Below are 144,179 nucleotides of genomic sequence, written 5' to 3'. Positions count from 1 at the left end.
TCACATGAAGGACTCTGAGATGGACATGCATTTAGCTGTGTTAACAATTTACCACATCAAACATTACTGTTATGCATTATTAGATCAGTTGTGTCATTAGGTAAAAAAACCAATCAACTTCTTTATTACGAAAATTGTGTGTGTGGTGGGTTTTACCAGCAGGACATGCTAACACTTTTCATGACAAACTTGTGTCATCACTGATTTCCAATCATATCATTTTCATCACTATTTGCCTTTTATGCCCTATGGAATCTGTTTCAGCAGATAATCGAAGCTGATTTATTCTGTCGTTGACGGTTTGAATAAATTGGCCTCAATTATGCCATGGGGCTGGGATTGTTGTGAGAAAAAATGGTTGTTCATGACAGCAGAGTATTTTTGAAAGATTATTTTTTCATGGCTAATATTAATATTTTTTTTAGTTTTAGTGGTGTATCATATGTCATTAATTTCAAGTTGAATGGTCTAAGTGGTGGGGGAACGTTGGCATGTTATCACCATGATCTGTCCATAATGGAATCCCGGCAGGTCCAGCCAGTGGTGACTAGAACGTGTGAACATCCACCCCGAATACCCAGGTTCGATTCCCGACATGGGTAAAATGTATGAACATTCACTCCATCCGGGGCGGTCGGGTTGCCTAGTGGTTAAAGTGTTCGCTCATCATGCCGAATACCCGGGTTCGATTCCCGACATGGGTACAATGTGTGAACATCCACCCCATCCGGGGCGGTCGGGTAGCCTAGTGGTTAAAGCGTTTGCTCATCATGCCGAATACCCGGGTTCGATTCCCGACATGGGTACAATGTGTGAACATCCACTCCATCCAGGGTGTTTGGGTAGCCTAGTGGTTAAAGTGTTCGCTCGCCATGCCGAATACCCAGGTTCGATTCCCGACATGGGTACAATGTGTGAACATCCACTCAATCCAGGGTGGTTGGATAGCCTAGTGGTTAAAGTGTTCACTCGCCATGCAGAAGACCCAGGTTCGATTCCCGACATGGGTACAATGTGTGAAGCCCATTTGTGGTGTCCCCCGCCGTGATATTGCTGGAATATTGCTAAATGCGGTGAATACTCACCATACTCACTCACACTACTCTATTCAATTACAACACAATACTTTTGTTTGTTGTTTAACACCGCACTCAGCAATATCCCACCTATATGACCACAGTCTGTGAATAATTGAGTCTGGACCAGACAATCTAGTGATTGACATCATTAGCATCGATTTACTCAATAAGGATGGGATGTACTATCAATAGGTTAGCAAGCTTGATCCTGTTAGTCGAATCACAATAAGCCTCTAAGTCATTCACCACAGGTTTTTGACTGAGCATATGATATTCTGGTGGGTATTCAAAATCCCACCCACCCCACACACTCTTAACTTAATTTAATCTTGCCTTTTTTCAGTTTTACGTGTGAACTTCACATAGTTTTAATTATCAGTGATCAAAATATCTTTTTACATGTAGGTTGATTCTGTTTAATGATATTTCAAACACCGATTAAAGTCACCAACCTGTTATTTGCAAATATCAACTATCTGTAGTTGAAGATTTTGGTACCGAAGTTTAAAGGAAAAGAAAACTCTTATGGAATCTGTTACCTGGTGCTTTCAATCTCGGATTTCAAGAACACCCACTTTGCTCATGCAATGTTCAATTACGTTCCCTGGCAAAGTGCAGACAACCCACATTTTTTGCTTTGATCATGAAACTGTCATTAATATCACTCATCTTGCCCACTGTGCCCGAGATAATCTGGATATTTGTCAGAGGCCTGATATGTGATCCTACATGAATCATAATTCATCTCTTTTAATGGACGAGATTTCTAACATAGAACCATCAACCTAACACGGAACTGTCATAGACATTCTCCTAACACGGAACTGCCGTGGACATTCTCCTAACACGGAACTGCCGTGGACATTCTCCTAACACGGAACTGTCATGGACATTCTCCTAACACGGAACTGTCATGGACATTCTCCTAACACGGAACTGCCGTGGACATTCTCCTAACACGGAACTGTCATAGACATTCTCCTAACACGGAACTGTCATAGACATTCTCCTAACACGGAACTGCCGTGGACATTCTCCTAACACGGAACTGTCATGGACATTCTCCTTACATTGAACTGTCATGGACATTCTCCTAACACTGAATTATCATGGACATTCTCACTGTCGTCAAATAACCTGTCCAAGCAACAGCATCTAAACATATTGGTCATCTTGTATTTAACAATAGTGCAACTAGTTAAGCCTCTATTTTCAACGAATTGGTTTACTGATTTCTTTCCAAAGCCATTATTATGGATCAGTGATGGAAATTAAGAGAACAATTTAAAGAATTTTTTTTTAAAAATGAACCTGTAAAATTTATGTCAATTAGGGGAAAAAACAAAATAGAGATCAAATGAAGAAAGCCTTTGGGAGATGGGAAGAAATGTCATTTAACTGTGTCCACGTTTGTGACATATTTGGTCAGTTAATCTGTAAATCAAGTTATAAAGAAAGCCTTATGCCATCTCTCCTCATATACAAATAATATTTTCAGATCATAGAACAGGGTATGAGAAGGGACCCCTTTTGACAAAAAAATGACAAAGTATGACGTCAGGGAAAACGGAACAAGTAACATGAAATTTAACAGGATTGTTGAAATGACTGACAACTAGCACTTTTTTGTCTTAAAATGTGTACGTTGAACTTTCTGGTACCAAGATTTGGCTAAAATGATTGAAAGGATAATTCTTAAACTAAAATCAGAAAACAAGATTAACTTGTAAATTCACTATAAATGTAAAGAAATAAAAAATAACCTGTTTTTCTTACAATCTCTAAAATCATATCTCTGAACTATTGCAGAAAGTCAAAAAGTTTTAACGAGTAGAAAACAAATTTCATCACATGAATACTTTTCGTGATTTCCAGCACAAATCTCTATAGATTTCATCAACTTAAAATTTGGTAATCCTAGTTGGACAAATATCAGCCTTATGCTTTCAGAGATAAAAGGCCCCACTAATTGCACTTACTGGCCCAAGATGAAGAGATTCAACATCCTAATGCATAGAGATAAAACAAAGGGAACACAATATTGCTGGCATAAAGAACTTCATCATTGCAATCAGTGACAGCAGTTGGATGATGCTATGGCCACCGGCCGATCCAGCCTGATAAATATGTATATTGTTTCAGTAGCGAATAGAGGGGAATGTCTCGACTTGACTGATTGAGGAATCTTGCCTTCATTGATGAAAGTTATTGGAAGAAATCATATGAATTATGCTTGTTTCATTTGTCCAGAAACACTGTTCTTGGTGTTCTGGTATATGTTACCATGGTTACATGAAAGACCATATATACTGAACTGCAAAGGAAATGTCACCATGGATAGATATATGAGAAACCTTATTTGTCCAAACATTGTAAACATACTTTGAGACATATCAAAAAGAAGAAACTTGGCAAAACTGATCAAGGTTGAAATTAAAGTGTCAAATGTTCTTAAAGTAAAACACTTGTCTCTGAGAAAATGGCATCACAAGTCAGTATCTCGTGTGTCCGCCATATGCATTGTTGACTTCCGTGCAACGTCGATACATGGAATGGATAAGGGGGTTGATGAAGGCCATAGGCACTTGAGCCCACACTCTGAGGAACGCCTGACGCAGTTCAGCTGCAGTTATCGGCCTTGGTCGAACGTCATTCAGCTGTCTTTGAATCTCGTCCCACAGGTGCTCAATGGGATATAAATCGGGACTGAGGGCAGGCCACTGCATGGTTCTGATGCCATTCTGCTGGTGGAAGTCTTCTGTTGCTCTCTCAGTGTGGGCACGGGCGTTATCATGATGAAACTCGTGGTTGCGGCGACGTGCCAAATGAGGTATGGCGTGTGGTCTCAAGACTTGATCAATGTACCGAGCTGCTGTGACACCATTGAATCTCCCTGGACTGATGCTCTGGAAGACCACAGGGCCGACCCTCTGTGCAAGACCAATTCCACCCCACACCATGATGCTCGGACCACCCCACGAGTCTCTCTAAACAACACAAGCATCCGAATAATGTTTCCCACGGCATCGCCAGACTCTGTCTCTGCCATCTGTTGTTGAGATACAGTAACGGCTCTCGTCTGAGAAGAGGACTCTTCTCCACTGCTGGTGGCGCCAATGCTGGTGCTGTGTTGCCCACTGAAGACGGTCCCTGCGAAGACGTGGTGTCAGAATGGGTCCTCAGTGTGGCCTGTGACAGTAAAGGTGTCTGCTCGTCAAACGTTGATGCACGGTGTCCGCACTAATGTCGCTGGTGTGTCCCCATGGTCTGTCGAGCAGTTTCCGCAGCAGTAACAAAGTGATCTTGAAGATGCTGTCGCACAATCTGACGATCCTGACATCGGGGGGTGACCCTTGGTCTTCCATTAAGTGGTCGGTCATCTGTAGTGTTGGTGATCTGGTACCGTTGCTGGAGCCTGTATATGGTCCTTACGTGGACTTGAAATGCATTGGCTACTTGTAGGGCGGTTTGTCCAGCTTGCAATCGTCCAAGGGCTTGGTGTCGCTGATTTCTTGTCAATCTTGGCATGTGGTAGCAATTCAATAATGAATGTTATCCGATCTGGGTGGGTTTTTATAGGGCAAAAAATGGGGGGGGGGGGGGGGCATGTGCATTTCAATTTGCATGGAACTCACATGTATCGGGTTACCATGGCCGTTGCCGTGATGCATTTGGGCGATCGGTTTTATTGTCACCTGCTTTGTTTTTTTATCGTCAAATGTCATTTTTCCAGACAAGGTAATGTTGAATTTAATATTTATATTTAATATTTAAATGACAACTTTTCATGCAATGTTACTTGGGGTGACTTTTATTTTGCAGTTCAGTTTATATATAGCTCTGCGGTCCAGGATTAATTTACCTTTAATGTTGAACTAAGGATTTCATAAAAATTCTTCACTTTACATGAATATACACATACACAATCATTTCTTTAGTATTACCAAACAATAAAAATGTGGACACTTTGCAACTTGATAGTTCTAATGTTATATGCAAGATCTATGTCTCTTTGTGATTGGTTCATAATTCAGTTTAATGTTTCTGGTTGAAATTATATTATCATTTATCATTTGTAGGAAGATGATAGTATTTGGTCACAGGAAATTTGTTGGAAGATGTCATCATTTGTTAACAAGACAATTTCAACATTTGGTAACAAGACATTGTAGGAAGCAAAAACTCTTTGGTCACAAGACATTTGTAGGAAGATGTCACCATTTGGTCACAAGACATTTGTAGGAAGATGTCACCATTTGGTCACAAGACATTTGTAGGAGTGAGTGAGTGAGTGAGTATAGTTTTACGCCGCTTTTAGCAATATTCCAGCAATATCACGGCGGGGGACACCAGAAATGGGCTTCACACATTGTACCCATGTCGGGAATCGAACCCGGGTCTTCGGCGTGACGAGCGAACGCTTTAACCACTAGGCTACCCGACCGCCCCTACATTTGTAGGATGAGTTACTCTTTGGTCACAGGACATTTGTAGGAAGATGTCACCATTTGGTAACAAGACATTTGTAGGAAGACGTAAGTCTTTGGTCATAGGACATTTGTAGGAAGATGTCACCATTTGGTCACAGGACATTTGTAGGATGACATTACACTTTGGTCACAGGACATTTGTAGGAAGATGTCACCATTTGGTCACAGGGCATTTGTAGGATGATGTAAGTCTTTGATCACAGGACATTTGTAGGAAGATGTCACCCTTCTTTATCAAGACATCTTGAAGGATGATGGTGATTTGGTCACATGACATTTTACTTGATGGAATATTGTCTTCACAAAAGATACTTCATTTTAGCCCCCTGTCCTACAGCTGAGGAATGTTTGACTCATTAAAACCCCATTAATAAAGCCTCTGATGAGATGGTAACTCATACCTAAACGGAACGGGTACCATTAGCATCTCCACTGTAATCCTAACATTGTGTTCACATGCAGATAATCAACCTTTGAAGGACCTCACTCAGCAGATTACTTTCCTACTTTTCATAATCCTCCACAAAATGATTAATAGTATTTCTTGAAGTTCTATGACCATGTTTCGATTTTCATCTAGTTCTTCTCTCCAATCCTTGCAATGCTTCAAAAATGACATTTCCAACTTTCCAACATTAAAGCCTTTCAGTTGTGTCTTGCTAGTAATTCTTCTTCAGTAATTGCATCTGACACTGGTGCTGTACTGAGAACATGCGCGTCTATCCTCCACCCATCAATCTGTCATTAGGTAGTCTAGCCATCACAGCACGGCCAACTTGACTTCTTGCTCCAGTCAAAGGACCCTTGATGAGATTTAGCCATTAGTAGTTTCATTATGCTGGATAAAACAATATGGAGGCTGCAACACTGAGGGCTTCGGCCATGGCCAGTGACACACCTTGAAGTACCAGTGATGTGAGCTGGGGCATGATTGTCTTCTAAAATAGATTCCCTTTGTAAAAAGATGAGACCTGTTGAATAAGCTTTCGAGTGGCTGAAATTGTTGGTGCCAAGAGAACGTCGTGTTGTCAGCAGTGAGGATATCATTCTTGACGTCGTGTTGTCAGCAGTGAGGATATCTTTCTTGACATTTAAGTGGAGTGGGATCCAAGGTACAAAGAGGTTTACTGGATACAACTGCGTCAGGAGGTTAACTAACCAAAGGTAACTGAGCTAACTATGAACTAACTACAGGTAACCAAGCTAGCAATGAACTAATGAATGAGCTAATGATTAACCAACTACAGGTGAATGAGCTTACAATGAACTAACTACAGGTAGATGAGCTTACATTGAACTAATTACAGGTAACTGAGCTAATGAACTAAACACAGGTAACTGCGCTAAGGATCAACCGACTACAGGTAACAATGAACTAATTTGTTGCTTTCATTAGGCTTACAAACTTATCCATAAATCACTTAACAAAGCAACATATTCTGGACGACCTGCAGATCAGGTGTACAAGATTTACATGCCTGTCAAGACAAACAATGCATTATAGGATTATATTGAAATCAGAAAAGATGGCTTGTGAAGATTAGCTGAGAAAGTAGACTGAGTGGGGGAATTAGGAGAGGGAGTGGAGTGGAGTGGAGTGGAGTGGAGTGGAGTGGAGTGGAGTGGAGTGGAGTGGAGTGGAGTGGAGTGGAGTGGAGTGGAGTGGAGTGGAGTGGAGTGGAGTGGAGTGGAGTGGGGTGGAGTGGGGTGGGGTGGGGTGGGGTGGGGTGGGGTGGGGTGGGGTGGGGTTGGGGTTGGGGGTGGAGGTGGAGTGGAGTGGAGTGGAGCGGGCCGGAGTGAGTGAGTGAGAGAGTGTTAGCGAGTGAGACAGTTGAGATAAGTATAAATTGGCACGGCTCCCATGGCCGAAAGCTATGAATATAGCCAATGCCTTTCAGAAAGTGGTCCAATTGTAAAATATGCTACATATTTGGGATTATACTTTCTTAGTAAAGTACCAATTCTACACCTTTTTCAAATATAGAGTATCATTTTTTTATTCATGCAACATGGTAATACAATGCTTCAAAATCTTGTTTGAATGCATTGCACATTTTCCATGAGAATTATGATGATATGCAGTGGCAAAGCAAAACCTACAGGACAGTCAGTTCCACCATGTCACACTATGTCACACCATGTCACGCCATGTAGACACTGAGTGCTTTCTTCTAAACACTGTTGCCCTTTATGCCACACCTGATGTCTGCATCAATCATGTACACAGTTGATGTTCATCATCCTTCACAAAGCAGCCAGATAGAGCTGGGAGAGCAACACACACCATCATCTGGCATCGTGCTCGGAGAGCAACACACACCATCATCTGGCATCGTGCTCGGAGAGCAACACACACACCATCATCTGGCATCGTGCTGGGAGAGCAACACACACCATCATCTAGCATCGTGCTGGGAGAGCAACACACACCATCATCTGGCATCGTGCTGGGAGAACAACACACACCATCATCTGGCATAGAGCTCGGAAAACAACACACACCATCATCTGGCAACGAGCTCGGAGGACAACACACACCATCATCTGGCATAGAGCTCGGAGAGCAACACACACCATCATCTGGCATCATGCTCGGAAAGCAACACACACCATCATCTGGCATAGAGCTCGGAGAGCAACACACACCATCATCTGGCATCGTGCTCGGAGAGCAACACACACCATCATCTGGCATAGAGCTCGGAGAACAACACACACCATCATCTGGCATCGTGCTCGGGGAGCAACACACACCATCATCTGGCATAGAGCTCGGAGAGCAACACACACCATCATCTGGCATCGTGCTTGTGTGACCTGTAACAAGGGATGGTCCACACTCAACATGTGTCAGCATGCAGCATCCTCTACTGGTGCAGGAAGCTCCAGACAACATGACAAGTTCAATACAAGTGATGAGGATGGGGATGTAGGTGGGGGTGGGGCAGCCTCGTAGTTACAGCAGTCACTTGTCATGCCTAAGGCCTGTGTTCCATTACCCAATGTACAATGTGTGACGGATTAAAGCGGCGTTAAACCATACCCACTTACTCTTACTTGATTCCACAGGTATGAATAATCGAACTATTTTATGATGGCCAGTAAATCATCAAGTTCGGACCAGTGGCTGATAGCATGGGTGAGTGAGTGAGTGAGTGAGTGAGTGAGTGAGTGAGTGAGTGAGTGAGTGAGTGAGTGAGTGAGTGAGTGAGTGAGTGAGTGAGTGAGTGAGTGAGTGAGTGAGTGAGAGTGAGTGAGTGAGTGAGTGAGTGAGTGAGTGAGTGAGTAAATAATCGAGTCTGGACCAGACAATCCAGTGATTAATATCATGAGCATCGATCCACACAATTGGGATCGATGACATGCATCAGCCAAGTCAGCGAGCCTGACCACCCAATCCCGTAAGTCGCCTTTTACGACAAGCATAGTCGCCTTTTATGGCAAGCATGGGTTGCTGAAGATCTATTCTAACCCAGATCTTCACGGGTACACTCAGCACAGAGGAGACAAAACAAGAATTGGTCGACTCTGGAGTCAGTATAATGTGTCTGTATGGGGTTTCCATAATAAACTGCAGCATGGTATCTCAGTGGACAAACACTATACGACAAACAATCATGAAAGTCCAGGCAAGCTGACACGTGACCTCACCCATGGAAGGTCGAAAATCTGTTACAGAATTCACCAAAAACCTTCTGTGATGACAACCTTCCAGCAATGATGCCATGTTTATTGAATGTCTTTAAAGAAACCTGTCAATTTTATCTCAGGGTTCTTTCTTGTTATCCCCTTTATGATCATTGAGTAGTTCTTAAAAAGTGATAAGATTTCAAAGCATACCAACACAGATGTGAACCCTTTCTTACCTGAATCACCCACACATGTATGTGCCTTTAGTCACATTTAAACTCCAATCCTAAAATTCAAGTCAGTCACGAGTTCATCAAAATGAAATATGGAAGTACAGCTACTCTGTTACATAAAAAGGCTTAATTTAGGGTCTGCTGGATTGAAGTAAGCTTGTAACACAATGATATTGTTTAAACTTTTATGATAGTGATGATATGGTTTAAACTCTGTGGATTGTTTTCAGTGGTTATGGGGGCTGTAGTGAAGTGTTAAATGCCCATCTTAACTTTGGGTTTTCTTCTCACACTAATCTGACACTACATTGCCCAAAATAATTTCTAACCAACATGTTCTTAATGTGGCCAAAAATTAGTTTTTGTGTATATTTGTTTTAATTTCATTTCAGGTTTTTTTCATATATTTATTATATAATTAGTTGTTACTTTCATGAAAGTAATAGGAGAACAGGAATTGGAATAAAATTCAAACACCTCTTTAAAAAGCTATGTTACAAAGTGTCTTGATTTCTGTAAGCGAGTGATTTGTGTTTGACACAGATTTGAACAGCACTGCAGTGATATATGAACACAATGTGGGAGGAAAGCCCGAAGTAATGCAGGTCTCAGACGTTTACCACTTCGGTGAAACCCACGAGCACGATATGGTGCTTACAAACCAAGAATCATAAAACAAACAATTATACAAATATAAAAAATATGTTCTAAAACTTTGCAAAATATGTAAGAAAGGAAGACACTACTTGTAACAAGAAAATGATTTTCATATAAAGTTTTCTTAGTCAGGAAATAATTTCTTAGGCATCATTAAACAATAATTTCACTGTCTTGTTATGTTTTCATTTTCTGCTTGACAAATTACCATACATTGACATGAAGTTTATGTTGCCTATGAAGAATCTCATGAAGAGAATTAATTACCTCTATAAACATATCAAGTATAGTATAAGAAAGGACAATGTAGGATATAACTATTAAATAAAAAAACAAAAACACATTTCACTGATATGCTCACCTCAATAAAAAAAAACTGTGCCAAATCCCCAGTTTCAACCTGACAGGTTATCATGACATCTTATTTATGTAATACTTGCATCATAAATTTGTCATTACTAACCAGTAAAGTGTTCTTTACAAATTCACAATTTTCCAAGTTTCCGTGATTTATCTAGATTCTCAATCATGAATACAAATGAGTAAAAGAGACGTTATATAACTGAAATATTGTCTGAGAAGTGGTAACAAACCTCACTGATGTTACAGCAGGATGTGCAGGACTCAAGCTCTGAATCTCACCAGGATACAGCATGAATCACCATACGAAATGAATCATACTACAAAAAAGTTTATAAACAGGAACAGCATTCCAATAAATATTTATGTACCATCTTACACTTAATCATGTTATGACATGCACAGTCACACAGAGGGCCTCGCAGATGGATGCTCACAAAATATATTTTTAAATTTCATATTTTTTTTTAACAAACACTATTCAGAGTGGGATATTATTCCAAGGTCTTTGGGTTAAGATGCTGATGCTGGTGACAAAGGGTTAATGAGTTTCTCAATGTTGTTTACACTGTATTATAGCTGAAATGGATAGAATTATCATTAAACCGCCCGCATGTTATCAGAAATGAGCGAGCCACTGTAACTTGATAATGCCCTCATATTGCTTGACGACGGGCCATTATCACGCCCGTTGTTAGGCGATGTCATAGGATAGGGAACGGTGACGTCACGGTCAAGAGTGACGTCGTCTGGTTTGTTCTCTGGCGTTACCATATTTGTAAAAGTGGGTCAGTGACATTCGTGTTGATTGCAGTAAATGGTTCCAAACCGATATTGTTGTTTCTTTTTATCTTATGGCAAGTTCCATCCATTTTAGCTATTATAACGGTAACGCTATTTTTCAGGGCATTATCATTTGCAGAAGCCCACGATCTTTTCAACCGCCCTCCTTCATCGGGCAGTTAATGGAAGACCTCGGCTTCTGTAAATGATAATGCCCTGAAAAATAGCATTACCCTTACAATATCACAGCTGTCACAGATGCTTGCAAATATTCATGTCGGATCAGACAAATAGTGATTGATATTATGAGCAACGCTTCTCACTATCGGGGTTCCATGACATGGAATCAACCAATCAGCAAGCCTGACCACCCGATCCATTGTGTCACTTCTTACAACCAGCGTACAATGACACATAACCAGCCTAGAGCCTGGACATAGAGCCTGAATATCTCTATATTAGTTGGTTCATATGATGATGAATGTGATCCCTCCGATCTTACTAGAATATAAGTTGTAGCAGGATCACGAGGGGTACATGGGGTTCTACGAGTCCGGCATTGGGTTTTATACCATGATCCGGAGTCATCCTTCTTCAACAAATTTATCCCACCGACATGTTTTAATATGACACTGTCAAACAATTAAAAGAAATTCAAAAATGATAGAAAACAGCTTTTCGATTGAGCTGAAGATAACTTGTACTATGTCACGTGGCTTTTTGCTTCGAATCAGGGTATAAGGGATTTATTCTGCCTCTCAGAAATCCACGTGCAGCCTGTCTTAGAGGTATGATAATGACACATAGTTTTACAATAATCTTTAAAAAAACATTTTCACATTTAAATTGTTGTTTTGAGAGGAGGTCGGAATGAAATCTCTAATGTCTGGGTGGGTGAATAGCTCAGTGGTGAAGGAGGTACGGGTGGCCCAGTCATCTGAGGTGCCGCGATTCGCTGTGCAGAGTTGTGTCCCTTGGGCATGCCAGAAAACTATGATTGTGGGTTCGAATCCCAGTTCGCCCCGATTATGTTTCTAGGTTTGTCAGCACCATACCTTGGCTCGTGGGTTTCACCAAAGTGGTAAACGTCCGAGACCTGCATCACTTCGGGCTTTCCTCCCACATTAAGCTGACACACCGCAATATAACTGGAATACTGTTAAAAGCGGCGTTAAACCCAACTCACTCACTCAGTGGTGAAGGTGTTCCCTAATGCGACCAAGATCCTCACGGGTTCAATTCCCTAATTGGTTCTATGACACATGACACTCATTCTTTGTGTTCTCGGATGTTTGTTTGTTGTTTACTTCCACACTCAGCATTATTCCATTGATGAATTCAGTTTGGGCCAGACAAACCAGTGGTGGATATCATGAAAACCCACTAAAGGGTACAACGCTATGTAATCAACCAATCACCAAGCTTTGACCTCCCGATCCATTTAGACGCCTCTATGAACCTGTATCCCAATTGGATGCACTCATACGATATTGCTCGAAAATTTGATAAATGTAGTTTTTTCAACTCCACTCACCAACTTTCTCACTCTCCAATCTACCTGTGAAGATCCGGATTATATTAGGTCTTCAGGTGTAAAAAAGCAACAATGCTTGTCATAAGAGAATTCCAAAAGGATCAGGTGGTCAGGCTTGCTGACTTGGATGACGCATGTCATCGTATCCCAATTGTGTATATCGATGCTCATGATGTCAATCACTGGATTGTCTGGTCCATACTTGATTATTTACAGACATCATATACATGTAGCTGGAATATTGCTGAGTGTGGAGCAAAAAAACAAACAAACAAACAAACAAACATTCTCCACTGCCTTGTTCATGTATGGAAATTTACCTGACAACTGCTAAATGGAAAGACAGGCTAACACCGCCATACCTATTCAGTTGATCACATATTCCCATCTTGATCAAACACACTTTTAAGCTTGACTTGTAACTGGTGTAAAGAAAGACAAAGACAGATGAGGACATCTGAAAGAGGTGGGGACGAGAGGTCAAATTGGGGATCTACTTGACAATATATATATAGAAGTATTTCAACAACAAGAAGTTATTTTTATCATATATATCATTTGTTGCTTGCAGAAGGGGCTTGGAACACACATGACACCCCCAGGAACCTCCATTGATATATATAAATACTAACAACAGCCATATTTACTCTTGCTTTGTGCTGCAATCACGTACGTCAGTCGACACTGATATGGAACTAGCTGTAGGCATCATGCTATATCAGTCTTCATGAATAATGCCCTGCGTTTATTAAGCTCAGATTACTGATTACCTCGATTAGTCATCAATTTCAAATGGCAAAACAGATACTAAAAAATATGTTCAGATCATGTTTATAGATAAATATAATTTTATCAATATTCCTGTCATATTATGATGAATTTGTCTCCGACATGGCACTGGGGCTGTTTGTCTTCATGGTATCGACAAATCAGATAGAATACTAGTCTTGGTCTGAGGAATATCCTGTAAATTGACACTTCCTTGTAACAAATAATTCAAGAGAGTCGTTAATATTGGGCCAGTGATTGACTGTCTCATCATAACTGGAATGCAAAAGAATAGAAAGAACTCTATTTAAGGATTGGCTGTTCCATTCTTAATTCACCAGGAGAGACAAAACGGCTTTGATATCCATAATTCATTAAGATCCTCGTTTTTATTCCAGAATTTAATATTATTTTGGAGGGAATTTGTCAATTTTTCCAGGCTTGGTATCAGTTGTCCATAAAAATCTCCTTCTCTCCCCAGGATGAAATAGTTGTTCCACTAGAGGGAATCAGCGAAATGCTGATGAAGAGGGACCTACTGATGTAGTAATTCAGGAACGGTTTCATGATTGATTATAGCTGGCAAAAGGTTACCTCCAAATTATTGATATTCTGAAGACTGATTAAAGAACAAAACTGCAAAACAGTTTGCTACCTAATTATTATACATTGATGTCATTAACTTAGAAAAATAATACAAACTTATGACCCCTGTGAGAATGATTTACTGGCTGGCGTGACTGCACAGCTAAACAACATTAATTACATTATTGTGAATGCTTGATACTTGGCACTTAAAAAAATAACCTTTCTGGAGAATACAAATGTCTGTATGCAGTATTAAGTCATCAATATTTATGTTATAAACAGGACTCCAGATAATGTTTCAGCATCGGGAGTCAAATACCTTATTATTTGAATAGTGAGTGAGTGAGTTGGGTTTAAACGCCGCTTTTAACAGTATTCCAGTTATATCGTGGCGTGTCTGCTTAATGTGGGAGGAAACTCAAAGTGACCACTTCAGTGAAACCCACGAGCACGGGTATGGTGCTGACAAACCTAGAAATATAATTCGGGCGAACCGGGATTCGAACCCACAATCATAGGTTTCTGGCGTGCCCAAGGGACGCAACTCTGCACAGCGAATGGCGGCACCTTAGACGACTGGGCCACCCGTGCCCCCTATTATTTTAATATAGGACTGGCACAATGAAAGAGTACACTTAGAGTACTGAATGGAATTTTGTGGATTACTTTTGTATTTCATTTTAGAAGAATCCATGGTCTCTCTCTCATGTAAACAGGTCAATAACAATAACAATAAACAATACTTGTTTTGTTGTTATACGTCTGTTGTACAATGCACCCCCTATTCAGCTGTGTTTTTAGAAAAGTAAAGTGTGCACATTACTCAAGAAAATGCTCTGCTTGAAATCAGAATATTATTTTTGGGAAATAAGACTGCAAAGGAATGTTAGACCGTACATGTATGCTGTGATGTGTATGTGATACGTTTTTTAAATTATAAATTATCCCCCACCGTATTGTGCATATTTTCATCCGTACATACACTGATACAGTCTTTATATGGAGCCCTGATAAAGAAAAAGATTTGTATTTCAATTTATCCCTCATGCACAAAGGTATTTCTAGCAATACATATCTGTAAATCATGTCAAACAATTTGTCTGGTCTGAATACTTTTTTAAATATGTAACTGGTTAGGGACGATACTATCACATGATGGAACTGTCGCTGTTGACGAAGGACGTGAGATGTCCTATGCATAGGTCGATCCTGCCCTGAGAGCGCAGGCTATATTGGGTGTCTGGTAGGCTGTTGGCGCCAGTAGGCTGGGAATCAGAATTCATCAAAATTGTAAATTCCTGAACGAAATATTTCCCTTTGGATTGGTGTAGCAGGCTAAACTTCCTCCTGGCTGGACTTTCCATGGGGAAAGGACAAGAAATTATTATGGCCTTTTCGGACCACAGGATATGCATAATTATAGAAAAGAGAAAACCTGTAGTCATCAGATGCATTTAATTAATGTGAATTAAACTTTGGTCTTTAACAGTGGCATGTTTGGCAAACTGCATAGTTAAGGCAAAAATGTCTAAAAATGGCTGAGATTTTTATGTTTAAACATGAGCAAGTCTTTGACTTGAGCTGCTTTTCTTACGAGATGAAAATAATAAGAGGACAAGTTTATGGTAAACATTCATCTTGGGTCACAGGCAAGTTAATTCTTAGGTTTTCGTCTTGAATTTTGGAAAATCTGCCTTTCTCACACATATACTTATTTATTTAATCACACCCAAAAGGCCAAAACTTTTAGTGTGAAAAAGAGACAAAACACAGCTATTTGAACATGTGGTATTTTGTGAGACTGGCTGTTTGTTAATATCCAATTACATGAGTGTTTTTTTCTCCTCATTTTAACCCTCTCATCCCATGATCTTGACTTACATCTAGTCTCTGAAATGAAAATATTTTACAGAAAAAACAGTTGTTTAATTATGGTTATAAAATATAATAAAAAGGAGCCTAGAGACTTTCTCTGCTACTGCAGTAATCTAGACTTGCCAAACATTATAGACTTGCATGTAGAAATTCTGGGGAGTTGAGGTTATGGTGTTTCGGGCATGTAGAAGTTTTGGGAGACAATCAATTGGAGTGTTTCTCCTCTCATATGCACTACAATTGCACACTATTATGTTTCTAACAGAAGCACTGTAATTACACATGATGTTTTTACTTTATAAAATCATGACATTCACAAATACACAGTGTGGATGACAGTTTCTTTTGTATACATTCAAGCATTGTTCTGGTGCTGGTACTAACACCTTCCACTTTACACAACCATGGGAGGAGACCTGTTAACATCCGGGGTAGAATAGGTCTTCAGCAACCCATGCTTGCCGTAAAAGGCGACTCATGCTTGTCGTAAGAGGTGACTAACGAGATCGGGTGGTCCGGCTCGCTGACTTGGTTCATGCATGTCATCATATCCCAATTGCGTGGATTGATGCTCATGATGTCAATCACTGGATTGTCTGGTCAAGACTCAATTATTTTCAGACCGCTGTCATACAGCTAGAATATTGCTGAGTGCGGAGTTAAACAACAAACAAACAAACAAACAAACAAACAAACAAACCCAAGCAACCTATGCTGGGCACAAGAGTGACTTGGTCTATTACGTGTCACTGTACCCTGAGGTCATGGATTGTTTCTCACAACATCAATCACTGGATTGTTTGGTTCAGACTCAAGTATTTACAGGCCAGCATCATACGGTTGGAATAGCGCTGGAATTTAACAACAAGAGCAAAAGTGAGTATGGCTCACTAATACCCCGACCTGCCTAGTGTGTCAGTAGTTTCAAATTAAATAGCTAGGATAGAGTTAGGGTTTGAAAAATTCATAAAAACAATTTTTTTCTTTTGACTGCACCCCTCCATATGACACAGATTATATGTACTAAATTTGAGATGAATCCACTGAATAGTTTAAGAGAAATAGCGCAGACAAAGTTTTCGGACGGATGTTAGGGTTTGAAAAATTCATAAAAAAATGGAAAATTAATAAAAACAATTATTTTCTTTTAACTGCACCCCTCCATATGACATGGATTATATGTACTAAGGTTGAGATAAATCCACTGAATAGTTTAAGAGAAATCATGCGGACAATGTTTTCGGACGGACGGACGGACGGAACCTTGGTATAACTATATACCCCCGACCTTTAAGGTCAACCCTAGCTTGGTCTGTTATCCAGATTTTGAGAGTTGAAAAGTATATGTGTCACCAAATCTGTCAGTAAGGCTCACCCAATTATGAAATGGAGAAATCATGAGAATCTGTTGATTCTGGAAGTAGAATCAACGAGAAGGGGCGAGTAGAATCAACGAGAAGGGGCGAGTAGAATCAACGAGAAGGGGCGAGTTGATTCCATATCCTGAATCAACAGATTCCAGTGATGGTTGATATATAATTTCTCTATAATTTTGAATTATGATCTACAATTGTATCACTTTTACTTGTTAAAATGCATGTTCAGAATGGTCAGTGAGTTCTTGTTTTCGAATCAACTGCAAGAACAGTAGCGTGTCATCATTTCAATGGTATAATACCGGGTATTACAGAATAACCCATTGTAACTACATTTACATCAGTACAATATGGTTTAGTTCCCAAGTCTTTGATTCTGTAAAAGAGGAAGGAAATCTGACACATTCTGCTTTTGATTGAAGAAAGGAAAAGAAATCAGTAAGAAGTTATTTTCTCGATCGCAGAATCAAATTATCAGTTTGTAATTGGGTAATTCTGCCCTAATGTGCTTGTCTAGTTGTGCCAATCTTTCTTCAGGGTTGTCTCGGTGACACTTAATGATGCAGATGAGGGATGAAAGTAATTTAAGGCCTCAAAACCACAGTTAACAACCCGTGAAGATCCGGGGCAGAATAGGTCTCCAGCAACCCATGCTTGCCATAAAATGCGACTCATGCTTGTCATAAGAGGCGACTAACGGGATCGGGTGGTCAGGCTCGCTGACTTGGTTGATGCATGTCATCGATCTCAATTGTGTGGATTGATGCTCATGATGTCAATCACTGGATTGTCTGGTCCAGACTCGATTATTTACAGACCGCTGTCAAATAGCTGGAATATTGCTGAGTGCAGCGTTAAACAACAAACGAACAAAACAAAACAGTTAACAAATTGATTGTCTGTTACAGAGTGCCGGCAATAGGGCACATATTATTACTGTCTTGGTCTAAATCTGAAGTAGGAGCCAAACAGTTGGACACAGATCCGCTTTGAAAAATGGTCATATGCTGCTCAATTGGAACAAAAAGGATATAATATTTTTACATTTTTTCACTCATCTAAATCCCTGAATTGGAAGGATCAAAGGTTTAACTAATAGAAAATGTTCTTCCTCTTGGCACATACTGGTGTGTAAGTACTAGGATTGGGAATACACACCAGAGGCAACATTTAATGACCATAATTGTTTATGTCAAATCGTTGTGTTTGTTAACACATCAATATCGTTTGACAGGTATTAAAGGTCAACCCGCATTTTGAAAACTATTTTCTCATGTTTTCTAAAATAATAGTATATATTCTGGTTTTACAACATGATCACAACTACCTTTATCATCCAAAACTGTCCCCCACAGGAGATATGGCTTGGGTGAGATCAAGCGATATATACATTGTAGATATTGCTGCAATGAAATTGCATCACAATGCTTTACAGACCATTATGACATCATTGGTTACCATGACGTCACAATCAAATGACATCACTAATGGCTCTGCTCCTGAAGCAGTACTTTTTACACTGAAGACACTGCTTATTACTGTCTACAAACTGAAAAAGTTGGAAGAATGATGTTGGATGATACATAGAATATCACCCTCGTGTCTTTTCATATCAAATATATCAACACTCGTTGATAAAAGTGGAAAAACTCCTTGGCAAGCCTAAGAGTTTTTCCACTTTCATCAACTCGTGTTGAAATATTTGATATCAAAAGACATGAGGGTGAGATTCTCTATTTATCATCCAACATCATTCTGATGTTCTCAACCTTTATCCACCATCATGAAATGTTCAAGTCTGGACCAGACAATCCAGTCATTGGTATTGTGAAAAGCAATCCACACCATTGGGATATGATGACACACAATACTTGAAGTCACCGAGCATGACCACCCGGTCCATTCGTTCGCTCGTTAGGATCAGCCTGAGTTCCTGTGGACCAGTACTAACCCAGAATACCCACAGGATCCCTGTGTACAAAGAGACTTACTACATGTATTAATCATATCAAGTCAACCAAGTCCATCTGTTTGCCTCTAACAACCAGAATAGGTCAGTGGGGACCAATTCTAACCCGGGATCCCCAAGGGATGAACCCCTTTGTAAACCAACCTCAGTGCCGAAAGTGATATCTCCTGACTCCAAATAAAGCATAACATGCTTCGTTTTAAGGGGTCAGGAAACGGTCATATGAGCCGAACATGTCCGATTGGGAATCTCAAATGTCTGGTTTAAAATATTGCTTACTGGACATTTATATTTTTCTGTTCGGACATTTTAAAAAACAATACTTTTAAGTATTATGATAACACTTGGAAGTACTTGCTGTGAATTGCTGTAAACCTGCTGATGTTGCATAAAACAATATTCATTCACTCACACAAAGTTACAGCTGGGGTGCGCCATACATATTGTGATGCTGAAGGCCATGACAGATGTGTACACTGAACACCATGTGGACTAAATATTGACATCATGTTGCCATAATATTTCTTTTTTGTATTTAAACATGCAAGCTGTTTCCCAAAAGATATGTGAATCAACATTTTTTGTCGCAGACTCAACATCAGCTGTTGGAATAATGAATAAATATATCATCCTTACTGACAGCATAAAACCGTTAACCCCTTAACTTCACCCTTAACAGAACCACAAATATACAATCACCGCCAACACACAATCACCGCCTACACACAATCACCACAAACACTGTGACAATCACCACAAACACTGTGACAATCACCACTGTCATCACACAATCACCACCATCACACAATCACCACTGTCATCACACAATCACCACCATCACACAATCACCACTGTCATCACACAATCACCACTGTCATCACACAATCACCACTGTCATCACACAATCACCACCATCACACAATCACCACCATCACACAATCACCACTGTCATCACACAATCACCACTGTCATCACACAATCACCACTGTCATCACACAATCACCACTGTCATCACACAATCACCACCATCACACAATCACCACTGTCATCACACAATCACCATTGTCATCACACAATCACCACCATCACACAATCACCACTACCAGCACACAATCACCACTGTCATCACACAATCACCACTACCAGCACACAATCACCACTGTCATCACACAATCACCACTGTCATCACACAATCACCACTGTCATCACACAATCACCACTGTCATCACACAATCACCACTACCAGCACACAATCACCACTGTCATCACACAATCACCACTGTCATCACACAATCACCACTGTCATCACACAATCACCACTGTCATCACACAATCACCACTACCAGCACACAATCACCACTGTCATCACACAATCACCATTGTCATCACACAATCACCACAAACACTGTGACAATCACCACCAGCATACAATCACCATTGTCATCACACAATCACCATCACAACAATCACATAATAACAACCGTAATATATTGCGGTATTGGCAAACAACAAAGCCAACAGGAGCAGGTAAAGCAACAATGTGGCGGTGGATAAAGCGACAATGTGGCGGTGGATAAAGTGACAATGTGGCGGTGGATAAAGTGACAATGTGGTGGTGGATAAAGTGACAATGTGGTGGTGGATAAAGTGACAATGTGGTGGTAGATAAAGCAACAGTGTGGTGGTGGATAAAGTGACAATGTGGCGGTGGATAAAGCGACAATGTGGTGGTGGATAAAGCGACAATGTGGCGGTGGATAAAGTGACAATGTGGCAGTGGATAAAGTGACAATGTGGTGGTGGATAAAGTGACAATGTGGTGGTGGATAAAGTGACAATGTGGTGGTGGATAAAGCGACTGTGTGGCATCGGATAAAGCAACAATGTGGTGGTGGATAAAGTGACAATGTGGTGGTGGATAAAGCGACCGTGTGGCATCGGATAAAGCAACAATGTGGCGTCGGATAAAGTGACAATGTGGTGGTGGATAAAGCGACCGTGTGGCATCGGATAAAGCAACAATGTGGCGTCGGATAAAGTGACAATGTGGCATCGGATAAACCAACAATGTGGCGTCGGATAAAGTGACAATGTGGTGGTGGATAAAGCGACAGTGTGGTGGTGGATAAAGTGACAATGTGGTGGTGGATAAAGCAACAATGTGGCGTCGGATAAAGTGACAATGTGGTGGTGGATAAAGCAACAATGTGGCGTCGGTTAAAGTGACAATGTGGTGGTGGATAAAGTGACAATGTGGTGGTGGATAAAGCAAGTGTGGTGGTGGATAAAGTAACAATGTGGTGGTAGATAAAGCGACAATGTGGTGGTAGATAAAGCAAGTGTGGTGGTGGATAAAGCAAGTGTGGTGGTGGATAAAGTGACAATGTGGTGGTAGATAAAGCAACAATGTGGTGGTAGATAAAGCAAGTGTGGTGGTGGATAAAGCAAGTGTGGTGGTGGATAAAGTGACAATGTGGTGGTAGATAAAGCAAGTGTGGTGGTGGATAAAGTAACAATGTGGTGGTAGATAAAGCGACAATGTGGTGGTAGATAAAGCAAGTGTGGTGGTGGATAAAGCAAGTGTGGTGGTGGATAAAGTGACAATGTGGTGGTAGATAAAGCAAGTGTGGTGGTGGATAAAGTAACAATGTGGTGGTAGATAAAGCGACAGTGTGGTGGAGGATAAAGTAACAATGTTGGGATAGATAAAGCGACAATTTGGGGGTAGATAAAGCGACAATATGGTGGTAGATAAAGTGACAGTGTGGTGGTGGATAAAGCGACAATTTGGGGGTAGATAAAGCGACAATGTGGTGGAGGATAAAGTAACAATGTTGGGATAGATAAAGCGACAATTTGGGGGTAGATAAAGCGACAATGTGGTGGAGGATAAAGTAACAATGTTGGGATAGATAAAGCGACAATTTGGGGGTAGATAAAGCGACAATATGGTGGTGGATAAAGTGACAATGTGGTGGTAGATAAAGCGACAATGTGGTGGAGGATAAAGTAACAATGTGGGGGGTAGATAAAGCGACAATATGGGGGTAGATAAAGCGAAAGTGTGGTGGTGGATAAAGCAACAGTCAGTGGTGGTGGATAAAGTGACACACACTGTACAGACAACAGCCGGCTGAAGCACTTCGACCAACATATGATAGTTTAGGAAGGAAATAAGGCGTAATTATATGAATAGAGAGGAAACGGATGCAGGAACAGAGGTTGTCAAATCATCATCACATCATTGATCTGATTTTGCCAGCTAACTGAACAGATATCACGATATTTGTGTTACCTATCATCTCCAATGTATTATGCTGCCAGTGGCAGTCATTGAAACACAACATGGCTGCATTGTTGTCTGCTGTGTAGATGTCTGATTTATTGTCTGTCATAGATGGATTATGTGGAAGTGGAGGAATTGAACATCTGGCTTCACAAATGGGTGGATTGAATATTTGGCTCCCCAGATGGGTGGACTGAATATTCTGTTCCCAAAATTGGTGGATTGAATATTTGGCTACATCATTGGGTGAATTGAATATTTGGCTACATAAATGGTTGGATTGAATATTTGGCTACATCATTGGGTGGATTGAATATTTGGCTACAAAAATGGGTGGACTGAATATATGGCTCCCCAAATGGGTGGACTGAATATTTTGTTCCCCAAATGGGTGGATTGAATATTTGGCTACATCATTGGGTGAATTGAATATTTGGCTACATAAATGGGTGGATTGAATATTTGGCTACATAAATGGGTACATTGAATATTTGGCTACATAAATGGGCACATTGAATATTTGGCTCCCCAAATGGGTGGATTGAATATTTGGCGACATAAATGGATGGATTGAATATTTGCTCCCCAAAAAGGGGACTGAATATTAGGTTCTACTTGTACTAGTGCCGATTTTATAGTGTTAGTCCACTGAGATATATCATACCACAGTTTAATATGCATACCCCACTCAGACACAGTATACGGAAACCAAGCCGACCAGTCATTGTTTTTGCCCTAAATGCCGAGCCCCAGACAGGGTAACAACAAGTACCATCTTTCTTACATACTTTGGTATGACGCGGCCGGGGATCGAGCCCCCAGCCTTCCGCTCTCCGGGCAGATGCTCTACCACAAGACCACAGAGGCAGTGGTTCCCCAAATCAGTGGTTTGAATGTATGACTACATAAATAGGTGGATTGAATATTTGGCTTCATAAATGTACTGTTTGGATATTTGGCTCCATGAATGGAATGATTTGATATTTGGTAGCACAAATGGGGTGGATCATGGTAACTAAATGGATGAATGGATAGATCACTTCACATTTCAATTAATGAATGGTTGTATTGGATACTAACCTCATGAATGGGTGTATTGGACACGGGCCTCATGAATGGGTGTATTGGACATTGACCCTTATGAATGGGTGTATTTGATATTGAGCCTCATGAACGGATGTATTGGATATTGAGCCTCATGAATAGGTATATTGGACATTGAGCCTCATGAACGGGTGTATTGGATATTGAGCCTCATGAATGGGTGTATTGGACATTGAGCCTCATGAACGGGTGTATTGGATATTGAGCCTCATGAATGGGTGTATTGGATATTGAGCCTCATGAATGGGTATATTGGACATTGAGCCTCATGAACGGGTGTATTGGATATTGAGCCTCATGAATGGGTGTATTGGACATTGAGCCTCATGAACGGGTGTATTGGATATTGAGCCTCATGAATGGGTGTATTGGACATTGAGCCTCATGAACGGGTGTATTGGATATTGAGCCTCATGAATGGGTGTATTGGACATTGACCCTTATGAATGGGTGTATTTGATATTGAGCCTCATGAATGGGTGTATTGGACATTGAACCTCATGAACGGGTGTATTGGACACTGAGCCTCATGAACGAGTGTATTGGACACTGAGCCTCATGAATGGGTGTATTGGACACTCAGAGCCTCATGAATTGGTGTATTGGTCACTGAACGTCATGAATAGGTGTATTGGACACTCAGAGCCTCATGAATGGGTGTATTGGTCACTGAGCCTCATGAATGGGTGTATTGTATATTAAGCCTCATGAGTGGGTGTATTGGACATTGAGCCTCATGAATGGGTGTTTTGGATAAAAGGGTATACCACTGAACTAAACAGGAGATATTGATAATGATATGGGGTTAACTTTTAAAAAGCTAATTCTTGACAAAAAAATTCCATACATCAAATTATTTCTTTTTAAATCAAACAGCATTTTCATTTTTTAACCACAACTTTAGATAAGTTTATTTAGGCATTTGGGATAACCTAAATTTCAATTGAGGAAAATGACATCAAAATTGTTTCTTAGTTGTTCCAATTTTCACACCAAAATATTTTGAAACCTTTAAATACAATTTTCACACCAAAAATATTTAATGTGTAACCACATGCTGCAAATAATTCTGAAGTCATAAGAACTTAGTGATTTATTAAACATATGATATGGTTGGACTTATGATACGCTAATTTGTTGCTAACACACTACAGCTGGTTCTCGGCTACTGCAGAATTCTGATTACACACACAACAACAATAAAACAAAATACAATTACAATTGTTATTCTCTCAAAAGCTTCCTCTTACTCCAAATATGCCCAAGCACCTGAACAACTGCGGCTAAGGGAATCTTAATAGGGGCATCCTCATGGTAAGGAGACACTGATCCTAAGTGGCATTCACTTTGCAATAGACACAATTTCAGGCGATAACTCGCCACAAACACAATTTCAGACAATCTCTGTCCACAAACACAATTTGAGCTGATCATCGACATGCTATTTATTTGTATCCATCAATCAATCTCAATTGTAGTCATTTCTTCCTATTCAACTGACTCTGATTGGGCATCAGGGCTACCTCACTTGTGGACTGGCTCTTTTTTCATCACAGCCACTTTTTTTCTTGAAAAGATTTCTTGGCTGTTTCCGGCAGTGATTACGACACATTCTTCCAACTTCTGTCAATAGGCGCCGACAGCAACAAAACTTGAGCTGCACATGTTGTGGATGGAATAAAATGGGAATGAGTGGAGAAGAAAGTCTATTCATCACACAGGCCAGGCAAATATTGGGTGTCAGTGGCGACTTCTCATGGGAAACATTAGGTGTAATCACGCAAGCTTACTGTGGCTAATGTTGCGCATGTTTGAACGGAGAGTGATTAAAGGGCGCCATTGGCACACAAATCGGTCGTAAGTTTGGGATTAGAAGAAATGGATGCAATAGTTTCTTCTTAATTATTTTATCATTTGATCAGGGAAGTTGATTAAAGTTTACACTCTGTCTTGATTAAGCCAAATGTATCTCCTCACATATTGGCAGGGAAATTATCTGAAGTTCAGTTCGATCAAGGTAACTAATTTTTAACTTTCTTGCTGATTAGATCATCTTACAGGGCTCACATCAACAGTATTAGCCTCTTTAACCATTCAGAGATGTCAGAAGCTTTAATAATCATATTGCTTTAAAGATCAGCTGATGGTTATCAATGTTCTTGAGTGAGTTTTTGAGTGAGTGAGTTCTTCAATTAGTGAGATCTTGAGTTCTTGAGTGAGCAAGCATTTTTAATTTTTTAATTTACACAATATATGGCTTTTCATTCTAATGAGAGGCCGATCACATGACCTTTAAACTTATGTTCATGAGTGTACGAACGACACATTTTGATGTTCACCCATCTTCCTCGAGGCTGTCTTCTAGAAATGAAGCAAACACTGACAGACGACTTCCACATTCCTGCGAACACCTGGGAATTCCCCAGCATACAGACGAGTAGCTTTTTATCATTTAGATGCTTTAAACTTAAACTTGGCGTTTTTTCACTCAATGAAAAAGTCTGTTTGACATGCCCACAATCAAATATCCTTGTTACAACCCATCCTAGTAAAAACATTAAGAATTGCACACCGAAACTCGATATGTGCCTAGACTGACAAGGACAGTCAGAAACATTCTAAGGCAATCTATGAATTTGCTTCAGTAACTATTCGAATGATTGGCCAATTGGTAAATAATGACACCTAATCGCTACAGCTTCCATGACAACTTTGGAAATCTTCACCGTCAGAATCATGGTGTCAGCCAGAGCAGACGTCCTCCTCAAAGGTTCATACTCAATGCCCAATGAAAGGCAATTCTTTATTGCAGTCACAAATATCACAGAAGGGTTAATTATTACAAATGTGCCTAACTGATAATATTCATATGAGAAATTAAACCCAGACTTGAAGCAAGATGAGAGACTGTTTTATCCGCTAGGCTACTTTCTGACCCCTTGTTTCTCACAGTGAAAGAGTTGTGTTTAAAGCACTCACTGCAGCTTTTGAACCCATTCTACAGATTGTATCACTAGCTGTGCATCTGCAGGTGAAAAACTTAAGGGCACCCCAAATAATAATTGCAATAACTGTTATGATTATTGAACTCAGTGAGCACAAATTCAACAATTTAACCTGGTTCCCAATATGAAAATCATTCCATATTCAATCATTTAATTCAGGTAAGTTCCAGAAAATTACAGGGAAAAGAAATTCAGCAGGCTGAAAGGCCACTTTGAACGGAATAGTATTCCAGGTACTGACTTCTGTTCTGAGGGGCCATGGGGAGCCAAGTGGTAAAAGCGTTTACTCGTCACGCCGAAGACCCAGGTTCAATTCCCGACATGGGTACAATGTGTGAAGCCCATTTCTGGTGTCCCCCGCCTTGATATTGCTGGAATATTGCTAAAAGCGGTGTAAAACAATACTAACTCACTCATTCACTCTGAGGGTCCATAGGGTAGGGTGTTTGCCAACCATGCAGAAGGTCTGGGTTTAATTCCATGATATGTAAAATATTGCAGTCTGTCAGTGGAGTGAGTGAGTGAGTATTCAATGCTTCGATCAGCAACATTCGACCTACACAACACTGGCCTGTAGATATTCAGATATGGTGAACAAATAATTAATGATGGAAGCAACTAAGATTGATTGATTGATTGGTTGGTTGTTGTTGTTCAACACCTCAGCAATATTCCAGCTATATGACGGCGGTCTGTAAATAATCAAGTCTGGCCTTGACAATCCAGTGACTGACATGATTAGCATCGATCTAGGCATTGGAATACGATGACATGCATCAACCAAGTCAGCGTGCCTGACCACCCGATCCCGTTAGTCGCTTGTTACGACAAGCATTGTCACATTTACAGCAAGCATGGGTTGCTGAATACCTATTCTACACCGGATAGTCACAGGTCCTGCATCTAAGAGATGTCAAGGAATTATTCTGCTACAGAAATCCAAAATCACAATATGGCTATAAAATGTCCTTAAAACATTCCCCACGTCACTGTGATATTCCCTTCTCCCAATTCCCCTCCCTTTAATATCTCAATGTGCACTTTTGTACCATGTAAGGAACACCACAAAAACATGCCAAAGATGATGGATGGTGGTGGCGGCTGTAACCTTCAGGCCCCCATTACCTTCCATCCCTTTTCTCCATTACATAGAATATTGGGTAAATCTTGTCAAACAACGTGTTTGTCTCACTAATGACACACTTCGTTGACATGAACAAGTTTATATATATCAGCACACATTCATCCTCAAATGGTGTCCCTTTGCTTGTTTATATGACCTTTCTTGTCATATTAATAGTGGTCATATTGCTCTGAAGCTTGCATCCTATTTTAAATTCAAAATGTCAATGCCAGAGAATATTCAGCCTTGATTATCTGTCAAAAGATTTGACTGTGTGTGAAAGGCTAAATAGTGATGAAAATATGAATTGATCACTGAAAATCAGTGATGACACCAGGTGTTGATGATAAGGGTGAGCATGTCCGGCTCCATGGGTAGCACCTTGAACTCCCACGACCCATAAAAATGAATGTGTAAGTATAAAATGTAAAACCATGCCATAATCTCAAGACTATGTACAAGACACAGTGCACCGTTCATGTTTCTAGGTTTGTCAGCACCATACCCGTGCTTGTGGGCTTCACCAAAGTAGTAAATGTCTGAGACCTGCATTTTGGCTGATACACTGAGGTATAACTGCAATACTGATAAAAGCGGCTTTAAACCCAACCCACTCACTCACATGACCTACTAAGATCTGTTGGAACCGTCATTCTTATTTCAAGAATTGTGATGACAATTTTTCTTATGTTCACCCTCCTCTCCAAACTTACTGAAGAATTCTTCTCTTCCTGTATTTAGCATGCATCATCAGTTTGCTTTGACGAAAGACTTTATGCCCCACAAACAGTGATGTCGTGGTAGTGAGTGAGTGAGTGAGTGAGTGAGTGAGTGAGTGAGTGAGTGAGTTGGGTTTAAGACCGCTTTTAACAGTATTCCAGTTATATCATGGCGTGTCAGCTTAATGTGGGAGGAAAGCCCGAAGTGATGCAGGTCTCAGACGTTTACCACTTCGCTGAAACCCACGAGCACAGGTATGGTGCTGACAAACCTAGAAACATAATCGGGGCGAACCGGGATTCGAAACCACAATCATAGGTTTCTGGCGTGCCCAAGGGACACAACTCTCCACAACGAATCACAGCGCCTTAGACGACTGGGCCACCCGTGCCCCCTGATGTCGTGATACCCTTGGTTGCGAGATGTGATTATCTTAATAGACACAGAGTAACACAGTATTTGCCATCTGCAACTATCAAGATCTGTGTTCCATCTTCAATGGAAGCATTCTAATTATAGCTTAGTGGCTTGTAAATAATTGGGTCAGGTGGTCTTGATTGAGTTTGTTTCATTTACCCAGACAGTGTGTGTCATGATATCAATCACTGGTTTGTCTGACAAAATATGTAGAGGCTACTGTGCTATACCTACGATGACTTCTCAGTAATTTGTTCTGGTCCTTTGTTTAACCATGACGTTTAAGAATCTTGCATAGTGCCAGTGTAACAGAGCAACAGTTTGGCATTTATGATGGAGAGACATTATTTGCAATATATTATGTTTCAGATCTTTCCCGAAGTCATCCTGACAGAAAAGGGTGTCACAAAGTTGATGAGCCTGTGGATTTTACATGTTTGACACTTGGGATCTCCTGCACCACACTGAATGTAAGTTTTGTTTGTTTGTTTGTTTGTTGTTTAACGGTGCACTCAGCAATATTCCAGCTATATGACGGTGGTCTGTAAATAATCAAGTCTGGACTTGACAATCCAGTGAATGACATCATAAGCACGCAATTGGAATACGATGACATGCATCAACCAAGTCAGCGAGCCTGACAACCCGATCCCGTTAGTCGCCTCTTACAACAAGCATAGTCTACTTTTACGGCATAGTCAGACTATTCCAACACAGATCACCAACAATTTTACTATCACACGCTATCCCATACTGAGTTTTCACACGTTCATGGATCTCACTGGCACTAATTGTAGTGGATCAGGTGGTCATGATACTGATCACTTGATTGTCAGGTCCAGTTTCAATTGTTTACAGGATGCTGTCATATGGCAGGAATATTGCTGGGTGTAGCATTAGGCAACAAGCAAATAGTTCTATTTTTATGCAAATTATGTGTGTCGTGGGTGCTATGGGTAGAGCAGGACATCACAGAAAATCACTGATCGTTTCATGTTGAATGTTTTGAATGCATATCACAACTATTTATACCAGACATAAAGACAATGACATGTAGCATACACAAATAACAGTTGATGAACCAAAACAAAACTTTTATATTTGTAGGTTGACAGATTTGATCTATTCAAGAATTGTTTAAATTTTCTTCTTTTGGGCGGATCACTCTATATTTGATGGATTAGAAAAACAAAAATACAGACTCAGCAATATTCCAGCTATATGATGGGGGGTCTGTTAATAATCAAGACAATCCAGTGATTGACATCATAAGCATCGATCCACCCAGTTAGGATCGATGACATGCATCAACCAAGTCAGCGAGCCTGACCACCCGATCCCGTTAGGCACCTCTTACGACAAGCATAGCCACCGTGGATGATTTAGAAGACCAGGTTTTCATATCAGTTAGCTGAATAGGATGGGATGCCATCTGTGTTTCCATAATACAGACTGCATAGACAAACAGTAGCATGTTCAGTGGAAGACAACAGGTGGCATGTCAGGGGGAGAAATCAGGACAGAATCTGCAACTATTTATGGCCCTCTTTTGAACAGACACCTGTTCTTGATGAGGTGAATTGGGAGCCAGTTGTTGGCTGTATCACTCTGACCAGCCACTGAACCCCATCCACCATCAGAGACTTCATCAATACACTCGTCTGATATAGTAGCTACACCTGTATGATTGTAGCAGATATCACCACCGTAGTCTTCTTGAGCACTCACTGTACATAGCAGGGTTGCTGTTCGACACATAGTATAAGGCTGCGAATTTATGGCTGTCAACTTCCTTTTCAGAGTATATACTTACTCCTTCATTATGTGCCTCATAATAAAGAAGTTGACATCCATAAATTCTCTTCCTCATGAAGAGATACCACTTCTAAATGCCTTTCAAAGACGTGACAGATAGTTTGTTTTATGCCAGTCGGCAACATGCCAGTGTATCATGGCAGACTGTATTGTATTAAGTCTGGACAAAACAAACCAGAGATTGATATCATGAGCAATGTTTCATGCCGATTGGGTATGATGGCTCAAAATTAACCATCTGATCCAATTTAGTCACCTTTTAAGACAAGCATAGGCTACTTGGGACCATGTCTAACCTGGAATCACAGTTCTCACTCCTAACTTACACATGGGCATGGCTGACATAGGAGGCCATTGGACCTCTGACAGGGACTTCTCAACACCGGTTGGGTTAGATGGATCCGCATCTTACACCAAGGGCTTGAGTACATGGCAAAGATAACTTGCCCCTTCAATTCTCAAACATGCTCGTTACAGACATTGAATAGAAAGGGTACAGTGTATCCACACATTTTGATTTAGATGATGCCACAAAAAAGGTGGTGTGGGGAGATTCAAGATTATTCCACTTATAGCGATGTGCATGTATGTGTGTGTGTGGCTGGTTGTACTAGTCTGGACTAATACCAATTTTAAAGTGTTGGATCACCGAGATACCATGACACAGTTTAACATGAATACCCCACTCAGACATAGTATACAGCGTTAGAAATTGGCACTATTCCTGTAGTCCTTACCAAACTGCCCAATAGTAAAGGTATCCTAAGGACTAGTAGAAATTGGCCCATTTTAAGGGTTTTGCTATATGTTATCATTATAAGGAGTAGAGGACAAAAACTGTTAGTTTCTAACCCTGGTATACTGACTCTGAGCTGACCAGTCCTTGTTTTATCTCCTTAATGCCAAGCGCCGCCAGCTTAGTACCATCATGACACAGCAAGCGGAATGAATCACCGCTCATCTGCTCTCTGAGAAGACCTAGAGAGGGAACAAAATGTTGATTGAGGAGGATAGTTGGTTTGGTGTAGAGACACCTGTAATAATGTCCATTTTGTTCTACCCATCAGAACCCAAGTGTCCATTGATTGAGTCAGTAACACTGAGCACATGAATTCTTTTTAACGCTGCAGATTATTGCTTATAACATACATCTTCCTGAGTTGACTGACTAATATGGTCCAGTTTCCACCCTTGCCGAACTTGGCTGGAATTATGGAGTTATATTTTGGCTGGAATGACGTGTCTATGCATAGTCCAATCAAAATTGCGTAACGAAAGTGACATCCAGTTCGTAAACTGCTGGAGACTTCGGTAGATTGCAGAATTTGCAAAGCATATGTACTCTCAAATATATTATTATACAATATAGATCTTGATTATGATTCGTAAACAACAATAAAATCATTCAGTTACATGTCCAACTGCCAAGTATCATCAACATTCTAACTGACAATAGAGCAAATGTTGTGTAACCCAATATTTCCAGCTATATCACAGCTGCCTATTAATAACTGCCTATAAATGATCAGTGACTTAAAGCATAAGTAGTGATCCACGTCCCTGCTTACAATGACATGAGCAGAGTCGGGTCCAGAGTCTGTAGTTAATCTGGCACGGCATGGCATGACACATTACCTACAGTACAGTCACGTCAAGTCCCGTTAATCCGACATTGAGGGTGGCATATGATTAAATCGGATTAATGAGTATGTCGAATAAAAAAAATTAAGTAGTATCAACGTTCTTGATCGAAAATCGGACAACTACACGATAGATAATGATACAAAAACTAATTGTTCATTAATTGTTTATTGTTAAGCAACTTTATCTCTGCAGCCGTTGTAATATGCAGCTACCAGCCGACTCATCTCGCATCAAAACACGGGCTGCATACTCGTGGGTAGATGACCACGGAGTACACTGACCACTGTGTCGGATTAACGAGACTGATTAATAAGTGATTTCGGTAATTCGTTGCAAATTAGGTGTGTCGGAGTCGGAGTGTGAGACTGTCGGATTAACCGGTCTTAATAGCACTGAGTTAATCGGTTCCCATCATTAATGTCGGATTAACAAATGTCGGATTAACAATTGTCGGATTTACGAGACTTGACTGTAATATTAAAGAATTGGGTGGTTTTAAAAGAAAGACCCTTACATACAGTATTAGTATTTAAGGCATTGATGACCTGCAAATCATCTGTCAAGAAGAAAGGGACCTCCACACGTGACTCTTCTATTTCCTGCCAAGGCACATGCAGTCGTGATCTATATAAAACCAATCTTTTCTGGAAATCTTATAACAGCTCTGTCAATGATTTAATAAATAAGAATGAGACTGCCTTACATCCTCCGTTCCCGTTCCATATTTATAGGATCTTCATCTTTCCTCAGAACCCAACAACAATCACAGGGTCAAGGATGTGTGCGTCACAACCCAAAAACACTGATGAATTTTTCATTAATTGGAGTCATTATAAAGTAAAGAAAGAAGAATCGTTCTGAGAGTCTTATATTATCAATCATTGTCAATATAGCGGAATCTGTGTCTGTTTTAATAAGGAAGATGGACATGATGTCACATATCATGTTATACCCTGCTTCCATCAATCACTTCAGTCTTCCTTGGCAGCCATCTTGAACTTTCCTTCTCGTTTCTGGTGACAAAATTTGCCTACCGCTTAGAGCATCATTGTATGGTAATTTGAAATTTTAGATTCTGGTAAACTCAATGATAATACCACAGACGAACAGAGCTATATGTCTTGTATAATAAATTATATTAAATGTCAAATGGGTGACATTTGATATGCTACAAAAGGTATAAAATGATATTGAGATAGTTTGAAGAATCTTACCGGTAAGTAGAACTGTTGTGTTCCATATTCAATTACAGCCATCATAAGTGAATTTTGAGATTTACATCCCTGTGTGTCGTAAAATAAAATGCCTCTGGCTCAAATTAAAATCCTTCTGGATTATAATCTAATCTAATCTGTTGAGCTGGACAATCATGTGGCGCTTACTCACAGAGATGAACATCATACAAATTTATTCTTTGTATGTTTTCAATTAATTTCATTTATATTGAATTAATTTAGACTGAAACATTTCATGATTCTTCTTGAACCAACTTACCTCATTAGCTACAAATGTTTAACACAGCATTAGGACAAAAAGTGAGCTATGTTTGATCAGGTTTAAAAGATTTATGGATGACATGTGGAGGAAATTTACAATCTGACACATCAGTGACAAAAATGACGTCGTCTGGTGCAAATACCTAATTCGACTTGTACCATGTTCCTTTGCATTTCTGTTGAACAATTGACTAGCCTATGCATGTGTTTGTGACATTGCCACAAGTGGGGCAGGATACAGCAATATTCGATAGGGATTCATACACACATGCTGGCGATATAGTCAGAATCGTATCATAAACTCTGCTTTTGACAGAAATTTCTTTTGATTATTTAACAGGTTTTTGTTACTTTTACTTACACAAGAACAAATACCATACTGAACTAATAGGGAAATAGAACCTTTGGCTAATGACCTAATGCATTAACCACTAGGTAATGGTTTGTTTGTTGCTTAATGCTACAGTAAGAATAAAAAGTCCAGCTATATGATGACAACCTGTAAATAATTGAGTCTGGACCAGACAAAACACTCAGCAAAGTCCCACACCATGTGAGGAATCAAACATGAGCCTTAGGCGTGACAAGCAAACACTTTTACCACAGGGCTACCCTACAGTGCCATTAATGCATTGAGAATGAGTATGGTTTTACCTCACTTTAAGCAATAATCACACCATATCAGAGTGGGCTACATCTAGAATGTGGGTCACACAAGGTACCATTTTTAGAAACAAACCTTATCTTTGGTGCTGTAATCCAGCACTAGGCCGACTCACGACCCTTCATACCTATTGTAAAACACAGTAAGAAAACGACTGATAATGTGACACAGATATGAGGAAGCTGTATATATTTCTTACAAACCCCAATTATCCATATTCTATTAGAGCAGCACACATATCACTACACCCACAGACCCATGAAGATCTGGGGTAGAATAGGTCTTCAGCAACCCATGCTTGCTGTAAAAGTTGACTATGCTTGTCGTAAGAGGCGACTAACGGGATTGGGTGGTCAGGCTCGCCGACTTGGTTGACGCATGTCATCAATCCCAATTGCGTGGATTGATGCTCATGATATTAATCACTGGATTGTCTGGTCCAGACTCAATTATTTCCAGATCGCCGTCATATAGCTGGAATATTGCTGAGTGCGGCGTTAAACAACAAACTAATCAACCACTACACCACAGGTGCGATAAAGAACAATATTCAGACCCCACAGACACATATTCCACTCAGAGACATTTCCAAAATGGTCAATCTGAATTCCACTGATCATCAATTTGGAGATTCATGTAGATGTAATACCCCATTACAGGAAAATCAGCGCTTGGTTTGATCCCGCTGCTGCGCTGAGATCAGTTGTGAAACAATCCCTGTATTAATGTTCTTGTAGTATTCACCCTGACAAGGTCAGATTGCTCGCCTTTCATCTGTCAATCTGATTTGTCCCGCAGGATTGCCAATATACTGATATATCCCTCCAGTAATTCCATTCGTCAATCTTATTCCAACAGCAACTAGAAAGACATTCTCATTCTGCATCAAACACGCAATAGTCACGACTCTTTTAGCATAGGTGATTTTTCATGTTCTTCTAATAACTCTTCTACACCAAGCGCCTTAAATGTCTCCAACAGCTGCTGATCAAAGCCAACAATGGTACATTTTTTCTTCTCTGTGTCAGGTAGCCAATTAGAATGGCAGGGGTCATGCACACACAATATTCGTAATTGAAACAAAATGTAGGAAAAAAGATCTCCTTGATGAGAAAAATTGATCAGCCAATACTGGAAAGGCTTGGCCATGGCCTTGACAGGTTGCTGGAAGATTAAAACCTGATTAATTTGGACAGGATTGAAGTGAACTCAGCACTGAAAGACTCTCTTAAGAAACTGACAAGATCTCAGGGAAACAGCATCAAGGACATTGTAAAGGTCTGACAACATTGCAAATCACTTTGTTCTTTAACCAGTTGTCGCAGAACAGAAACTGGTTCGGGTCATACAGCTTTTGTGACATACTTGCAGTACCCTGATGCATGGTGATAGGTCTGAAGGGTTATTGGACTACTTCCGTGTGTTGTCTCCAGAGATAGGGCAGTAATAAAACTGACATATTACTAAATGCAAATAGTCATTTCTTCAAAACATATACAAGGTATTGTGTGTTGGACTATCAGCATCAACCTCAGAATAGTTAGTCATGTTTTTTATTTGTTCTTATTTCAGAGTAGCTGACTAAGCAATGTGCTACACATAGCGTCTTCTCAATCTACCTACAATACAATCTTCAATTTGCCTACATTCAGTTTGCCTTCTCTCAGTTTGACTACCAGCAAGTATGCCTACGGACCTAGTCCCCTCACTAAGTCTAGCTACACTCTGCCTATCAATAAGTTTGCCTACACTTCAAATTGCTACAATAAGTTGTCCTGCTTCACTCCAATTGCATAAAAGCAGTTTGCTTGCGAGTTTGTCTAGACTCCTAGTAGGGCTGGGACGAGTCCAAATTTACTACCCGGGTACCCCCCCCCCTATTACCCGACCCTACCCGGGTACCCACTGTAGGTCTCAAGAGATACAAAATGTCTGATTGGGAATTTTGTTACCACGGCACTTGCAAAACATATTTAGATACATGTAATAAACGATCTGGTCATGCATGCTCTGAAGTTGTCTTAAGTTATATCTTTATTCAACCATATGAAAGGTCAGAATGAATGGGTGCATAGTCTGAAAGAATTGCGAACATTAGTGACTTGTGGTGTAAACATAGAGTTCAAGATAATTTTTGTCATTAAACAATATATCATGTGACTAAACACGGGTCCGGGTAGTCCTGTGGGTACCCGGGTCCTACTCAGTACCCACCTGGCCCAGATACCCGAATTACCTGTCCTAGCCCTAACTCCTAGTGGCTACACTAAGTTTACTTACACTCAATTTGCCTACATTTGGTTTGCCTATGTTCAGTTTGACTAAACTCTACAAGTTTTCTACAGTATTAACCCCGACTGATACACCTACAGTCATTATTACACTAGTGAGGTGAGGTAAAATGGGGAATAACTTTGTGTTCAAGATTATTGTACCTCAAGAGCATTATATCCCTTAAATGCTGAGCACCAGGCAGGGCAACAACAAATACCATCTTTAACACTGTATTGGAATACAATGATATACAATCAACTAAGTCACCAATCCTGACCACCCAATCCAAATGCACTTATATAGCAACGTGCATGCACGTGTGTTTGTGTGTGTGGCTGCTTGTGCTAGTCCAGACTGATGCCAATTTATAGTGCTAGCTAACTGAGATACCATGCCGCAGTTTAACATGAATACCCCACTCAGACACAGTATACTGACTCCGAGCCGACCAGTCCTTGTTTTAGCCCCTTAATGTCGAGCGCCAGACAGGGTAACAACAAGTACCATCTTTTAACGTCTTTTGGTATGACGCGGTCGGGGATCAAACCTCGGACCTTCCGCTCTCCAGGCGGATGCTCTACCACTAGACCACGGAGGCGGTCACAAGATTTTAGGAAGAAGCCCAATCTTTTTTCTTCTCATGTCATTTAACCTATGATCATGACGATGGTGGGTCTGTTCATTTTGAAAGGGAAGACTAGGGGTTAAACGGTACATTGGTGCATCGGTGCATCCATAGTTTTCTTGTGATGATACGGTGCATGATACGTTTTTTTCTTTATCGATACAAGAAGAAACATTTGCTGAAATAAATTACTTACTACTGGCTTACTTACTAATGACCTCTGGCGTTTTTGTCTCAGTCAGATATCGCAAAATGTGTTTCAAATAGTTAAGTTCATTACAAACAATAGCCGCTACGAACATGTGTCTACAGCTAGCTATTCTTTTGAACCTGCTCTGAAATATTTATCGTCAAAAAGTTTCCCTGCGATTTGACATAAATATGCGTAGCGCGATATGTTTTGTATCATGATACATATTGAATTGTGACCTTGCTGTATTGTTTCACCCCAAGTGAAGACGGATGACTAATGACTTTAAACCACTTGAAAAGTTGATTTTGACTGATGGAAGCCTTGCAGACCTGTTCCCCCCACCCCCCTACCCACCCCTCCCCCGCGCCACCTCCCTCTCATGCATCTGGCTAGTGAGTGGTCATATTTCCGCCATCACCATCAACATTGATGGCTGTCCTCTTTATTCCCGCATGTTCTTCGTAAAGTCTGTGAGATAAATTATCTTTACCTAGCATCAAACAAGGCCTGCTCATTGATTTAAGCTCTGTCTATATGCTTACTGTTAGAGTTTCCATTTCTTGTTAATCAATACTGTCACCTGCGAACATTGGCCACCTAAATGTCAAACAATGACAACCAGTTAGTACCATCACCATGCGCTGACTGACCGCAGCTTCATGGCAGGTTATTGGACACAAATGAAGGACTTTGTTAACGTAGTTACAGCTGCGATATTGAACCATCATTGTGTAAATAGGTGGCAGTAGACGGAGGTGCGGAGTAGTAGTGGTAGTAGTAGTAGGAGTAATAGTAGTGGTAGTGTTGGTAGTGGAAGTAGTAGAAGTAGTGGTAGTAGTATTGATAGCAGTAGTGGTAGTGGTGGTGGTAGTAACAGTAGCAGTAGTTATAGTGGTAGTAGCAACAGTAGAAGTTGTAGTAGTGGTATTAGTGGTAGCAGCAGCAGCAGCAGTAGTAGTAGTAGTTGGAATTGTAGTAGTAGTAGCAACAGTAGTAGTAGCAGCAGTAGTTTAGCAACAGTACCAGCTATATCAGTATTAGTATTCGTGATAGTGGTAGTAGTAGCAGCAGCAGTTGTAGTAGTAGGAATTGTAGTAGTAGTAGTAGTAGCACAACAGCAGCAGCAGTTAGTAGCAACAGTACCAGCTATATCAGTATTCATGATAGTGGTAGTAGCAGCAGAAGCAGTAGTAGTAGCAACAGTAGCTGCAGGCGTTGTAGTGGCAGCAGCAGCATCTGACTAGGTGTGGCAGTTGGAGTTGTAGTAGTAGTAGTAGTAGTAGCAGCAGAAGTAGCAGCAACTGTACCAGCTAATCAGTATTAGTATTCGTGATAGTGAAAGTGGTAGTGGTAGTGGTAGTAGTAGTAGCACCAGCAGCAGTAGTAGGAGCTGTAGTGGTAGTGAGTGAGTGAGTGAGTGATGCCATCTTGATGCTATTCAAAGCAGTACTTGTAGCAGGCCAGCAGATGCACATACATGAGAAGGAATAGCTATAGAGATAGAGTATTCTTCTCATGAATTTTCTCATTCACCTTCTCGTACATTTCCTGATGCATCTTCTCATGCATTATTCCCTAATCTCCTCATGCAAATCCTGGGTCTCCTCACATACACCTCCACTGACATACACAAGGAACAGGAAATGTTGCACCTGTATGTCCGCCTTAACCGCGAAGCAGTTGAAAGCAAAGCGGGACAAGGGTAGCCAAGTGGGTCAAGTGTTCGCTCTACCTCTCTGGGTTTTATACCCCACATGGGTACATGTGGAACTTACAGCAGCATTTGTGATGGTTGTCATGACAACACTTGTGATAGTTGTCATGACAATTATTGTGATGGTCGTCATGACTATTGTCATGATGGCTACTGAGGGATACAAGAGGACACTTATTAATTATGACGATATAATTCACAACAAAGCATTTGAGGCCTCCTGAGAGCAGAGGTAATTAAAAAACTTGTCACGGATGATGGAACAATACCATACCTAATAATTAGCTTTGTGCATAATATTGGTCCTGCATCGCCTCAGACACACGTGTGCACCACGGTGCTAACTTTGGTAGACTCCAAGACATTATTATTAGTCCGTGTTCTTGTGCTTTGTGTCTAAAGGATCACAATGAATCAATATATCCTTGAATCAATACATCCTAGAAATTCCCCTCTGGGCACATGTCCCTACCACCTCCTCTACAGGGTGCAGTGTCAATACACTGTCAATACACAGTCAATACACAGTCAATACACATCAATACACAGTCAATGACCATCTGGCTGGGAAGGAGCAGGAACTGATCACTCCATTGATTTGTTCAGGCAGCGTATGATTGTCTTGGGAAACTGATCTTTGTAGAATTGATCCTGACCTAACGAAAACACTGTGTATAATTAGCAAAGACAGGTCCGAGCAAGTGTAGATTGTGTATAGTAACAATAGCTGCGTTTAGTACATTTACATTAAGCATTGATAGGCTGGAACTGGCTTTGTGGGTCAGCGGCATGAACAAACTCCTAGACAGGAGTGAATTCAAGTCATATCAGTTATTCCTATGTTTATGTGCATGGCATGCTGTAAGGAGAGGTGAAAGATTACTGAACTACATAAATGGGTGGACTGAATATTTGGCTACATAAATGGGTGGATTGAATATTTGGCTCCCCATTGGTTGGACTTAATATTTGTCTCTCCAAATGGGTGGAATGAATATTTGGATACATAAATGGGATGATTGAACATTTGGCTCCCCATTGGGTGGACTGAATATTTGGCTCCCCATTGGTTGGACTGAATATTTGGCTCCCCAAATGGGTGGATTGAATATTTGGATACATAAATGGGATGATTGAACATTTGGCTCCCCATTGGGTGGACTGAATATTTGTCTCTCCAAATGGGTGGACTGAATATTTGGCTCCATAAATATGTGGATTGAATATTTGGCTCCCCATTGGGTGGATTGAATATCTGGCTCCCCAACTGGGTGGACTGAAAATCTGGCTCCACAAACTGGTGGATTGAATATTTGGCTCCCCACATGGTAAGGTGCAATGGGGTTTAGCGTCACATTCAACATTATTGCACTTATATAGTGACGTGCACAAACATGTATGTGTATGTGGCTGCTTGTACTAGTCCAGACTAATGCCGGTTTTATAGTGCTAGCCCACTGAGATACCGTGTCACAGTTTAATATGGATATCCCATTCATATTATACTGACTCCAAACCAACCAGTCCTTGTTTCCCCAGCCCCCCAAGCCGAGCACCAGACAGTGTAACACCAAGTAGCATCTATTATCATCCAGGGGATCGAACCTGTGACCACTCTCTCATCAGACTGGGTGATCTGAATTTGAAACAATTTGTATTTCAATACTTTCGTGACATACAGGTATTTGGGGATTTATATTTTCTCGGATTGATTTGGCACCTGACTGAAAAAGAATAATAGGCCTTATTTGTGCCTTTCACACCCATAGAGAAGTTTGTCAACCTTCAAGCATGGATACACATACTAGAAAAAGGGATGGAGGGACTGTTGAGGGTACACTTCACACACAACATGGCAGATGAATGCAGATAAGGAAGGGAATTTATGAATGTCAACTTCTTTATTATGAGGAACACAACGTTTTGAAGTATATTCTTACTCCTTCATCAGGTGAATGAATGCCATGAAGCAGAGAGCATATATCAGTACATGTAAGGACAACAAAATTAATCCATTGTTAATCACCATCAGCGCCAATCATCTGTTGGCTTCCCTTGTTAGTTTCTACCCTTTGTTATTTTCCACCTTTTATTATCTTATTAATTGTGTTGTCCTTACCTGTACATATATATGCTCTCTGCCTCATGGCATTCATTCACCTGATGAAAGAGTAAGAATATACTTCGAAACGTTGTGTTCCTCATAATAAAGAAGTTGACATCCATAAATTCCCTTCTTTGTGTGTATCACTTCTAAATGCCTTTCTAAGACCTGAATGCAAATAGTTTGGAGTAACAATTTGAATTTGGTCATCATGTTATTATATGTGAACATGTTTAGTAAAGTCTGTGATTGCTTTGGTACACTATGGTGATGTACGTGTGGGGATATTCGCGTGGTGGCACAAATCAGGTGAGGCTAAGCAACGTTGGTCTCGGACAGTCCTTTGATGGGTGACCATGCTCGGCAGCTTGACACCTGAGAGTGTCCAGGGCTTTGAACCTGCCCCACACTGAAGCACATGTGAGTGAATTGGGTTTAACGTCGCTTTTAACATTATTCCAGTTATATCACGGCGTGTCAGCTTAATGTGGGAGGAAAGACCAAAGTGATGCAGGTCTCAGACGTTTACCACTCTGGTGAAACCCACGAGCAAGGGTATTGTGCTGACAAACCTAGAAACATAATCGGAGCGTGCCCAAGGGATGCAACTCTGCACAGTAAATCGCAGCGCCTTAGACGACTGGGCTACTCGTGCCCCCTGAAGCACATGTAACACATGTGGTGTCTCAATGGGCATGTGACTTTGTTCGAAATGTGCCTCTGTTCACCCAGCAGTGAACAGATACCCAGTAGGAAGAAATGGTAATGTGTGTGTTTACCTTCTATAGCACCTCACAGGCAACCTGTGAAGGTTTAGAATAGGTCTTCAGCAACCCATGCTTGCCATAAAAGTCGATAATGCTTGTCGTAAGAGGTGACTAACGGGATCGGGTGGCCAGGCTCGCTGACTTGGTTGAATCATGTCATTGTATCCCAATTGAGTGAATCGATGCTCATGATATCATTCACAGCATTGTCTGGTCCAGACTCGATTGTCTACAGACCGCCGTGATATGATGGGAATATTGCTGAGTGTGGCGTTAAACAACAAACAAACAAACAAATCCTCACAGACAGCTTGAATTGTATACTCCCCAAGGTGCTGAGAATGAACATCGAGTGTACACTTATCAATTGGCCGGGGTCAAAATATGTAACAGCACAACCTAGCAGCACTGGTTGAACATAGGCTCTTTAAGAATAAATCATGATCTTTATATTGGTTCGCCAAATCCATTTCTTAAATACATTCTTATTATCCATTATCAGGATATCTTGGCTGCATCACAGATAAAACTGGCATGCTAAACAAAAACCATCTTCAGCACTCCACACAGATAGTGCATTATGTCGAACACCACATTTGTCTCCAGCATCCCCCAGCATTTCCGCAACATTTTATTCCACACTTCACTCAGCATCAGCAGAAGACTATACAAAACCATTCGGTGGTAACAAGCCACATTATCATGTATCCTGCAGCATCTAAAGCATTAACCCAAATTTCACTGGTTCAAATAAATACCTATAACTAGTCCTCTAGATCAATATGCCCACAAAGGCAGGAGATATTCTGAGGATGTGGGATCAAGCAGCTTATCCTGTAATATTTCACAGCTCATAGTTAAATCAGGGAGATCACTGCCAGAATATCCTAATGACGTGGTGGAGGTGTCTTTCGTCAACTCCTGGAAAGGTTGAGGTGGTAAGGGGAGGCGATCAATGGTATTGTTGTCCAGTGACCATCATTGTCTGCAACTACCCTGTCCTGAACAGTGACAGGTCGAGAATCAATTTCCTTGTGTCAATGGAGTTCCGTTGGTCTAAATGATATTAGGGCATGGCTGCTGGGCACTTATTGGTCAATCTATTGGTCAATCAAAACACTTACTGCATCAAGAGATGAAACGCTGCCATTTATTTTTCTATTTAATCTGATGAAAATTCTATCTTGGCTTTGAGTGATGTTTGATCAGGCCATCATTGGTGCCAAATGTGGAGGTGGCCTAGGATCTTCAAAATATGTACACCCTGACTGGAGGAGTTCACAAAGTTGTAAATCAAATACTGTACATGGTATCATGTGAAATACTGAAGAAGTTATCATGTGAATTGGTGAGGAAATTGTCATGTGAAGTACTGCATCTGTTATCATGAATGAATGAATATTGGTTTATGCCCCATCAGCAATTCTCCAGCTATTAGCAGTGAAGCTGTTATGGAAAGTATTGGAGGTGTTATCATGTTAAGTACTGTTCAGACCACAATAAATTAATGGTTAGATCTGATCAAATCTTTTGAAAAATTTGAGGCAGGAGGCATTTTATGTTAAACCAAACTGATCAAACAATTATCTTTCAATGGATGGGATTTGCATGAAGCATGGAAGTTTGATACGACCATGTGGAATGTGTTCTTTCAGCAAGTAAGTCAAGGCAGAAAGCAACACAATTTTGTGAGGTGTTTGCTTGAGAGGCAGGCATGTCTAAAAATATAATAATTAATTAATTAGAACCTTACATATTTAACAGTAAATACAGCTGTCTATCATGGGCTGTCAAAACTGCAAATTGATAACAGCTGTTTCATAATCAGAAAGTCAGAATGAGCGATTGAGTTTTGTTTTACACCGTTTTTAGCAATATTCCAGCACTATCATGGTGGGGGACATTGGTCCGACGAGTGAACGCACAAACCACAAGGATACCACACTGCCCCCAGAAAGTCAGAAATTGTCATGGTTTTGATAGCATGGTTCTCAAATAAGAAATTGTCGAAAACCATATCCTGGTTTCAATCATTTAAATATTGAGGTCAAGGCTCTGCAGCTCACCTGCCTCAACCTGTATTGGAGGGAGAACCATACGTTTGTACATACATTTTGTAAAGGCACAATACATACAATACTACATTTGTTGAAATAGAACTAAATTCTATATTATAACCTTGGTCATAAACAGTTTAAAACAGTCTTCAAACACTCTCTTGACAGTGTCTATAAAGCCTGGTTGAAAATGGCAATGCATCACCAAATTATGAGAGTGCCGACCCTTGGTTTAAAATGCCTCATGAGAATAATGCGAGTAGCTGTGTCTTTGAACTAGAAACAAAACAGTCAGCAAATGAAAACAAAAAAAGCAAATGACTTAGAATTCAATGATATAGTTTCAGGAGATAGCAAAAGACATTATTCACTTTTGAACTGCTATCATTGCAAACTTTCTTCAAATTCTTGACATGTGACCTAAAAGCAGGAAATTCTAAATAACACATATACAAATCAGATAACTTGGATCAATGACGAAGATTGCACAGGTTCCAAGTGTTGTGACAGGAGCTACAGATCAGTGTTATGTATTTACCACAACTGCCATTGCTGGAGTGGATGTTTACACTATGTGCATGAGCAGTGAGATTTGAAAAGGTTTAACCAGAGGCGCTGCCATACGAAGCTGACCATATCAAACTGACCGCACTTCACAGAGAACTTGGTGAGAATACAAGCGATAAACCCCTTTTCATAGCCACAAGAAATCTCTGCTAAATGCAAAGTTAATTGTTTATTCCAACTACAGTAAACTATGGTTATAACAAATTCAAAGCAAGCACTAAATTCTATAGTTCATTATAAACCGTAGTTGGTTATAAGCATATACAGCAAATATGCAGCAAATGGCCAGGACCAAAAACACAGTTTGTTATATCCGTCAGTTCATTATTTACGTAGTTTACTGTATTTCATGATCATGTGTTAATGAATCACTATCAAATAGTGATGATACCAGGTGTTCGCAAAAAGTTGAGCGTATCCTGCCCTAGGAACTACCATGTAAGCCCTGTCTAAATCTGGTGCTCAATTACATAATAATTTTGAGCCATGTTATATGCATGTACAGTAAGGCTGGGACAAGTTCAAATTTACTACCCGGGTACCCGGGTACCCGCCCCCGCTATTACCCTACCCTACCCGGGTACCCACTCTAGGTCTCAGGAGATGTCTCAAAATGTCCGATTGGGAACATTTTTAGCATAGCCCTGGCAAAACGTATTTAGATACATGTATTAAACAATCTGGTCATGCATACACTGAAGTTGATTCAAGTTATATCTTTATTCAACCATATGGAAAATCAGAAGGAATGGGTGCAGAGTCAGAACAAAAGCGAACATTAGTGACTTGTAGTGTAACCATAGAGTTCCAGATAATTTTAGTCATTAAACAATATAACACGTGACTAACCACGAGTCCGGGTAGTCCTGTGGCTACCTGAGTCCTACTCTGTACCCACCCCACCCAACCCGGGTACCCGAGTTACCCGTCCCAGCCCTAATGTACAGTGAACTACGGTTATAACGAATATGTTTATAATGAACTGACGGTTATAACGAACTGATTTTAGTGGTCCCTTTGAGTTTGCTATAGCCGTAGTTTACTGTATGTCATTGTTTGCATGTACAGTGAACTGGACATAGCAATATCAGAGCTCCAGATAAGCTTTTGGTGTTGTGGGTATTTTACCCATGCATTTTAAAATCATTGGGTATCAGTAATTCTACCTGGGTGTTCAAATTTCTGTTACCCACTAGTTTTTACACATGTGGGTATTTAAGTTAAATATTTAAAAACACTATTCATCTAGTCCCTGCAAACTGGTGTCATGTGGGTTCGAGAGCTTTATAGGACTCAAAAATACCATGATACTTCCACAAGAGTGTGTGATGGCAAATGATCATGATGTAACTGTCATCGTGGAGTTTGGCAAGGTTGACGGAATGCCCCTTTATAATTTCAAAATAAGTTGCTGATTTGCTAATTATATACGCAGGGTTACTTCACAATATTTTGATGATACGCACAAGTTTTATTTTTGTAGCTTATCTGTAATGTTCGTTGCGTATTTGATACGCTTGGATTATATTTTACTGTGTATTTCTGCATTTCTGATGCGTATTTGGAGCTCTGAATATATATATATTTTCAGATAAAAAAGTGACACTTTATTAATGCGAGCAAGAGACACTCCCATTTTTTGCATTAATTTCATGATTTACAGCATTCTTATCATGTACTCATAAACATCACGGTCTCCCATTTTTATAAGAACTGATGGTTCGCATTGCCAGGAATCAATAACGCTTTGTGTACCGTTGGAGTAGGAACTATCTTCTCTATATATTATTCATTGTCGGTGATTACCATGTCACTAGAACATCAATAAGCATTAATATTTATATTTAAATATGTGAATACCATTTATTACCTGTGACTTCATGGTCAACCATCTAGCATCAGGCGTCAATTTCATCAGGTCATAAATCAATTCATATTGACATTAATTTTAATGGATAATGTTTCTCACCAGGAGCATGCTACAACTTTACACATTTTATTACATTCCAATCTTTTAAATAAACAATTACCTGTGTAAACGAGATGGATGCTGTTTTAAATAATTTGGGGTCAAGGTTATCATAGTGAAAAAAAACTAAATGGTCATGATTTTTGCTACCACTAATAATTTCTATTATAGTTGGTATATACCGAAGAACTTACAAAAAATAAGATAACTGTAAATTTACTTATCTGTGCAGTAGTCTAGAAGTTAGATTTACAATGATCAAGAAACACAATAAAATATACAAAACAAATTGTTACGTAAAATACATGAAACAGTTCTGGCGTTGGGGAATTCTCAATGGGGTGCTACATGATTGAGCGTCAGTCATTCCCACCTAGGTTTGACGCAGACAAATACAAATGCATAACGCACGCAGATAGAGAAATGTCGCGAGGATATTTGGCTACATCAAATAGCACCTTAGAAAACATACATACACATTTGAGCTTCAATGTGCCCGAGCATTGGGACCCACTGTCAGTTATGCATCCTGAGCTACAGGAGAAAACATGACAGGTAGCTATGTTGTTCTAACCAAATGTAAATGCATTTGGCAAAAGTGTAAGTATAAAGTAAAAGATTTACTATTGGAATACGGGTACGATTATCCTGATGATCTTCATGGAAGGACATTAAGGCCACATTGATATGTTATTAATTACATGACTTGTGAAAGAAAATGTATGAATTATTAACTGAGAACTGTAGAAAAATGTGAGTTAGTTTAACAGGTTTCAGCAATATTGAAGCCTGATGGTTTTCCCACTGGGAATAAAGGTTACTGGTTACAGCTTAATGTGGGTGGAAAGGCGAGGTGAAATGGGGTTTAATGTTGCACTTCTAAAGGTACGTGTGAGTGTGTGTGCATCTGCTTGCACGACTCCAGACTCATGCCAGTTTTATAGTGCTAGTCTACTGAGATTCCATGCTGCAGTTTAACATGAATACCCCACTCAGACACAGTATACTGATTCCGAGCTGACCAGTCCTTGTTTAGCCCCTTAATGCCGAGCACCAAGCTGAATGACAACAAGTACCATCATTTTACATGGATGAGGATCAAACCACTGGTGATCCACTCTCCGGGCAGGTGCTCTATCCGCTAGAGGAGGTGGTCTGGGAGGAAAGACCGAATTGATGAAGGTTGTCAAAATTTACAACTTGGTGCCACCCACTAAGAAAGGCAAATGCTGACAAACCAAATGAGGGTCTTAATCAGTGTGAATCTGGGATTTGAAGATGTGTCTCGCAGATCCTGCCAGACTAGGGGAAGCAACTCTGCACAGTGAATTAGGCCAATGGTTCACCCATGCTCGTGAATGCAAGAGGTTTCACTTAATGTTCATAATTAATACCATGCAGAAGACATTTTAATGAGACCCGTGAAGATTCGGCGTAGAATAGGTCTTCAGCAAACCATGCTTGCTGTAAAAGGCGACTATGCTTGTTGTAATAGGCGACTAACAGGATCAGGTGGTCAGGCTCGCTGACTTGTTTGATACATGTCATCGTATCCCAATTGCTTGGATCGATGCTCATGATATCAATCACTGGATTGTCTAGTCCAGACTTGATTATTTACAGAGTGCCATCATATAGCTGGAATATTGCTGAGTGCGGCGTTAAAGATCAATCAAACAAACAAACAAACTAAACAAACATTTTAATGATTTGATTGCCAGTAATTGTTTGGCTCTTGATCTTCTACTTTAAACACGGTTCAGTTTTGAAAGGTTTTATCTGATAGAACAAACGCTGATATTAACATCTGACAAAACAACATCACAGAATTTCCCATACAAAGTTTTGCACATTGTTTAGCTCTATTTAGGCTAGATTAAAAAACTGCACTTAAGAATTGATTGGTTGGAACTTCTATAAAAAATATGACAGTAAAATTCAAGGAAATGAGTTCTCTTTTGTGCATTGTGAACTACACCATTGTAAAAAAATGAGAATTGATTCCTTGTGACATTTGAAAGAAAAGTGAATTGTATGAAAAATTAAAATACTTGAGAGAAAATATCAAAGATTTACTGTTTGACATCTCCAGACAGTTTCCCAGCTTTGAATTAACACACAACTCCTGAAAACGATATTAAATCTGTATATTAGAATCTTTATTCGGCTATTCTTCCATATTTAATATATGTCATCATAAAGATGATATAAATAATTCAAGCTGAGGCAAGAATAGACCTAATCAAAGATTGTTCTAAAAATCCATCTCTTTGTCTGGGCTGTATTCAGCTTCATTGTGCAAAGATGTAGAAGAACAAATATATATCGCCCCCACAGATCTACCCAAAAAGCAGCTGCTATTGTCTCCTACATAGACAAAAGAGTCTCCTACATGTACAGATACACATAAATAATTGATAAAATACAGTCCTGTAACTGACGTAATAAGCGCCCAGGGCGTAAAAAACAACAGAGTTGAAAGATCATAAATTTCATGGTTTATGCTGACAGCCTGAAATGTTTATATGCGACAGATATATTTTCTAGAATTTAAGCTCCCATGATTAAGGATCCATATAACACAAGTATTATACATGAATGAATAAGTCTTGTGTACATTGATCAATCTGAAGGGGTGCTAATTGGGATTGTTCACGAGCCAATATGTTAGCAAATATCGCCATGGGTGCTGATTAGGGCGGAGCGCTTATTACGTCGAATACGGTATTACATGTGAAACTGATCATGTCACTGTAATTACCAAGTGAAGAAATTGTAATGAAGAATATAATATTTTATGAATACAAATGAAAAACACAGATGAAAAAGTTTGATATGCAAGCTTGATGCTATTTATACCACTAAAAAAAGTAAAGGATCATCTTATTCTTTTATAGTACTTAGATTATCTGTCATGGCATGAAAGACTAACTGTATTAATATGGAAGAATTGAGTGGTCCTTAACATATGTTAGAAGTATATGATAATCAAAACGTAATATGAGGTGAGGTGAAATTGGGTTTAACGTCGCGTCCAAGATTATTGCACTTATATAGCGACCAAGGCCGTAGTTAACTTTTAGGGGGGGGGGGGGGGGCAAATATTTGTACAAGTATCACTTGTCCCCAACTTGTATTTTCATGATTAAAAAAAAACTGTTTTCTAGGGGGCAACTGCCCCCCCCCTGCCCAGCTACAGTACTGGCGCCGTACATGCACGTGTGTGTGTGGCTGCTTGTACTAGTCCGGACTGATGCCGATTTATAGTGCTAGCTAACTGAGATACCATTCCGCAGTTTAACATGAATATCCCACTAAGACATAGTATACTTTCTCCGAGCCGACCAGTCCTTGTCTTAGCCCCTTAATGCCAAGCGCCAGACAGGGTAACAACAAGTACCATCTTTTAATGTCTTTTGGTATGAAGCGGCCGGGGATCGAACCCCGGACCTTCCGCTCTCCGGGCTGACGCTATACCACTAGACTACGGAGGCGGTCAAAAGTAATATGAAAGAATTGGGTGGCCCTTAACTTTTATATATAGTAGCATATAAGAATATTAGAAGAAGAAAAAGCTTTGCCAGAAGCTAGACAATATTTTTAGATGTAGCTGGAATTATCTTGTACTAGTCTCAAGGACCAGTGATCAAAAATACATTACTTGTATTTATGTCAATTCACAAGCAATAAACAACTGGAAAACTCTTTTTTTCTGAAAACAAACTGATTCAAGTTTGAGATTTGTATACTCTGTGAGAAATGAGCCAGTGATGTCGTTTTCATGACTCAATTTACAACACATCTTCCTGAACCATCCATAACCAAATACATCAACCACAGACATGTATTCAGAAATTTGTATGGTTGTTTTCATATCTAATGACAAACATTGTTAATAGATCTGACTGACAAGTTAAGTGCTGCTAACACAACAATCACAGATATGTAGTTTCTGTTGACGTGTAACCAGACTTTCAAATTTACAAATGACCACATTTTGTTGAGAACGGTGGTGAGACCTACTGGTTATAGTGTTGGCTCATCTCACCAGGGACCGGGGTTCTATTCTTGATGTCCCCTTCTGTGATATTGCTGGAGTATATAGTTTAAAGTGGCATAAAACAATACTCACCCACTCAAATTTTGTGTGTTGATTTATGACAGAGTGTGAGTGGGTGGATGAGTGAGTGAGTGAGTGGGTGGGTGGGTGGGTGAGTGAGTGAGTGAGTGAGTGAGTGAGTGAGTGAGTGAGTGAGTGAGTGAGTGAGTGAGTGAGTGGCAGGCTCGCTGGATTAAAAAACTGCACTTAAGAATTGAATGGTTGGAACTTCTACGAAAAATATGACAGTAAAACTAGAGAACTGATTTCTCTTTTGTGCATTGTGAATTACACCACTGTAAAAAGTTGAGAATTGATTTCTTGTGACATTTGAAAATAAAGTGAATTGTATAAGAAATTTAAAATACTTGAGAGAAAATATCAAAGATTTACTGTTTGACATCTCCAGACAGTTTCCCAGCTTAGAATTAAAACACAACTCCTGAAAACGATATTAAATCTGTATATTAGAATCTTTATTCGGCTATTCTTCCATATTTAATATATGTCATCATAAAGATGATATAAATATTTCAAGCTGAGGCAAGAATAGACCTAATCGAAGATAGTTCTAAAAATCCATCTCTTTGTCTGGGCTGTATTCAGCGTCATTGTGCAAAGATGTAGAAGAACAATATATATCGCCCCCACAGATCTACCCCAAAAAGCAGCTGCTATTGTCTCCTACATAGACAAAAGAGTCTCCTACATGTACAGATACACATAAATAATTGATAAAATACAGTACTTGCGAGTACCCTAGTGGTAAATCAAACCCAGGCCTTCAGCATTACAAGCTAACGCATTAACCACAAGGCTACTTCCCCTCCCCCTGTATACAATATCCCTGTAGTGCTGGTTTGGTGGTCCAGTAGGTAAAGCTCTAGGCCTGGCTTGCCATGCATGAGTTTGTGGTTGGTGTCGCTGGTGGGGCGGGATGCACTTGCCTTTTGGGGGCACCTAGTGTCATTGTTGTTTGATACTGGTTCATTACCATGTGCTTGTGACACACATTCCTCGGTACATTTGACTCCGGTTGGGGCCGATTTCTTATGAATATGGAAAGGGTTTTGTCGCTTTTATTAAATTCCATGCATAGGGACAATGTGTGTAGCACATTTCTGGTGTCCCATGCTGCATAACATGAGTGAGATGGGTTTAACACCACTTTGAACAGTATTCCAGTTATATGACGGCTAGTCGGCTGTAATGTGGGAGGGAAGTCCGAAGTGATGCAGGTCTCGGATGTTAACCATTTTGGTGAAACCCACGAGCACAGGTATGGTGCTGACAAACCTAAAAACATAATCGGGTGAACCGGGATTCAAACCCACAATTGTTTCTGCTGTGCCCAAGGGTCGCAACTCTGCACAGTGAATTGCAGACCCTCATAGGACTGGGCCCCCTGTGCCCCTTGCTGAATAAAAAACTGAAAATGGGAAAAATAAGACATATGAAGCAGATTATCATATTCCTGATCTTACAAAGGATATGTCAATGGCGGTATCATGCCAGAAATCACACGTTTTTTGTTTTGTATGCTGTGTGTTTTATTTAACAGGAAGAAACATTCCATCTATAAAAGTTAATATTTGCGTATGGGCAGGTAAACCAGTGGTTGATATTGTGAGCAACATTCCACAGGCTGTCAGTGTATGATAAAGCACAATCAATCTTGTCACTGGTCCTGATCCAATTTAGTTGTCTAATGATAAGCAACAGAGTGCTGGGGGCCAATGCCAGTCTGGGACCTCCTGGGCATCTTGTTCTTGTAAATTATATAATACACAAAGCAAGTTAAAAAACACCCACAATTGGGCTAATCGCAAGACCCACCAGCCATGACAGATAACTACAGTCATATGAAAGACTCAGGTTTTCATTAACTTAATGTGAGTAGTATACTAGACTATCTGAAACTCTATAACATATCACATTCCTAAACTGCAGCATATAATAGACAGTGAGTTAATACAAATGAGTTTGCCACTAACGTGGCTATATCCCCCGCACCTGTTGCAGAATTTATGACATAAATAAATCTAAACAAACCCTAACCTTTTTTAACCGAGGTGGAACTTGTCATGGAAATTGTAAAAAAAAGAAGAGTTTGGAACCTAAGTCCATCTTGTTGCCATGGAAACGTTAAAATTTAAATTTTTTAAATATTTCTAAATAGCAAAAGGCACCAGTTCAGCATGTACTTGTCAGACTGGTAAGTTTCATGAGAAAATATTGAACGGTTTCTGAGTTATGCTCCGGAAACGAAATGTGATGGACGGAGTTACAGACGGACGGTCGGACGAACGGACAGAGCCCGTTTCTATTATTAACTCTAAAAAATACATATGCGTTGAGAAAATTCTAATATACCAAACGGTGAAATTATTAAGTATTTTATGTCTATCTCGGATAATTGTTGAAAGTTATTGGAAAAAAAAGTTACCCAAAAGACATCAATTATTTCATGTCAAGCAAGGGTCTTTGAGAAACAAGTTCAAAAGAACGTAACATGACCCCACTACTACATCTTGGCATTAAGACAACAACGTCTGAACACCCCATCTATCAGTGTTGTGAGGATGTTCTATATAATTTCCATCTGATAGCCATTAACTGTGCAATTTCTTGGTTTGTGTATGGAATTGCATTAACTCTTGCATTGACATCCCACCAGCAACTGTCTTCCGTCCACTTACCACATCCATCAATACTTGGTGTGACATTATATCGGAACGGCTAACACTGAATGAAGCAGCAGGACCACGAGCCAGATATGGGTCGAAAGCTCGCCGCAGTGTGAGACAACGTCTCCTCTGAACAGGTGTGTGGTCGGAGCCTTGAAACAACACCGAGAAAATCAATCCTGACGATGCGGCTACGACAATGCTCGGTTGTCGTAGCGAGACTCTAAAACAATAGCTTGTCACTCAGACTATCCTCTTGTAATGATTATATATGAGACTGATAGAGCATGTACATGGTAGAGGTCTACAGGATGCAAATACCTTGGTGCCTTCTAAACAGCAATTCATCACCGCAATGTAGAGCTTAATGGATATTAAATTTCATATGGGACAGTGAAAGCTTTGTGTGTCCTGGACTCTTAAAGTATGGAATTGAGCAACAACTTCACCTGGATTTGGTGCGATGTATTGGTTGTGGAAGTACGAATTTCATTTGAAAGAATGACAGTTTTATCTGTCCGTAGAGACATCTCTGAAAGCAAAGCAGATGTGACGCTTCAGAGATCTGAATAGGAACTGGTGGTTGGGAGTTATGGAACCACTTTCGAAACAAGTCCATCTTTGAGTTGTGTGTGAGATTGTTCTCTAGAACATTGTACAAAGTGCAAGCGACATTTGTGACCCTGAGAGAAATTAAATTCTTGTAAACAGAGTACAGAGAAGTCCCAAAGCCTTGATCCTGAGATTAAAGACCAACATACGACTTGGCTGCTCTGTCAGGGCTGCCATGCATGAAGTATTTCAACACTCTGGGAATGCATGGGATTAAAGTGAGATGATGTTCTAGAAACTCTGACAAATGTGTTTCAACCTGTGGCATTAATTACTTCAATCAAGTAAGTAATGAATTAACAACGTAATGAGTCTTTGTTTACCCAGGTCGTTAAAATGGTTGGTTTTGTTGATTAGTAAAGACTTGTCCCAAGACAGAGTTTTCTCTGAGGGTTTCTTATACTTAATTGCTATTAAGCTCATTAAGCACTGAAAGGGAATGGACAAGTTGTACAAATTGTAAGATAGGAAACTTTGAATTATTTAGACGCTTAGGAACATGAAGTGAACACACAGACTTGTGTTAGACTGCATGGTAGTTTGAACAGCATTAGTTCTATTACAATGTGTCGTTTTTCTGTGGGAACAAAGCCCAAAGTGATGCAGGTCTTGGAAGTCTGGTGCTGAAACCCATGAGAATGAGTACGGGGTCACTGAGGCGAAGGGTTTATCGTTGCGTTCAAGATTACTGCACTCAAATAGCGAGGTGCATGTACATGTGTGTGTGTGTGTGTGTGTGTGTGTGTGTGTGTGTGTGCTGATTAATAGTGCCAGCCCACCAAGATACCATGCCACAGTTTAACATGAATACCTCACCGAATGAATACTCACGTCACAGTATACTGACTCCAAGCCGACCAGTCCTTGTTTTAGCCCCTTAATGTCATGCACCGTGCAGGTGAGGTGAGGTGAGGTGAAATTGGGTTTAACGTCGCGTCCAAGATTATTGCACTTATATAGCGACGTGCATGCACGTGTATGTGTGTGTGTGGCTGCTTGTACTAGTCCGGACTGATGCCGATTTATAGTGCTAGCTCACTGAGATACCATGCCGCAGTTTAACATGAATACCCCACTCAGACACAGTATACTGACTCCGAGCCGACCAGTCCTCGTTTTAGCCCCTTAATGTCATGCGGCGTGCAGGATAACAACAAATACCATCTTTAACATCTTATGGTGTGACGCAGACAGGGATCGAACCACAGCTTTTTGCTCTCCAGACACACACTCTACCACTTGACCACAGGGCGGTCAGAATGTGTACAATGCTGACAAACCTAGAAACCTTATCAGCATGAAACTGGGCCACCTTAGTGTGAGGTGAGGTGAAATGGGATTTAACGTCGCGTCCAAGATTATTGCACATATATAGCGACGTGCATGCACGTGTGTGTGTGTGTGTGTGTGTGTGTGTGTGTGTGTGTGTGTGTGTGTGTGTGTGTGTGTGTGTGTGTGTGTGTGTGTGTGTGTGTGGCTGTGGCTGCTTGTACTAGTCCGGACTGATGCCGATTTATAGTGCTAGCTCACTGAGATACCATGCCGCAGTTTAACATGAATACCCCACTCAGACACAGTATACTGACTCCGAGCCGACCAGTCCTTGTTTTAGCCCCTTAATGCCGAGCGCCAGACAGGGTAACAACAAGTACCATCTTTTAACGTCTTTTGGTATGACGCGGTCGGGGATCGAACCCCGGACCTTCCGCTCTCCGGCTGGACGCTCTACCACTAGACCACGGAGGCGGTCTCCACCTTAGTGTGCCTCCAGTGAACAAGCAGCCTAGAGTTAGACTTCATGAGTGTGAGAGGGGATTATCATTGTTTCGAACGGTATTTAATTGTGCATGTAGTTACACTTACACACTATTGTCTCTTTGGAATGAATTGCTTGAATGGAGGTCATGAATTTTTAATTTCAGAATGTGCACGAATTGGTTTCTTAATTGGTTTCTTTGATAGGAAACAAATTAACCCTGAGGTAATTAGTATTCAAGTTTATTCATTGCGTGATTTCAGTTTAAGTGTGACTCAAAAATTGAAATCATCACAAAGACGCATATTGCTCTTGTTATTTCTTGGCCATTGACTGTAACTGAAAGGTTTATTATCGTGAACAAGAAGTCAAGCAGCCAACACTAGCAGACTGGAAGAAGTCACTGTTTGCAATATGAATTAAAAATATAAAATAAACAATCCAAGATATTTCTTTCCTAATCTATAAAATGCTATTATATAACTTTTCAAAACAAATTCCTATTAATTTTTGCTTTATTTTGTTTGTTTGCATGTTTAAGGTCATTTGAGACAACTGACAGGGGGCCGGGTGGCCCAGTCGTCTAAGGCGCCGCGATTCGCTGTGCAGAGTTGCGTCCCTTGGGCATGCCAGAAACCTATGATTGTGGGTTCGAATCCCGGTTCGCCCCGATTATGTTTCTAGGTTTGTCAGCACCATACCCGTGCTCGTGGGTTTCACCGAAGTGGTAAATGTCTAAGACCTGCATCACTTCGGGCTTTCCTCCCACATAAAAGCTGACACGCCGCGGTATAACTGGAATACTGTTAAAAGCGGCGTTAAACCCAACTCACTCACTCACTCACAACTGACATGTTATTACAATAAAATGGAGATTGCTTGAGTCTACTAGGGCTGTGACGAGTCCAAATTTACTACCCGGGTACCCGACACCCTATTACCCGGCCCTACCCGAGTACCCGCTACAGGTCTCAAGAGTTGGGTACAAAATGTCCGAATGGGAATTAATTTACCACAGCCCTGGCAAAAACTATTTAGACACATGTATAAAACGATCATGCATACACTGCAGTTCTTAGACACTTTATCCTTACTCGAACATATAAAAGTCAGAACGAATGCTTGCATAGTGAGAAAGAAATGTGAACATTAGCTATATTTGTAGTGTAACCATTGAGTTTAATTTTTTATGTCATTACAGTATATCATGTGACTAACCACAGGTCCGGGTAGTCCTGTGGGTACCCGAGTTCTACTCAGGACCCACCCGACCCGAGTACCCAAGTTACACGTCCCAGCACTAGAGTCTATCAATACTAGTAATTCCAGGGACTAATCATTATACAAGACAGCCCTGGTTATTTGAAAGCAGCAAGTAGTACTAAGAAAGCTGGACTACTCAAACAAGTGCACCTTGTCTACTGTTACAATCAATAATAAACTGACAATGGGTGAACATGGTTGAATTATTGATGCTTCCAGTACAATTAAGGTAAATTGAATATGATTCTATCATATATGTACTGAGAGATTCAGGTTTAAGCACTGGATCCTACTTAGTGAAAGCCCGGAGGATTCCACTCATGTCCTCAACTTTGTCTCTTCAGTTCAATTCACTTAAAGGTCAATTCAGGAATTCTCTTGCCATATTCAAAACGGCAATGACAGAGAACAATCAGTTCGATTATCTGCCGAAACAGGCGCCATTTGGCACAAAAGACAGGATAGTGGTGATAATTATGTGAAAGTGATAAACTATGGTTTTGGTCATGCCTGATGGATTCTGGCAGTACCCACCCGACCTGGGTACCCGAGTTACCCGTCCCAGCCCCAGATTCTGGATTGTTTTATTGTGAATGAGTGAGTTGAGTTGAACGCTGCTTTGATCAGCATGTCAGCTTGATGTGGGAGGAAGCCCAAAGTCTTAGGTCTTTGACATTTACCACTTTGGTGAAAACCATGAGCATGGGCATAGTGCTGACAAACCTAGAAACCTAACAGGGGTGAAGCAGAATTTGAACCCATGATCAAAGGTTCTGACGTGCCCAAAGGACGAAGCTCAGCACATCAAATTGCGGCGCCTTAGATGACTGGGCCACCGGTGACCAGGGGTTGTTATATGGTATATATGGAAATATTCATATACGATGAAACCTTGATAATCAGGATGGTATGTTTCGATTGAAATCATTCGGATTTCCAGCTTTCCAGAGGAATATTATTAGTAATATTTCTTTGATTATGTTAAGACAAGAAGTGACAGTTATATTCAATAATTCTGTTTAAATCAAGATTGTGATACACAAGACTCTAACGTCTCTACAAGGTAAACATGGTCCTCCCTGGCACATATCTTCATGGTGCTTTCCTCAAAACAAATAGTTCACCACAGATGTTGGACGCTGTACAACCCCAGGCTATGTAACCGACATCAAACATCCTCACAGGATCAAACAGACATACGGAATCAAGGGTAAAGATCAAACCATCTTCCACACATCAGTCATGCTCCAACCAGATGACTCCTGTGCATTGCAAGCCTAGCCAAAAACACAGATTTGAACCTTGTGTAAGACTCATTATTTGCAAATATGTCCACCATTTTAAACTGAGTGAGTGAGTGAGTGAGTGAGTGAGTGAGTGAGTGAGTGAGTGAGTGACACCACTGTGAGCAATATTAAAGTCATATCATTAAAAGAGAATTGTGCTAAGACAGTGTACACACACTGGGTTGCTTATTCATAACTGTTAATAATATCAATAAGTATTAAAGGAGTATTAAGAAGTTGTACAAATGCTAAGAGTGAGTGAGTGATTGTTGTTTATCTGTGCACTCAACAATATTCCAGCTATATGACGGCGGTCTGTAAATAATCAAGTCTGGACCTGACAATCCAGTGATTGACATGAGCACAATTCTACGCATTTGTTATATGATGACATGCATCAACCCAGTCAGCGAGCCTGACCACCCGATTTCATTTGTCGCCTCTTATGACAAGCATGGGTTACTGAAGACCAATTCTAAACCGGATCTTCACAGGTTCAAAAGGAAAATAAGGAAGTTATGGAACTTAATGGTTGTACCTTGAACTGTTTTCCAGTTCAGTATTTCCTCTAATAAGCACCCAGGTCCTTGTTCTGTGAACAAGCTTCCAAAAGTGGGGGGTAAAGGTGCCCTGGCAGTTATCAAACTATGGTGTTGCATAAGCTACATAAGTTGACATACAATAGAATGATATGTTCTTCATACAGAATTTTTTTCAAGATGGTCACATCAAATATTATGACATCATGGTGTCTGTAAAGACCAGTTGATTTGTATTGGTTTTTACAAGACAGCTCACCAGAACCAATGCTTGTCTCCTTGTGATTCTGGGGCACAATAGGTCTCCAGTACCTATGCTTGTCTCCCTGTGGAGATTCTGGGGCACAAGAGGTCTCCAGTACCTATGCTTGTCTCCCTGTAGGTATTCTGGGGCACAATAGGTCTCCAGTACCTATGCTTGTCTCTCTGTGGAGATTCTGGGGCACAATAGGTCTCCAGTACCTATGCTTGTCTCTCTGTGGAGATTCTGGGGCACAATAGGTCTCCAGTACCTATGCTTGTCTCCCTGTGGGGATTCTGGGGCACAATAGGTCTCCAGTACCTATGCTTGTCTCCCTGTAGGTATTCTGGGGCTAGATAGGTCTCCAGTACCTATGCTTGTCTCCCTGTGGGGATTCTGGGGCACAAAAGGTCTCCAGTACCTATGCTTGTCTCCTTGTGGAGATTCTGGGGCACAAAAGGTCTCCAGTACCTATGCTTGTCTCCCTGTGGAGATTCTGGGGCACAATAGGTCTCCAGTACTCTAGTTTGGGTTTCCAAGATTTCATTACTAAGAAGTCATACTGATATGGCTGGCTTATCGATGACTGTAACACGACACTGACTAAACAACAGTTTAAGAAAGTGGTGATTCAAGCCAGAAGGCTCTGTTTGGCAACTGATCAAACCTGTTTGCAACATTCAACAAAGAATCATCCGCTTTGTTGTCTAACAAAGCCAAGAGCTGTGACTCTGTGCAAGCAAATTCAAAGAAAGCACCCAAGATCCTTACTCTCAGGTCACGACTACAGAAAGATCCACTGGGATGGTCACCTACATTTTGTGCCTCCAAGCAAACAGCTTAGCATGACCAGGATAGCTGATACGGTCATCAAAGCCTCAGTTGTCCCTTAGAATTACATTGATTTGTGGGCTTATATTAGATAGGCACTGGGCTTGTGGACATCCAACTTGGACAACCACCAGACCAGCTGGGGAGAATAGGCTTGATAATGGTCAGTGTGCACACACCAAAGACACTGTTAACCCATTTCCGTTATGTGCCAAAACTGGTTTCAGTTCTGTTAACTGGATAATTGGGATGTTATTTATTTTATGTTTCATAACGGGATATCACTCGGGTTGATTGGGATGTTATTAATTCTATGTTCCATAATGTGATCTGTCTATGTATTAACTGGTTAATTGGGATGTTATTCATTTTATGTTTCATAATGTGATCTGTCTATGTATTAACTGGTGAATTGGGATGTTATTAATTTTATGTTCCATAATGTGATCTGTCTATGTATTAACTGGTTAATTGGGATGTTATTAAGTTTATGATCCATAATGCGGTATCTCTATGTATTAACTGGTTATAATTGGGATGTTATTAATTTTATGTTTCATAATGGGATCTCACGGTCTAATTGTATTAACTGGTTAATTGGGATGTCATTAAGTTTAGGTTTCATAACGCGGTATCTCTCCATGTATTAACTGGTTTATTGGGATGTTATTCATTTATGCTTCATGATGTGATCTAAGTATCAAAGAATATGACTTTGAATTGGACTGTACTAAATATCCAAAAGTGAATAGGTGATCATATTGATGCTGATATTGAATATGTAAAAAAAATGAAATTAAAATCCATTTATAACACATATTTTTGCCCAACAACATAAAGTTTAATCAATAGTAAAGCCGTAGACTACAGACTATTGTTCCTTAGTGTCCTCTGTAATATTGGAGTGAGTGAGTGAGTGAGTGAGTGAGTGTGTGAGTGAGTGAGTGAGTGCTGATGCCTGTCAGAGGTTTGTCTGGTCAAAACTAGATTATTTACAGATGACCATTATTAAGATGGAATCTAGCCAAGTGTGACAAAAAACAACATTCACTCAAGTAAACAGTAAAACATAAAATAGTGTATTGTATTAATTACTGCCTGCTTGTTCTAAAGAGAGGTACTATTCATCGTAGGCTATAGTAAGCTATGCAGTTGGCTAGTATGATTGAAAAGCTACTTGTCCATCAGGCTAGTTATTTAGTTCAGAAATTTCAAACACCACCTTCAATCATTTTATTTCTCCAACCCACCAGTGTTACTTTCGAAAAAACCCATCATTTTGCCTTGTCAATGTAGGTAATGCATCAAAGGTTGCTGTGTACTTAATGGCATGAAACGTTATCTGAAAATTACGGTCAGAATTCACTTCATTCACAAGAGTATTTCAAACTGTCCTAAACAGGCAATCAGCTTCACAAAAACAATATGTCCGTTTACAATAACGACTTTAAACTCATATTTATTTTTTCATTTATTCGTTTTTCCCTGTGCCCGCAGCATCGATAAACAGAAATAACAAAGCAGCACTAGAAGTCGCCAGATAATTTTTCTGTTATTGCAATCCAGCCTGTCCACCTACGCCAATGATCTCATTCATCAGTTGCTGGGAACTACGACTTGTGCATATTTAGCTACAATGTCGCAACAGACACGCACTTGTAGGGCTTGAGAGGAAGTAATACAAGCCTTCATTCACAGGGATATTTAGGTGTGAATTCATCATATTTGTTTTGCTGATTTCTACCTTTCGGGATAATTGTTTTGTTTTCATTGTTAATCCAGCACTCGCGAAAGACAGATGAGCTTGTGTTGATTTGAAAGTCTCACTTGTTATCAGTGATTTGAAACTCTCACTTGTCATCAATAACTTGAAGCTCTCACTTGTGTAAATGATTTGAAGCTCTCACTTGTATCAATGATTTGAAGCTCTCACCTGTATCAATGATTTGAAGTTCTCACTTGTCAATGATTTGAAGCTCTCACTTGTATCAATGATTTGAAGCTCTCACTTGTCAATGATTTGAAGCTCAGTTGTATCAATGATTTGAAGCTCTCACTTGTCATCAGTGATTTGAAACTCTCACTTATCAATTATTTGAAACTCTCAAACGTTATCAATGATTTGTAACTCTCACTTGTCATCAATAACTTGAAGCTCTCAAATGCCATCAGTCATTTGATCATCATCATCAGGTTAACGCTGTGTTTTATTTGTTAAACTTTTGACAATCTCATCTAACAATTCAGACAAATAATTTGTTTGTGTTTAACTGACCTTTAATGTAACCCTTATGAGCACTTTTAATATAGAAAAATAGGTTCCCCACTTTTGATGACCAAGAACCAAAAGGTTGGTTTTATTTTAAGAATTTGGAAAAAAATGTGTGTATCTTTTATGAACATCTCGCAAACATGCCATTTGTTATCTGATGACCTTTCCCTGATGATGCAGGCAGATAAAGATCACAAGCAATCGAGTCATGCTTCAAGGTAGGAAGACCTCAAGTTTCATGTGGCCTAAACATACTACTCAAAATAAGTGAAGGACAACCCAATTTGTCCTCCAAATTACAACTGTTAATCTGTCACCACTTAGGTGGAACCTTTGACCGAGTTCAGGTGTGGTGCTGACAAACCTTGAAACATAATCAGCATGAACCGGGATTCAAATTTTGGTAAACAAGGCCTGGGAATTTTGTAAGGGACAGAATATTTCTTCTCTCTATATCTCATGACATACAACTTCTTTCTTTCTTTCTTTCTTTAAATCCTTACTGGGTACAAAAAATGTTTGGTAGATTTGTTTGTTTGTTTGTTTTTTGTTTAACGCCACACTCAGCAATATTCCAGCTTTATGGCGGCGGTCTGTAAATAATAGTCTGGACCAGACAATCCAGTGATTGACATCATGAGCATCGATCCACACAATTGGGATCGATGACATTTCATCGACCAATTCAGTGATCCTCAGACCACCTGATCCTGTTAGTCGCACCTTACGACAAGCATAGTCGCATTTTACGGTAAGCATGGGTTGCTGATCATGAAGACCTTTTCTACCCCAGATCTTCTCGGGTCAATGTTTGGTAGAAAGAGACAAACATTTGGTGACCAAAAAACAATTACTTTCCAGTTTTCCAGGGAACGATGTATATTTCGGAGTGTAATAGCTGAGACAAAACTTGGCAAGCACCTAAAATATGTTGAGAATAAGTTGCCTGGTGACCATGTTTAGCAAGGTTGACACCTTTGAGTTAACAAACCTCTGGTCCTGCCTCAAACTGTTTGTTTGTTGTGTAATGCTGTTGTCAGCAATATTCACGCTACATCCCAGTGTCTAAATCAGGGGAGGGTGCTAACGGTAGGGCAGGACATGCTTACCCTTTTTGCAAACACCTAATGTTAGTGATCACCGATAGTTTGACATCTTATACATTTAATGTTGCCTTTTATGTCCCATAATCGAGCCTGGTTATTCTCTGGCATTGACATTTTGCATATAATAAATCATTGAATCCCAACAAGGCAAACCAGTGATAAAGAATGAGCAAAGTCACATGCCGCCAGGGTAATGTCGGCCAAGTCAATGAGCAAAAGATTTGTCTGAACATATATATCTCACCAGCAACTGTTAACCTTTGATGTACCACATGTGACTTAGTATCAAGTTTACGCTACTGTATAACATAAATACTACTGCTGCTTGTTCAAACTTTGATGGGGCCAATCGGGTAGCCTAGAGGTTAAAGCGTTTGCTCATCACGCCGAAAACCGGGTTCAAATCCCAGCATGGGTACAATGTTTGAAGGCCATTTCTGGTGTCCCCCGTCATGATATTGCTGGAATATTGCTAAAAGTGGCATAAACCTTTTCTCACTCAATCAAATTTTGTTGGGGAGAGATATTTATAAAGGCTCTGCCTGTTTATCAATCCCCTGTCACTGTACCAAGTGGAAATAAATATTGTTTAAAAAAAGAGAAGTCATGAGCTTGACCACCCAATCCTCACTAGTCACATAATAAAACAACAAATAGAGTGCCATGGATCTATTCCATTTTCCCACAGTAAACTGCTGTCAAGAAACATGTAGCTAAGGCAAAGGACTTGTTCAAATTGAGCAACTGTGAATGATTCTGCAGTGAATGGGTACCCGGTAGGATGAGATGGTACTCCTGTTATCACCCCTCTAACAACTTGGATTGTATACGTACGAATGTACACTGGTAATACTATGTAAGGGCCTTAAAGTCACTTCAATGCAGAATCTTGCTTTACGTAAGTGGACAATAATGATCCTAATTATTATCATCAATCAGAGCCTGGTCTTCACCATGACAAGTGATTGCTTTTACCACTAGGCTACCCCAATAATTACCACAATTATCTGCTTGTCTATTTTTGTGGACAAACAATAGAGAGCAAAACTGACCATTGATTTATTGAGTTTGGCATAATTGGGCAAAACAATTATGACTTGACAGGTATTTTGGTGTTCAGCTCAACATTTGTGTTTTGTTTCTGTGAACTACTGCCTTTAAAGGAGGCTTGATTTAATTTTGCTAAAACAAATGAATTAAAAGGAAATGCTTTGAGTGACTCCAAAGATTTGCTGGCACCTTTAATTCATTTCCATTGATTGAAGTTAAAGATCACATAATGATGTATTAATTTTTCATGGCCAGGATAAATTTTCACTGTTATGAGTGAGTGAGTATGGTTTCATGCCGCTTTTAGCAATACTGAAGCAATATCAAGGCGGGGACACCAGAAATGGGCTTCAAATATTGTACCCATGTCGGGAATCGAACCCGGGTCTTTGGTGCGATGAGTGAACGCTTTAACCACTAGGCTACCCGACCGCCCCTTTCACTGTTGAGTACCATTGGCATTAAAGCAATGAATGGCGTAACAGCCTAACTTTCTTGGCTGTCTTTCGGATATGAAAACGGCCCAATAACAAGACTGACCAGCTTTTCCTTGCTGCCTGTCTGTCATAATACAATACGTAATCTTGCTTGCTTCTTATCATTTTCTCCTATAGGATAGTTGATACGACTCAGTGTCATGTTGATGGGTATCAGTCAGTTGTCCTTCTTTACCTTTATGAGCAAGTCTAAGGACTCTATTCTCAGTCAAATGACTGGGTTTTCCGCACAAGATGTTGTTCATACAGTATCGAGATACGTATGGTATTGTGGCTTCTGTATGGTATCGTGTGACACCTGAATCGCTACATCCCCATAGCTGACCAATCACCTGCCATTACCAAGCTCAATTATCCAGAGTGCTTCTCCATTCAAATATGATAAATACATTTGATCCATCCACTTTGTTTCGGGGGTGGTGGGGTAGCCTAGTGGTTAAAGCATTCGCTCATCACACCGAAAACCTGGGTTCGATTCCCCACATGGGTACATTGAGTGAAGCCCATTTCTGGTGTCCCCTCCTGTGATATTGCTGGAATATTGCTAAAAGCTGCTTAAAACCATACTGACATTGTTTCTGGTTTGATGTTACCAGCTCACTTCTTGGGAGTATTGTTACCATCTAGCATTGGTTTTGGAGTGACGTTATCTCACTTAGTTGCATGAGTGATGTTACCATTTCACTTAGTTTCGGGAGTGACGCCACCATCTCACTAACATAGCACTCGGTCTCTTGCTCATAACACTACTCTGCTTCAGAGGCCATGTTTAGCATTTTGTGATTTGAATCACGCTTCAAGTGTAACTTACATAACAAATGGTTGAGGGTATTAATCACAACAATCCAGACAAATAATGTCACCTGACCTCTGAAGACTTCAGCCTCTCTTTACAATAAACCTGCTGGCAGCACTGACGTTATTGTAATCTGGAAGACAGGGATTGTAGAAATAAAGAAGACGAAAACACAGTAAATATAGCTTGCTATGACAAGAAATCATTTTCATGACATCCAGCAAAGATCCAGAGAATCATCCCATGTATATATATTGATCCTACTGGATGATGCATTAATATGATGTTGCTTAATCAACAGCTGATGAATGATTCAGGTCTAGAAGGACTTAATTAGTGGCAGCACTGTGTCCACCTGCACCACCTGCACCTGTCTGCACTCTCACCTGTCTTGTACCAGCTGCACCACCTGCACCTGTCTGCACTCTCACCTGTCTCGTGCCAGCTGCGCCAGCTGCACCTGTCTGCACTCTCACCTGTCTCGTGCCAGCTGCACCTGTCTGCACTCTCACCTGTCTCGTACCAGCTGCACCACCTGCACCTGTCTGCACTCTCACCTGTCTCGTACCAGCTGCATGGAACACTGGGATGAGTTTCCTTTCAGCCAAACTTATTATACCTATTATCAACCAGATGATGGTAACTGCAGATCTAGTTAGTGTTTTAACTACTGTAACAAGCCCATGAACATCCGGGATAGAATAGGTCTTCAGCAACCCATGCTTGCCGTAAAAGGTGAGACTATGCTTGTCGTAAGAGGATCGCTGACTTGGTTGATGCATGTCATCGATCCCAATTGCGTGGATCGATGCTCATGTTGTCAATCACTGGATTGTCTGGTCCAGACTCGATTATTTACAGACCGCCGTCATATAGCTGGAATATTGCCGAGTGCGGCGTTAAACATCAAACAAACTACTATAACGCTGTATATATGGGAAAGTGGGGTGGTCTTGTGGTTAAAGCGTTCACTGGTCATGCTGAAGGCCTGAGTTTAATTCCCCACATAGGTAAAATGTGTGAATTCCATTCTGGTGTCACCTGCTGGAATATTGCTGAAAGCTGCTCATACGTCATAGAGCCATGACTCAAGATGCACCATTTGTCTCGTGCAGGATTAGCGTGTAAAGTTTGGAAATCTCGTGCAGCATATCGTGATAAGAATAAAGCCACTGTGGTAACACTTGACTGATTGTTAGTTTTGTCATTAATTGGTTCACATTGGAAACATCTCTTCTTAACATACATACCTCTCCATATGTTTCTATGGTCAGAGCTCCAGATAAGCTGCGAATCTGCGTAAAATACGCATCAGAAATGCAGAAATACGCAGTAAAATATCATCCAAGCGTATCAAATACGCAACCAACATTACAGATATGCTACAAAAATAAAACTTGTGCGTATCATCAAAATATTGTGAAGTAACCCTGCGTATTCGATTAGCAAATCAGCAACTTATTTTGAAATTATAAACGGGCATTCCGTCAACCTTGCCAAACTCCTCGATGACAGTTACATCATGATCATTTGCCATCACACTTTCTTGTGGATCGAAGTATCATGGTATTTTTGAGTCCTATAAAGCTCTCGAACCCACACGACACCAGTTTGCAGGGACTAGATGAATAGTGTTTTTGAATATTTAACAGAAATTTGAATACCCAGATAGAATTACTGATACCCAATGATTTTAAAATGCATGGGTAAAATACCAACACCAAAAGCTTATCTGGAGCTCTGTATGGTTCGTATTTCTGTTGGCAGTGAATATATATGCATATGAATAATTTATATAGAAACATTATACATTAGGTCTGGAGGAAGTAGGCATCACATTGATGTACAGAGATCACTGAAAGTATATCGATCCTGCATGACCTCATTTTCATATTGACAAGATCTTGATACCTGAGCTTTGTCGGATTGGTTGATCGTATCGATAGCACTGTCCATCGTATGCGAAGTACATTTACCTACGCACAGTGTTTTCCCTTGATTAATTGACTATGTTAGTAACGCCTGACACATCTGTCACAGATTTCCCAGGTTTAGTAGATTGCTTGGGAAGCTGCTAATCGAGGCAGCTCCGATTATGGTCTGTAAATGAATACCAGTAATGAATGAGGTCTTGATAGATACCTGCCTCCACAAACAAGGCGTTATGGATAAAAGTGAATGGGTGATCATCAGTATAGATGAATTGTCCTACTTTGATGAAACCTCCCAATGGTCATTCTGAGTAAGAAATGGTCCCCGGCAGCCTATGCTGGTCGTAAGAGGCACGTTAATGGATCAGATGGTCAGGCTTGTTGCCTTGGTTGAAGGCGTGTCTTCCTTCCTTGTCAAATAGAGCATGGTATGACAGCTTGATCAGTTGCGTGCGTGTCAGTCGCAGGTCGTTGACATTTACCACTTTGATGAAACCCACAATCTGGTAACCTAGAAAATCACCGAGGTCAAATAAAAATTGAAATAAAAAACCCCACCCACAACATCTTTTTTATAGTGAGGCCTCACATGTATGACTTAGTAATGTGAAATGAAAGAAATGAATGAAAATAGGTGCCTGTCAGTAGGATTCCTTGAATAAGTCCTTAATCCATCTACTCTGGACATATGTTTTCACTGGAATTTGCTAACAAACTGAAAGAAAAAGACTGTTCCTAGAATGTTTATACCAGACAGGTATGAATCCACGGATTCATGAACTAAACTAAAAAAAGCCTTATGACAATAAACTGTTACATTTCATCTATTTGTTTTATAAATGTGCAACAGGAGGCATTTTTTCAGTTATTTCATAAAATATTTAAGACATCTATGTGGAAAAACTGTCAATGGATGCTCTTCACATGAAGCATTAATGTTACAGGACGATGTAAACATATTTTAGTCAATGAATCTGGATCGGTAAATAAGCCATTGGCTATGTTAATCAATGTTAATACCTCGATCTCCAGTGCAAGGTTTATTCATGAAGGCAACATATAATACACAAGTACATGATGATAGACTGAATACTTTTAACAGAAAAAATAGTCAAGAACAACACTTTGGTGTCATGAATAGTAGATTCGTATATACGCAGGATTTATAGTATCTAAATTACTAGTTTTTAAGCGGTAGAAAAAGTTTTTGTCCACCAGTCCTTATAATGATAACATATAGCAAAACCCTTAAAAAGGGCCAATTTCTACTAGTCCTTATGATACCTTAACATTGGAGTTTGGCAAGGACTATTAAGGACTAGTGCCAATTTCTAACGCTGGTTTTGTAAAATTATTACCATTCAATATTGCATTAACATGAACTCCCTCAGAGTAGAAGAATGAATCATGTCTTATATCATTTACTTTATGGTAGGATAATGTCCCCTGTATATATCATCACATAAAAAGGGAACACAGTGATTTTCTTCCTCTGTCAGTACGTTGGTCAATAAAATGATAGGAGGCAGGGACAAAAATCTAATAATTCTCATGGCTTTAGCAGTGGTAAACCAGCCCATAATTCTGTGTGTTCAATACCAGAACAAGCCTCCCTGTAAGTGCTATAAGTGACTCCAGCATCATGTTCCACAATATATGCATGTCCTGTGTTATCTTCGGATCAGCATCCGCAGCACACAACATCTGCTCCGCACAGAGTCATTTGGCTTGCATATCATTTGGCCATCATACACAGCATGGTCCGTTGAAGTTTCCACTGGCGCTACACGGGTCTATTACTGCTTGTCTCTTCATTACATGTTATAAATATGGCAACTATCATATTAGGCACTGTTACAATGACACCTATCTGAAAGTCCCACAAGTTTTTTCACAGGCATATTTGCTTGTTTGTATTTGTGTAGATCGATGCTCATGATATCAATCACTGGATTGTCTGGTCCAGACTCGATGGGTTATACACTGCCATCATAGCTGGAATATTGCAGTGCTTGACCATCTGATATTGTACTGATAAACAACAAATTATGGCCAAAATGTAGTAATTCCAGTACTCCCTCTTCATAAGTACAACCCATACATTCTCTCTACTGCAGGCAATCTGGATTGCCCATTGATTTGGAGACATTGGTGTACATGTTTGATGTGTCTGAGTGCATGTTTGATGTGTCTGAGTGCATGTTTGATGTGTCTGAGTGCATGTTTGATGTTTCGGAGTGCATGTTTGATGTTTCGGAGTGCATGTTTGATGTTTCGGAGTGCATGTTTGATGTGTCTTCAAGTTCATTCAGGAGTTGTCGTCAGACAGCATATCACCCCTCAAACCCATCGATACCACTCTACTTAATAGATGACGTAATTCACTGGCATATGATGAAGTATTACATCTCTTCCTGCTGAGACAATCAAAACTACATTCACGCCATGTTCACATGCACAGTTGTTTACACCAGGGAACTGTTGGTACAGTGGCAGTGAGGTCAAGTCTAAGGCAATTCTAGTCTCACTGAATTCCATTATCATAAAGTTTTCATACTTACATCCAGTAATTGTTTTCTTCTAACCTCATACTGTCAAAACTATTCCCTTGTGGGTTTTACAACACATGCAACATCATACTCTGAAACCAAATGACTTATGTTAGGGGACCTGGCGGTTCAAGCGTGGACTCTGCATCAGGGCTCGAAAAATAGGCAAGTAGATATTATTTAGTACTCGGCCGGCTATGTTTTCACTTGCCCTTTTATATAGTTTCATGTTCTCGGTTATTTATACCATTTTCTGCAAGTAATTTGAAAATTCACAAATATTTTCAGTGGTTTTGCATGATATGGTACTGACTGAAGTTAATTCATTACTTGTTCATGTTCACAGCATTGAACATATTCCTACTTTTCCCTTTTTTAATTTCTGAACTTATTGTTCAACACAATCACCAGTCAAGAATTTGGATCTGATAGTTGAGGATATTTAAGGCAGACAGTACAAAATAATTCACAGTCCCTGCCATCCACATTCACCAATTCGTTTACAACAGAAATAATAAAGATAATTACATTCCTTTAAAAACTTCTGTTTATTTCTTCAACAGACAGTTGATTAGAGATTAATTGATATGACTGAAATATGTACTCGCCTGGTAGGACGTGCGTTTGTTCACACCTTTCTCACCCTGCACATGCAACCACTCGTCAATAGGAGTGGATGAGAGGATGTTTCGAGCTCTGTGCATACAAAATTCCCAGGTTCAAATGTTCAATTCTACATGTCTGCACAATGGTGAATCCCACAAATGACATACAATCGAACTTACTCATTTACATGTGTTAGATTTGAACATTTCATCCTCAGGCAATACATATCTATTAACAGATGCTTGATCGGGAAAGTTACATCTCTTCAGATGCATCGTTCAATGTCACACAAGTGATATCTCCTGTGTGAGGCAGTATTGAATAAGAAAGTGTTGTTACCATACTAGAGCAAAACAATGGCAGTGGATACACAGTGGGCTTAGATAATAGTAGCAGATGCCTCACAATAGAGTACCAGCATAGTTCAGATTGCCATTGCTTCAGGTTACACATGCTTTAGATTGTAACAGCTTCAGGTTACAAATGCTTCAGATTGCCACTGCTTCAGGTTACACATGCTTTAGATTGCCACTGCTTCAAGTTACACATGCTTTAGATTGCCACTGCTTCAGGTTACAAATGCTTTAGATTGCCACTGCTTCAGGTTACACATGCCTTAGATTGCTACTGCTTCAGGTTACACATGCTTTAGATTGTCACAGCTTCAGGTTACACATGCTTTAGATTGCCACTGCTTCAGGTTACACATGCTTTTGATTGCCACTGCTTCAGGTTACACATGCTTCAGATTGCCACTGCTTCAAGTTACAAATGCTTCAGATTGCCACTGCTTCAGGTTTCAATTGCCTCAGATTGCCACTGCTTCAGGTTACACATGCTTTAGATTGCCACTGCTTCAGGTAACAAATGCTTTAGATTGCCACTGCTTCAGGTTACACATGCTTAGATTGCCACTGCTTCAGGTTACACATGCTTTAGATTGTCACTGCTTCAGGTTACACATGCTTTAGATTGCCGTCGTTTCAGGTTACACATGCTTTAGATTGTCACTGCTTCAGGTTACACATGCTTAGATTGCCGTCGTTTCAGGTTACACATGCTTTAGATTGTCACTGCTTCAGGTTACACATGCTTCAGATTGTCACTGCTTCAGGTTACACATGCTTTAGATTGCCGTCGTTTCAGGTTACACATGCTTAAGATTGTCACTGCTTCAGGTTACACATGCTTAGATTGCCGGCGTTTCAGGTTACACATGCTTTAGATTGTCACTGCTTCAGGTTACACATGCTTCAGATTGTCACTGCTTCAGGTTACACATGTTTTAGATTGCCGTTGTTTCAGGTTACACATGCTTTAGATTGTCACAGCTTCAGGTTACACATGCTTTAGATTGCCACTGCTATAGGTTACACATGCTTTAGATTGTTACTGCTTCAGGTTACACATGCTTTTGATTGCCACTGCTTCAGGTTACACATGCTTAAGATTGCCATTGCTTCATGTTATACATGCTTCAGATTGTCACTGCTTCAGGTAACACATGTTTTAGATTGCCGTCGCTTCAGGTTACACATGCTTCCGATTGTCACTGCTTCAGGTTACAAATGCTTCAGATTGCCACTGCTTCAGGTTACACATGCTTTTGATTGCCGTCGTTTCAGGTTACACATGCTTAAGATTGCCATCGCTTCAGGTTACACATGCTTTAGATTGTCACTGCTTCAGGTTACACATGCTTCAGATTGCCACTGCTTCAGGTTACACATGCTTTAGATTGTCAGAGCTTCAGGTTACACATGCTTTAGATTGCCACTGCTTCAGGTTACACATGCTTTAGATGGCCACTGCTTCAGGTTACACATGCTTCAGATTGCCACTGCTTCAGGTTACACATGCTTTTGATTGCCGTCGTTTCAGGTTACACATGCTTAAGATTGCCATCGCTTCAGGTTACACATGCTTTAGATTGTCACTGCTTCAGGTTACACATGCTTCAGATTGCCACTGCTTCAGGTTACACATGCTTTAGATTGTCAGAGCTTCAGGTTACACATTCTTCAGATTGCCACTGCTTCAGATTACAAATGCTTTAGATTGCCACTGCTTCAGGTTACACATGCTTTAGATTGCCACTGCTTCAGATTACAAATGCTTTAGATGGCCACTGCTTCAGGTTACACATGCTTTAGATTGCCACTGCTTCAGGTTACACATGCTTCAGATGGCCACTGCTTCAGATTACAAATGCTTCAGATTGCCACTGCTTCAGGTTACACATGCTTTAGTTTGCCATTGCTTCAGGTTATGCATGCTTTAGTTTGCCATGCTTTAGATTACCACTGCTTTAGTTTGCCATGGTTTAGATTACCACTGCTTTAGTTTGCCATGGTTTAGATTACCACTGCTTTAGTTTGCCATGGTTTAGATTACCACTGCTTTAGTTTGCCATGGTTTAGATTACCACTGCTTTAGTTTGCCATGATTTAGACTGCCACTGCTTTAGTTTGCCATGGTTTAGACTGCCACTGCTTTAGTTTGCCATGGTTTAGACTGCCACTGCTTTAGTTTGCCATGGTTTAGACTGCCACTGCTTTAGTTTGCCATGGTTTAGACTGCCACTGCTTTAGTTTGCCATGGTTTAGACTGCCACTGCCTAGTTCGCCACGGCTTTTACTGCCAGTGTTTCAGAAGGCCAGTGTTCTGTTTGCAAGTGCTCCTGATTGTAAGGTTTCTGACAACAAAATTAATCTCCACTTCAGAGCAAATTGGGTTCTGGCCTGTATTTCCAATACCTGCATCATGACGTCAATAATGTTATAAAACTGACCATCAAGTATTCAAATCTGTGAGAAGTTCTGCCCCTGTCCTCTGTCTATTATTCAGTAAACATTTATTCAGACAGCATCTGTGATATTGTTGAGACAGAAAGAACCCTTGATCATGGCAACTGATTTGAGCCTGTACAACATTGTCTTTCGAAGCCCCTGGACGTATTCACCTTCACTAAGTACCGAGGGTGGATATAATGTCAATTAGCAGTAATTGATTAGTCATTGTATTCCGTGCTTGTCAGTAGAGTAAGTAGTTCTTATTCTAATTTCACCATCAGGCCAGTCTAATGTAGGACATTATCTGTTTGAATATATTCAACACACCTTCACATCAGAGGTTTTTAAGAGATGCTTATGAATTCAGCACCCATGTCTTTTTGGATAATTGTTTACAGTGAAGACAAGCACTAGAGGTTAGGTGTGTAATGGGTGCATCTTGGTGCTAGAGTTGGGGTCACCCCCACCTTGAACTAGCCAACTCCACCCTGAACTCGTCACCCCTACCCTCAACTTTGCCTTGTTTGCTTGTTGCTTATAGACGCACTCGGCAATATTCCAGCTATACGATGGAGGTCTATTAATAATCAAATCCCCCCCCCAAACCATCATCTGTGACCAACCTGAACCTTGCTGATAAATGTGGTGGCCCAGTCGTCTAAGGTGCCGCGATTCGCTGTGAAGAGTTGCGTCCCTTGACACGCCTAAAACCTATGATTGTGGGTTTGAATCCTGGTTCGCCCTGATTATGTTTCTAGGTTTGTCAGCACCATACCCGTTCTTGTGGGTTTCACCGAAGTGGTAAACATCTGAGACCTGCATCACTTCAGGCTTTCCTCCCACATTAAGCTGACACGCCGTGATATAACTGGAATACTGTTAAAAGCAGCGTTAAATACAACTCACTCACTCACTCAGTACATCACAAATATATCTTCTTGGGACACTACACAGAAGAAAAAAAAGAGCACTTGTCACTACTTCGAGTTGAGAGAAGATTCACCTAAATGACAAGTAATGGTCAGACACAGGGGCCTGCACATTTCCATTCAATGCATGTACAAATTCTTTCATGTTTAATTCCTGATAGATGAGGATAAACTTTCCTGCTTTTGATTTCATAGAAGTTCGAACAGTTGAAGTTAAGTATTTGAAGATTGCAAATGATGGTTTTCAATGGAACATCCATCAGCCAATACTACATCATGGAATTCTACAGCCTTGCGTTTTCGCTTGCTGATTTGCTTTTCCAGTTTAAAGGCATCTTGATCGCATTAATTTCATGACACATTTTGACGCAGCGGTCTACACTTGCAGTAGTTTGGAGATTTACAATATTCCTGCAGAATATTTAATGTAGGATCAACCACATTGGTATTTTAGCACCCACAATGATTTTTCACGTAAAGATTGGTAAACTGTAGAATAGAGAAAAGAAAGAAACAAACCCTAATTACGGATGAATGCAATACATATGACACAAACTCAAGTATCCCTGCCAGCAAGTTGAGTACTAGGCCAGGAGTGTGTAGGGTTGCCACCTAGTTCACAGGTTAAGATGCCGGTACAGTGTGATAACCTTTAGGATGCTAAACAGGAGCAGGAAATCTCCTGAATTATTCACAGAAGGCATTTCTTAATTTTAAAGTTTCTTACCTCAATTTTCTAGTACTTTGGTGCAGTCTCGTGAGGAAATTGAATCACCTGGTGAAATGTCACACTTGTATGGAGCTTCATCAGTGCTTACTCATTTCCCACTCTCCCCTCCAGTTACTGTGTGGACAAGTCACCGCTATTTTGGGTTTAGAAAATTCAGTGCTATTTTAGGTTTGGACAATTCAGCACTATTTTGAGTTTAGACAATTCAATACTATGTCTGGTTCAAAAGATCCAGCACCATGTCAGGTTCAGACAATTTTATACTATACACAGTAAAAAAAGTGTTGCACCCCCTATACTTTTTCATGGAGGGGTGTTTTGAAAGGGTGTAAAGATAACCGAATTAATATTATAACCAGGATTTCGTGTATACCAACAAACCAGTGTATTGTCTATACAATGAACTTAAATGGGGTATTCCATGACCTTATGGCATGTAATAATCTCATGCTGAACTTTTACGAAAAATGAACGAACAACGAAGACGCATTAAGTATGGTGACATCTCAATAATTTTTAGTGACCAAATTCATCCAATAGGGTAAGAATGTCATATGGAGATTTGACGAACACAGTAAGTCAATATCGAGAACTTCCACCAAGCACTTGGATCACAGCTTGAAGTCTTCGTCTCATACTCCTCACCAGACGTTGGAATCGCTCCATGGGCAGCTGCTGCCACTCCTCGTGTAATGCTGCTTCCAATTCACGCAAGTTCTGTGGAGGAGGGTCCCGACGATAAATCAGGCGTCCCAAAGTGTCCCATACATGTTCCAGAGGATTCAGATCTGGACTCATTGCTGGCCATGGAATCTGCGTCAGAGCATTGTTGTGGATAACCTGGGTCACAGCTCGTGAACGATGTGGTCTGGCATTGTCATCCATGAATATCGGTCTGGTGGCCAGTGGATGATTGTCAAAATGGGGCACCACAACTGGATTCAGCACCTCTTGGATGTAGCGCTCCCCTGTCAAGTTGCCTCGTATGGTCACCAAATCAAGCTTACAATCAAATGAGAAGCATCCCCAGACCATAACAGATCCACCTCCATATGGTACAGTTGGCATGATGTTTCTTGCAGTATAAGCTGTTCCAGGACGCCTCCATACTCTCACTCTGCCATCCACAACATGCTGAAGGAACCTGCTTTCGTCCGACCAGTGGACTCTTCTCCAGGACCTCAAGTTCCAGTTCTGTCTCAGTCTACACCAGGCTAGACGTAGTCGTTTGTGGTTGTCTGTGAGTTTAGGTCGCTTGATAACCCTTCTGGACTTCAACCCTGCAGCTTTAAGACGATTTCTCACGGTCTGGGTACTGAACTGATGACAAGGAAGCCAAAGACGTTTCAAGGTTGTGCTTGTAGCAAATGGATGACGCCTTACCACCCTCAACAACGCTCTGTCATCTCTAACTGTGGTCTTACGTGGTCTGCCAGAGGGTCTGCGATTCCTTACATCATTAGTTTGTGCGTGTTTTCTGACCAAACGGCTTATTGTTGAGTAGTGATGTCCGGTTCTTCTGCCAATCTCCTTGAACGAAAGACCTGCTCCATGAAGGCCAATAATCTGCCACTTGACTGCTTCTGACAATCGTCTACCCGGCATTGTGGGTTACAATAAACTGGGCTGTCAGAGAACATCTTTTATAGGCGATGTTGAGCTTAAGAAGATACTGCAATCTGCAAATGTCATGCACCATGCAATTCACGTGCTGATTGCTACGTTTTGGTGATCATCTTCCCTCCGAAAACATTACACATTTAACATCAGATCCCCAAGGAATACCTACCATTAAAACCAGAGTCGGGCGTTTTAAATGTTGTGATGTATCAAACGTATTAATGTGGGGGTGCAACACTTTTTTTACTGTGTATATGTCTGGTTTAGACAAATCATTACTACCAGGCCTCGAAGTTGCGACCTAAATTTCAATTTGTCTACTGTCTAAAATTCAGAGGTAGCCAAATGACTACCTTGAAAAAATCTTGTGGCGACTAAATTCTATTGCTACACATAAATAAACACAAAAATAAACGTGTCTGCTACTAATTGTACTCGCAAAAAATGCTCCTAAAGTCAACAATGAAACGAAATACAGAAATATTAATACGTAATTAGTCATTTATTTTAGTTGATAGTTTATTGGATTTTTCATATGAAAAACAAAGTGCGACTTTTAACTAATCAAAAAAATCAACATTAAATTCATTTTAAAAGGTCAGTTTATAAAACTTCAATTGTAAAACCTAGGTCTTACAATTCAAATGTAATATCTCTGAGAAGGTGTTTCTTGAAAGTTGTACCTCTCACAAGGTTACCATGAGATAGCGAAATACCTACAATGCTATAGGTAAAGGTGGCTGTAGGTTTATAAGTCAAACACAAGCTGTTCAATTTTAAAAAAATGAATCATGTCAGTATTTTAAACAAGTGATTCCAAGGCATTTGATTGGTTACCCAAGCAATAGTTCTCACATTATGTAACCCTGAACTGAATTTTCTTGAGATCATGCCCACTACCAGACAACTGTTTCCTGATAACAGCGTTGGCAGGGCTTGTGTTGTATTATTGTGCTGAATGATGTCATCGCTTTCATACGTTCTTCTACAGTTTCTTACGTTAATGCTTAAATCAGCAGTCTGTGAAGTTATTATTGTTGACTTACTTGTTTTTAAGAATTGACTTCAATATATTTTGCATTTATAAAGTTATAAACATAAAAACTGGAGAGCACACTGTACATTTATGTACAATACAGTGCACAGATTTACGCAGAGTGTACACACCAGTTTCTACATTAATACCTCCATAAAAGCAAAAAAATATATTGAATTCAAAATCTATTTAATGACTAACTAGTGTCCACACAAGAATTACTATCTGCATCAAATATTATACATTCATACCATAACAGTTTGCAAGAACAGTAGGGCGATATAGTTGTTGCACCATCCCACATGCAACATTGATATTTGACTGATACCATTGTTCCATAATGGATACCATTAGGACTTTAATGGCTTTGACTGGTACTTAATGATATGACTGGTGCTGCTATCTGATATATAGTACTCAAAAAAAGTTAAGAAACACTCGATTCTTTCATATCACTATAAACTATCATGTTATGACAGATGAACTACAGTAATATGAAAGAATCAGGTGTCCTTTAACTTCTTTGAGTAGTGTATAGACTTTTTGTATGGATATAATTTTTATTTCATGGGTGCCATTATTATTTGACCTTTGTATTTGACAATGTGGTTAATTGACAATGCCATTCACTTTGATTATGATATTGTTATTAGACTGTCATCCACATCATCCCATCTGAAGTCAGCTGTCTACTCATTGACGGTTCTCAGCTGCTCATAGCGCCATATGGCACTTGAGTGCCTCGTTCTTCGTCCCATCACAAAACCGGGAAAAACTGTTGCAGATTGCATTATCTAGAAAGCCTGTGTACACGGTTGCTATGGAGCTAAAGAGAACAAGCAAGCATATTTCTCCCATAAAATCATTGTTTTAATGCATGGTCAAATTCCTGGTGTTCATGACTGGAAATTTATGGTAATAAAGCCACATTGATAAATACCAATTTGACACATTTATGAACAAATTACAGCCATATTGGTCTCACAAGTTTGCTTTTCATGCCTTTGAGAGGTAAACGTATGAAATATTAACCATAATACAAAATGGAAATAATTTTTGTTCTTAAATCAAGCAGAAATTATTGGCTCGTAAACATAAATGGACAGCACTATGTGACCTCATAGTGGCTGTTGGTGAACAGCTTAATGATAACATTGCAAATCTGTGAGGCAAACACAGGTTAATGACTTAAACTATTTTCTGAGAAAAAAATCCTGCTTGTGGATTGGACAACATTTTGTTTGTTGTTTAAAGTTGCACTCAGCAATATTTAAGCTATATGACAACAGTCCGTAAATAATCGAGTCTGAACCAGACAATCCAGTGATTGACATGAGCAACGATCAATGCAAATGGGAAACGATGACATACAACCAAGTCAGCAAGCCTGACCACCCGATCCCATAAGCAGTCTCTTATGACTAGCATGTGTTGCTAAACACCAGTTCTAACCCAGATCTTGGGCAACATGTATGTGGATTAAACAGTTGGCTATTCGTAAGTCAGATTAGTTTACAACACTATTTTGAAAAGTCATAATGCTTTGTACTTGAATTTTGGTGTATATGGCATAATCCCCAAAATATATTTCTATCAACAAAATATGATCTTTTGGACACCAATTTTAAACAATGCCCAACAAAACAAACAATGCCACACATTGACACTTTCCAGTATGAGTGAGTGAGTGAGTGAGTGAGTTGTGTTTAATGCCGCTTTTAACAGTATTCCAGTCATATCACGGCATGTCAGCTGAATGTGGGAGGAAAGCCCGAAGTGATGCAGGTCTTAGACGTTGATCACTTCGGTGAAACCCATGAGCACGGGTATGGTGCTGACAAACCTAGAAACATAATTGAGGTGAACCGGGATTCGAACCAACAATCATAGGTTTCTGGCGTGCCCAAGGGATGCAATTTTCCAGTATGAGGGAGGAAAATAGGGTGCAGTTGCATGTGAAATTCACCATCCAGTTCTGCAAATCAGATTTCCAGGGAATTTTATATCGTACTTGTGTGTGTTTTGACAAAGGTTGCCTGGAAGGAAGACTTTCCACTGTACAGCCAGCTCATCATGTCTGTAGACAGTGCTGCTGAAATGAAATAGTCCCAGCAGCTTCTGCGATGTAGGTCACATTGTGATTGGCCTCAGCTGGAGACACAGGTGTGGGCTGGATGCGGAGTGTGGGATGACCTTATCAGACAACCCACAGACTGATGACGCTTGGGTCGTAGTTCTGGGTGGGGTAGCTGGTTGAACTAAAGGCTGGATGTGGGGTGTGGGATGAGCTTATCAGACAACCCACAGACTGATCACACTTGGGTCGTAGTACTGGGTGGGGTAGCTGGCTGAACTGAAGGCTGGATGTGGGGTGTGGGATGACCTTATCAGACAACCCACAAACTGATCACACTTGGGTCGTAGTACTGGGTGGGGTAGCTGGCTGAACTGAAGGCTGGATGTGGGGTGTGGGATGACCTTATCAGACAACCCACAAACTGATCACACTTGGGTCGTAGTACTGGGTGGGGTAGCTGGCTGAACTGAAGGCTGGATGTGGGGTGTGGGATGACCTTATCAGACAACCCACAAACTGATCACACTTGGGTCGTAGTACTGGGAGGGGTAGCTGGCTGAACTGAAGGCTGGATGTGGGGTGTGGGATGACCTTATCAGACAACCCACAGACTGATCACGCTTGGGTCGTAGTACTGGGTGGGGTAGCTGGCTGAACTGAAGGCTGGATGCCAAGAGTGGGTAGGGGTAGGGTGCCTAGTTGAGGAGGATGGTTGCTTGTCAAGGGTCTGGTGAGTAGTTGAGGTTTTGGGTGGCTAGTTGAAAGAGTGTTAGTTTATGCCACTGTCAGCAATAATAGAGATCACACCAAGATGGCCTCTGCTTGAAAGCTAGAGCAACAAGCCTATACCATTGGGCAAATCAGCATTCAGTTAACATTACTTTGGTAGGTAATGATGTGCCACTTATTTCACATGCTTGTGCAAACACTAGTCGACCAAAAGTTCTAGAATTTTGCATAGTTTTAGCAACTCAGATCTTAAATGTAAAATTTACACTTGCAATCCGTCTAGGTTGAGAAGCTAAAACCAGGGATCCGGAAACGGTCATATAATGACCGGTATATATATATTTCCGGTATCACAAACTTGGTAAAAAAAAGTATGAAATTTGATATAAAACATCACTAGACATGATAGTTTACCATTTAAAATGTATTTCCTGCTCTCCATGGCATTGTTTTATATGCAGAGATTAAGATTACTGTGTGTATTTTCTCGTAAACTGAGCCAGAAATAGCAATCAGCTGTGCACACGTTTCCTCCCAATCTACAGGTGATTCAGTTAAAATGACCCAACAATACAACTTCAAAGAATTTTGATGCAATGGTCAGTAGAAATTGTATCTGAAATTATTATTTTATCAGGAATAATATATTCCAATACCGTGTTATTTTAGTTGCAGCTTCCACCATATATACTTAAAATTATAAGAACCATAAGCATTGCACTTTGGTACAAATGGTATGCAGGATATTTGTTGACATTTGGAACGATTTTGACCAGTCACCGTAGGGACTTCCCGCGCTACATGTATTTCGATTGCGGAAACGTTATGTTGACATTTAATAGTCAAACTGCCTCAAATATGACTTTTAGTGAGTCATGGTACGGCATTTATGATATTTGTATCCATTCTCTTGCAACTAGAGTTCGTTTCAAGGCGTCAATAGCAGTAATCTGACCACGGTTGCTGTAAATAACGGTGAGTTGTGCGATCTACCGATCACTTCGCCAAACTTATTGTAAACATTTTTATAATTATTGAATGAAATTTTGAATATAACAAGTATTTGTCACAGAGTGACGAAATATCCCCCGCCATATACACCATAGTACCAAATATGAAGACAATCCAGCGATTAGTTCTTGAGATATTGTGGCAACACCGTTTTCCAACTCCAAAAACAGATTTGCCTGCTGTGACCTTGAAAATGGGATCAAGGTCACCAAATCTGACAGGTGTATGCGGTGTCTGTATATACACTATAGTTCCAAATATGAAGACAATCCAGCGATTAGTTCTTGAGATATCGCGGCAACACCGTTTTCTAACTCCAAAAGCAGATTTGCCTGCTGTGACCTTGAAAATGGGGTCAAGGTCACCAAAACCGACTGGTGTCTGCGGTGTCTGTATATACACCATAGTTCCAAATATGAAGACAATCGAGAGGTTTAGTTCTTGAGATATCGCGGCAACACCATTTTCCAACTCTAAAAGCAGATTTGCCTGCTGTGACCTTGAAAATGGGATCAAGGTCACCAAAACCGACTGGTGTCTGCGGTGTCTGTATATACACCATAGTTCCAAATATGAAGACAATCCAGTGTTTAGTTCTTGAGATATCGCGGCAACACCGTTTTCCAACTCTAAAAGCAGATTTGTCTGCTGTGACCTTGAAAATGGGATCAAGGTCACCAAAACCAACTGGTGTCTGCGGAGTCTGTATATACACCATAGTTCCAAATATGAAGACAATCCAGTGTTTAGTTCTTGAGATATCGCGGCAACAAACAGGTGGGACGTACGGACGGACGTACGGACGGTCGTGAATACTATATCCCCCGCTTCGCGCTTTCGCGCGGCGGGGGATAATCAATCAAATATATTGCAAACATTAGTCCAGATAAGCAATGAACAATTTTTTTGTTACCAGATAATATTATAATAGGATTAAATTGCGTACTTCGGATTTGTTGACTGGTATTTCCGGTGTCGCCTGATCGAATGTTAGTAAATTTTGGGAGCCATGCTTTACTGCGCGCTATAACCACTGCGCGCTATAACCGAAGCGCGCAATAACCGAAGCGTGCAATAACTGTAAGTAACAACTTGTAACATGTGTGAAAAGTCGTACTAAAATACGCTATTTGAAGGGGGCTTGGCACAAATGCAAATGTCCGATTTGGATTCTAAATTTTCCGGACCTATTGCAAACTATGCAAAATTATTTTGGTTTAACAGATCTTGAAGCAGAGATGTATCTTCTTGGAGTGAATGATCTGAAAAGCTTAACTTGATAATTCCTTGCCTTTGGTAAAAGTTTTCAAGCTGAGATGTCTACATCTGCATTAGGATCCCGTGGATGACCCGTTAATATTGATCAGTAAATTTACTGTAACAGTCTCAAACTTTGCTTGATGACATCATCAATGACCTCATGACCTACTGGTCAATGGGACACAATGTTCTCACTCACTCGCTCACATTTGCTTCTAACCTTCTTGCTTTATTGCCCCCACCGACCTTGTGTTCTCTTGAGTGATAAATGTTTCATAATCAGCATCTCAATCATGACAGTCAGCGTTGCTTATGATTGCTTTGTGTGAAGGATCCCTCCTGAGGCCACCTTTATTACAAGGATCGATTTCTTACAAGTGGAGCAAAATGAGGATAAATTTGACACATCCCTGTTGACTTAACGAAAGGTTCTTTCAGACCAAAGACTGGGGTTCAGAAATGTCATGCCGTTTGCAACTCTTGTCTTGATGCAGAGAAGCAACCCGATGCATCTCATAGTATTCACAATAATAACAGTAAATGTGAGATCTGTCCAGTGTAAATATGAGATCTGCCTGATGCAGAGAAGCAACACACTGCATCTCATGGTGTAAATATGAGATCTGTCCAGTGTAAATATGAGATCTGCCTGATGCAGAGAAGCAACACACTGCATCTCATGGTGTAAATATGAGATCTGCCTGATGCAGAGAAGCAACACACTAAATCTCATGGTGTAAATATGAGATCTGTCCAGTGTAAATATGAGATCTGCCTGATGCAGAGAAGCAACACACTACATCTCATGGTGTAAATGTGAGATCTGTCCAGTGTAAATATGAGATCTGCCTGATGCAGAGAAGCAACACACTGCATCTCATGGTGTAAATATGAGATCTGTCCAGTGTAAATATGAGATCTGCCTGATGCAGAGAAGCAGCACGCTGCATCTCATGGTGTAAATATGAGATCTGCCTGATGCAGAGAAGCAACACACTGCATCTCATGGTGTAAATATGAGATCTGCCTGATACATAGAAGCAGCACGCTGCATCTCATGGTGTAAATATGAGATCTGCCTGATGCAGAGAAGCAACACACTGCATCTCATGGTGTAAATATGAGATCTGCCTGATGCATAGAAGCAGCACGCTGCATCTCATGGTGTAAATATGAGATCTGCCTGATACATAGAAGCAGCACGCTGCATCTCATGGTGTAAATATGAGATCTGCCTGATGCAGAGAAGCAACACACTGCATCTCATAGTGTAAATATGAGATCTGCCTGATGCATAGAAGCAGCACGCTGCATCTCATGGTGTAAATATGAGATCTGCCTGATGCAGAGAAGCAACACACTGCATCTCATGGTGTAAATATGAGATCTGCCTGATGCATAGAAGCAGCACGCTGCATCTCATGGTGTAAATATGAGATCTGCCTGATGCAGAGAAGCAACACACTGCATCTCATGGTGTAAATATGAGATCTGCCTGATGCATAGAAGCAGCACGCTGCATCTCATGGTGTAAATATGAGATCTGCCTGATGCATAGAAGCAAGACACTGCATCTCATGGTGTAAATATGAGATCTGCCTGATGCATAGAAGCAACACGCTGCATCTCATGGTGTAAATATGAGATCTGCCTGATGCAGAGAAGCAACACACTGCATCTCATGGTGTAAATATGAGATCTGCCTGATGCATAGAAGCAACATGCTGCATCTCATGGTGTAAATATGAGATCTGCCTGATGCAGAGAAGCAACACACTGCATCTCATGGTGTAAATATGAGATCTGCCTGATGCATAGAAGCAGCACGCTGCATCTCATGGTGTAAATATGAGATCTGCCTGATGCATAGAAGCAGCACGCTGCATCTCATGGTGTAAATATGAGATCTGCCTGATGCATAGAAGCAGCACGCTGCATCTCATGGTGTAAATATGAGATCTGCCTGATGCAGAGAAGCAACACACTGCATCTCATGGTGTAAATATGAGATCTGCCTGATGCATAGAAGCAGCACGCTGCATCTCATGGTGTAAATATGAGATCTGCCTGATGCATAGAAGCAGCACGCTGCATCTCATGGTGTAAATATGAGATCTGCCTGATGCATAGAAGCAGCACGCTGCATCTCATGGTGTAAATATGAGATCTGCCTGATGCAGAGAAGCAACACACTGCATCTCATGGTGTAAATATGAGATCTGCCTGATGCATAGAAGCAGCACGCTGCATCTCATGGTGTAAATATGAGATCTGCCTGATGCATAGAAGCAGCACGCTGCATCTCATGGTGTAAATATGAGATCTGCCTGATGCAGAGAAGCAACACACTGCATCTCATGGTGTAAATATGAGATCTGCCTGATGCATAGAAGCAGCACGCTGCATCTCATGGTGTAAATGTGAGATCTGCCCAATGCAGAGAAGCAACACACTGCATCTCATGGTGTAAATATGGAATCTGCCTGATGCAGAGAAGCAACACACTGCATCTCATGGTGTAAACGTGAGATCTGTCCGGTGTAAATATGAGATCTGCCTGATGCAGAGAAGCAACACACTGCATCTCATGGTGTAAATGTGAGATCTGCCCAATGCAGAGAAGCAACACACTGCATCTCATGGTGTAAATATGGAATCTGCCTCATGCAGAGAAGCAACACACTGCATCTCATGGTGTAAACGTGAGATCTGTCCAGTGTAAATATGAGATCTGCCTGATGCAGAGAAGCAACACACTGCATCTCATGGTGTAAATATGAGATCTGTCCGGTGTAAATATGAGATCTGCCTGATGCAGAGAAGCAACACACTGCATCTCATGGTGTAAATATGAGATCTGCCCAATGCAGAGAAGCAACACACTGCACCTAATGGTGTAAATATGGAATCTGAACGAAAAGAAAGCAAACAGAAGTCTGAAGGTTGTTCCATCACCAAGTAGACCGGTCAGTTGTGTGTTGCTGCCTTGATGACTACAACTAATTATAAGTTATAGAGATCCAAGCTTCCAAGTTCCAGGGAGCCTTGGACATTGACCACTCATAACAAGAGTCATCAGAAGAGGACAAATCCTTCTGGCCCCCACAATAGCAAAGTCACCACTTCAGCCCCTGAGTGATACATATACCAACTTTGGATGACAAATCTTTCACAGTTTTTTAGTTATATTCCGGAAACAAAACATGGATGGACAGACCAGATGATGGCAATATCTCCCAGTATATAAACAACCCAGCCTCCATTTCTGAGCCATATGGGTCCCTGGGCTTATATAGTTCTGATATTTGCCATTGTCAAAGGGAATGGATCACTTCACCAATGTATTCACATTCACAATGATAACATAGAGCAAAACCAGCTTAAAAATGGCAAATTTCTACCGGTCCTTATGATACCTGAACTATTGCGCAGTTTGGCAAGGACTACAGGACTAGTGCCAATTTCTAACTCTGACTTGCCTATCTGATATTGACTAGGGTTTCTAACAGAATAAAATCAGGAAAAAGTGTATTGCTTGCTGGCTAGTGCAAGACAGGGCTGCATGAATATTGTAATTTTGATGTTCATCTATGAAATTTCCATGTATACATTTACCTGGGCCTTTAGGATGGCCCAGTGGTTAAAGTGCTGCCTTATCAAATCTAAAAATTGGGGTTTGATTCTCGCCATGGGTACAGTGTGTGCAGTCAATTCCTGGTTATAGCATTACTGGAATATTGCGAACTGTGGAACAAAACCTTATTCCCCTCCAAGAGTCACAGAAAACCAGTGACAAAAAAATATTTTACAATTGTTTGCATAATCAATATATTTTGAGATCAAGCAAACCTCCCCAAAAGACCTTAAATAGAATAAAACATATTCCAATCCTTTTTGTGTCAACAAACGCATCTGAATAAAATTTCATCAGGTGAGGAAACCCATATTTTTTTCATCCTCAACATTTGAAAAATCAATACTAGATGAAAGATGTCCAATTTTGTCAAAGGTTTAAGTGAACTTTAACATTTCTGGTAAACATTTAATTTGAAGAAGCACTTGAAATAGAAAGAGTATTAAGTCAGCTGCACTGGTGCAAGTTAAATACAGGTGTAATTATACTTCAAGAGATGTCACAATAAAGCTTATCAAAGAGCTGTTTGAAGTTCTTGTCAAATGATCAAATCAGCTTCAGTGCAGCTTCATTGATTTTGTGACTATCAGTGCGAGGAGATTACAAGGCATTCCAGGGGCATTCATCAACCTTTCCTGACAAGGTTTACAGTAAAAACACCAGTTGCACATATTCCTCTCCACACGCCTCGATACCAGGTGTTCTGATATCAATGAAAATGTAAGGTTCACCAAAGACAAGTTAAGTTAGCCATGCATGTATATTTCTGTCTTTGAAGATGTTGTTAGTTCTGTGGGAGAGATCAAATATTTGGCATTCACGCATCACTTAATATTTCCTTGTCATGCATCTTTCGTTTGTTCAGAAATGGAGCAAATTAATTTCTACCAGTTAAAGTGCATCAGACTGCAATGGGACTGGGTCATTGTAAGATTGAAAAATACCCTTAGCCTCGTATTTCTAATACTGGTCAATCACGTTTATAGGTAATAGCTCGCTTGACCCATAAACTTATGGAGTTATCATTGCCAGTATTTTTTACATTAACAACTCCAACACCCATGTTTGATGGTATCATAATTATGCTTGGACCTTAAGTTCGCAGTGTTTCGGCAACTGTTTTCAGTCTAATAAACGTTTGCACAATGTTTTGTAAATGTTTTGGTAATTTTCAAATATAAACTTTCTTTTGCCAAGCAGTTAATAATGTCAGCTTATCCACTCTGACAATAAATGGTCAATACTGATGAGAACTGGGACTAACTCTATTTATTGATTACAATAACTGATGAAAGATGAGAGGTTCAGGCTTTTGTGTCTGTTTCTTCTGCTTTAACTTCCAGAGCATGCCTTAAGATCCACTGTCCATATTGATTAATTTCTACCATGGAAATCAACACGAGAATGTAAATAGCTGGATAGAACTTGATACAGATAGATAAATGGGTGTAAACTCGTAAAACTCTGCAGGAATGCTGTACAGATCGAACATTCGGCAAAGAAAAAGAAGCGGTGGAATGTCAGATGTCGATAAAACATAGAATATACATAAACGTCAATACAACTCTTACACATTGTACTAGATCATGCATTCTGCAATCACAAGAGTTATAATACACTTATACAGCCGGTTATCTGAATAACAAAAACTATCAACTGATTACAAAAATATGTATTTCTTATCAATTAAACCAATTACAGTGAAATGATAATTGTTTGGATCTTGTTCTTTTTCAAACGCTTCCTTTCTGATGATCATGTACGAAATGTCCACATATAATAGCAAAAGTTCCCCAGTTCCAAATACATTTTTAAGATCTTTAGGGTATTACCCCTGTGACTGCATACTAGAAACTTGTATTTTGACCTATTTCAAGGGATTCATCTGGGTTGTTATAGTAACTTCCAATACGAACCTAATTCCATAAATAATTGTTGTAAACCCCAGGATCTCTGATTATGAAGTATTTGCTAAACAAATATAACAGAAGAGAACCCATTCATTTCTATACCCCATTTTCCCTGAGGGTGCAAAATGGAATGTTAATGTGTCAGATTACTGGAGGTATGATTGAACATGTAAGGAGCTCAGGTAAGGCATCACCAACCCTTGTGGGTCCCTGCAACTCTGTGTTTGCTAAACGTACATAAAGGTACACCTCTTCCTTATCCAGCGGCACCAGCTGTTTGTTTTACCACACCAAACAGAAGCAGAGCAAGGAGACAATTTACACAGCATGCAAGTAAACACAATGCATGTAAACATTGTGCAATGCATGTAGACACCCATGCATGTAAACACACAATGCATGTAAACACACAATGCATGTAAACACACAATGCATGTAAACGCACAATGCATGTAAACGCACAATGCATGTAAACACAATGCATGTAAACACACAATGCATGTAAACACACAATGCATGTAAACACACAATGCATGTAAACACACAATGCATGTAAACACAATGCATGTAAACACACAATGCATGTAAACACCCATGCATGTAAACACACAATGCATGTAAACACACAATGCATGTAAACACAATGCATGTAAACACACAATGCATGTAAACACACAATGCATGAAAACAGACAATGCATGTAAACACAATGCATGTAAACACACAATGCACGTAAACACCCATGCATGTAAACACAATGCATGTAAACACACAATGCATGTAAACACACAATGCATGTAAACACACAATACATGTAAACACCCATGCATGTAAACACACAGTGCATGTAAACACACAATGCATGTAAACACAATGCATGTAAACACACAATGCATGTAAACACACAATGCATCTAAACACAATGCATGTAATCACCCAATGCATGTAAACACAGTACATGTAAACACACAATGCATGAAAACACACAATGCATGTAAACACAATGCATGTAAACACCCAATGCATGTAAACACAATGCATGTAAACACAATGCATGTAAACACCCATGCATGTAAACACACAATGCATGTAAACACCCATGCATGTAAACACACATGCATGTAAACATACAATGCATGTAAACACAATGCATGTAAACATACAATGCATGTAAACACAATGCATGTAAACACAATGCATGTAAACACAATGCATGTAAACACCCATGCATGTAAACACACAATGCATGTAAACACCCATGCATGTAAACACACAATGCATGTAAACATACAATGCATGTAAACACAATGCATGTAAACATACAATGCATGTAAACACACAATGCATGTAAACACACAATGCATGTAAACACACAATGCATGTAAACATACAATGCATGTAAACACCCATGCATGTAAACATACAATGCATGTAAACACACAATGCACGTAAACACAATGCATGTAAACATACAATGCATGTAAACACACAATGCATGTAAACACAATGCATGTAAACACACAATGCATGTAAACACACAATGCATGTAAACACACAATGCATGTAAACACAATGCATGTAAACATACAATGCATGTAAACACACAATGCATGTAAACACACAATGCATGTAAACACAATGCATGCAAACACACAGTGCATGTAAATACAGTGCATGTTAACACACAATGCATGTAAACACACAATGCATGTAAACACAATGCATGTAAACACCCATGTATGTAAACACACAATGCATAAAACACACAATGCATGTAAACACACAATGCATGTAAACACCCATGCATGTAAACACAATGCATGTAAACACAATGCATGTAAACACCCATGCATGTAAACACACAATGCATAAAACACACAATGCATGTAAACACACAATGCATGTAAACACCCATGCATGTAAACACACAATGCATGTAAACACACAATGCATGTAAACACACAATGCACGTAAACACAAAATGCATGTAAACACCCATGCATGTAAACACACAATGCATGTAAACACACAAAGCATGTAAACACAATGCATGTAAACACAATGCATGTGAACACTAAATGATTGTAAAGGCATCGTGGACATGTAAACACCCATGCATGTAAACAAACAATGCATGTAAACACACAATGCATGTAAACACCCATGCATGTAAACACACAATGCATGTAAACACACAATGCATGTAAACACACAATGCACGTAAACACAAAATGCATGTAAACACCCATGCATGTAAACACACAATGCATGTAAACACACAATGCATGTAAACACAAAATGCATGTAAACACCCATGCATGTAAACACACAATGCATTAAAACACACAAAGCATGTAAACACAATGCATGTAAACACAATGCATGTGAACACAGCATGATTGTAAAGGCATCGTGGACATGTAAACACATGCATGTCAACATAACATAACATACTGCTACATGCACTGTGGAGATTGTCCTGATGTGTTTTACTGACAACTATCAAAATATTGTTCTAAATCTTATCATAAAAATATTTGAATACAGCTAAGTGTGAAATACAAACTTGCAGTATTTTTAATAACTCAGAGACAGTGCAATACAGGATAAATATTGCTGCTTTCAAACATTTACTGACTTGAAAACAATTGAACACCCATTTGGATTGATTTTTCTAAATAATGTTACAACTGTCTACTAGCTCAAGGTCCCAAACATTACTGCCTATCGACTTTAAGGACCATCCTCATCAATGTCCCTTCTCCACAACATATAACCTCACAAATACAAGTGTTGATTTTAACCTGTAGAGATGACCTGAGCTTCATAATAAACCTTAACTGCCACTTGTGCCTATAGTATTGTAGGTATCTTCCTATCTCATAGTAACCTTTTCAGAGGTACTACTTTCAAGTGAGACCTGCTCAGAGGTTTTACATTTGAATTGTGAGACCTAGGTTTCACAGTTGGACTGTAATAACAGCCTTTAATATGTTTAATATTCTGACTGTTAAAGGTCACCATTTGTTTCACATGATAATTCAGTGACATGAATCGAACCTGCAACCTGACATATCATGTTTAGTATTTGTAACCCACTGATCCAATGGGGCAGGTGATGAGAGGGTGTTCAGTCTTAAGTGTCATAACTTCAGTTGTCTGCTTGCTGCACATGGTCTTTCTCGTGACTCGGTTTTGGTTGAAAATGTAAAACCCAGATCTCAGGAAAAGCCCTTGCCTCAAGGTGTTACATTTTCAAACAAAACCTCAGAGTTGTGTTTTAACTGTAACTTAACTCTGCACTCGTGGCAACATATTCAAATAAGTTCTGGGAGAACAATTCTTTATCTGAAATGCCTTATTTTTCATTTGCTTACCCCGCCCATCTACAGGCCAGAATTTGTCACCAAATATGTGCAAACCAAGGAATATATAACTCTCAGGCCTTGGCTTCAATTGAACAATACCTCCTGGGCCCAAACTTCTTCCTCCTACAGTTGAAAAAAATGAAATATCAGTGTATGAACCTGAAACCCTGGGTAATTAGGGCATCGTTAATTACTACCTGATCAATAAGTATATGATATATACACCTACCAGGAGAAATCTTGACATTTTATTTGCAAATTTTGAGGAATTTGTCATTATTGATAAAACCCCTTCTGCTCCTATGCTAGCTAGATACTGTGCTAAGAGAATCAATTTGTAGTCAATTAACTAGGCCAAGACCTGCTTTTACCATGCTGGAAAACATTTCTTTAAAATTAATAAATACATTATATTAGATAAGAAATATTTAAACACAGAAAGCTGGGGTAAGTGTTAATAACATCTGTACATATAAAAAGTGATTCTTTAATTAGGGCCTTTGCTTGAGAGAGGAAAGGCCGTGGTTTGATCACATGTGTGATACCAAAAGATGTCAAAAGATGGTACTTGTTGTTTCCCTGCCTGGCACTTGGCATAAAACAAGGTCGGCTCAGAGTCAGTTTTCTGTGTCTCAGTGGGGTGGTCATGTTAAACTGCATGGTATCTCATTGGGCTATCACTATAAAACTGACATCAGTACCAGTACAGACATTCACACACACATACCCATACATGCACACGCACCCAAAAGTCCGCCCGCCCCCCCCCCCCCCCACCCCACCCCCCCACCTGCCCGCACACACGCACACCGCTATATAAGTGTCAAAGCACTAGATTTCAACAATATTTGATTTCTGTTTGCAATCATAAAGACATAACCTGGAACTGCTTATATCAATGTTTTGTGTATCATTATGACACGCTATTTGGTGTGTTTCTCATCTTACACCATCATAAATTATCATCCTGCTCAACAATATTTGAACAGCATTGTTATTTTATTGCGCTCTGGAAAGAAATGAACGAATTTCCTGTTTCATACAATGAAAATCCTTGCTGTGTTTTATCAAAGGGTGTTCAAAGAGGGAAAAGTAACTGCCAATAGCTTGGTTCTGCAAATTGTTTTTTCCCATATTTTAAGCTGTCAACACTGATACATCAAAAGTTGCACTACAGAATTTGGCACAGTAACAATGACATCTATGAATTTATGAGCACATGTACGTTTTGAAACTGACATAACGAGTGAGTGAGTTAGTGGGTGAGTGAGTGAGTTTGGTTTCAATTCAATGCCACTTTAAACAGTATTTCAGTTATATTACTGCATGTCAGCTTGAGGACGTAGTGATGCAGATCTTAGACGTTTACCACTTTTATGAAACCAATAAGCACCGGGTATGGTGCTGTAAACCAAGAAACAGGTCAAACCAGACTGAGATTCAACGCCATGATCACAGGTTCCTGGCATGCCTAGGGGACACAACTCTGCACAGCAATCATAATTCTGGAGGTTCAAATTATGAATTATTTTTTCATAAACAACAGTTGTACTCCTAACCAAAAGTAGTTCTTGTCTGTAAAAAAATTATTTTAATCTTATTCCAACCACCCACTCCCTCTGAAGCAGAGAGATGGGAAACTGACGCCAAACTGATGGCCTCTTATGAACATATTCTGCATCTGCTTCATCAAGTTTGTTTTGTTTGTTTCCAGATGAAGTCCAAGGAATCTATATAGTGGCAGTGGAACACCTCATGACAGAGATGGTCACTAGCAAATCAAGGTGACAATATCATTGTTTTCTCACATATTTCATACTTAAACTACTTGGCCAGATTCTTGTCAAACCCAATGCTTGACGTAAACGATAAAATGAGAATCAGAGGACACATTGTGTGACTTGGATAATGAGTGTCATTGTACCCAAAATACAAGGGTTGGCGTTCACTGTTCATGCTATCAATCACTGGTTTGACTGGCCCAGGCTTGTCTGTATACTGCTCTCCATAACAAAGTTGGAATATTTTAGATAGCTTAGCATCACCACAGAACCGAAATAGAGCACCAGAAAGGCAAACTCTTGTTTACGAAATGTGAAATGTCAAAGTTGATTTTTGCCTAAAGGTGTTTTTCCCTACCAGCAGTAGGTCTATTCTCTAATAATCTAGAGTCTAAAACTATCACCATCATCCACTTACCCATGCATTGTATGTGGCTATATTGATCAAATTGTATTAGTCCCACCAAACCATTATAATCTTACGGCCTGCTTTCTTAAATAGAAAATATTCTTAATGTAAAATTTCCTCCCTTTTATTGAAAATCAATGCATAAGGATGTTTAGATTGGGTGTGGTTTCACCATTTGAATCAGGCTAACTATGTGTCTGGAAGAGACAATGTCTGGAAATTAAACATCAATATGCATATGAATATACAGATAAATACCATTAATAATACAAGTTTAATTGCCATGACCCTTACAAACACAGAGCACTTAATATAAAACAGTATATTGATTCCTGCATGAAAATACCAATAATATTCCTGAAATGGCTGCCAAGGTCATGTTGAAAATCATATTCTGTAACTATTAATGGGTTGATCCAGTCAAATGACAAGGATGTGACTCTTTTAGCCCAGTAGAGCCATCAAATCTTAGCGTTACAGTATTCTAAATGCCTTGAAAGGGTTCATATGACTTTACAAAGTCATGACCAATATTTGTTTTCCCAAGTCTTGGATTTGCATCCCCACCAAGTGTGAGTCAGTGAGTCTGTGTGTGAAAAAGGTGAGGTGAGGTGAAATTGGGTTTAACGTCGCGTCCAAGATTATTGCACTTATATAGCGACGTGCATGTACGTGTGTGTGTTTGTGTGGCTGCTTGTACTAGTCCGGACTGATGCCAAGTTATAGTGCTAGCTCACTGAGATACCATGCCGCAGTTTAACATGAATACCCCACTCAGACACAGTATACTGACTCCGAGCCGACCAGTAATAGTCCTTGTTTTAGCCCCTTAATACCGAGCGCCAGACAGGGTAACAACAAGTACCATCCTTTAACATCTTTTGGTATGACGCGGCCGGGGATCGAACCCCGGACCTTCCGCTCTCCGGGCGGACGCACTACCACTAGACCACGGAGGCGGTCCGTGTGGAAAAGGGTTTCAGAGAGCATTTTGTACCATCTCGAACCTGAGCTCGACTTATAATTCAATTTGGGCAGTCAGAAGTCAAATCTTTAAACAGGTTTTAATCAATTTGCCGCATGCTTTAAGAGAAAATTATTGCATGTTTTATGAGAAAAAATAATTGATTAAAGTCAGGAAATGCTATCAAGTAATAAAATCATGCTGAAAATAAAACAGCAACTAATTACAGATGACATTAGCAGCAAGCTGAGCCAAGGGTGGGATCAGGGCCTTCTACTTCACCTCCTCCAAATGACATAGTTTAACATAGACTTGCGCTAGTCAGTACACAAACATCTTCTGGGATTGCTCACGGTGAAGGAATGACTTTGTGTGGGTCTTTGATCAACATTGCTGTGAGGGTGAGGGTGAGGTGAGGTGAGGTTGAGGTGAGGTTGAGGTTGAGAGTGAGGGTGAGTTGAGAGTGAGAATGAGCTTGAGGGTGAGTTGAGGGTGAGAATGAGGGTGATGTTAGAATGAGGGTGAGGTGAGGTTAGGGTGAGAATGAGGGTTAGAGTGAGGTGAAGTTGAGGTTGAGGTGAGGTGGATGTTGGGATTCAGGTGAGGTGAGGTAAGATTGAGAATGAGTTGAGGTTGAGGTTGAGGTGAGGTTGAGGTGAGGTGAAGTGAAGATCTGATCCATTAGAGAGAAACCTACATGTTCCACACACTCAACCAAATAGGATCTGATCCATTAGAGAGAAACCTCCATGTTCCACACACTCCACCAAATAGGATCTGATCCATAAGAGAGAAACCCACATGTTCCACACACTCAACCAAATAGGATCTGATCCATTAGAGAGAAACCTCCATGTTCCACACACTCCACCAAATAGGATCTGATCCATAAGAGAGAAACCCACATGTTCCACACACTCAACCAAATAGGATCTGATCCATTAGAGAGAAACCTACATGTTCCACACACTCCACCAAATAGGATCTGATCCATTAGAGAGAAACCTACATGTTCCACACACTCAACCAAATAGGATCTGATCCATTAGAGAGAAACCTACATGTTCCACACACTCAACCAAATAGGATCTGATCCATTAGAGAGAAACCTCCATGTTCCACACACTCAACCAAATAGGATCTGATCCATTAGAGAGATACCTACATGTTCCACACACTCAACCAAATAGGATCTGATCCATTAGAGAGAAACCTCCATGTTCCACACACTCAACCAAATAGGATCTGATCCATTAGAGAGAAACCTCCATGTTCCACACACTCAACCAAATAGGATCTGATCCATTAGAGAGAAACCTCCATGTTCCACACACTCAACCAAATAGGATCTGATCCATTAGAGAGATACCTACCTACATGTTCCACACACTCAACCAAATATGCCTTTTGAGAGAATTTAGTTGCATTGTCAAAACAAGGTCATTTCAAATACTGTGTAAAATGAAACACATGTCCTGAAACTAAACAAATACCCAATGTCATTACGCTCCCGAAAATGTCAAGTAATGGCCTAAAATAGAATGTGGCTGTTCGATTTTCACAAACTGGGATGTCATCATTGGTGGAAACAATTTTTAAGCATGTGAAATTTTAGCCTCTTTGGTTTTAAGGAAATTTATAGATGTCAACTTCTTTATTATGATGAACACAACATTTGGGAGATGTGTTCATCATAATAAAGAAGTTGACATCCATGATCATGAAGAAATATGGTCTCCAACAACAAAACAACTAAAGAAACAAATGTTATACAACAAACACACAAAAAATCTAATAAATTTATAACATATAAAAAATCATATAATAACCTAAAATGCATATGTTTCACTGATGAAAAAATTGTATTAAAAGAGAATGATGTGATGTTAAGCTACTTAAGTGGTGAGGCCCCTGAAAAGCATTTGGGTTTGCATGTTCGGTTTAATGCTTCCTGGCAATACAAACATGCACTTTTATGCAAATTTTGTGAGTGGCACTTGTGTCCAGTTGGGCAGGACATGCTTATTCTGTTTGCAAACACGTAATGTGTCATCACCGACTTCAGTGATCAATTCACCACTGTTTTACCTTTTACGCCAAATGGAATCTGTGTCGGCAAGATAATCGCGACACCCAATGGAACCTGTGTCCGCAGATAATCGCGACACCCAATGGAATCTGTGTCGGCAGATAATCGAGACACCCAATGGAGTCTGTGTCCCCTGATAATCGAGACTGACTATTCTCTGGCGTGGACGTATTTATATTTATATGAACAGTGTGAGTAATATAATAGCATGTCAGATCAATGTAGGACCAGTTGAAACTAATGCAGGTCTTCGAGTGTTTAACACTTTGGTGAAACCCTTGAGTCGGTTATGGTGAGTCTATTTTGATGCCTTTCTTTATTCACTATCAATATTAATTCATGATCATCATTACCAAGTAAGTTGTGGAGTCCCCAATTACACTGAAAGCCCACTGTTGTATATGGATAATGGTTTTATACCTATCTCACGTGACTCTGTTGGATAATGTCTGGTTCCTGTAACTGCGACCTTGATTGCACACACTGGGTGTCTGCTTCATGCAAAACCAGACTGGAAAGAGCAAACAATGGTCCAGCCACATAATGGTGGCTTGTAAATTATTGAGTCAGGGCTGCCACTCCTGTGGTTGATAGCATGAGCAAGGTCCACTGACACACAGCCAACCTGGTCATGCTTTATGACCATCTGATCGCCTTATTTTAGCTCTTACAACCAGAGTCATGGGAAACCACTCCAGCTTTGGTTGTTGTTTAACAACACTCAGCAATATTCCAGCTATATGATGCCAGTCTGTAAATAATCAAGTCTGGACCAGGCAATCCATTGATTGACATCATGAGCATCAATCTAAGCATTTTGAATATGATGACATGCATCAATCAAGTCAAGCCTGACCACCTGATCCTGTTAGTTGCCTCTTACAACAAGCATAGTCGCCTCTTACGGCAAGAATGGGTTGCTGAAGACCTATTCTCAACTCCGCTCTTCACGGGTCACTCCACCTGTATCCCAGCTGGATGTACAAATAATCCAGTGACTGAAAGCAAGAGCAATGGCCATGCCATTCAGTGCAGGCAGTCGGATACAGAGGGGTGGTGCTGAGGTGTGCACCCCACACCTAACATGTCAAATGTGCATTTGGAAAGTTAGACACCTTGTGACTTTGGTATTATGTGCACCCTTGTTCTCAAAATCTGGGTCCGCCTCTGGCACGGTAACACCAAATCAGTCAAATCACATAGCCTGACCACCCATAACGACACAGGTTTGATTCCCAACATGGGTACAATGTGTAAAGCCCATTTCTGGTGTCTCTGTGACATTGCTGCAAAATTGTTAAAAGTGGCGTAAAACCAACTCCCACACTTATGACAAGCATTGGGTGCTTCATCAGGGACAGTTTTCCCCCCTTCATCTTCTGGAGACATAAACAAGTGGATGATATTTTGCTCTACAGATCTTTGAATTACTGAAGTTCATGCACCCTGCATCACATAAGTCGTAATCCAAATTTTAAGTGAGTTCATGTTAATGCTCCAGTAAGCGCTATTCCAACTGCCTTTAAGTGAGTAAGTTGGGGTTTAGCTATATTCACGGCAGGGGACACCAGAAATGGGCTTCACACATTGTAGCCATTTGGGAAATCGAAACTGAGCCTTTGGCATGACAAGCAAACGCTATAACCACTACTCGGCTACCCCACCAAGTAGCCCGTCTGATTCAGACAAACCGGGGGTTGAAAGTAAGAACAATGACCCATGCTACCTGCTAGGAGCACCCAAGTCACAGAACCTATAACAACTGGGCTGAGTAGCCTGTCTGATTCAGTCAAACCAGGGGTTGAAAGTAAGAACAATGACCCACGCTACCTGCTAGGAGCACCCAAGTCACAGAACCTATAACAACTGGGCTGAGTAGCCTGTCTGATTCAGTCAAACCGGGGGTTGAAAGTAAGAACAATGACCCACGCTACCTGCTAGGAGCACCCAAGTCACAGAACCTATAACAACTGGGCTGAGTAGCCTGTCTGATTCAGACAAACCGGGGGTTGAAAGTAAGAACAATGACCCACGCTACCTGCTAGGAGCACCCAAGTCACAGAACCTATAACAACTGGGCTGAGTAGCCTGTCTGATTCAGTCAAACCGGGGCTTGAAAGTAAGAACAATGACCCCCGCTACCTGCTAGGAGCACCCAAGTCACAGAACCTGTAACCACCATATCCCTGTGTCTGTTGGATCTGACGACCACACAATCTGACAAAGAAACATTTTGAAGAAAATATTTAGATAACTGTGCAACACATGAACATTATTTACCATCATGCAACTGCTGGAAACAAAATATGTCAAACTGCAGAATTCTTGTACATGGAAATCATGACTCAAATTATATTTGTTGCCGCATTTAACAGCCAGTTTCCTCTTTAAACTAAATAAACATTGTATTTCTCAGTAATCAATGCAAACATCAGTGCCAAGTCAGGCTCTCCCACAAAGATAAAAACAAAGGTTATGAAGGCAAAAAAACCAAAGAACTGCAGTGCAGATGAGCATCAGCTAGAACAGGTTCATGCGTACCGTATTCGATGTAATAAGCGCCCAGGGCGCTCTCAAAATTAGAAATAGGGGGCACTTATTAGAATATTATTTTGGTGGAAAAAACAGAGTTGAAAGATAAATTTTGTGGTTTAAACTGACGGCCTGACTGTTTATATGCAACAGATATATTTTTCCAGAATTTAATTGCCCATAATTAAGGGTGCATATAACACAAAAGTGTGTATTATACACGAATAAATAAGTTTTGTGTACACTGATCAATCAGAAGGGGTGTTAATTGGGATTGTTCACTTGCCAATATATCAGCAAATATCGCCGTGGGCGCTTATTAGAGCAGAGCGCTTATTACATCGAATACGGTAATTGATAGGATGTTGTGGAGGATTTCTCATTCCCGCATAGCCAGTACCACTCCATTAGGGTTTAACAAGATGCATGTGCTGTCTTCATGTTGTTGTCGAGCCAGCATAGAATATCATAAATAGCTGAACAGTTGAAGAGCAAATTCATAAGCAGTGCTGTACCTCCTTGGGGAAATTGTAAATTACACTTCAAAACAACCTGGCCTACATTATTCTTTAACATGGCTGATTTATAGTGAGAGCAATTATAGGTTGGAATGTGGTATTATGAAAGTGGAGCAGTGTGTGAAGTGGACTGAGTGAGTGAGTGAGTGAGTGAGTGAGTGAGTGTTGGATGAGTGAGTGAGCTAGTTTTCATCATTTTTTATTATGACAGTGAAGCAGTGCATGAAATGGAGCGGGATGAATGAGTGAGTGAGTGAGTGAGTGAGTGAGTGAGTGAACTATACTGTTTTTATAATTTGTTATTATGACAGAGAAGTAGTGTGTGAAGTGGATTGAGTGAGTGAGTGGGTTGGGTGAGTGAGTGAGTGAGTTACACTTTTTATATTTTTTATTAAGACAGTGAAGCAGTGTGTGAAATGCAGTGAGTGAGTGAGTGAGTGAACTATATTGTTTTTTTTTATAATTTGTTATTATGACAGTGAAGCAATATGTGAATTAGAGTGAGTAAGTGATGTAGCTACACTGTTTCATATCCTTTACATAAAAGAAATCACAGATTCCGCCTGAACTTTGCTATGATACAATATTGGCAACTAGAGGAAGCTAAGCTACACTTGATTCATTATCTGGACAACCCTTCCCAATAGATCATTATTCTTAAGCAAAAGTTTAACCATCCAGTAAAGTAACAAGACGATATCTCATCAAAGCAGCAATGCTCGTTGTATGTTCAAGGAAACCAAACCTGCTCACTTATAACCCTAACACACATTGAATATTGCTAAACGATCCATCAGTTATGGTCAGTATGTTACTCCATACCACATCATATTGATTAATGGTGGTTTAATAAACTGAAATCTTGAACTCCTTTACATCGTGCGCCATGAATAGCTGGGAAATTGCTGATACAGCCTAAAACATTCATTCATTCATTCATTCATTCACTCCTTCCTTTCCATCATGAATATCAGAAAGACGTGGTTTGTCATTCCTTTCATTACTTCTCCTGATTCAACTTGACAAAATGCAGCATCCCTTTTTAAATGCTGAATAGAAAGCTTTATTCTGCTATGTCAACCAGTAACATCTGTGCCCTCTCTTGTGTTTCAGACTCATGACGTAATGAACATAGAGGACTCGACCAATAATGATCAAGACGAGGAGCAAGAGCCAGCCAATGAGAATGCCATGTATAATAACCCCTCACTTGTCGGTCTTTCACCTCGATTCCTCAATGACAGCGCCACCTACCAGTTTAATTTAACGGATGCCATTGAACACTCGACAAATTCTGTCCTCACTGAAAGGGAGAAGTTTTACCGATCTTACAATCCCAATGTGGGCTTGCACACGGCCGCAGTGCTTGGTGGGATTCTTGTGTGGGTGATTATATACCTGTTTTACAGAACAAAGTGCAAGAAAGCTGTGATTCGACTGATTCGGCAAAAAAGGAAAAAGGATAAAGTGTTTGCCGAGAAAGAGGTGATGGGAAGGTTCATCCCCACCACTGTGGAGCAGACTTGTGGTTTGTTGGAACACTCAACTATCAGTGGATTTGATCAAAAGTTTTTTGGAAAAGATTTTGTGATAGATCAAATCCAGGCCAGTATAGAATGCCAAAAGCTGATAGTCAACGAACACAATTACAGCCCCACCACTGATGATCAGCATTCAAAATGGAATCAAACAGAGTTACCCTCACCTGTTCTGCTTCCAACATGCAACCTTTCTTCCCCTTCAGTTACAACACTAGACCTCCATCAGATGCGACAACAGCAACTTATTCAGCAACTTCCAAGCGTTGAAACAGACATCGCAATGGCAACAGCTCAATGGGTTCAGGATCAACCATTATCATCACAAAGCGCCAGTTTCCAAGACATCTCAGGAGTAATTCTCAAAGTTCAACCCCACACGGTGCGAAACCAGATCCCAGGATCTTGTCCATTGGACTCACTGACATTACGGCACAATCTCACTCCAGTAATGCCCAAGACATGGAACAAAAGTATGCCAATTTTATCCGAGAATTTGCACATATCATGTGAAGAACTCTCAGCAGAGAAGAAAACAAACTGCAAAGAGGACAAGAAGGTGAAAGTGCTGCCAAAATTGACCATACCAATTCCAGATCTAAAGGAGCTTTCCTGCTCTTCAAGACTCAATGCGTATTCCCCAGTGCCTATACCCGTAACGCCCACAGTGATGATACAGAACTTTACCTCAAAAGGAAACACCAAAAACTCCCCCCTTCACAGGAACAACAGTAATGATTCCATGACCTCAAACTCCTCTGAGGATCCGTTACTTGCTCAGCCTCAGATGCAGGTAGGCTGGGTAGGCAAAAACATGCTTACACTACCCCGGACCAAAGATTCCGACTGCAAAGAGGATACACAGTGTAATACCTCACACCTACATCCCATTATCAAGATTGATAGCATGGAAACAAAGTTATAGCATTTATCACATGGTGCCAAAATACACATTGGTCCTAAACAACAGTCTCAAATCTAATGGAGTATTTTGTATTGATGTATGGAAATGGCAAGAGTATCATTCAGACACATTTCATGCATGTTCATAGGATCTCTAGCTTTACCATCTTCAGGGTATGTGGTCAATGTGTACATGGTATTTTCAAATGTCAAATTCTATTTGATTTGAAAGGTTATTTTTGTGTGTTAGGAGGCACATTGAAACAGAACTTTAATCCACATACAGCAAACTACAGATATAACGAACTCAAAGGATTAATTAATTTTAGTTCGTTATAAGCATAAACACAGCATAACTACAGCAAATAGTCGGGACAAAAAAGTAAGTTCATTATATCCGTCAGTTCGTTATAAACATTGTTTAGTGTATATAGAATTCAAAGGTTGCTAAGATTTTTGTTGCAAAAAGACTTGCATTTCTGGAAAAAAAAGTCAAGCACAACTTTCTATATATGTTCATTCAAATTTAAAAAGAAATCCTATCCTGTATTAATAGAACACATTCACTTTTGTTTACCAAGTGACATATACTACTCACCACTCCTAAGGACCATAAGTCATATTTTGTCAAAGGTGTGGTCCTTAGCCAATGTTGAGTAGTTTAATCATATTCAAATACAGAAACCAAAATTGATTACTTAACATGTTTTGCATCTGTTCCATGGCTGTAGTTATCAGGCCACACTTTCAATAGCTTCTTTGCATATGATGAGACCCAGTCTGGAGAAACATTCAGTGTTCTTGTACCAACTTTCAGCAGGTATCAGTGTTATCTTATTTATCAAAATGAGATCAATGCCATATGTAGGTATTCTTGAAAAGGCATAGAAGTTAGCAACATATGAAAATAATGAAGGGTCAGCGCTGAACTGTTTACCAGGTGAACATATAATGAATATACCTTAAGATGGACCATATAATGAATATACCTTAAGATGGACCATAGAATGAATTTACCTTAGGATGGACCATAGAATGAATATACCTTAAGATGGACCATATAATGAATATACTTTACAATGGACCATATAGTGAATATACTTTAGGATGGACCATATAATGAATGTACTTTAAGATGGATCAAATAATGAATATACCTTAAGATGGACCAAATAATGAATATACCTTAAGATGGACCAAATAATGAATATACTTTAAGATGGACCAAATAATGAATATACTTTAAGATGGACCATATAGTGAATATACTTTAAGATGGACAATATAATGAATATACTTTAAGATGGACCAAATAATGAATATACCTTAAGATGGACCAAATAATGAATATACTTTAAGATGGACCATAAAATGAACATACTTTAAGATGGACCAAATAATGAATATACTTTAAGATGGACCATATAATGAACATACTTTAAGATGGACCATATAATGAATATACTTTATGATGGACCAAATAATGAACACACTTTATGATGGACCATATAATGAATATACTTTATGATGGACCAAAAAATGAATGTGCTTTGAGATGGACCATATATCCTTGTCTTTGTAAAGCACAACCCTATGAAACTGAAGATCAGGGATAGAAATTAGCATTAGCATGCAAGCCCAAACAAGCTTGCCCAAAGTTAAAGATGTCCTCTGTCTATTAGAATTGTTAAAAATGTTGGATGTTGTGATACATTATTATTTGAGCTGATAGACTATCAAGGTTAATTTCTATCCCTCAAAGATTATATTTCCTAGTGGCTTATGTGTGAGATGATACCATGGGGCTAATGACACCATCACAGACCCTGACATACCTGACAGTAGTGAGTTCTGTGAATGGAAGCTGTGAACGAGACATATGCACAAAGATGATGCAACATTTCTACAGGTCACTGACCTCTTTAACATACTACTCCACTTTTGATAGAGATTTTTATCTTTCTAAGATACACAAACATGATTCTCATATGTCAGTGAATGTATAATTGGAATGACATATCTGATTATCTCTATCAATTGTTGGGTAGTATATGTGGTCCATCCATTACTTCAACTATTCACCAGACTACACAATAGTGCGACAGAGCTCAGATGTTCATCATGAAAATATCAGCCCCAACGGCAGCATTTCATGTCTTCTTAAAGACAAACATTATGGCTCCCTCGAAAATAGGGATACTGCCTCCTTGCGCTGAAGGGTCACACCTTTCTGTCATCTGAAACGTACCTTTACCAATGCTGGATTACACAGATGTATCCTAGCTTCAGCTTGGCACCAGTGGACATGGCCATTCCACAATGCATGAAACTGGTTAGAAAATCTACATAATGTAACCTGCAAACTCTGCAATGAAAACCTGTTTGTGCGTGTTGGGGAATAGTCTTGTCCTGGCTCTAGTGCAATACACTGCTAAGCTAGTGTACAACCATATATTCCGTTTGGTTATGGCACCTTTCAGCATTTAGGAATGTACCTGGGGTTCATATCTGTTGTAACATGTATAATTATACGTAATAAAATCCAGCTATCTGATTGGCTAGTCACCGTCTTGTACAATCCCTTACAAGTCGGTTAGTTGGTCGTCCGGCCATTGCAGACATCATGACATCATTGTGATGTCATCTGGTGCCATGTCATAACTGACCTTGTTCACATTTTACGGAGCCCATTGGCGGTCACAAGGCAGATCTGAAATTGTCACATAAACATACTTCATAGAAAATTCATCTTTAACTCTTTGAACACACAATGATAATTTGTTCCAAGTGTCAATAGCAGGGTGAACAGGAATTTATGAGCTGAACGTTCTTGTACATGGTGTACATGCCCATTCCGCTTGTAATTCCCCATAATTCCTCGCTACTGACACACGTTACTCATAATATGACAACGCCCACTTCAGTCCTATAGTGCTCCTGTGTTTAAAAAATGGCAGCTTGAGAGTCCATTAGTTACTAAGCTACACATTGATAGCACCCTCAGCAAATATTCAGTAATCAATCAGTTCATCCTCAAGGTAACTATCGAACAAGTAACGGACAATTTTCAAATGTTTTGTATACGTTGTCTTTGCCCTATAACTCCACACATGCATCATTCAGTGAGTGAGTGAGTGAGTGGGGTTTATGCCATGGTCAGGAACATACAACATGGCAGCATGCAATCACCTAGATTGGACCAAGCAAGCCAGTAGTCACACGGGTGAATATTGTTCCACAGAATAACAGGCAGTGTTTGTCCTTATAGCAAGCACTTCAGGAAGCATCTAAGTTAAATTCAACTTCAAAGTTCATCAATATGCCATGGCAAGCCTATGTAAACAGTCTTTGTCTTCAGCCACTTGTCCAGAACTGGGTTTGGTAAAAACAATTACTGTCTTAAGCTGAGCTTATAAAAATTCAAAAGCCAGGGAACAAAAGTCTTCAAAACAGATTCCTTTGGGCATAAAAGGCAGCGGTGAAAATAATATGAATGGATCATGGCGATTAGTCACTTAATGTTGTTTAGTGCAAGTTTTTCTTTAGTTTGCAACCTATTTTTCATTTCGTGAAAAATGTCTTATAATAATTATTTTGTAATTTTTGTGTTAATGTTATGAAAGAGCAGCCAAGGTGTGATATTCTGTACAATATGATGATGAGGCCTTAGATAATGTAGCAATTAGTATAATGACCCATGTACATAAACTTTCCTTGTCTTTGTCTACAACATTTAATGAAACCCTTTGCAAAGTAACACAAAACAGGTTCTGTGCATCATTTAACTATCATGTATTGTATTGTGAGGTAATGTATTCATACAACATAATAAAAACCGATTATCAAGATTATTTCAATTATCTGATGAAACAGATTCCTTTGAGCATAAAGACAAAACAGTGATGAAAATCTTAAAAGTTATATAAGATAGCTGAAAAATCAGTGATGACACCAGGTGTTCGCGATAAGGGTGAGCATGTGCTGCTCTATTGGTAGCACCCACAACTCACACAATTTGGATAAAAAAGTGTGTGTTGTCTAACAATTCAAGTACCTATAAGACGGAAAAGAAAATGATATGAAAATGAATGGTAAAATATTTTTTTCTGATATTTACAAGCCTTGAAGTCTCTGTTATTCAATTGACTCAAAATAAAATTGACTCAAGTTTGCATTCATAATTTCATCTTTCAAGATTCATCAGCATGAATGGTATTTGCCATGTTTAATACAAAACATTAATGAGGTATTATAAGTGAAATCGGTGATTGGTTCCTGATTCTTCTACCACTGAGTGCTTCTAAGCGAGCTGATTGGTCAGAACAGGTTCAATAGTAGTTTCCTGAAGGACAATACCTCTCACTGATCATGATACCTGACAAACAGCAAGTCAGTGTTCACATCCCATTAGCCTTAGACAGGTGAAAAGGTGTCAGGGCTGGTAGTTGAGCACAATGCTATGTTCCATAACCATCTACCCAGAAGTCAGACAAGTTGAATATAACTCATCGTGTCTGGCTCGGGTCATTGTTAATATTAATCAATAAATGGACACCTGTATTCAATGTAGTTAATGCACTGCTTCCATCAACAAACACAACTCAGCATTGTCACAGAGTAAGGCCTGAAGCTGATCTGGGTTCTTCCAAAACTCGGACACAAGAACATTTAAAAATTATCTGTTGTCCAGTTTTACTGAAAATTTTATTAAATTACCCTTCAATAAAAATCTACTATCAAGTCCAAAATTTACTGTCAAATTTGAAATTAAAAAAATAGCTCATTTGAATATGTATCCTCCTGCCCTTGAACATGTTGAATTTTTTTTACAGAACCTTTTTGTAAAACTGCATTGTAAATGTATAAGTTTTCCTATTTAGGATATTCAAAAAAGAGAAATACATGTACCATATTCGACGTAATAAGCCCCCAGAGATAATTGCTAATGAAAAAATCCCAATTCCTTCCGATTGATCAATGTACACAACACATATTTATTCGTTTATAATACGCACTCGTGTGTTATATGCACCTTAATTATGGGCAATTAAATTCTGGAAAAATATATCTGTCCTGGATACGGTAATACACACAGACTTTTCTTTTCAGACTGTAAGCATAAACCATGAAATTTACGATCATTCAACTCTTTTTTTTAAAGAGCACCCTATTTCTAATGTTGAGAGCACCCTGGGCGCTTATTACGTCGAATACGGTAGATATAACTGCTAGAGAATAACCAGTTTCAAATTTCCAACAGAACAAATTCATAATAGACATACAATGTGAAACTATATGAAGGGATCTGTTAAAATCTGTGGAGACACCAGGTGTTTACAAAAGGGGTAAGCATATTCTGCCCTCTAGGCGATTAAATTGAGCACAAATCTGAAACACAAGACAACCTATCAGTTATGTTTTCCACCAAGTCTAGTTTTCTTTATCCTTTCGTATTATATTCTGGCTGACCATTCCCTCTGAAGCAGAATGTGGAGATGAGAAACACAAATAATGTGGACAGTCTGTGGGTTACGTACAGATGTCTTCATGTCATGGTTTGTTGTCTGTCCCAACCACCGATCTGAATGCTGCCAATCCTTTGATGCCTTTATCAATGCTTGCTCATTAACTCAGCAAATTATTCATTGCAGGCTTACAGTGAATACAAGAATGATAGGATTGATAAACTATGTCATTTATCTGATAAGACATCCCTCCGGGACACAATAGATCATTTCTTGGGGTCAAATTGGTTAAACATTTATTGGAAAACATGCAATTTTGGTGCATCACAATATACAAGTGAAACTTAAAATTGCATGACTTGACGACAGCCTTGAAATAATTACTCCCTAATGTTCACCTCAAAGGATGACAAATAATCATTTCATGAAAACAGTCATTAATTAGAACTCTTCAAAATTGCATGCTTTCAAATAATGATGTAGGGCATTGCTGGTAGGTGTGTATACGGGACAAAGCCTTCTACCCTGTGTCAAAGGTAACCTTATATAGCAGGCCTTGGAGTCATCCCAAAGATGACATCCTTATCTTGTCAGTTTGCTGGGTTAACCTTTTTGGTCAAGGCAAAGTAATCTATCCTGTGTCAAATCTCAGCAAGGTTAACCTTTTGGGTCAAGGATTCCAATCTCAGATCAGGTCTGTGGTTGGAATTCTAGACTAAAACATGTTATGGCCGCTACGTTCTTTTGGTAAGACATAACAGCAAAGTTGTACTTCATGGCTGACCAAAAGAATTATTGAACAAGACAGTCAGTTGGTTTATATATTGGCCTAAGTCAAACTAAATAAATGTATTACAAATCTCTGACACTTTTACTTCCACAAATAGTTAGCAAGAAGAGTGTATAGTGAGTTACGTACATTTTGAAACTTATACAAGAAATGTGGGAATTTGTAGAAACTGTTGTTTGTAAATGTGTGCTGCTGATTGTGAATAAGTGAGATATTATAGTTTTTCTGTTACATTAGAATGGTAAAATATTCTAGAATTAATTTTGTCAAACCCAAATATGTTTGGTGTGTGAGAATTATGCATCATAAAGTGGGCGTGTGTTTGCCTACATCATCTGGTAATGGATCAATTCATGCACAGTCGGACCATGCCACTGCATGCCCCTTGGGGTCAAACAGTCTCACCAAGAAGATCAAACACAGTATGGCCACCCCTGCCCGCGGGGTCAAACTCAATCTGGCCACACCTATGATCATGTGGTCAAACGCAGTATGGCCACCCCATTTCCCCATGTGGTCAAACACAGTATAGTATGGCCACACCCCTGATCATGTGGTCATACACAGTATGGCCACACCCCTCCCCATGTGGTCAAACACAGTATAGTATGGCCACACCCCTGATCATGTGGTCATACACAGTATGGCCACACCCCTGAACATGTTGCCCAGAACAGGCTGGCCACACCGATGACAATTTATGGCCAATAAGTCGGACAACGCCCTGCCCAGGTGTCCAACAATCTGACCACACCCATGACGATATGGTCAAGAATAGTCTGCCGACTAGTTCCATCCATTGCAAGCTTAACAACTGATGGCCTAGCAAGGTTTGAACCCAAAACCTTTACAACATGACTGTACAGATTCCAATACTTGATGAAACAAATTATCATAAATTATGGATATCTAGTGTAGCAATTAGAAATACTGGTAAGTAGTTTCTAGGAATGTGTCATTAAACCCTGTGTATGTAAATATCAACAGTATTTTAAACTACCTATTTTTAGCTGTTATTATCAAAAAGTGTATCTTAAATTTTTATGAATTTTATATTTGTTAAAGATCAGAGTTCAAAATAATACTTGTACAGATTAAACATGTTAAATATTAATATGATTATCAGAATCTGTTAAATACAGAAAAAAACATAAATACAACAAATTCATTGAAAGATTTTATCCCTCTGGACAATAAATGGCATTGGTGAGTATATATTTTCATATATTCAGATATTATTGGCACCCATTTGACGTGTTTCCCACTCAGTGAAGTGCCGATACAGGTAGTGGTTGTTAGAAACTGATGTACAATATATCAATCAATCCACATTTATTGAATGCAGTCCAAATCACCTGGTCAGTGGTCCCTGAACCTCTGCTGCAACTAACAGTGGAGATCTCAGCATTGTTAAACTTTGATACATATGTATAGGTGTAATTATTGTTAAACTTTGACCATGTGATTTGAAATAAACCAGTGATCAGCTGTTTGTACAAAACTGCCTTCTGTCTTTTTCACCCTGTTTGCTTAAATTTGTTGCTGCACTCACCAATACTCCAGCTAAAGACTGCGGTTTGTATCGAGTCTGGACCAGATAATCCAGTGATTGACATCAAGTGCATCGATCTACACAATTTGGATATGATGACATGCATCAAACAAGTCAAGCCTGACCACACTATCCTGTCAGTTGCCTCTTATTATGACAAGGATGGGTTGCTGAAGACCAATTCTGACCTGGATCTTCACATGGCTTTCACTCTTTGAGAGGTTGTCATGGAAATCGGCAGGAGTATTAAGTATTGTCAGAGGCAACAGTGAATAGTGACAACCTATTGTACAGTGTTGTGACACGACGTAACAATGCCAAAATATACATGTCATTGTGGCAGGGAATTTCGGGCACTTGCCCTTAAAATTCCACACGGCCTCCACACATACATTATCTGATGGGATGGTTCCACCTTAAATGGATTACATGACGAATAAGGGAGGTGCTGTGTTTTTCTTTTCGCTGAAGACATCAGGGAGCAAACAGTCTGTTCAGAACATAATTTTGTTAAGACATCCAGCCACCCAATGAACAATTGTTGTCAAACCTGTCTGTAGTTTCTGGCACAATTTTAAATTTTTTAAAAGTACCATATATACAGAAAGAATGGTCACAAAGTTCAGTAAAATATTAGCAAGATGTCAAATTTATTATTACCAATCAACCACTTCAAGCAAACACAGAGATCAATATCAAGTTATTAACCCAAATGTTCTTTACGTTTTGTTATCAATACAAAGCAATCATTGTTTCTTAATCGAAATTATTGTTCAAAAATTGTTTATAGCTAAATTATGACAGAAAATATCTTCACATAGTGTATGTGGCAATGGGGTCTTCTGCTACCTGACCGACAGCCATCTTTGAAAGTGAGGGCGATCAAGGGCAAGTAACTCTAAAAGGAAATATTTTGCCTAGACTGAAATAAATATTACAGTCTGTTTCAATAAATCATCTGATTAGAGTGAGTGAAATGAATATTTCAGAATATGTATGTGAACAATATGGGATCAAGTGTTATTTTCACAAGATTGGCATAACTGTCACAGTTGGATTGGGTAAATCATCTGATTTCAGTGAATGGTCATGTGTTCATGGGATCATGACGCAGAGCTTAGACATTTGCCACACTTGGACGTAACCTAGTCTGTCTTACAGACCCTGATACAAATTTATCAAATACAGCCCAAGCAAGTCTATAATGTTTGGCAAGTCTAGATTACTGCAGTGTCTGAAAATGAAGAGAGTCACTGGGCTCCCTTTTACTATATTATTATTAAGATAACTGAACAACTGTTTTTTCTGCACAATATGTTCATTTCAGAGACAAGATGTTCGTCTAGACGTAACCAAACATCAGGACGAATCCTTAGGTTCTTTGGATGCAACTCTGCACTGGCACATCTGATAACAAGTTATGATAAGCTCAGTCAAACATGCATAATATTAAATTTAGCGAAGTTTATCAATTATTTGCTTGATTTGAGTCGATCATTTAACATGTATGTGACCATGCAAGGTTCAACAAAAGTCTTTGACCATTTCTTGATCCTTCATTGAACTGTGGACATAAGGTAAGGGACACAACTCGTACTGGTATTTTAAATTCATGGAACTTCGTAAGATTTATAAGTTTAACCCCAAAATTACACAAAAATATAGATCACAAACCTTTCTGCGCCGTTTCTTTAGCAGATGTCGTTACTGACTGCAACATTCCCATGTGTACGGCTGTCGACGATGGCCTGACAAGTCACGTATTTAGCTGACCACATTTTCACGTGCACTGGTCTATCACGTGCTCGTCGTGTCGACCGTACCAACCATTCAGGTGGAAAAATCACGTGCAAGGGGGAGCAACTCTCGGGACGCATTTAACGGGTTTCAAGCCTATTGCCAGTGCAAGCAATTTGGATTTACTTAAAGCCCTTAGTTTGTATATCAACAACATAATGTGATGGAATACAGTTTGTTATTTGTACTGACACTATCTCACTTTCATGGCTGGAAGTGGGGACCAAAACATTACCTACTGTTATACTCCCCAGGGCGCTGAGAATGAAAATCGAGTCCAGACTGATATTTGAACGTGGAAAAATGTGTGCACGTTGAGCATGCACCTGGCGCAAAATAACGACACACGTGGTTATTATTATTGTTGTTGTTTATTTATTTATTTATTTACTACTACTACTACTGTTTGACGCCGCATTCAGCCACATTCCAGCTATATGGCGGCGGTCTGTTATCAATCGAGTCTTGACAATCCAGTGATTGATATCATGATCATCCATCCACGCATACGATGAAATGCATCAACCAAGTCGATTATTTGCAGAATACCGTCATCTAGCTGAATATTGGAGAGTGCGGCGTCAGAGAACAAACAAACAATAGCAGCTGTTGCAGTACTACTGAAATTGTTTTGTATCGGAATATGTAGTTGACTGTTGGTAGAAGCATTAGCAGTTTCGGTTGAAGCATTTTATTTTTCATGGTCTAACAAGACCAAATCCAATTTCAAACAGTATCACCGAAAAAAAGAAGAGCAAGAAAAATGGAATAGTTTGTGAACAATACTTTCAGGGAAGTACTTGATCTTTTGATTTTAGTTATTTAATTGGCTTATTGTGTGAATAACGTACATGTCTTTCGATGTATGTTACTTATGGAACATATTGTGCTTCTAGTGTAATGAGATGGTCATATTGCTGACGTACATGACAAACAGACGTTTACTCCCTGATAAACAAACAGTGACGTATCCCTTCACTACGTGGTAATGTGTGCACGTATTAGTGTTTGGGCTGTAGCGCAAGGCTGTAACTGGGATTTTACAGACGCATCTTTCACTTTCAATATCAACGCGTGTACCAAGCCGCGAAAGTCAAGACTGCGTTTACTGTGACGGTCAGCGTGATCAGCCGCCTGTACGGTATACTGTGGTCAGTTATGTTTAAGACGGACTAATAGTTCCCCAAACCTACAATTACTGTTCAGCAATAAATGTTTTGTTGTAGACCCGAGTTCATATAACGATATATACTACTCAAAAGATAACTTCTTTATTACAATTAAGAGCGACGTTTCGATGTAGGTTCTAACACCGTTATCAAGCAAGTGATATACAAAGTGTGGTTGGCAAGTATATATAGAGGTTGGAGGCAATGTTTATACAGTAGAGTAGATATTGTTATACTGGAGTAGAGAAGCCTGTTATGTGCACACAAGGGCAGTGATGACAAACATCGGTAAAGTCAGTGTGTATATTACTGGCTTCATCCTTTGTTTATAATTTAACTCACTCACTCACCTTTGTTTATATCAAGGGACGCAACTCTGCACAGCGCCTTAGACGATAAATTATTCGTGATAAATTATAATCCAAGATTAATAATGCGAAAGTATCCTGGTCTACACTCAAGAAAAATATCTCCCCGAAAGTACAGAAAGTAAGAAATACCACTAGATGATTGCTTTTCACATTTTAAAGATTTGTTTCAGGATTGTAACATTAATGATGACATGGTACTACTACAAGTGGATAGTGATGTTGGCTTTCACACGGATGAAATGACTGCCAGTATCCTTGATTCACATATTGTCACGCATGGAATTAATGATTCTATTAGTAGAAGGATAATTTAATTCCTGATTTTTTAACACATTCCATGGATGTATTAGTACCAAATATTGAAATGTTCTTTAACATTTTATTTGAATCCTCTCGTTTTCCATATGTCTGGAATACCAGCATACTTGTTACATTGTTTAATAAGGGCAACACTAAAGATCCAAACAACGATAGAGGCATATTTCTTTTAAGAACTTTTAGTAAGCTGTTACATCTATACTCAATAGGTTATCATTTTGGACTGAATCATACGAGAAAATTGTGGCGTCTCAGAAAGTGTTGAATGCACTCAAATCAATGAATAGTTTTGGTAAAGGTGTTAGGGACAATACTTGCCTCTCAGACGTGCCCGTTTGATCAAATTGAGTGAGTGAGTGAGTTTGGTTTAACGCCGCTTTTAACAGTATTCCAGTTATATCACGGCGTGTCAGCTTAATGTGGGAGGAAAGCCCGAAGTGATGCAGGTCTAAGACGTTTACCACTTCGGTGAAACCCACGAGCACGGGTATGGTGCTGACAAACCTAGAAACATAATTGGGGCGAACCGGGATTCGAACCCACAATCATAGGTTTCTGGCGTGCCCAAGGGACGCAACTCTGCACAGCGAATCGCAGCGTCCTAGACGACTGGCCCCCCCCTGGTGCAAAATTAGTAATATGCCACAATCCAGATTTGTTAGGAAATGCTGTAATGTATTGTTATTAGATTGTAAAATTGGAAAGACTAATTAGGTTTCCAAAATGAAAAATATTCTATTTTCGTTTGGATTTGGCTACATTTGGTTGTAGCAGTGTGTAAATAATGTTTCGAATTTTTTGTCGGAATTTCTTTTTAGACTGCGGTGATCATATACGCAAGCTTGGCGGGTAGCCCTGACAGCAAGCTCTAAATCACTGTCATATATTCAATTCAAAACCTCATCTGGCCTAAACATTTCATAATGGGTCTTCAGCAACCCATGCTTGCCGTAAATGGCGACAATGCTTGTCGTAAGAGGCGACTAACGGGATCGGGTGGTCAGGCTCTCTGACATGGTTGATGCATTTCATCGTATCCCAACTGCGTGGATCGATGCTCATGATCGCTCATACTCGCCTTTAACGGCAAGCATGGGATGCTGAAGACCGATTCTACCCCGGATCTTCACTGGTTTGTTACAACATTAAAGGCATAAGAACAGTTTTCAGAAAGTTTAATGGCCGACATGTGGAATATATTTCCAAATTTACGCATCAGTGACCAAAATGATGTCCGATGCAATTCCCGATTTTGACTTTTACCACATGTTCCCGTGTTTTATCAGGTGACCAGTTGACCAGTTGACCTGCCTTTGCATGTATTTGTGACGGGTGCAACCGGTGTTCGCGAACACCTGGTATCATCACTATTTCATAGTGATTCATAAACACATGGTTATGATATAGTCGGAATCTTGCTTGAAGCTTATTGATCGTGGATGACTGTTGAGTTTAAATAATTCGTCTTGAAACCAATTGATCGTGGATGACCGTTGGGTTTAACTCGACTTCTTGAAACCTGTGGATCGTGGATGACCGTTGGGTTTAACTCGACTTCTTGAAGCCTGTGGATCGTGGATGACCGTTTGGTTTAACTCGACTTCTTGAAGCCTGTGGATCGTGGATGACCGTTGGGTTTAACTCGACTTCTTGAAGCCTGTGGATCGTGGATGACCGTTGGGTTTAACTCGACTTCTTGAAGCCTGTGGATCGTGGATGACCGTTGGGTTTAACTCGACTTCTTGAAACCTGTGGATCGTGGATGACCGTTGGGTTTAACTCGACTTCTTGAAGCCTGTGGATCGTGGATGACCGTTGTGTTTAACTCGACTTCTTGAAGCCTGTGGAGCGTGGATGACCGTTGTTTTTAACTAACCTTCGTGAAGCATATGCGGATCGTGGAAGACCTTTGAGTTTAAATAATCGCCTTGAAGTATATGGATCGTGGACGACTACTGAGTTTAAGTAATCTTCTGGAAGCAATTTGATCGTGGATGACCAATCTTCTGGAAGCAATTTGATCGTGGATGACCGTTGAGTTTAATTAGTTTTCTTTAAGCATATGGATCGTTGAAGACCTCTGAGTTTAACTGGTCTTCTTGAAGCATAAGGATCGTGGAAGACCGTCGCGATCGCTATATTAGTGGATTATTACGGCGTTAAACAACCAACAAACAAAGCATATGACGTCGTATAATGTAATATAGGGGAACAGCAGGTTGTAGATTTAGATTGCCAACCTACACCCAAAACTAGGGATCATTATCGGGGCAAATCCCATCCATCTGATCCTGACACAGCTAAGGAAGGCTACTCTGCAGTCGACATTACGACTCCTCAGAAGAAGCGGAGATATCTAGTTAAGAAACCCTATTTTGATTTCAAAGATATAAACATTTTTGTCCCTTGCCAATTCACGTTTCTAATAAACATATGGACTCAAGAGATAAGACACCAATAACTGAATTTTTGTGTTTTCTTTTTCCTTAATATGAATGAATTTATAGGACTTAACTGTAAAGACAGCCATCTACAATTGTGTTTCAAATTCAAAAGACGACAGCATTGATCACCTTTTAGGTATAGCAATTATATGTCGGTAATTTGAATCGTTCCTGCAGGGTTACATCTGTTCTTGAGACACACATATTTAATTCGTCGAGGCCACATATTGGTTTGCTTGGTACAATGGTATCCCTCGGCCTGCTGTATGAAACAACATGTACACCCTACTCATTATGTTGGGTGAGGTAGCCAAATGGTCAGTGCGTTAGCTTGTCACTTTTAACAACAGAGTTCGATTCCCTTCATGGTAACAATGTGCCATAACAAGACATTCAGTCTCGGCATTGTGAATGAAAGAAATCGATCCTCACCCCAAAACACCAAAAACTCATACGTCGACATTCTCAGACTATAAGCACGAATGTTATATTAATCAGTATTTCAGATAAAATGGCCTATTCTAGGGACCGATCATTTATTATAGGAGAGGCTTGGGAGTCAGGGAGTATCAGGGTAGCGTCTCCTAATGATATGACAGTCTGTGTGTGTGTGTGTGTGTGTGCACGTGCGCGTATTGGGGGTAAGATGTGTGTGTGTGTGTGTGTGGGGGGGGGGGGGGGGGGCGGGGAGGTTAAATGTAAAATTACATGGGAAGGTCATACAAAAATATGACAACCATTAGGGGCGGGTAATTATTTTCAGTCCATTAGTGCAAATAAAACCCCTCTGACCCCCGCCCTGGAAATGGCCGGTCCCTTGCTGAGTAACGGTGATGTTGTAATTAAGTGTGTGATATAAAACATGTTCCGTTTATCGACGGGTCACATTGACATTAATCTAATAAATTGAAACAAGTGAGTTATCTCGCACTGTGTGACCTGTGCAATCAACATACTTTGCCACTATGCGGGTATCCGAGCGCCTGGTGCATGCAATACCGGGCGAGGTGTGAGCGTCTGTCTTGCCTGATACATTCCCAACACGAAGTGACAGGTTAATCAGCCTAATTGCCTGACTGCATGTGCCATTTGCCGGAGTTCGTGATCACACACCACAGTCCAACTGCCACATGGTGCTCTGTCGCAGGCCTACAGCGTCAACTGTTAAACAGTATTCCAGTTATATCACGGCGTGTCAGTTTAATGTGGGAGGAAAGCCCGAAGTAATGCAAGCCTCAGAAGTTTACCACTTTGCGGAAATTCACGTGCACGAATGATGATGACAAACCAAGTAGAAACATAATCGAGGGGAACCGGGATTCGAACCAGCAATCAGAGGTACGCAACACTGCGAATTGTGGCGCCTTAGACGACTGGCCCCCAATGTTTGAAGAAAGAGCTTAACCCCGTGGGATGTCTTGGGCAGAAAACGCCCCCAGTATCCTGCTTGCCGTGACCGAAGTTCAAATGAGGATTGGGTGGTCATAATGAGTAACCCGGCTATTTACGTGTCACTTTTCGCCGATGATTTGGAATTTTGCTCATGCTGTCGACCACGTGTTTTCCTTGACAAGATTGGATTATTCATAAACTGAAACTTTAACATTGCTGACATTGATGACAGAACAAATAGTCACTCGAAAGGGATTGCAGGTCTCTTCCACGATCCATATGCTTCAAGAAGACGAGTTAAACTCAACGGTCTTCCACGATCAAAATGCTTCAAGAAGACGAGTTAAACTCAACGGTCTTCCATGATCCATATGCTTCAAGAAGACAAGTTAAACTCAACGGTCTTCCACGATCCATATGCTTCAAGAAGACGAGTCAAACTCAACGGTCTTCACAGATCCATATGCTTCAAGAAGACGAGTTAAACTCAACGGTCTTCCACGATGCATATGCTTCAAGAAGACAAGTTAAACTCAACGGTCTTCCACGATTCATATGCTTCAAGAAGACAAGTTAAACTCAACGGTCTTCCACCATCCATATGCTTCAAGAAGACATGTTAAACTCAACGGTCTTCCACGATTCATATGCTTCAAGAAAACGAGTTAAACTCAACGGTCTTCCACGATCCATATACTTAAATAAGACAAGTTAAACTCAACGGTCTTCCACGATCCATATGCTTCAAGAAGACGAGTTAAACTCAACGGTCTTCACAGATCCATATGCTTCAAGAAGACAAGTTAAACTCAACGGTCTTCCACGATCCATATGCTTCAAGAAGACGAGTCAAACTCAACGGTCTTCACAGATCCATATGCTTCAAGAAGACAAGTTAAACTCAACGGTCTTCCACGATCCATATGCTTCAAGAAGACAAGTTAAACTCAACGGTCTTCCACGATTCATATGCTTCAAGAAGACAAGTTAAACTCAAAGGTCTTCCACGATCCATATGCTTCAAGAAGACAAGTTATACTCAACGGTCTTCCACCAACCATATGCTTCAAGAAGACATGTTAAACTCAACGGTCTTCCACGATTCATATGCTTCAAGAAAACGAGTTAAACTCAACGGTCTTCCACGATCCATATACTTAAATAAGACAAGTTAAACTCAACGGTCTTCCACGATCCATATGCTTCAAGAAGACGAGTTAAACTCAATGGTCCTCCACGATCCATATACTTAAATAAGACGAGTTAAACTCAACGGTCTTCAACGATTCATATGCTTCAAGAAGACAAGTTAAACTCAAAGGTCTTCCACGATCCATATGCTTCAAGAAGACAAGTTAAACTCAACGGTCTTCCACCATCCATATGCTTCAAGAAGACATGTTAAACTCAACGGTCTTCCACGATTCATATGCTTCAAGAAAACGAGTTAAACTCAACGGTCTTCCACGATCCATATACTTAAATAAGACAAGTTAAACTCAACGGTCTTCCACGATCCATATGCTTCAAGAAGACGAGTTAAACTCAACAGTCCTCCACGATCCATATACTTAAATAAGACGAGTTAAACTCAACGGTCTTCCACGATCCATATGCTTCAAGAAGTTAGACTCAAAGGTCTTCCACTATGCATATGCTTCAAGAAGACCAGATAAACTCAACGGTCTTCCACGATCCATATGCTTCAAGAAGACAAGTTAAACTCAACGGTCTTCCACGATTCACATGCTTCAAGAAAACGAGTTAAACTCAACGGTCTTCCACGATCCATATACTTAAATAAGACAAGTTAAACTCAACGGTCTTCCACGATCCATATGCTTCAAGAAGTTAGACTCAAAGGTCTTCCACTATGCATATGCTTCAAGAAGACTAGATAAACTCAACGGTCTTCCACGATCCATATACTTAAATAAGACGAGTTAAACTCAACGGTCTTCCACGATCCATATGCTTCAAGAAGACAAGTTGAACTCAAAGGTTTATGCATAGGCTTCAAGAAAACGAGTGAAACTCAACGGTCTTTCGCCATCCAATTTATTGAAACAATTCCAACGCCGAAAACGCAATTACACAGTTTGCCCTGAACACAAGTGCCTCGATAAGCACACCGTCACCATTGGCAACATGTGTAAACAAGGGGCACATTACCTGCCAGGTGTTCGTCATATCTGCCAGGTTCGTCTACCCGTATCACCCAGCCCTGTCACTTGCTGCACGAACCAGCAGATGTATTCTTTCTATCGTGTTGATATAATCACAATACCTCCCCGGAATTGTCAACGTGTGTTGTCGTGACTGACAATCGACTCTAACAAGAGGCCATACCGCTTTGAATTAATGGACCCCGACTATTAACAAACAGACAGCTGGGTTTTATATGAAGATCACATTACATTAACGGCTTTGAATACAAAATGTTGTGTCATTAAATGAATAGATGTGAATGCGTCATTAGATGCCAAAGTTGTGTGCATGTCAATCAGAATGTATTTTTATATGAACAAGATGCGTAGGAAACAGTATTAGGTTTCTCTTGGCCGACCTTTGAAATGTGTTCCATAGAGTGTGCAATGTATATGCTTAATCGGGGTACGTTGTGGGTGGGTTGTGGTAAATGTCGCATTCGAACAGAAACATTTCGTTAAATAGCGATGTGTCGATTTGTATAAGTATAAAACGTGAACGTCAGAGCACACACCAGTCTCGATTATCTACTGAAACAGATTCCATGGGGCGTAAAAACAAAATAGTGGTGAACATTATATGAATGGATCACTGAAAATCAGTGATGACACCAGGTGTTCGCGAACAGAGTAAGCACGACCTGCTCAATCGGTTGCACCCGCCACTCACACAATTTGCATAAAAAGTGTGTGTGTGTGTGTGTGTGTGTGTGTGTGTGTGTGTGTGTGTGTGTGTGTGTGTGTGTGTGTGTGTTTGTTGCCTAACGCAACTGCCGGAAAGCAAACACTGACAAAGGTCGTAAACGTTTAGTGACCGACCATTTAATACTGGTTGGATTTTTTTTTTAAAACTGGATGTGGGTTAAGTCAATACTTCAAAACAATTAAAAACATGTAAAACACTTCTCCAAATGGATGAGATTAACATCATTTTGCCCCACAACACACCATTTTTCAGAGCATCCGGCATGTCCAGTGGACGATTTAAAAAAAAATGAAATCTGAGTTATTTTTTGGCACTTTTTTCGGGGACAGATTACTTTGAGACAAAATGTCAAGTCTACGGTGGTCTCAGTCACGGGGTTGGGTATACTTTCACGAAATGTACATGTACACCAAGTCTATGTTGTCTCCGTTACTGTACGTGTGTCTTAATAAGGAAGTTACGTACAAGAGACTTCATTATGAGATATGCTGTCTCAGTTACGGTACGGGTGTGTTAACAGAGAATGTACAAGTGACGTCACCAAGACTTGATTGTCTCGGTTACGGAACTTGTGTGTTAGCAAACAATGGAGACGAGACTTGACAAAGTCTATGATTGTCTCAGTTACAGGGTATATTACGTTACCGAAGAATTACAAGAGACTTGACCAAGTCTATGATTGTCCGGTTACAGGGTATGTTACGTTGCCAAAGAATTACAAGAGACTTGACCAAGTCTATGATTGGCTCAGTTACAGGGTATGTTACGTTACCGAAGAATTCGATTATACTTGAGAAAGTCTATTATGTCGATTATGTTTGTAGAGAATTACTAGAGACTTGACCAAGTCTATGATTGTCTCGGTTACAGGGTATGTTACGTTGCCAAAGAATTACAAGAGACTTGACCAAGTCTATGATAGTCTCAGTTACAGGGTATGTTACGTTACCGAAGAATTCGATTATACTTGAGCAAGTCTATTATGTCGATTATGTTGTAAAGAATTACAAGAGACTTGACCAAGTCTATGATTGTCTCAGTTACAGGGTATGGTACGTTACCGAAGAATTACAAGAGACTTGACCAAGTCTATGATTGTCTCAGTTACAGGGTATGTTACGTTGCCAAAGAATTACAAGAGACTTGACCAAGTCTATGATTGTCTCAGTTACCGAGTCTATTACGTTACCGACGAATTACAAGAGACTTTAACAAGTCTATGATTGTCTCAGTCACGGGGTTTATTACGTTACCGAAGAACTACAAGAGACTTGAACAAGTCTATGATTGTCTCAGTTACGGAGTCTATTACGTTACCGAAGAACTACAAGAGACTTGACCAAGTCTATGATTGTCTCAGTCACGGGGTCGGGTGTGCTTACACTGTTATCAGCCGACCACGAATCTTATGTTTCCCTCCACGCCTACCTTCCCCGCAAGACGCTTCAGTCCTCATTTGTTATCTCGGATAGTCAGCGTTCCGAGCGATTAATTACCAATCAATAACAACGGAATGAATACAATGAATTATATCGATATATCGATCTCCCATACAACTGATTGGTGCCTCGACTGTTTAAAGATAATTCTCAAAGGGGATTTTTATACATGAGGGATAAGCTTTAAACAGCAAACCTTTGCCCCAGTGATCTGAAAAGCCAAGCGGTTGAGTATATGCTAATCAAGTGTACTGTTCTACGTTCGACGCGAGGACTCAATGAATTCGTATTGACTGAAAACGAATGGCAAGGAAAACAGACTTCTAGAAAAAGTTGAATGATTAATGGCGGTGGTTATCGGAGAAGTAATTTGACGAATCAGTCAGTGTGAAATATCGCCCATGTCCTGGATCCTTATAGAGGATTAACGCAATTTGGAGGTGTGACGGGTGTTTGTTTTGTACATTATCTGGAGATAATTGATCTACGTGCTGCACGTGCAATCACGTGGGATGTAGCTAGGAGACCCGCCTGGATGTTAGTATTTACAGCTGACTGAAACAGGTAGGCAGTTTTCTCATTAGCACCACAGACAATAACATTGTGATCTTTTGTAATGATTCTGAGAACGTTCACGTGAGGTAGTATAATTGTCTGCATGAGGTAAATGTTATTCTTGTCAGTCGCATTATTATTATTTTGTTTCGTTTTCTGATATATTCTTCTGCTTTTGGTAAACAACTGCCCAAGATACGGTGACTTTTTTCAGTTATTTTTTTCAGTCGTTTATATTTTTTATTTCACTAAATTTATTTTTTTCAGAAAAGATTCCATTCTCAACGGATTTAAACCTACGATTTCACAACCAGTGAGATATTCATGGCGATTCTACGGTTGGCAGGGTAGAAAGTGCGTGCCTGATTGTCAAGAATATACCTACTTTTCTGGAATACTCAGGTAGCTTTACTATTCAAGACATAACAAGAAACGTCATTTTACAATTGCCAGAAGTTGACCTGGGAGTAATTTTTATTTCTTTATGCACGTAAAATTTTAAAGTATGTGAATATCAGCACCAAACTCGTAACGTGTTATAAAGGATCATTGGTACACATCATCCAGTTAAGTTATTTACGTATTTTAATGTATATTGGCTATGTTTTCTAATCTGTTTTGGGACATATAAATGTATACACACTGAAAAATTGCATTTGCAATCGCTTTACCGTTTCAGCATTTACATGCTATACATATAAGTCATTTATAAATGTACATGGTATCCCATTGATTCAACGTTGCCTCATAAAAATTTTTTTTTTTATATTTGTCAAATGGTGCTTCATAATTTCAGGCAAGTACCTGCCAATCTGGAATCTGTCAAAATGCCGACCATGTCTTCTCCCTGGTACCAACATAGACCTCAGGTGGGAGGGTCCCTCTCTCCCCCTCCTCCTCCCCAGCCAAAGAAACTGGTCCCTCTGAGTGATGAGGAACTGGATGCCATCAACAGACGGATGTGTCGTCCCACAGAGGCCTCTAAAGCCCGCCAGGCGCTCTTCTGGAAGATGGACGGCTTTATGGATAGAGGGCGCTGTGCCTGGACCAAGATGGCGATGTTCAAAGACGTCAAGAAGACGATGTGGACCAATGGAGGAACTATCAAGAAGACTTGCTCAATACGTCCCACAACAGTGTCAGTGTCAAGGTCAACAATATGTCGTCTGCCTCAGTCGTCTGTTATGACCCAATACCGACCATATACGTCTACATATAGATACTGAACTGTGGGAGAAAATCAAGTGGATATGTGATCTCCAATTATCGTTGCTATGGGTAATGGTGTCTTGTTTCAACAAGATTGCAACTCATCCTCTGAAAAATTTCGTCCAGACCATAAACACATATGGTTTATGTGTATGGTTTGTGTGGATCTGCATATTTTCGCCCCAGAGGACCCACGTATTAAAAATAACATGAAGACCAATGATTACAACTAAACTTATCACCAACGTCCACGTCTGATTATACTACGTTGACTCGACGCTGCAGTATGTGATATAGGATACTATGAACGATGATACCTCATCACAACTCTTGGTAATCAGCGAGGAATACGAAACATTGTCACCTTGTGTTTCCTTGCAACAGATCCATGAAATGAGGGATAATTATTGGAATATCGTGAATATATAATTGTGACATCTTCTGATCTCATTCAGTATTATTTGTACACCAAGATAAATATACCATATAGTAATCACACGTGCCTGAGACCTGTTGCATACTTTGTCATAATATAAGATGACAATTTGTCTGGAATATGTTCTGGGATGCTCCGTGTTTGAGATGTTTTATTGAGATGTTCTGAAAGGTTAGAAGTTCTAGTTTGCCAACATTCCAGTAAGACTGTCTTTTGGTTTGCCATTGTTATTTTTGTAAACTATTAACTGTGGTATTATGTGAAGGTTTATGTTCGTATAAATGTCATCACGCATCTTTGAGGCGTGCAAGAATCCGATGATCGTGGGTGAAAATCCTGATTATATGGGTTTGTCCGCACCATAGCCGTGCTGGTGGGTGATAGTCTAGGACCCGCATCACTATGGACTTTCTTCAACACGATGCTGACACGCTGTAACATGACTGAAATGCCATTCATATCGGCGCGAGTGAGTATGGTTTTACGCCGCCTTTAGCACCATTCCAGCAATATCACGGCGGGGGATAACACAAATGGGCTTCACATTGTATGTTGGGAATCGAACCCGGGTCTTCGGCGTGACGAGCGAACGCTTTAATCACTAGGCTACCCCACCGCCCCGATTGGTGTTAAAACAATAAGTAACTCTCCGTATGTTATCCCCGTCAAGGACTTTAATGACACAAATCAAGGAAATTATACATTCATTGTCCTGTTCACACTGACACTAATGTTTCTCGAAATGTTTTTTGGTTTGCGTGAAGTTTTAGAAAACATAATGTCATTTATCATTATTCCCTTTTTGACTTTCTTTGACAATGTTTTACTTGCTTACTTGTGTAATTCGCACATTACACCTACATTTTTATGTAGTTTGTATAAGTGGCAGGCGCTACCGGTAGGGCAGGAAATTTGACCTTTTTCGCGATCATCTGGTTCATCACGAACATCTATATGATTTTCACCAGTATTTTGCCTCCCACCCCCCACCCCCACTCCCCCCAACGGAATTTTGGCGGATAATCGAGGCTGGTTATTTTTGGGCGTTGACGTTTTTTTATTGTAGTGTGTCAGGTGTCTTGGCAGCACATAGTGCCTACATAATACAAAGAATATGTCTTTTCCATTACGCTTTTAAAACTAGAATTCAATGCATAGCTTATAATGGGTTGTACTATTTTCGAATAAATGCAAATGTCATATATATGAGAGTTAGCGTCATAATGTCATGAGGGAGAAATGTCAATTCTTTTAGCAAGAGTATTTCTGAAACAAACCATTTTCTTCAGACCCACAAAAGCGAAATCAGGTGGTTTGATAAATATATACGCTTTTATGAAAGGTTACTTTGAATGTGATTTGTTTTTTTATTTAAAGTGTGCCTTTGTACATTGTTTCATTTAATCGATTTTTGGGTTTAAAAAGACGAGAGTAGACATGTTTAGAAAAGTTTGACGACAATAACACTTTGCAATATAATAGATTCTATCGAGTGAGAATGTCAAAAATCTAGTATTTCACCTATACTTTTTCACTAAGCCTGATGTTCATCAAACCATTTGGCCACGCAAGATAACAAACGCTTGTCAACATACGTATCTTCAAATACAGGGGTACATAGAGACTACATGTAACTCGTGGGGAGAACGCTGGACTGACCGAGGTCGGTTCAAGGTTGTATGTGTCTGATTAAATCGGTCAAACATTTTGGGACTAAATCAGAGGTGACACATCATCTAGTTAGTACCACGGTGTTAGGTGACTGGGTAGTGTTTTCTGTCATCTGGCTCTTCAGACAGTGGCAGGTTCTCGCGACACACACCACTATGTCACACAGCCAGTACTGAGACAGGCTGGACAGGCTGGCAGGTTTCGCCAGAAGCGCTCGTTAAATCCCTGCTACCAGAGAGGACGGCGAACAACATGGCAGGTCAATGTGCTCAAATGGTTCTGGTTATATTTAAGCGACCTTATGTGCGATGTGTTCTTGTGCTTATTTCATGATGAAGACAATCGTGACAGTTATCTGAAAAGAAATGAAAACCCTGATGAGTTTGGAGTTGTAAATTTAGGTTGTGTATATGGTAACCTGTACACAGTTATTTTCGAAGATTTCGTGAGCTGTTTGTGGGATCATCTACATTTACACTGCACTGACTTTGCTCTGACCAAAAACGGATAATGTTTTCTGTTTTTAGTCTACTATTGCAATGATTTACCGCATGTTGATGACGTCACTGCTTTCGTTTTAAGCGACTCTACAAAGCTTTGAAACCACATTATAGCCTTTCTCTTCGTGGATTTAAGTTACTCATATGTAACAATTAATGGTCATTATTATTAACATTTTCATTTAAAAAAATCAAACCCAAAAGAAATAACAAAAATTTATAAATGACATTTTGCCTCCATTTCTTATCAAATCACACCGGGAGTTTTTTGGTGTTGTTAAGACAGTGTCTTCATTTGATGTTAGAAGCATTTTTAATGGGTTTTTTTATGTTTGCACAAGATTTACAATAATTATTTATTATCGTAATATATATATATATAATATACCATGCTAGTAATATTCCTAAGGTGACAGATTTCATGATTACTGGTTAGTGTTGCGAGCTAATATACGCCAACAGGAGTACATGTCTGTATTACTCACTGAGATCCCGGTGCAGCACACGTGGACTGTTCTCGCGCCATCGTTATGTCTGAGTCATGATTGACAGACTTACAAGTGCCCTGTATATCTGCTGCATGATGTTTGTAATAATCACTTGTAACGTGAAATGCCATTAAAATGGCGACGACAGACACGGAATCCGACTTTTCATTTTCAGATTCTTCAAAATACCCTCATGTGTCGTAATTGTTATACATCACACACATTCAGATACAGCGTGGGCGTTCATCTTTAAGCATTGAGAATAAATACAATGGGTCATTATACCGAATATAGGATGTATAAAAAGGCAATTCGAAGGTTTTTGTAAGACGTTATATGTATGTATTCATCTGCAGACATACCGATGAAGATCAGGGGTAAAATATAAGTCTTCAGCAACCCGTGCTTGCCTTAAAAGGCGACTGTGCTTGTTGAAAGAGGCAACAAACGGGATCGGGTGGTCAGGCTCGCTAACTTGGTTGATGCATGTCATCGTATTCCAATTTCATTGGATCATGATATCAATCACTGGATTGCCTGGTCAAGGCTTGATTATTTACAGACCGCCGTCATATAGCTGGAATATTGCTGAATGCGGCTTTGAACAACAAACACAACAAAAAACATAAAAACACATCTGCAGACATTGTTCGACACTGTCTCCCCCGTTATAGGCTGGGTGTATTGCTAAAAGCGGCATTAACTCATCTCTCTCACGCACTACAGTAAAACTCCTTTAGTCCGGCCCCTGTCTGTGTATTCCTGGTTAGTAAGCTGTTTGCCCATGATATGGAAGTCTTTGATCAGTACTAGTCAGGCAGTATCAGATGATATTATATGGAAGTACCTAAATCAGCACTATCTAGTTGTCATGTGAAGAGCTATAACAGCCGAGCTGCTATATAGAGATGGCTGTATAGCAATGGCAGTCAACGTAGATATCAGTGGACATAGCTATATAGGACAGTCAACGCAGGTGATGGTCGCTTTGGTCTGATACAGGGGGCATGACCCCAAGGTTATAAGAGTCAGTGCGGTTGAATGGTCGCTTTAGTCTGATACAGGGGCCTTTACACCAAGGTAATGACAGTTAACCCAGGTGATGGTCGCTTTGGCCTGATACAGGGGTTCATAACTTCAAGGTAATAACAGTCAACCGTGGTGATGATAGCTTTAGCCTGATACAGGTGCCTATGACTTCAAGGTTATAACAGTCAACGCATGTGATTGTCGCTTTAGCCTGATACAGGGCCCATGACTTTAAGGTTATAACAGTCAACGCAGTTGATTGTCGCTTTAGCCTGATACAGGGCCCATGACTTCAAGGTTATAACAGTCAACGCATGTGATTGTCGCCTTAGCCTGATACAGGGCTTATGACTTCAAGGTAATAACAGTCAACGCAGGTGATTGTCGCTTTAGTCTGATACAGGGGCCATGACTTCAAGGTTATAACAGTCAACGCATGTGATTGTCGCCTTAGCCTGATACAGGGCCCATGACTTCAAGGTTATAACAGTCAACGCAGGTGATTGTCGCTTTAGTCTGATACAGGGTCCATGACTTCAAGGTTATAACAGTCAACGCATGTGATTGTCGCCTTAGCCTGATACAGGGCCCATGACTTCAAGGTTATAACAGTCAACGCATGTGATTGTCGCTTTGGTCTGATACAGGGCCCATGACTTCAAGGTTATAACAGTCAACGCATGTGATTGTCGCTTTAGCCTGATACAGGGCCCATGACTTCAAGGTTATAACAGTCAACGCAGGTGATTGTCGCTTTAGCCTGATACAGGGCCCATGACTTCAAGGTTATAACAGTCAACGCATGTGATTGTCGCCTTAGCCTGATACAGGGCCCATGACGTCAGGGTTATAACAGTCAACGCATGTGATTGTCGCTTTAGCCTGATACAGGGCCCATGACTTCAAGGTTATAACAGTCAACGCATGTGATTGTCGCCTTAGCCTGATACAGGGCCCATGACTTCAAGGTTATAACAGTCAACGCAGGTGATGACCACTTTAGTCTGATACAAGGGCATGACCTCAAGGTTATAACAGTCAGTGCGGTTAATGGTCGCTTTAGTCTGAAACAGGGCACATAACTTCAAGGTAATGGCAGACGTTATAGACAGCATATGCCGGATATATGATTCTGATATTCGGTTGACTTCGTGCACACCAGGGTTGAAACCCCATGTATTGATCCCCCTGGTAAGACTGTCACGGTTGACTGTGGGTTGCCCGGCCCTATAAAGGTGTCTTGCAGCGAGCAGTCGGTGCTCAACACTACGCTGACCAAGCGACACGACCACCTCCCGTGTGAGCCTGGAGCCGACCGAGGCCTAGTTAGTGACATCGATCTGGTAATTAAAGTTTAATTTTCTTTGACAAGTCAGGTCGAAATCAGCAAATCAATACGGAACCTATTGACAAGACGGTCGTCGATATCCTGAAAAGCACGGCTGGGTGGTTTTCAATAAGCCCCGACACACAGAGAACACGCATGCCGGTTAGGTATCGATGCAAATATTTGCTCTGTACTTGACTTCCTACGTGTTTTTATTGTCTGTTTTGTATCATGCAATGCAGGAAGATTTTTTAAGTACCCCGAGTCGTAGAAACAAATATTTCATTAGACTCACATGCATGTGTTCGTGTGTTTTGTAAACATTGTGCTTTGGTGTTCCTGGGTGGGTTGTTTAGTTCACAACGATAATTAAAAATTGATTCTGACGCAAGACTGAAATAGCCCCATGCTGACATGTACATGTATACTACTCAATTTTGTTTAAGGAAACACAGTTTCTTTCTTTTTACTGTAGGTGATTTGTCGTGAAAGAATCGGGTTTTCTTTAACTTCTTTTGAGTAGTATACAAGGTCTGCATGTGCATATGAAGGACCTAATCGGAGGTCATTCATAGTCTAACACAGACTTAAGCATACACCCTCATTGGATGTATGTAAAAATTCAATAACATTTGAACCTTAACAAATTCCAAGCTCTTAAACGGGGGCACGGGTGGCCCAGTAGTCTTAGGCGCCGCAATTCGCTGTGCAGGGTTGCGTCCCTTGGGTACGCCAGAAACCTATGATTGTGGGTTCGATTGTGTTTCTCGACTTGTCAGCACCATACCCTTGCTCGTGGATTTCACCAATGTGATAAACGTCTAAGACCTGCATCACTTGGGGCTTTCCTCCCACAATAAGCTGACACGCCGTGATATAAAGGGAATACTGTTCAAAGCGTCGTTAAACCCAACTCACTCACTCACTCACTCACTCAAAGCAAATAAACAGTCCAGGAAATATTTTTTACAAATATAAAATATGACATTTCAAAATGATTCAAAGCAAACCAGTGACTTCATGTTTTGTACATTATATATTCATTATATCGCGCCTTCCTATATTTGAATGAAAAACATATTGAGGTAAGACATACTTTACAACTGAGATATTAATAAGTTGTATATCTGTTCCTGATAAAGACACAGCGCCAGTCTGACAGGTCGCCGCTTGTTGGTTATTCATAACTATAGATATGTACCATTATAAGCCATATGTAGCGGGGAGCGTTTCTTGTTCTTTGAAGGCTGCAAAACAAGGCTTAAGTATTGTTCAAAATAATACCAATTCCATAAGAGAGATTAAAAGACTGTGATATAACCAGCTTGTCGAGAGGTAATCCGTCAGTTGAATATGTACCTTTATTAGGACTGCCGATCGTATAAGCCTAAATAATATACAGTCAATGCATTCGTCTGGCGTCGGGTACTAGGAATTAATGCTTCATGGGGCTGGATATCTATTCTGGTAACAAGTATATGGAGGGATTAAGGACATGAGTCTATAGGGTTGTATTAAACTCACATAAACAGCCGAGACGTCGGGCTGTGATTTCCACGTTTGAGAAATTAGCTCAGACATCTTGAAGGATTTTTCTCGTCCTTTTAACAGGATTTAATGATTCTGATGTGATACAGTGCCTTAATGTCTGTAGATCAAGTTAAAAGACGTGTTTCGAGTGGTGTTATTCGGTGTCTGCGGTTTGGGAACATGGTGGGGTTTCGTCTGGCATTTCTCATATAACGTCCACTCGCTTGTTTTGGCCGGGGTAGCACGATTGATCGAAGATTGATTAATTGACTGGGTAATATCATACTTGTTAAGAACCGACGAACAGGAGTGGACGTGTAACAGTATACTCCTGTGTGCGAGACAGTTGCGTGATCAGTGATCGATTGGTAATCGATAAACACAAGGTGAGTACCAAATGTTGCGAAACTTATATGATAAAGAGAAATTGCATGCTATGCTCCATATCGAACGCGGGTGTTTTCATAGATATTTTCACGGTATTTGATATTTGAATCATATACTTTGATAATGATCTTCAATATTTATTCCAGATCAATATATTTACTTCTTTAACGACAGAACCCACACTAAACCTTCCAAAGTAAACATTTGTGATTGTAAATATTCTTCTATGTCATATGTTTATAATTTTTATAATTTTAAAATCATTAATACAAAATTAACACTCGGTTGGCGAAATCGAAGAAATCTGATAGTGTATATGATGTGTCCGTGTTAACTGGATTCTGCAAATGTTTGGTGGTGTGGGTCTTTAATCTGTCGTCAGCACTATTCATCTCTACCACGAAGCTATTTTGTTTCCGTTTAGGTTAACATAACAACAAGAGCTGGATATACATTAATCTCGGATCAGAATAGGCCCCAGCCATCTATACATGTCAACTTGTTTGATAGGCATTACTTAGAAGTTGGCGGATGACAAGATAGACACAATTTTATGGATAACAACTTCTTTAATACTGTAAAAAGCGACGTTTCGGTATAGATCCTTATACCGTTGTCAAGCAAGGATCTATACCGAAACGTCGCTTTTTACAGTATTAAATAAGTTGTTATCCATAAAATTGTGTCTATCTTATCTATACATGTCGTAAGGCACGGCTTAAAGTATCCTTTGGTGAGACTCGGTGGCTTGGTTGATTGCATGCTCATAATATCAATCACTGTTTTTACTTGTCCAGCCTCGATTATTTTACAGGCCTCCGTCATGATTATTTCTTAGTGTGGCATTAACTAACAAAAACAAATTCTATAGAATTTACAAAAAAGGCTAAAGCCAAGTTTCAAATTATTATCTCACAGTAGCGATTTATAAGCGCCCGAGGGCCGATTGTCTCAGTGGGTAATCACCCGGCTTTTATTCTGATACCCTGAAGCATATTGCATTGTAGGAAGGAAAGTCATAGTCCGCCTTTAACAGTAGGAATTAATCCAGGCGTATTGGCTAAACGTCTACTTGGCAAATTGATTTTGGTGAAGTTTTTTTTCAATTGACAAAATTGTGCCTGGCAACTCACAAAGTACTTTAGTGGAGGTCGTGTAACGGCGTACAAAACCAGACAAGGACGGCGCTGTAGAGTCATCATGATAGAGTTAGTCATATCCATAAATCATAGTCTATGTCGGCGTGTTTCACGTTTGGTGCAAGGGACCCGTTCCTCAAAGCGATCTTAACGGCACGATCGTTGTATCTCTGTGTTAAAGTACGGGAGTTAAGATCGTCTTAACCTCAACACCGCTTTGCGAAATAGAACCGTTGTGCTGTAAGCGGGGCTAAGATGAGTATCGATGGCTTAGGTTAAATCTGCACTTTATATTGATATATTAATTTTTTTTTATTGTGTTTGCCAAACCCTCATCGCTATCGTTGTGAGTGAGGGGGTGAGGTTAACGCTGCTTTAAATAAATATTTCAGTTTTCTCACGGTTTGTTGGCTTCATACCCCTTCAGGGTTGCGTCCCTTAGGTGTGCCAGACTCCTATGATTGTTGGTTCAAATTCCAGATTTACCCTATTTGTGATTCTTTGTTTGTCGGCACCACCCCCGTGCTCGTGGGTTCCCCCGTGCAGTGGTGACGTCTAACATCTGTAGCACTTCGGGCTTTCCTCCCATATTTAGCTGACGCAGTGATATAAATTTTGGCTAAAGCGGCTTTGAACCCGACTTACTCACTCACTACAGAAGCTTACTCACTCCTGTTTAATTGGTTTCATGACTCATTAGCTTCCACTTCTGTTTTCTGTCCATCATGTTGTAACAGTATTTTCCTTCTGTTGTCAGTACCTACTCATGGTATCCCACTCATGTATGCAATTGTTGTTACTGTTAATCCTCCACCTACTATATATATTCTGTACATTGTTCCCAGTTCTGTCTTTCTTGACAACGGTATAACCATCTATACCGAAACGTCGCCTTTACAGTATTAAAGAAGTTGTTATCCATAAATTGTGTCTACTTTGTCACTACAGAAGTGACCACAGAAGAGGAAAAACTCAGTATATAGAAAGAGTTATCTTAATTGTGTACTACAGCTATATCAAAATGAGGTTATGTCAGTGTGACAAAAGCCGTCAGAATACGATGATATCAGCCAGGGCCCCGTTCCACAAAGCGAGCTTAGCGCTAAGATGATCATAACTCCCACACTTTAACATAGGCTTACGACAGTCGTAGCGCTAAGATGATCATAACTCCCATACTTTAACATAGGCTTACGACAGTCGTAGCGCTAAGATGATCATAACTCCCATACTTTAACATAGGCTTACGACAGTCGTAGCGCTAAGATGATCATAACTCCCATACTTTAACATAGGCTTACGACAGTCGTAGCGCTAAGATGATCATAACTCCCATACTTTAACATAGGCTTACGACAGTCGTAGCGCTACGATCGCTTTGTGGAACGGGGCCCAGGCCTATATAGTAACCATCGGCTCATCATTTCCGCAATTGCGACAACTGGGGGTAGTGGGTGTCCATATTTGGGATCTTGGGGTGGCTGTGGCCCTTGATGAACACAGCGGTTAAAAGGAAAACACACACAGTCTCAGCTGTGACTTTCGCTGCACCTTGACTTGCATCGACGCATACACGCCGACCACTGGGTTGACAGTTCCAGTCTCAGTTCAATCGGGAATCAAATAGTTATTTAAAAAATAAACGACGAGTGTTTTATTGTCCGATAAACAACGATCACACGTCATTTATTTCTTATATGAGACATCAACGTTTTGTTAAGGATTTTAAATGATGACTTGTCAATAAAATGTAAACGCTTTAATAACATTTACCCGTATTTAAATAATGATGACCCTCCATTTTTTGACAAGGGGGTTACATTTGGTATTTCCCGGATTATCTCACAATTTTCAAGTAGATTATCTGTACCCTTTCTCCCATTGTCATATCTCGCCTACTTTTGAATGCGATCGTTCGGCCTGTTCGTTCATCTGCGTTGCCCAGCTACATCTGTCGGGAACAACTCACCAGACACTCCCTTCTAAAATATAACGTCGTCCAATTTACGACGTCATCAAGTTGCGAGCTGCAACCGTCATTGTTTATTCTCCCTGCAGTGTTTTATTGTACGATAAACAACTTCCATTCGTCGTTTATTTATCAATTTTTTTATTTTTCGTTGTGTTCATTGTTATTCCTACATTCTGATTATCTGAAATGGTCACGTCTTATTGCATTCATTTCCCTATTAATGTAAAAAGCCACGCCTACCGAAGCGGACTACTTTTATTTCGACGGAAGTAATTTATACAGTTGCACATCGGTTTTACAGTCCATACCTCAGTGAATCGCAAAAATAATCCACAGTCAATCCTTAAATAAACCACGCTTCGTTCTTCATTGTTCTGTGCGATTTATTGCGTAGCTATCTTATATATTTGAATAAATACACTTTTAATTTGGTTAACTCGAAGTCAATATGTGTCGAGGTATCCGTAGTTCGATTCTAGGCGGGCCGTTGTTATAAGTCAGTAATTTCAACACGATTTTACGATATAAAAATTAATATAATCACAGAGAAAGTAGTGCGTGAGTAAGTGAGTAAGTGAGTCAAAAATATTCCAGCAATATCACGGTTGGGAGGACACCTCATATGGACACATTGTACCCGTGTTTGAACTCGAGCCCTTGCTTTCGTCGTGATGAGCGAATGCTTTAGGCTCTACCCTTTAATTCTTCATGTAAACTTGAATATAACTCAAAGTTAACATATTATTTTTCAACAAAATCAGTAAAAGCGCCATAGATTATTGTGTGGCGTCCGGCAACAGACACTTACATTTTGATGCAAATGGTGTGAGTGGCGCGGGTGCTTACCCTTTTCCGAGACCACCAGGTGTCATCACTAATTGTCAATAATCCTGTCATGTCACTTTCACCGCGAGTCCGCCTTTAACGCCCAAAGAAATCTGTTTCGGCGGCTAATCGGGACTGGTGATTCTTTGGCGCTGATTTTATTATACAGGTATTCCACTGTTCAAAGCAGAGGTTAGCCCCACCCACTCATTACTGGAGGCACGGGCTTGTGGTGGTCAAGGTCTGAGACCTGCATCACTCATCACTCACCCCCCACCCCCACCCACCCTCCACCCCCACCCCGCACCCCTTCACCCACCCAGACACTGTTCAAAGCGGCGTTAAACACCACTCATTAGACCCCCCCCCCCCCCCCCACACACACACACATTGATCCCCATTGTGCACTGGCCCCTTGGTGAACAACACAATATTGTGTACACGTGAAGTAATTTCGTCACAGTTACTAGTTTGCCATTCATAATTAATCAATATGAGATAATATACGCAAGTGAATCACTTATCAAAGGAAATGTTGCGTCCATTTATCAGCCTTGCAATTTTGTATTCATGTGGCGTAAAATAATCAATGAAGAGTGATTTTCTCTTGTCAAGAAAAATAAGCGATTGCTGTCTCTCTTCATCCAACGATCCAAGTAATGAACACAAACGTCCGTGCAGCCTACGATTGCCTTGACATGTGCGCGAACTTATCGATATTTCGCTCAAGTCGATCTACAATGTCCAAGCAGGAGGCGCCCCTGTCATTATGTTAGTCCTCTTGACCCGAAGTCGGATAAACCGAAGTAATTGAAAATCACTATGTATTTTCGGGACATCAACATAAACTATACCTAAACCTGGCTAAAGAAATTGTTATTCGATGGGGATGTATTTGATACGGTTATCACAGTTGTGTTTTGGACCTTAAATGCAATGTTTCGGCAGTTGTGTTCAGGATGTAATGTAACATTTTGATAACGTTTGCAATTTCTTTTATCAAATCTAATTTTCAAGTGTTTGCTTTCTTTTGCCCGTCGATTTAGTATTTTAACGGCATCGTTACAATGTTCAGTGTCACTTCTAGTGCGTAGACAGTCTAATTAAAATGAGATCTTTAACTCGATTGGATAACTCTCTGCACGTTGATAACAACTCCATATTAGGTCGCGCCAGGGGATGTTTCTTATCAGCGTCGATGTTTCTACATTCTTGGTACGAACAAGAGAAGCAATCGCATCAGCATATCGGTATATATCGAAAACGAATATAATCGGCCCTTTCCGAATGGAAATGATAAAGACCGAGCCATTATGTTGTGGATATTTTATACACTACGTCTTTTCTGAGCGCCATGGTATCAACACACAAAAAGAGTGCCATTGAATGAATATTTGTGTTTTGTGTTCATCGCACAAATCAAAATTTCCGAATGGATGCGGTGAAGCAATGAAACTGAATCCTTTTAGAAAAGAGACATCTAACTGGCTCAGGAGCCGCATCCTTTCTTTAGATTGGGCGGTCGCAGTTCGTTTATGGTTCATCTCGCGAGATCTTCTATGGAGATGTCGTGATGTCTTCGAGTTATCGTAGAGTAAAAGATCTGATGTCATGATGTGTACATGTGTTGCCGAGGTTGCCACAGACGCTGCGTTGTCTGGCAAGGGAGGTATACTCGGAATGGGTTTCACACAGGATATGAATCGGCATCGTGAGGAGTCACAACGATACTTGCACTGTATTTCTGTCATATCACAACGTGTAATTGTTGCTCTGTTCATTTTGTGTACTATCCTTGGTTTTCCAATGAAGTGGGGTGAGGTGAAATGGGGTTTAACGTCGCGTTCCAAGATTACAGCACTTATATAGGGATCACTATTCATGCGTGCGTGCATCAATGGCTGTTTCTACTTGTTCGGAGTAAAGCCGGTTTAATAGGGCTAGCCCCAGGGATATAATGCTGCGGTTTAACATGGATACCATACTCAATCATAGTATACTGATTCCGAGTCGACCAGTCGACCCTAATGTCAAGCGCCAGGCAGGCTAACATCAAGTATCATCTTTCAACGTCTCTTGATATGATGCGGGCAGGGATCTAACCCCCGACCTTCCCCTCTCCTGGCAGAGGTTTTTCAATAACAAGCGTTATCTTATTTTCAATTATGATAATAAGTTCTAAACGTATACACTCTGTAGTTATACAGAATGTTATATATTTTAATACACTGATAAACCTGATACACATATCATTGTCCCCAAAACAGCGATATTAAAATAAAATATGTTTTAAAAAAAATCAACACTGATATTGTTTTTGTTGTAACCAAACTATCCCTTGTTTCAGTCACAGACTATCAACCAGTGACTCCAGTACAATGCCACGCCTATCCACCCCCTGGTTCCATCAGAAGAACTCCACCCCTCAGTCCAGTCCGCAGAGCGAGTTGTCGACCCCCGTGATGGACGAGGAGGACATTGATGCCCTCACCCAGCGGCTGATGAAACCCACCCGTGCGTCCCAGGCCAAGGAGTCTCTCCACCTGAAGATGGAGACGTACATGGACAGGGGTCGACACGCCTGGACCAAGATGCCGCTGTGTGAAGACAACAAGAAGTGCCTGTGGACACCGCACGGGACTGTCAAAAAGACGTATCAGACATAGGCTGAGGAGACCGAAACGAAATTAATGAGTCACAAAAATAATGCGACCTCAAAGACTCTTGACTGACATGGGGCACGAAAATAAGGAAAATTTAACCTTAGTAAAATAATGCGATACTGTATAATGCTAATGACAGGGTGATAACATACTGTGATTTAATGTTTTGTGATGTTGTGCTATATAATTGAAGCTATGAATGAAAACGGAATTAATGCGACCTTAAAATTAATGCGACCTCAAAAGACTGATACGGTGCGCGAAGTTATTGCAAATTAATGTTTCGTGATGCTTCATGTTTATTAATACGAACAGAGACAAGTAGCTCTGTTTTGTTTTCCACTGTTTGAAATGGGGAATGATAATATGTTACAGTTTTAAAAAAAGTTAAAGAACATACAGCAAACATGTACTTGCTGAAAACTGAACACATCTGTACTTTCAAGGATCTGTGAATAGTGTTGTGTCATCAAACGGACGTGTCCTAAGCCTCTGAATATATAATAAAGTGTGTGGAAATGTGAAGTTGCAGTGCTTTCTTACACCGTTTTCGCCATGGAAATTGTCCATAATTTCAATAGTAATATCTCTGTGGATAATATGTTACAGGAACCAGGAAACATACTCGGGGCAAGCCGGGATTCGAACCCACAATCATAGGTTTCTGCTGTAACTAAGGGACACAACTCTGCACAGAGAATTGCGTCGACTTAGTCGACTGCGCCACCTGTGCCCCCTCTTTTGGTGGTATACTTCTGAAAACATGAGAGTTTGTATTTTCGGAGATATCATAAGGGTAACGCTACTTTTCAGGGCATTATCATTTGCAGAAGCCCGAGGTCTTCAATTAACTGTCCGACGAAGGAGTGCAGTTGTAAAGAGCTAGGGCTTCTGCAAATGATAATTTATCACCCTATGATTGATCCTACAGACGTATTTCTTCCACTATCGTGTTTATCAATATTTCCAGATATAAATTTATTTCAAGCCAATATTCTGTTACTTTTACTTTAATCTTTTGCGTATTATCCACGGAATTTTCAGATCAATAAATGGTTGAAAATTGCAAACTGAAACTGCACAGTTAACGGATGGATTTCTTTTCAATCAGAGATCTATTGCACCTCCACCTAGACACCAATCTCATAAAAATCAGATCTTGTCAGTCATTTCATTGGTCGGGAAAGGTCGTTCTGACTTGACCCATATGTCTTCAGATCTTTGTTTAGAACTAAGATCTGATTTTAATGAGATTGTCTAGACACATATCTTTTTCAAACGTTAGATCTGAACTATGTAGCATCACATCCATGTCCACGCTCGATAATGTGACGTGATTATACATCGATGTGATGGGCAAATGCGATCTATGGATTATTCCATCAAACTTTAAATCAAGGTCATATATATAACCCGCTGTTCATTGTCAAAAAGGAACATGTGTCATGGCGTCTTGTTCACCCATCATACAGGCGGTCGGGTAGCCTAGTGGTTAAAGCGTTCGCTCGTCACGCCGAAGACCCGGGTTCGATTCCCGACATGGGTACAATATGTGAAGCCCATTTCTGGTGTCCCCCGCCGTGATATTGCTGGAATATTGCTAAAAGCGGGGTAAAACCATACTCACTCACTCACCCATCATACAGAACGGTGGGTGGGTTTTGTGGGGTCAGAGGTTTTTGATGCACTATTGTACTGAAAATACAGACCCTCCCCTAATGCTTGTCATATTTTCGGATGACCCGCTCCATGTCCTTGTACATTTTCTCAACCAATCCTTCTTGAAAAGACAAAATACAAAAGCACTCAATATTGTATCATAAAATATGCATATGTTTCATGACCCTCTACAAATATGTGTATTATATTTTTATAACCCTCCCCTGGAGTCATATTTTTGTTTTGGGTGACCCTCCCCTGGTTCCCTCTTTATTGGGAGGGAGAGCAGCGTCACCATGCGGAGGCTCCGGGTACCTGTCTTGTACCTAGGCTTGTGGACCTCCAATCTTCCCCACTAACAGCCAAACAGTCAAACACGCAAGGATTTATGAGCTGCTTCAGATGGCGCCGACAAAAGCAAGAGACGAATACGTCCTTGAGACCAAGTCTTTGAATTGTACCACGTCGACATATAATACTTGTTGTTTGTTTATTTTTTTGGCGCCACACTCACCAATATTCCAACCATATGATGGCGGTGCAATCTTGCGATGTGATTTGTTTTCTTTGAATTTTGGGCAAGGTAACCAATTTTGATACTTTTGATAGAGACATATCCTACAACTACAAAACAATCTGTCTGATATATACGTCTAAAGTCCAACTACTCTGACAAAGCCGATGCGACGTTAAATTTAAACTCACTCACTCACTCTAACAAAGTCATGCCCTTGGGTGACGAAGGTGTGGTTAAGTATGCAAAGAAATAATCCAAATCGTTTAAGCGCAATCATTATGAAACGAAGACACTTTCCCCACTGTAATTTCCTTGTTGTTCAGTGACACATACAGATCGTAATGTTTTGCATGTTTCGGAAAGGGCCAAGTAATGTATATCTGACTCTGCTGTAGTTCAGCTGAAATTGTAAAAATGCAAACAATAACACTGAACCCAGAACCAGTCCATTTATGGACGAAGGGAGGTAACTCCACTCACACTAGTTCGTTGGAAATCAACTAGTCTGTCATACAGACCTTGAAACAAATATATCCAATACAGTTGATGCACGTCTATAATAATTAGCAAGTCTGGATTACTGCAATTCTTATAAAAAATCTTGTCTCCTTTTTGTTATATATTTAAAGATATTTTAACAACCGGTTTTTTTCTGTGAAACCTTTTCATTTCAAAGACTAGATGTTAGTCTTGAAATCAACAAATGTATAGACCTCATTTGTAATTGATTGATAATGGAAAAACAGCCTTAAAGCTGCGTCTTTGAGATAGTACCATTGTCTAAGGAAGCCGTATTTCTCCATGCAGGGTTACGTCCCTTGGTCACGCCAGAAACCCATTGGGTAAATTAGAAACCTCTAAGGAAAAATAGACAGAGACAGGATAACTCTCCCCTTCCGACGCGTAGAGTCGAAACGACGGGTGATGATGGTTTTTTTTTTGCTTTTTAACGCCGCACTCAACAATATTCCAGCTATTTGAACGCAGTGTAGTGGAACATTTAGTTCCCTTAGTCGATCAAATTCATTGTTAATAATTTCCATCGTATTGGTGAAATTTACACTGCTAAGTATGTTTTACTTATTGTAGTACAGAATGTAGAATTTGTCTATACCTTTTAGGACCGCCTCCGTGGTCTAGTGGTAGAGCGTCCGCCCCAGAGAGCGGAAGGTCCGGGGTTCGATCCCCGGCCGCGTCATGCCACAACATGGTACTTGATGTTACCCTGTCTTTCGCTCGGCATTCAGGGGCTAAAACAAGGACTGTTCGGCTCGGAGTCAGTATTCATATTAAACTGCGTTAGGTATCTCAGTGAGCTAGCACTATAAATCGGCATCAGTCCGGACTAGTACAAACACACACACGTACATGCACGCCGCTATATAAGTGCAATAATCTTGGACGCGACGTTAAACCCCATTTCACCTCACCTATACTTTTTAGGCTACCTATCATCTTTTAACATTTCTTCGATCAATAATGAAATGTAAACATGATAAATTAATAATCGAATATAAATATTATCGTTTTGAGTGGGAAATGGGTGTGACGTTATAGTTTCCACTTTTGTTTTTGTAAGGATTAGTAAGAAGAAGTTTGGTGGAGGACTCTGGGTATCTTTTACAGAATGCGTCTATCCAACATGTACCATTATGTGACCATGTAGACAGAATCTCATTTGTGTTTTTAAAAGTGCCCAATGCTCATGTGATATTAGTGCTTGGGTATACCAAAGTTAACAGTAAATTATTTGAGGAAATCGGCAGTGAACTTATGAACACCATTTAGATAGGATGACTTTAGGATTTTTAATCCACTCTTTCACCGTGGGAGGTCACTCAACCGATTCATGAATTCTTTGTCAAAGACGGCGAGACTTAGTTAGAATCTGTGTTTATCTGTGACAGGTTCCCGCTGGTGACATTTCAGTGAACTTGTGACGTTGGATTCTACTATTCATAGTATTATATGAATACACGATGCCATTTAGAAAGTGGTCAAATGTAACAAATGTTATATTTGGGATAACGCTTTCTAAGTAAAGAACAGATTCTCGTACTTTTTGGGTTGTGTCAAGACCGGGATACGAACCCACTCTGCCAGAGTGAGGCACACGATCGCCAAACCACTCAGCCACCATGGCTTCCACAAAAATGAAAGTCCGACAACTGGTAGTCTAGATCACGTACTTTGTGTAACCCGTTGATACATTTGACCACTTTCTAAATGCCATTGTGTGTTCATAGCTTTCGGCCATGGGAGCCGTGACCCAACCCAAAAAGTACGATAATCTGTACTTTACACAGAAAGTGTTATCCCAAAGATAACATTTGTTACATAGTATAATAGTTTACCAAGTTGTAAAAAAATTGTATATGTATTATTTATGTGTTTAATATGTGAAAAAGTCCATGTGGGGAAATGTATTATGACGAATGTTTCATGCAATACAAACAGCACAGATATCAACATGACTAATTGAATACCTCGTTACTGTAAATTCAGTCTTATCCATTGAGTTTTACGTTTTGAGAGTTGCTTGCAAATGGCACAAAAAAACCATAATTGAATACCCTGTTACTGCAAATTCAGTCTTTATTCATTCAGTCACACTTTCACAATAATACACACAATAACAATAAACGTTAAACACTTTGTCAGTCGATAACACAACATGTTAACAGTTTTGTTTCCCACTCGTGACACACGGAAAGGGTAATATGCATCAGTGAACTTCTACAGGAAAAGCCCAAGGGAAGGAATATGAAAAGCAGCGGCGGAAAATCACATATTAAATAACAGTTACATGTGATCAAACAGGTTCATTTCTTTGAGGGGCATTTAGACATTGGACCAGTAATGTGTGCATGTGTGTCTATTATCTAGTAAAAACAAAGCATTGTTAAGATAAGAAAACTACATTAAAAAAAAAATCATCGAGTAGAAGTGGCATGGAATTAACTGTGTACTGGACCATTTCGTTGTTTTTAGCTGTATTTTGGTTATAACAGACAGATAGTTAATTTAAGTCTAACCTTAGATACAGCTATAATATATACAGGTTAAACATATACAAATGTTCTCAGCCAAAGGTTAATATATACAGTATGAAACAACACCTTTCTTCACATGAAAGTATCTGTTTAAAATATGGATGTATAAAATTCACCAAATCTATAAGGAACTTGATCATGAGATGATAATGACATTATAGATCCGTACTTCTGCACATCAGTTAAAGAGAGTTTTTGTAAAACAAGCTAAATATTAAAGATTATGACATGTAGAAACCTCGGTTAACGATAGCAATGCTTGAATTTACACCCTTGTCTGTGATATTACAACATTGGCAATAGGCAATTGTTGCAAGCGACTGGAGCGTGTACTCACCGGAAGTTATAATCGCAAAAGAATTGCCGCTTAGCGCATGCGAATCAAGGGCAGATAAATATGTTTCTAATAGACCCTATGATCGTAGGTGCGATTCCCGGTTCGCCCCGATTATATTTCTTGGTTTGTCAGCACCATGCTCGTGGGTTTCACCAATATTGTAAACGTCTGAGACCTACTTGGGGCTATCCTCCCACATCAAGCTGACACGCCGTGATATAACTGGAATACCGTTCCAAATTAAAGGTGCCTTGAACCCAACTCACTTACCCACCCAATGTTGCGTGAATCGGTACACTTTGAACCCATTCGTGACCAACTCGTGTTATTCCGGGACAAGCCGAATAGCGACTCGTGCCCCTCTCGTGGCCATTTTTGCGACCGGGTTCCGCTTT

General features: G+C 40.1%; 2 protein-coding genes across 2 annotated transcripts; both read left to right on the top strand.

Moving 5' to 3' along the window:
* The first annotated feature begins 29,402 nt into the window (after positions 1 to 29,402).
* Positions 29,403 to 107,765, top strand: LOC124114671. Its single transcript, XM_046475350.2, has 3 exons — positions 29,403 to 29,467; positions 93,818 to 93,887; positions 101,510 to 107,765. Exon 3 carries the CDS (start codon positions 101,522 to 101,524, stop codon positions 102,857 to 102,859), a length of 1,338 nt encoding a protein of 445 aa, XP_046331306.1. The 5' UTR covers positions 29,403 to 29,467; positions 93,818 to 93,887; positions 101,510 to 101,521; the 3' UTR covers positions 102,860 to 107,765.
* Positions 107,766 to 123,070: 15,305 nt separating this feature from the next.
* On the top strand, positions 123,071 to 127,609 carry LOC124114670. The gene is made up of 3 exons (XM_048388043.1): positions 123,071 to 123,150; positions 123,310 to 123,444; positions 123,839 to 127,609. The coding sequence occupies exons 1-3, from the start codon at positions 123,146 to 123,148 to the stop codon at positions 124,266 to 124,268; spliced, it is 570 nt and encodes a 189-aa protein (XP_048244000.1). The 5' UTR covers positions 123,071 to 123,145; the 3' UTR covers positions 124,269 to 127,609.
* Positions 127,610 to 144,179: the final 16,570 nt, after the last annotated feature.

The sequence above is a fragment of the Haliotis rufescens genome, unplaced genomic scaffold, assembly GCF_023055435.1.
Source record: "Haliotis rufescens isolate VD_foot unplaced genomic scaffold, xgHalRufe1.0.p SCAF_7, whole genome shotgun sequence".
In the NCBI taxonomy this organism is placed as follows: Eukaryota; Metazoa; Mollusca; class Gastropoda; order Lepetellida; family Haliotidae; genus Haliotis; species Haliotis rufescens.
Note: the sequence above shows the minus strand (reverse complement) of the source record. Positions and strands in the feature narration are given on the sequence as shown.

Bases quoted from the DNA above. Each gene is read 5' to 3' on its own strand.
- LOC124114671 (XM_046475350.2), top strand. From the start codon at position 101,522: ATGAACATAGAGGACTCGACCAATAATGATCAAGACGAGGAGCAAGAG.
- LOC124114670 (XM_048388043.1), top strand. The intron at 123,445-123,838 runs GTAGCTTTACTA...TCATAATTTCAG, and splicing joins TACTTTTCTGGAATACTCAG to GCAAGTACCTGCCAATCTGG.